Raw genomic sequence first — 114,631 nt, 5'->3', positions numbered from 1 at the left:
AGCTTGTAGCGTCATACCCAAGAAGACTCTAGGCTGTAATCGCTGCCAAAGGTGCTTCAGCAAAGTACTGATTAAAGGGTCTGAATACTTATGTAAATGTAATATTTGTAATAAATTAACAAACATTCCTAAAAACCTGTTTTTGCTTTGTCATTATGGGGTAATGTGCCGATTGATGAGGACATCAATTTAATTAATTTTAGAATAAGGTTGTAACGTAACAAAATGTGGAAAAGGTCAAGGGGTCTGAATACTTTCCGAATGCACTGTAGTTTTTGATCACGCTGTTTTGGCCAGTTCTTCCGAACTGTCAGGCTACAATGTATGAGAGGGAAGCAGAAAGGAGAAGTGTGTGTGTACATTAGCAGGGCTAGGTTTTTTCTTTAGGGAACTAGAACTACTGATGAGAGGGAGGTTAAAATAAGCAATATGTGCTGTATAGTAAACTTTTATGGAAAATGTACTTGCAAAAAGAGAAGAATAGCAAACATGCAAAACTTTGCAGACATGAGTAAATCTTCCCATGAGAGATGTCCTACCCTTTCACACGTGTGATTTGGAGCTATATTTATAAGATAATCATGACATCTAAAAGACAACCAGGTTCTAAAAAGCCTACATTTAATATGAAATAGAATAACATGACAAGACTAACTTAAGACAAATCTAAATATCTTTATTTTGTCTGAATTTCATTTAGACTAAAAATAGGAGCATATCAGCAGCTTTGACAAAATACAAAAGAACTAGACAAAAAAAAGTCATCAAAATAAAAGATTTAAATGGTTTATGGAGCGACAGTACAAAACTAAGCCTTTTTAATCAGAGTTTTACATCATTGTCATTATTACATCAACATTACTAAATATTTCTCCAGTATATCATTTCAAACTGTATGTACATCATCTTATGTCTAGCAATAATAGTCTTATACATCTCAAAATGCACCCTAGGCCTAGATAAAGAGAGCGCAGAGAGTGAAGAAAGATATCAGAAAAAGAAGAACTGGAGAATGAAATGGTCTTGTGGTGACTTTCTCTTTGTACCAGAAACTGGAAATGTTTGGGGATGAGGCCAAACCCTCATCATTTATTCAACATGGCAAAGGATTCAACAGAATGCTACAGTAGACATACCATAATAAGTGTAGTTCCATAACACGCTACATACTGGCCTCGACAATATAAATAAAGCAGACATTCTGACTATAATTTAATGGGAAATATTGACACCCCGAAGAGTTAATAGCCTCTCTGGACAACGGCTTGCCGACATGTATAGGGCCTAGCTCTCTCACACACAGTATAAGTTGAGGGAGGGGTCAGCATAGACTGAGGCTGGGACTCCACTCCACTAAGATAAAGCATTCCTTTCTCTAGCAGACAGAATGTGTAGGCTACAAGCATAATGTGTGACCATGAGCGGTCTGTGTTTGATAGATAAGGGTGTGTGTGTGTCTGTAAATTGACTAAATATAATATAGACTCCCTGCTGCTCTCTGGTGGCAGGACTGAGCATGGAGCAGCAGTGACTCACCATGACTTTACTGTATAATGGCAGCCTGTCCGTATGACTCACTACAATAACCTCAACGTTAAACTATGTATAACGCAATACCTTTTCTCTGTAAGCACTTAACGTTCACTTCTGTGTAATGGAAACATCTATACGACACTAAAAGTGAGTCTAAAATCGACTTCATTACAAAGCTGAATCTTTTGTTGTTGTTTTTTTTGCATCCAGTTACCCTTTTTTTTGCCTGAGATTGTCTAACTGGAATTGTAAGTATTTAAAAATAGTGTTTACCTATATTCCTGCGGTGTCTACGTACTCTGATCGCACAGATATCACTAAAAGTGTTTTTCCTAACATACATTAGAGGCCAGGATAGGTCGGGTGGCAGAATGAGCCTCACTGGATTAGAGCCTGACCTAATCCTCACCATACGAATAATGCCCCAATTACAACAGTATAATCCAGACTACCACGCTGCTCGATTGCCCTCACCCTGCCTGTCTGCTACACACTGGAGCAGGTTTCTCTTCATCTGTAATCTGATCAAGTGCTGTCCAACCAACCACTATCACCTGCCCTCCCCTCACATCCCCCATCCATCCCCTGTCCCTAGTGAATCAATGACAACACCACCATACTCCAGTCCACAGAGCTGCTTCTGCCCTAAACCACCCCCTCACACCGTCCATTTAAAACCAACTGTAAACATGGTCACCACAGAGATCTGAGAATGGCCTGGTCTTAAAACGAAAAACTTCAAACCAATAAGCCAAATCAAATGCCACCCATAGGTAGAGTACTCCAATATCAATTTGGTATGGGCTGTCTTCTTCAGGGGATGTTAGCTAGTAAGCACACACACTTTTTAACCATACAATCCATTTATCCAAACCAGAAATAAAATCTCTAATAAGTCTACAATTCAGTCTCAGAAAATCCTCAAATTCCTATAAAAGTTTTTTTCTAGACAATGGTTTCAACCAAAATGTACCTCAGCATGTTCCCACTAAGTGTGTGCTTCATCAATAGTTCCTGTATAGTCCTGAATTTGTGCAAATAGTATGTGTGTAGTAGAGCATATTAAAATGGACCAGGCTAAATCACATGGTCCTGTATTGACGTACCAACACCTAACACACCTTAAATCCCCTGCCAATCCTCCATAAGACATGTACAACATGAGGAAGACCAGGGAGTAGTACCTTACCGCAACAGTCAGTAAAGAGGTGATTGGCTGGGATTGGTGTGTGTTAACTTAGAACTCATCGTCTGAGCTGAGCAGCAGAGTCTTCTCATTGTCGCGGGTGCTGACGGTGCTATGTGTGCGGGACACAGGCGGGGCAGAGTGACCCTGTTCCAGGGTGGACTGCTGGGTATACTGCTGGTAGGCCGGGGAGAAGTTATGGATAGCATCCTGGACCATGTCTCCAGGGTTCATCGTCTCCTTCAGGCTGCTGGAGATGCTCTTCATGGGGGCGCAGCGACCTGGGAGAAGGGGGGTGGAGGAAAGGACAATATATAAAATATTTTTTAAAAAGTAAAGTAAGAGTTGTGTAGTAATTGTGAATAATGTAAAACCTAAGAGTGGAAAATCACTTTTGTAAGCTTGCTACAGTGAACGTAAAAACAGCAACAATAACAACCACTGATTTCACAGAAAGCAACATTTCATTCAAAGTAAGACAAAAGGAGCACAACATTGAACATAGGATTGTAAAAAGTAGAAAGAAGCATAAAGATGGTGAAGAAACAATCAGTGGTAGACCTACCATACTCTCCATATATAGGAACTGGGCCTTGATAACGCAGCATGGGGAAAGAGAACGAACGACAAAGGGGCAAGGATATGGAAGGAGAATAAGACAGACAAAATGACCCAGAGAATACAAAGAGGAGGGATGACCAATGAACCAAGGAGGGAGTTTTAAAAAGGATGAGGAAAAGCAGGTATTCCAAAACCAAAGATGAATGGGAGGAGATGAAGGGAAATAAAGATGCGGAAAAGTACCACAACATAGGAAGTAAAGGGGTATGGAGAGGAGGAGGACAAAGTGGGAAATGTATGTTGACAAGGGGATAGAGGGAAAGGGAGTGTGAGTCAGTGAAAAGAGAAGACGTGATCATATTATCTAGAGAAGTTCTGCAAAGATACTATACCATGAGTACCATGAGCTGGACCAATGTCGAGTTGGTCCAGTTAAATAAAGGTTAAATTAAATAAATAAATAAAAATGGTCACCACAGTGTATAATACAGCTAAAACTCAGTCTCCTTACCCTGAGAGAGAGAGTCCAGCCTCTTGTCCATGTAGACCTTGTATGTGAAGGCATGACGCAGGGCCAGGGAGGCAAAGAACATCTCGATGCAGACGATGAAGTTCTGGTAACCGGCGGCAACCGTTCCCTCTCCCACTGACACCCCAGGTGAGTTGATTTTGGGGATGGCCCCACACTTCTCTAGGATGGCCAGCAACATGCCTGATGGTAAAGAAACAGATATGTGGAGAATGACTACAGTACTATAGTATAATGATATTGACTTGGCATGTAATATGATATGAATGACATTACTCATACTCAATTGTCTACAGTGCTTCAATGACCTAAAAATGTAAATCTGTATTTAGATGTTTAGTGTGTGTGTGTGTTTATTTGTGCTTCTCACCCTGCCAGAAGGAGAGGAAGATGACAGATTTGACCATGAAGAACTTGAGCAGGGGGCTGTAGGGGTTGAGCAGGTGCCGGGTGGAGAAGTAGAAGAGGAAGAGGGCGTAGAGAGACAGGCTGACTGAGATGTTGTAGACGATGGACACATACAGGTACCCACTGTTCACACTAGGGGGACAGACAGGGACAAGACTGTTGATTAGATTTGAGAGTGAACCAACATTAGGACAAATCTGTATCACTGGATTTGCAACCATCTACACAGAAGCACAGCATCTTTTTGGTAATCAAAGTCTTAATAAAACAATAGACGTACACATCTTATAACATTTTTTGTATGAGATATTCAACGATTGCATAACAAGAAGCAGTGTCGTACTTGAAGTCTCCATCACGGTACTTTCCAAAGGCCTGCAGGATGACTGTGACCACGGCCATGAGGGGTTTGACCACACAGAACTGTAGCGTGGCCTGCTTACAGAACCTCAGGAATCCAATGGAGTAACTCCTCCCCCAGAGACAGCACGTACCGTACATACAACTGGACCTGGGGACGCAGGAAAACACTTGTTAAATACATCAGTTAATGAGAGATGTTGAACACACACACACACACACACACACACACACACACACACACACACACACACACACACACACACGAGTGGAAGATGAGACTCACTCGATAGGTTTTCCTCTGATCTCAGCCATGATGGCGCTCTCTCCTCCCAGGTACTCATAACACAGGCTCAGAAAGTTATAGATGACAAACGCTGCACAGGAGAGACACACACACTGTCAATAAAGGACCATTTAAGAAGTCGACTCCTCAGACATATGTTTTACATCTAAATATCGTGTACAGTATATTAACCTCCTAATATGGACATGGAAAAAGATCTAAGAACCCAGTACTCTTCCATTACCCCAAGAGACAAGATAAGCCAATCACTGACATATAGAAGGCAATGGAAAAAAGGCAACAAACACCAGACCACCCAGCCACTCGTTGACTTCCTGTGCGGAGTTATGTCACAGACCCAAGGGAGCCCTCTACTTCCTGCCCACAGGAGATGTGTTTTTCTAACTGGTTGATCGGACCAGACCACACACTCATAGAATTACACTAAACAAAAAATTATAAAAACACAACAAGCAACAATTTCATCAATTTTACTGAGTTACAGATCATATAAGGAAATCAGTCAATTAAAATAAATTCATTAGGCCCTAATCTATGGATTTCACATGACTGCGCAGGGGCGTGAGGCCAGTTGGACGTGGCTTATGGTAGAGAAATTAACATGACATTTTCTGGCAACAGCTCTGGTGGACATTCCTGCAGTCAGCATGCCAATTGCACACTCCTTCAAAACTTGAGACATCTGTGGCTTTGTGTTGTGTGACAACTGCACATTTTTAATGTGGCCTTTTATAGTCCCCAGCACCTGTGTAATAATCATTCTGTTTAATCAGCTTCTTGATATGCCACACCTGTCAAGTGGATGGATTGTCATGGAAAAGGAAAAATGCTCAATAACAGGGATGTAAACACATTGGTCCTCAACATTTGAGAGAAATAAGCTTTTTGTGCATCTGGGATCTTTTATTTCAGCTCATGAAACCAACACTTTACATGTTGCATTTATATTTTTATTCAGTATAATCAAGATAATAAAGCTTATAGGATCCCTGTGCATACTGCACAGATCCACTGAGCTATAAATCATCTGAGTGGCCTGCCAGCACTAGTAGCAATGGCATTGACCCATCCATATGATATAACCAGTGACTGAGAAGCAGTGTCTGCCCTCCTTGGGGAGTGATAAATGTCATGTCTGTAGACCAGTCATACTGGAGCAGGTGGCAGTGACTTTGCAGTCTGTGTTCCGGATGTGCACGTTCTGTTCTACGCTGTGTGTGTGTGTGTGTGTGTGTGTGTGTGTGTGTGTGAGTGTGACTGATGGGCTGTGTCAGGTCAATAAAGCAGGAAGGGATTACCAACTCTCACTACACCAGGGGCTCTATGAAACGGTATAGTCGCACAGTGTATTCGCACACCCCCCCCCCCCCACACCCACCAGCTTTATTCTTAAGGAACAACAATAAAAGTAAACGCATATGGATGTGCTCTATTCTCACCTTTGACCAGACCAATGAAAGACATCCTACAGTATGCATCCAATAGCATGTCTGTGACCTACAGTACCAGTCAAAAGTTTGGACACGCCTACTCATTATTCCAGGGTCTTTCTTTATTTGTACTATTTTCTACATTGTAAAATAATAGTGAAGTCATCAAAACAATGAAATAACACATATGGAATCATGTAGTAACCAAAAAAAAGTGTTAAACAAATCAAAATATATTTTAGATTTGAGATTCTTCAACGTAGCCACCCTTCGCCTTGATGACAGCTTTGCGCACTTTTTATTTTTTACCCTGTTTTCGCCCCAATTTCATGGTATCTAATTGGTAGTTACAGTCTTGTCTCATCGCTGCGACTCCCGTACGGACTCGGGAGAGGCGAAGGTCGAGAGCCATGCGTCCTCCGAAACACAACCCAACCAAGCTGCACTGCTTCTTGACACAACGCCCATCCAACCCGGAAGCCAGCCGCACCAATGTGTCGGAGGAAACACCGTACACCTGGCGACCTGGTCAGCGTGCACTGCGCCCGGCCCGCCACAGGAGTCGCTAGTGCGCGACGAGACAAGGATATCCCTGCCGGCCAAACCCTCCCTAACCCGGACGACGCTGGGCCAATTGTGCGCCGCCCCATGGACCTCCCGGTCGCGGCCGGCTGCGACAGAGCCTGGGTTTTATTTAAAACCTTGATTTCATAGGTATTATTTCACAGTTTTGTTGTCTTCACTATTATTCTACAATGTAGAAAATAGTAAAAATAAAGAAAAACCCTGGAATGAGTAGGTTTGTCCAAACGTTTGACTGCTACTGTATGTGTCTGTCTGTATTGCATCAATGTGACTAGTATGACTGAGACGAGGAAAGGCTCAACCCTGAGACACTCACTGTATGACTAATACGCTATACACCACTATACTCTCTATTAACCCCTGAAGGAGGATTCTAGAGTTCTCATTCCCTGCTCAGCAGTTCTGTGAGTGTGTGTGCCGTGTGTGTATTGAACCAGTAAGCGAGTGTGTTGGTGTATAACATATGGGAGGTTTAGTGCCATAGTGTAAGATGGTGACTTGTAACGTCAAGTGAGGGTGTGTGACTGTGTAGTGAGTGATGGTACTTGCATGAGAATCTGTGGGAGTGTGTGTTACAGAGTACAGCTCTATATTTAGCCTGTACACCCAGGGGAACAGAGCTGCTGTGAGATCCCATTTGTCAAACACACCTTCTTCTCTGCAGCAGAAGCACTGGCATCAGCTATTCTGTCATCTCTCTCTCTATCACTCGCACCCTGTATCACCCGCTTTCTCACTCTCATCATCAGCCTCACTCTCTCTGGTTGTCTCTGCAGCACAGCTCTACTAACACATGCACAGACAGACAGAACCATAGACATTAAGGAACAGAACTGACCTGGGGTGACACCACATCACACACACTAGTCCAGACTAGCCCACACTGACTGCCAGACTAAATTCATAGATAACAGAGTACAGGTATCTAGAAGTTAAAAAGGTATTTTACAAGTACATTAGGCCTATATAAAATGTGTGATATTCACCATTGTATCCCTTGTGACTAGGAATATTGCATAAGCCATACCAGATAAACAACTGCCTCTGTCTTCTGTTCTCTGTGTGTGTACCAGCATGTTTGGTTGAGACCTCATCATTAGGGCTGCCGTGTGCAGTGAACACGGTTGCTATGCAACAGGTTCTTCCTACCCAGAAATCTGGGCAGGCCCCAGAACAACAAGAGGCAGATCAGCAGTTAGCCATCTGTCCATGGGGCAGCACCATGACACACACACACACACACACACACACACACACACACACACACACACACACACACACACACACACACACACACACACACACACACACACACACACACACACACACACACACACACACACACACACACACCACACACACACACACACACACACACGAGTGTGTGTGTGTGTGTGTGTCTAATCCACATGTGTGGACATTGGAGGCCAAAGACAGCCTGCCCAGGGAGCAAAACTCTTACCCTCATAGCAGTCCCGGACGGTGTCAAAGTAGACGTAGTACTCCTCGTTAGTGAAGAAGAGGAGGCTGAGCCAGGAGTCAAAAGCATAGATGGGCACGATGAAGAGAATCCGCACGATGTGTCTCTGCTCATTAGGAGAACTGTAGTAACGCAGGTGCATGTAGATCTGAGAGGGCGAGAGAGAAACAAAGATGGATGGAAAGGAGATCATTTATATAGAGAGAGAGAGAGATAGAGAGGAGAGTGGGGATGAAACAAATAGAGAGGGATAGAGTTTAATGTTTACATCAATTTCTATTGTCCCACTTTACAAGACACAAATGCAGCATTGCATAGTTTCTCAACCTGTTACTAATTAACATCCTGCCTCTGAGGGAGACAGGAATGGGAGTGAGAGCAGTGGGAATTCACAGAAGAACACAGTGATGCCTACACCATAGAGATCCTATTCAATTAGAGGGACTAGGTCATAAAGCCTCCAACGTTCCAAAATGGGGCAAAATGGCAGCCATCTTGGTCAGGGAGAAATCCAAAACGAGTCTAATTGGAATGAATGACAGTAGTGGCATAGGTGATGCATTTCCTGCTTTTACTTATGCAGGAAAACTAAAGTATGTGATGCATCTGAAACTGTGTAATGGAATTATATTCAACCTAAAATATTGTCATACACTGAGTGTAGAAAACATTAGAAACACCTGCTCTTTCCATGACACAGGTGAATCCAGGTGAAAGCTATGATCCCTTATGAATGTCACTTGTTAAATCCACAGTGTAGATGAAGGGGAGGAGACAGGTTAAAGAAGGCGTTTTAAGCCTTAAGACAATTGAGACATGGATTGTGTGTGTGTGCCATTCAGAGGGTGAATGGGCAAGACAAAATATTTAAGTGCCTTTGAACGGATTATGGTAGTAGGTGCCAGGCGCACAAGTTTGAGTGTGTCAAGAACTGCAACGCTGCTGGGTTTTTCACGCTCAACAGTTTTCCGTGTGTATCAAGAATGGTCCACCACCCAAAGGACATCCAGCCAACTGATACACATGTGGGAAGCATTGGAGTCAACGTGGGCCAGCATCCCTGTGGAACGCTTTCAACACCTTGTAGAGTCCATGCCCCGACGAATTGAGGTTGTTCTGAGGGCAAAAGGGTGTGCAACTCAATATTAGGAAGGTGTCCCTAATGTTTTGTACACTAAGTGTATAGTTATAAATACAGGTTATACAGGTTTTATACATATTTTCTGTATAAATAGCCTCCAGAATATATGTAAACAGAACATAAATGTCTCAGATGTTGTTTTCTTGGAAAGCTGTGAGTGCTATTATATGATACAACGTCAATACTGATTTGAGCCAGGCTATGGCTGTGGATTGACAGGATTGTTTAAATGGAATGTTGGCATGTTGGCAGTTCATTAAAAAAAAATATATGGAATCATTTCTCTAAAACAGTCTGGCTAGCTAACAGACATATAGTGCAGATAAATTCTTCACATTCATTGTTTTACACAATATCTTATCACAACACTGGCAAACCTTGGTTGGGCAACTCCCTGACCAACATGGCTGATCTTCGGACCATCATAAAAAGGTTAATGTTCATTCTAGCATTCAAATGCCTAATTATATGGTCTACACACTATCCTTGGCATCTTTTCAGTTTAGCCCCCTTTTCTCTACCCAAACAAAGAAGCCACCAGACATTCTAATTTCAGACAGTAGGACAGGGATTACCTTTCATAAGGTGGGTGCAGTTGGAGTGTTGAGTTTTTCAGTTAAACAAACAGGGATTGTGTGTTGTTGCTAGGCAACCTATGCTCTCTGACTGAGCACTGAGCAGATGCATCTATTCCTCCAGCATCACCCCAGGTGGAACCTCTGGTCCCCACACTGTAGGGCCTACAGGGGAAGACAACACCTAGACCCCCACGCCTGGGCATACCATTTGGAGTTTCAACAGAAACTCTAAATGGTGTTCAGTTTTAGTGGATTGAGTGCGTTTTGAGACGTGGGGAAGTGTGTATCTGTGTGTGCGTGTGTAATGTGTATTTTATTACCTGGTGACAGGTGAAGAGCAGGGCAGTCCAGACGAAGAAGCCCGACACGGCCTGGGCAGCGGGGGTCATCAGGAAGGTGGGCTGGTCCAGGGTCAGCAAGGGGGTCTCTGGGAACCAGGAGATGTTGGGGCCCGGGGAGTCCATGGTGGGAGGGGGACCAGGGGCCCCACCCAGGGGGTATTCCTCTCCAACCCCAACACCTAGTCTTAGCCGTTCAGACAGGGGCACGTCACGCCTCCACAGACGACTCATCTGGAGAAAAGAGTACAGAGAGAAAACATGTCTTTTATGTCCACATTAATGAGACCGTGCATAAACAGTGCAGACATTCAGTCTGATACTTTCCAGTAATACATGTAGAAAGCAGAGCATTATTGGAGATACTGTAACCATCAACCACAGTTATCGATAATGTAATTTACGTTGATGAGAGCATCTCATAAAGGAAGAACAGAGACAATGAGTCAGGTGTGTTGTACTGTTTCCTGAATAGAGTCTGAGGGAATCAATAGATTCCAGAGTGGGAGGGGGAGATAACTGTATAATCTCTGATAGTCAAACCAATGTTTCCCCCTCCTAGGCTACTAACTGTATAGACAGCAGTGGCATGTATTCATGGGTGCAAAGGAAAGCCAGGCTTCCCAAAAATATTGACCCCCTCCAAAAATAAAACAAAAAAACATTTTGTCTCTCCGTTTAATAATTGTCCTTCAATTTGCAAGAGGCTGAATGTTTCTCACAGGACAAAGCATCCGAGCGAGTGAAACAGTGAAATAGTGAGACAGCGCCCCTCTGTCTCTCTACGTGTAGGCCATTTATCTGATGCGATCTGGTCCAAACGAGTATGACATTGTTGCCGCCTGTACCATTGAAAGCAAGGGAAGCCAGCAAACATCTGACCTCCCTTGACAAAAAAGGTATAACATTTCTTGCCAATCAGCATTGAGCTAAACTGAACGAGCTCAACTATGAATGTTCCTAGTGCACAATTATTTTTTTTTTTTAAATAAATAAATAAAAACTGTCAAGGGAAGCCAGCTTGGATTTGGCGTCACTCCTATCAAATCCCATTAGGAGCATACGTCATTGACAGAAAAACGTAAATTGTTGCATCTCGTTGTGTTGTTGTCCTCCGGCGGCTAGCTAGCTAAAATTGTCCCTTTCCTAAATTAGCCATGGAGGGAGATAGGAATTTGGACTTGTGGTTTTACTTAATTCTCCATACTGACCAATGATTATGCAATTCTGATCCAACCATTAATTCATACATTGTTGTGCTCCTGGCCTGAGAGGATGGAAGTTCAATATGTAGATAAATGAAGAAGGCTAATGTTAACTAGCTAACATGGCCCATGAATGCAAGTTAGGCTAGCTTGCAAGCATTTTAGCCAGGTAGCCTAGGACAACACTGTCATACAGTGTGTACTGTATGACAGTGATAAACCGTTTCGTCAACATGAAAGACAGGAGGATGGCATTGGCGTTTCTCTACAAGTAGGGTGAGTCAACCTGTTTTTCTACTTGCAAGAACGCGCAAGCGCACACGCACACACACACACACATCAGAACCATGGACAACCACATACAGTTGAAGTCGGAAGTTTACATACACCTAGGTTGGAGTCATTAAAACTTGTTTTTTAACCACTCCACAAATTTCTTGTTAACAAACTATAGTTTTGGCAAGTCGGTTAGGACATCTACTTTGTGCATGACACAAGTCATTTTTCCAACAACTGTTTACAGACAGATAATTTCACTGTACCACAATTCCAGTGGGTCAGAAGTTGAATGTGCCTTAAACAGCTTCCAGAAATTCCTGAAAATGATGTCATGGCTTTATAAGCTTCTGATAGGCTAATTGACATAATTCGAGTCAATTGAAGGTGTACCTGTGGATGTATTTCAAGGCCTACCTTCAAACTCAGCGCCTCTTTGCTTGACATCATGGAAAAATCAAAAGAAATTAGCCAAGACCTCAGAAAAACAAATCGAGACATCCACAAGTCTGGTTCATCCTTGGGAGCAATTTCAAAACGCATGAAGGTACCACATTCATCTGTACAAACAATAGTACACAAGTATAAACACCATTGGACTATGCAGCCGTCATACCGCTCAGGAAGGAGACGTGTTCTGTCTCCTAGAGATTTATGTTTTTCGGTACGAAAATGCAAATCAATCCCAGAACAACAGCATAGGACCTTGTGAAGATGTTGGTGGACACAGGTAAAAAAGTATCTATATCCACAGTAAAACGAGTCCTATATCGACATAACCTGAAAGGCTGCTCAGCAAGGAAGAAGCCATAAAAAAGCCAGACTACGGTTTGCAACTGAACACGAGGACAAAGATGGTACTTTTTGGAGAAATGTCCTCTGGTCTGATGAAACAAAAATAGAACTGTTTGGCCATAACTGACCATTGTTATGTTTGGAGGAAAAAGGGGGAGGCTTGCAAGCCGAAGAACACCATCCCAACCGTGAAGCACGGGGGTGGCAGCATCATGTTGTGGGGGTGCTTTGCTGCAGGAGAGACTGGTGCACTTCACAAAATAGATGGCATCATGAGGAAAGAAAAGTATGTGGATATATTGAAGCAACATCTCAAGACAGCAGTCAGGATGTTAAAGCTTGGTCGCAAATGAGTCTTCCAAAAATGGACAATGACCCCAAGCATACTTCCAAAGTTGTGGCAAAATGGCTTAAGGATAACAAAGTCAAGGTATTGGAGTGGCCATCACAAAACCCGGACCTCAATCCCATAGAAAATTTGTGGGCAGAACTGAAAAAGTGTGTGCGAGCAAGGAGGCCTACAAACCTGACTCAGTTATACCAGCTCTGTCAGGAGGAATGGGCCACAATTCACCCAACTTATTGTGGGAAGCTTGTGGAAGGCTACCCGAAACATTTGACCCAAGTTAAACAATTTAAAGGTAATGCTACCAAATACTAATTGAGTGTATGTAAACTTCTGACCCACTGAGAATGTGATGATAGAAATAAAAGCAGAAATAAATCATTCTCTCTACTATTATTCTGACATTTCACATTCTTAAAAAAAGTGGTGATCTAACTGAGGTAAAACAGGGAATTTTTACTTGGATTAAATGTCAGAAATGGTGAAAAACTGAGTTTAAATGTATTTGGCTAAGGTGTATGTAAACTTCTGACTTCAACTGTATTTAGCTTATGTTGATTTGACTAAATAGTTTTTGGTTATCTTTTAGTTGTCACTGTATTAGATTAAGCAGAGATGATTTGATGATATTGAAATGTTGAAGTTGAAATGGTGCTGGAATAGTGATTGGTTTCCCCAGTGATTTTCCCCATGCACAGTTACTGATAGACAGGGCATTCCCTCCTCGCTGAAATAATTGAGTTTCTATTGACAGTTTTGGGTTAAACAGGTTGATCTGAAAGCATGTTTGTATGGGCAATTCTACGTTAATTATCTAGATGTTCCGCTAGCGGAACGCCTCGCCAATATCCAATGAAAGAGCGTGGCGCAAATTACAAACTCCTCAAAAATCCCAAAACTTCAATTTTTCCAAACATATGACTATTTTACACCATTTTAAAAGACAAGACTCTCCTTTATCTAACCAGATTGTCCGATTTCAAAAAGGCTTTACAACGAAAGCAAAACATTAGATTATGTCAGGGGAGTACCCAGCCAGAAATAATCACACACCCATTTTTCAAGCTAGCATATAATGTCGCAAAAAACAAAACCACAGCTAAATGCAGCACTAACCTTTGATGATCTTCATCAGATGACACTCCTAGCACATTATGTTATACAATACATGCATGTTTTGTTCAATCAGGTTCATATTTATATCAAAAACCAGCTTTTTACATTAGCATGTGACGTTCAGAACTAGCATACCCACCGAAAACTTCCGGTGAATTTACTAAATTACTCACGATAAACGTTCCCAAAAAACATAACAATTATTTTAAGAATTATAGATACAGAACTCCTTTATGCAATCGTGGTGTCCGATTTTAAAATAGCTTTTCGGCAAAAGCACATTTTGCAATATTCTGAGTAGATAGCCCGGCCATCATGGCTAGCTATTTTGACACCCACCAAGTTTGGCACTCACCAAACTCAGATTTACTATAAGAAAAATTGGATTACCTTTGCTGTTCTTCGTCAGAATGCACTCCCAGGACTTCTACTTCAACACCCAATGTTGTTTTGGTTCCATATAATCCATAGTTATATCCAAATAGCTGCGTTTTGTTCTTGCGTTCAAGACACTATCCGAAGGGTGACGCGCCGGCGAGTATCGTGACAAAGAAATTCAAAATATTCCATTACCATACTTCGAAGCATGTCAAACGCTGTTTAAAATAAATTTTTATGCGATTTTTCTCGTAAAATAGCGATAATATTCCGACCGGGAGACCTTGTTTTCGTTCAAAGACTGAAAATAGAAAATGGAGTCTTCACATGCTCGCTCGCTCGCGCGCGCCCGTGTCTTTGAGCCTATGGGAGCCTTAGAAAATGTCACGTTACAGCAGAGATCCTCTATTTTCCATAAAGAGGCTATAGAAGGACAAGAAATGGTCAGATTCCTGTATGGAATCTTCTCAGGTTTTGGCCTGCCATATGAGTTCTGTTATACTCACAGACACCATTCAAACAGTTTTACAAACTTTAGGGTGTTTTCTATCCACATCTACTAATTATATTCTAGTTTCTGGGCAGGAGTAATAATCAGATTAAATCGGGTACGTTTTTTATCCGGCTGTGAAAATACTGCCCCCTATCCTAAACAGGTTAAAAGAGTGCTGCTGAGACTGATGTTTTTTGTACGTCAATGATTGCAAAGTAAACAAACCATACAACTCTATGCACAAGGCCTACTTTGAATAATTTCCACAGATTTATTTCTCTCTCCAAAAACACTTATTTGAAGAGCAGTGCAGAAGCAAAGTTTGGTAACAGAATGACGGCACAAACTGCGCAAACTGTCATTCTGTTACCAAACTTAGCATCTGCACTGTTCTTGAAGTAAATGTATTTTTGTAAAAAAACATTAAAAATTCAAATAAAAAAGATTCGGTAACATTTTTTAAAGTAGTTCTTGTGCAGAGAGTTGTACAGTTTGTTTAACTACAGTATTTTTCAATGGGAGAGGGACCAAACACAAGGAAAACATTTGTAAATGTTTCTATTTAGTCATTATGAATCCCTATTTCAAACAGAATTTAGTATCATTTACATAGTATCAGATATCCTGCTGGCATGTTTGTATCTGCCACGCGATAACCTCAATACCAGTTGTTGCTGTCATTGAGGTTATCATAGAAAAAAATAAGAAATACTATCCCCTTCAAAGGCCACACAACAACACACACAGTGAGACTAAAAATAGCCCGCTGTGACTCATAAAGCCATTCTCAAGCAAAAATCAGAGACAGCAACAGTGGACAGAATATAAAAGGACATGTCTAAACTGACCTATCATATCATGGCTTGGCTGCCAAACCTACAAAATAATAGCAAGAACCCCCTCTGCAGTTTAGAAAATGCTGTCATAATGCTGTGCTGATAAACATTTACAATACATGTTTAACATGCAAGTCACATTAACAGCAGCATGACAGATTGAGGCAGTATTGTGTTGTTTCCACACACACAGGCATGCAAACACAGGTGTAATCCTGGGTCTCACTACACTAATGAAATTAAATGAATCCAATTACATTGATTATCTGACTCGTGTCTCTGACAGTGTGTTGGAGCTTGAGTCACATTAATGTCTATGAATGTGCATGTTTCTCTCTGTGTGTGATGGGGGTAATTTGTATTGGTTTGCAGAGAATCAGCAAATTAACATGTAGAATAGGGCTGGGTTGAATGCATCAACAGCAGACAGTAGGACAGACAGGGAGAGAGACACATGACTGGAATATGTGTGTGTTGGGGTTTGTGAGGGAGGTAATATTATTAAAAACCATTAAAAAAAAGGTTAAATGCTTTCAATACCAAATCCATAACAAATGCCACTAACTTGAATTAGTTGTCAGGTAAATAACATTTTAAAAAAGGTAAACAATGAAATATGAGATTAGGAAGATCGAGTGATTACCAACAAACAGCAGTAACCATTCAAGCAAATTTGGCAAAACAACTGGCAGAGGAACATTGTTTGCAGCAGGGAAACATAGTAGCCACTAATGTTAAGCAGGACTCGACACTGAATGTATGAATGACAGGGTGGTAAACAGGCGCATACTGTATGTAGACCGTCACTCTCACCTTTGCAGTTGATTGTCGATATGTAAAGTTGAATCAAGATGACGTCTGTCTGAAGAATGGATTTTTTTTTAAACTGAAACATACGTTTATGCTAATTATATTTGAAAGGGTAGACAACTAGAAACCATTGTTATTTTAGACATAACTTTAATCAGATTTATTTGCATTCAAACGGGCAAGTAAAATCATTATACCTTTCATCAATTGATGGTTTCTGAACAAACTTCAGTCGGCGGGTGCAGTTTTAAAGCAAGAAACAAGAGAAAAATGTATTTAACTCCACAAAACTGCGATCGTTACTTCGACATCCATGTTTATTTTCCAGTCCTGCTCGATTGGAAATCTTTCAATTCTAACCAAGAGTTAAATCCGTTTTTAAAAATCTCAGTTGTTAAGGTTTTAATCTCATTTTAGTGTGCCTTGGTCCTTTCTTCATTCCGTTATGAAAAATACAGGTAAAATATCAGTTTTGTCCCGCTCTATAAACTCCGTCATTCCTTTCTCCCCTTTTTCCTACCTCGGCGTTTGTAACAGACCCTATCTTCTAGGATTAGCTACATTCGATCAACTCCGTTCGGTACTCTCCGTAGGTTCTCTCGAATGATATGTAGCCTGCTGTTTCCACCAATCACAGCCAATGAGCACCGGGAAGTGGATGGGTCGTGACAGAGATCAGTTTATAATGACGAGATGCTCATGTCTCCACCCTAACAATGGGAGTCGTTGTCCAAAAGGCTCGAAGGCAGTCGACACGTTTACTGTAGGTCCAGAATAAACCCATAGAAAAGCTTTGGGTTTATATTGGACAATTTCGGCGAGTGAAATCTCTCGCTTTGCTTCTTCCTCTCTGGTTGTGATTTGTGGCAATGCGCATGCGCATGGCAACATCTAATTTGAATCGAATCGCATTTACGGGCTGATCCTAGGTCAGTTTAGTTTTACATTACTTTCCATTCTAACAACTTAGGTAACTATTGAAAATGTATCTAAGAACTATCAAAATGACTTCTAAAATAAATTATCCACACACACAAACACACAACAGACAATATTATAAGTTGTGCATATCTTTATTGACTCATAATATATAGCCCCCCTCCTATGAATCAAAACGTTATGAACTAGCGTAGGCCTATTCCGTAAATTGTATCCACATCTGTCGTTTTTTGTTGCATTATTGCACGTAATTTTCATCGTTGTATGTATCTATGTATTTATGCACTATATGTGGTGATGCTGTGCTGTTGAGTTTGAGATGCAACAAGACAACTTTATGGAAAGGGACACAATACAATTATTAATTATTATTATTATACACAATATTGTTGTAATAAAATCTAAGCATGGTAAAGAAATGCACACGATATCAGTGCACCCACACAACCATATATTTCATCTTTATTATTATCTGCCTGCTCATGCAGGTGTAGGCCTACCTTACATTTGACTCCCTTTACACCCAACCAAGCCCTCCTGCAGGTCAATAAATCTCTGTTACTACATTGACATCTTCAAACAACCTAGCACATTCTGGCTTTACACAAAAACATATTTAAAGAGATAAAAAAATAATTTAAAAAAGTTATTGAGCATATAACTTTGAAATCCAACCTCTTCATTTCTCCCATGCTCCTCCTCGCATCGCCAGGATAATACGGCTTGTTTTCTTATTATCATAATAACCAAGAGTGCAGGTTATTATTCATTATTCTCACTTTTGCGAAGCCTGGCATGAGAGGTTAGAGTCTTGCCTTGACTTACCAGTTGACAAAAACACCAGAACAAAAACAATCAATTGAGTAAATAACTAATTTCCTCCACTTAATGATAAGAAGTAATGCTCCTTTATTATATGGTCCACCATCATTTGAAGGGGCATTTTTAGCTCTTTGTTGTTGACAAATGTAATACAATACTGTGTTCACATACACTGCAGAGGGGAGTGGAACCTCAATGGAAATGTGTCAATAATCTTAACAGTAAGTGTTGTAGAACCAAAATGTCCTCATTTAACGCTAGGTTAAAATCTACTCATAATTATTCTTATCCTGGAATTCCTAAACAGTGAAGACGTAAAGAGAAAATGGGTGACAGTCCATCTCTCTAAGTCTCCTACCATCCCCTTCATCCTTTGACTCTTGGTCGGTCCTTGGCTTGCTAAAACCAAAAGTACGAAAAACAAACAGTAAGACAATAAGACATTGACATACACTGACTATATGCAACCCCACTTCTCTAAGCAACTCTGATGCAAACACTTTCACATTCATTCACATTCATCTTTTCCCATTCCTGAACAACGTTTTACCACATCTCTTCCTATCTCTCTTTCTTTCATTTGCCCCCAATTCCTCTCAGCTGAGATCGTCTTGCCTACTAGTGAATAAATCATTTTTGCTTGACCCCAGGAAACCTCTGATTTTGTTCTTGTTGTTATTGATTATAAACATACACCATTAGCAGTAAATGCAGCTGTCATAAATTGGACATTCAACGTGAGACAAACGATTTCGACGGTGTGTTTTTTAAGCTACACATGAGCCCATACAATCACCTCAGCGATGGAAACAGCTAGAACAATCAGAGCTTGTCCATTTTGCACTGACATGTGCATGTTTTTTTGCGCATTGAGCTTCTGAGAGACGTGTATGGTCCCACTGATCATGTAGCCGGCGTAATGAGAGTGAACCAGGACAGTAGTACAGAAGTCTCATTCACCAGCTGAGGCAAAGGTCTTACAAGCCTGGGAGGCAAGGCTAGACCATGAGAGTGTCTTTAAGTTGTCAATCTTTCATCTTTTCACAATTTCCTCCAGTTAACTACAGTCATAGTGGACAGGCGTTCACTTCTCACACTTTCTTTCAATCCTTCGTTCCTCTCCTTTTTTCTTCCATCTTTCATCCCTCTTCAGTGTTGTTGACCCACTGCTTTCTTTTTTATCCAACAATTTCCAAAGTACTTGAGTAGGTATTTGATACAATGCCATGGCTGCAAAAAAATATTCATATATTTACTTCACTTTTTACACACATTTGCAAAAAATGTCATTCAAGAAAGCATAAGCATACTTAGGGCCAAATTCGAACTTGAGATCTGTGCATGCAACTAACTAACATGAGTAAATCGTGCATTGATGTTACAGGTTAGGGTTGGTCCATAGTTCACATAGTGTTGTCCCTCTGACGTGTCCTTACCTGCCAGTCCAGAGGGCCAGAGAGGAGCAGCTCACTTCCCCAGGTGTTCAAATGGCACACTGACCTGGTGAAGAGGAGAGGGGGTTAACAGAAAGCATAGGCTTAGTATAAGGTGCTGTGCATTCAACAGACATATTATACATTCACATACACAGGCAGACAAACTTCAGTCCCTTTCAGAAGGGGAAGAGTGGGGGGGCAGTGGGGTTCACGATAGCAGAAAGAGAGAGCAAAATTGAGAGAGAGATACAATGGTAGGTAAATTACCTGTGATGTGGCGATGCGTGATTGGCCCATCTGTGCAGTGAGGTCAGAGGAGGAGATGTTGGCGGGGGCGCCACGGTGGAGCCTCATGGCCACCTTTCTCTCTCGCTCCGCACGGGACACGGCCTGTGGGGACCGGTTCCCTACACACACACACACACATTATTGGTCAAATGGAATCTAGTGCTGGGCAGGAACAAATGCCTGCACACCTTGGACTTTCCTCCAAGTTTCCTCAGCCAAGTCCAAACACAACAGACTCTTTAAGAGACTAGAGGGCTACAAACTGGAGTCATGAGTTGAGCAAGTGGTTTAGTTTACACACCCTCCCTCGTGTTTATGCAGTAACATCCTGTCGACCTAATGAAGTAAGTGAAAACCTTACGCACTAGTAGACTCCTAAGTAGTTGGTGCATAGATCTAAAATAGTCAGTAGTAGAAAAAGAGAAGATCCGGACTCTTATATTTGTTTTAGTCCAAATGGAATAAACATTTTGTTTGATATTTCACTTTCATTCTAAGAATGCAGACCTTCTTTTCAACTACTGTCTGCCTCATGACTCACCTGACTGTGCGACTCCTCTGGAAGCAGGGTTACTGTCTGCCTCATGACTCACCTGACTGTGCGACTCCTCTGGAAGCAGGGTTACTGTCTGCCTCATGACTCACATGACTGTGCTACTCCTCTGGAAGCAGGGTTACTGTCTTCCTCATGACTCACCTGACTGTGCGACTCCTCTGGAAGCAGGGTTACTGTCTGCCTCATGACTCACCTGACTGTGCGACTCCTCTGGAAGCAGGGTTACTGTCTGCCTCATGACTCACCTGACTGTGCTACTCCTCTGGAAGCAGGATTAGAGGCTGCTGCATTGGGGCCATTTCTGATCCTGTCTACGCCGCCCGGGGGGTTTCCGCCCGGGGGTAGGGCACGAGGTACACTAGGTCCCCCGCCGATCCTCTCATCCCCCTCTTTTCCCTCTCTCCTCTCCCTTTCCCTCTCCCTCTCCCCATCCTCGGCTGTCCTGCTGGCCCCCTGAAGCAGAAAGATGTTTGTTCAGGTTAGGAAGGTGCCAGGGATTCAAAATAAACTCATAGGGAACCATGTTTCTATAATCAACTATGTAAACGTCATATATTATACATTTATAATACACATGTAATCCACTAATGTATAATGTCATTTAAAATGAAAATGTAATGAAACAAATAGATATATTGTGAATAAATTATTCATTGCGTAATAATAAAGGTTAATAGGGATGCAGTACTCACAAACTTGAGCATGTTCCAGTCAAAGACATAGTCGTAGGAGAAGCCCTGTCTGTGGAACAAGTTTCTGAACAGCTGTCTCAGGTACGAGTAGTCCGGCTTGTCATCGAACCGCAGAGAGCGACAGAAGTTCAGGTAGGTGGAGAACTCAGCTGTGGATAGAGTGGGCGACAGAAAGACTCAGCTATGGATAGAGTGGGCGACAGAAAGACTCAGCTATGGATAGAGTGGGTGACAGAAAGACTCAGCTATGGATAGAGTGGGCAACAGAGTGACTCAGCTGTCGATAGAGTGGGTGACAGAGAGACTCAACTGTGGATAGAGTGGGTGACAGAGAGACTCAGCTGTGGATAGAGTGGGTGACAGAGAGACTCAGCTGTGAATAGAGTGGGTGACAGAGTGACTCAGCTGTGGATAGAGTGGGTGACAGAGTGACTCAGCTGTCGATAGAGTGGGTGACAGAGAGACTCAGCTGTGGATAGAGTGGGTGACAGAGAGACTCAGCTGTGGATAGAGTGGGTGACAGAGAGACTCAGCTGTGGATAGAGGGGGTGACAGAGGCTAACCAAAGTGTCACCAAAGACTTGGGTCAAATGCACATTAATTTAGCTTGGTGTTGAAAGACTACTTGAAGTGAGTTTCTAACAACACTAACACAAACACATTCATAGTTAGTGTTGTAAACCCAGGATAAAGAAACAGACTTTAGCTACTTACATGGGTATCCCTTGCAGAGCACCTCGATGGGGGTGGACATCTTCTTCTCACTGATGCGTTCGTACTTCTGCCTCTTGGTGGCGGCCTTGAGGCCCTGCCAGGGCAGAGAGCCCAGGTTGAAGTACATCAGGACGTAACCAAGAGACTCCAGGTCATCACGACGAGACTGCTCTGTAGAGAGAGGGAGGGGGAGAAGAGTGGGGGGTTGTGGGGGGAGAGAGGAGACATGGAGAGAGGAGACACTATACTGATCTTATTTAGACACATAAAACAAAACAATAACATGTGTATACCTTCAGAGGAGAAAGAGGAGAGAACAGGAATTTAGAGTAAAGGAAATGAGAGAAGAGTAGCATAGAGTAAAGGAAAGGAGAGAACAGGAGCATAGAGTAAAGGAAAGGAGAGAACAGGAGCATAGAGTAAAGGAAAGGAGAGAAGGGGAGCATAGAGTAAAGGAAAGGAGAGAAGAGGGGAGTGAGGGAGGGAGGGAGGGAGGGAGGAAGAGAGAGGAGATGGAGAAGGGTCAATACTCCTACTGCAGTAGTTCTGTGAATCAACTCCGGATCAATACCGACGCAATCACGTAAAATCTATCGACTCTCTCACTACACACACACAGCCGATGAAGGGTCAAACATACGTGAACACACACTGTTAATATTACAATTAGTACTGTACCTATCCCCAGGTGTGTGTTGATGGATGCGTAGCGTGCCGTGCCGGTCAGGTTCTTGTTCTCGCGGTAGGGGATGTGCTGGTGTGTGCGGGCGTCGCGGTACTTCTTGGCCAGGCCAAAGTCAATGATGTACACCAGGTTGCCCTTCTTGCCCAGGCCCATTAGGAAGTTGTCAGGCTTCACATCTCTGTGGATGAAGTTCTTAGAGTGGATGTACTCAATACGGCTGATCTGGAGAGGAGAAAGGAGGTGGAGAAAGAGGGGGAAAGGAGAGAGGGAATGGTTGACTATCATTATTAGTTCCAGTTCTTGGTTAAAGCCAATAACGTTATATATAATCAAGGGGTATTCTTTGAAAATGCCATCACAATAAAGCATATAGAGAAGCATATGATATGATAAAAAGGTGAACAGAGGTTTTGGAGGAGGAGGAGGAGGCGTGCTGTACCATCTGGTCAGCCAGCAGCAGGACAGTCTTGAGGCTGAACTTGCGGGAACAGAAGTTGAACAGGTCCTCCAGACTGGGGCCTAGCAGCTCCATCACCATCACGTTGTAGTCTCCCTCTGCTCCACACCACTTTATGGATGGGATTCCCACTATAGGGAAGGGAGAGTGAGATTTATAAGCTAGTGTCACTTACTGGGGTTCGAACCCAGGTCCAGAGTAAGCCTTCTAAGCTAAAGCCTAGGCATTAGCTTGGAAAACCCATGCAAAACTTCAGGTTTCAGGTTAGGGTTTCCCAACATAGTCGCCCACCACTCCCACCCCTGACCACACCCTCTTGTCCTACTCCTCTCTCACCTCCTCCCTGCATCATCTTGTAGAACTTGCTCTCGATGTGGAGTTGTGGGTGTTTGGTCTTCACACATTCCAGCTTAATGGCCACCTCCTCACCCGTGGCAATGTTAATGCCTGACAGAGACACAGGAAGGGACACATACCAAAAGGACCAACTTTTTGATGACGCAATCACCATGGTCTACTCTGACACAGTCTTTTCTTTTTATGGCCAGCTTTGATGTGTTCAATGATGAAATGTGTTCGGACAGAATTTAAAAGGATACTTTGGGATTTTGGCAATGAAACCCTTTATCTACCTCTAACTTCTAGTATGAAAGAAGTTAGAGGTAGTTTCGCAGGCGAATGCTAACTAGCGTTAGCGCAATGACTGGAAGTCTATCTACTAGCATGCTAGCAGTTACCATAGACTTCCAGTCATTGTGCTAACACTAGTTAGCAACTTCCTTCAAACTGCACGCAGATACATAAAAATTGTATCCACACGTTCATCTGACTGTGAAGAAGTAGATAAAAGTAGACAAAATCCTGAAGTATCCCTTTAAAGTTAGTATGGAAGGCAGTCTATTCTGGAATATGTTTATTTAGAGGTTTGTGAGAATAAGTAGAGTTAGAGCTGCATTAAAATGAATGTCTTACCCAGGTAAATGTCTCCAAAAGAGCCGCTCCCTATCTTCCTGCCGAGGCGGTACTTGTTCCCCACTCTCAGTTCCATGGTTCCTGCTGGTCTTCCCAACTCACTGAGGGAGCAAACATTTACATTTTAGTCATTCTTATCCAGAGTGACTTACAGGAGCAATTATGGTTAAGTGCCTTGATCAAGGGCACATCGACATATTTATCACCTAGTCGGCTCAGGGATGCGAACCAGCGACCTTTCGGTTACTGGCCTAACGCTCTTAACTGCTAGGCTACCCGCTGCCCTCTGTCATCAATCAAACTGTAGATCGATATAGCTGAAGGACATTGTGACGCAACCCAGTTCCATCTCAATCTCATGGGGATCCAACTCAAATAAGATGTTACAAAAGGGAGAATTGGTTACAAAATAAGAAACGGGACAAGAGAAGACAAAATGAAGACCAATTCAGGGATGGAGAAAGAAGAAAACATTATTTAAGCCAAAATAATTGGAATGGGAGTGGAAAAAAAGTGTGGTTAAAATGTGGATTTTCAAAAAATAGTTTTTTAACTTCTTATAAGAAAGTTGGAGCTATGGATTTGAAAAAGCTGTGTACTATGTGTCTCTGAGAGGGCATGTGCAGGGGAAAACTCAGTGTGAATCTGACTTAATAAATCCAGCACTTTGAACCAGCTGGCATCTCACACACTCCATCTCACTTCAAAGGACACCAGCACATACACAAATAATTAGCATAACCTCATCATTTCAGAGTCCCAAATGAAATTAAGTGAAACACATTTTCTTCCAGCTAGCCATATGCATGCTTTTCCCATCACTATACAGGAAGAGGTTTACTATGGAAAATGGCTGTGATGGTGTTGAAATACATACATAGGAAAGACAGACTGATTATAAAGATGGTAAATATGCTTAATTTGCATTTCAATTCATGCTCTGTAAGGGCAGTGCACTCAGGATGCCCTGCTGGTGTCTTGTATGTAAAGGTTGGCAGCAGAGCAAAATATAATGTGTAATAGACGAACACTAAACAGATTAATAAAGATGAACTAATAAAGTTATAATATATTATATCATTCTATTCTATTAAAAAAGATATATTCTACAGTCGTACATAATGTTGGTGGATGAGATGGGATAAATCCCAACAGCGATAGAACATTTTGAAGCAAGGTAATGATAGATGATAGGAACTACATGCAATCTTACCATGATCATTTTACACTGTAAACCCGTCTCAGTTAAGGTCAAACTCTTGTTAATGAATGCATATACGAAACAGCTCAAGTTTGTGTTAGGTAAGTAGCCTACCCTATAAGCCTATTACAAAATTGAGCCTATTCTTGTAGCAAGGTTGTAGCGCTGCTCCATAGCAAGATGCCAGGGGCCACGTCATTTGCTGCAGATCTAAAATAGTAAATCATCCAGTCGACAGAGCTGGGAAGCTAGATTAAACCTATCCAAAAGTCTAATCGATATAATTAGGCCTATATTAGACACATTCGAATTCACGTTCAGTGTTTATTGTCAATATTTGCACAAAGCCGCACCCTTGGCTTGGGAAAACCTTCTCGGTCGAGAAAAACCCTATTTCCCTACCTTCGGATTCTGACTCGCTTGTTTGGGTCCCTGTACAAACCCCAAACAGACAAACACAATTCCCCCTTATTTACCAATGGACCCGTGCATTTCCTCCCCTCCGTTGCTCACCGGTTTTGATCAAGCTCTTCAGGGACTGCTGCCTTCCTTCCACCGAGGTGCTGATCAGGACGTTGTCATTCAAACAGCACCATGGACAGCGAAAGACGGCCGCGGCGCTTGACGAACCATTCCTCACCGCCCTCCTGATCCTGATCCCGATGTAAGCGTCCCGCGGTATACTCTGGTCTAGTCTGCACTGCGAATGACAGATAATTTGGGGTAAACTGGAAATCCAGCTATTCCTCTATCTCTCGTCTCAGTTACACCATTGACAATATCAATGATGTCATTCAGCACAGACCATAAGAAAATGCCCGGATTACCTTAAAGACACCGCGCGCCTCATGCAGCTGTTGTTCCACTGTTGTGAATGTCGTGAGTTGGAGCACTTTCCAAGGCTGCTATACTCAGTCTACTGAAAGTGTTGTAGTTTATTGAGTCTAAGAAGACTGTAGGATCAGTCCCACTGTTGTCTAATTCTAATTAACGCATTTGTAACTTTATCTTTTAAAATGATAACTAGTTTGATGTATTGGTTTTGTGAGGGCTGCAAGATGTTTACCAGGTTTATTTGCCAATAAGTAGTATACTTAATAGTAGCCTATGCTTTATTTGAGTTTAACCTGTTGGCTCTCTTCAAAAGTAAAATATCATATTCCTGCTCAAATTCTGAAATTAAATGTTATTCTTTACTTGGTAAAGATTTTTTATGGCCTTTTTCTAAAATAGTGAATTGTTTTATTTTTCTTTAATTTTAATTTCTAAATCAGATTTAACCTTTGCTGAGTATGATCATTCCCCTAATGTACAACTTAAAAGTGTCCAAAATGATATTGAGTGTCGGCTTTTCTCTTTCCTCTATGTCTACATTTGTAATGGTAAAGGTTTGAATATGATCATTTATTTAATACATGTCGGGTCTTGAAGATACGCTCTGTTCATTCTCCATATTCTGTCGCTAAGTGTTTTTTCTGTTGGTGTAATTAAGCATGATACGGAGAATTATCCGGATTCACTATGTCATGGATTTTTTAACCCAGTAAATTGTTGAGAGCGTTTAAAAAAAATAAAAATGTAGTGAATTCTTGAATAGCTTTTCTGAATTGAGAAAAAAATAAAAAAAGGAGTAGTCTTTTGTAGTTGGGAGTAGTAGTCTCCAGGTGTCCTGTAAATTATTTGTAGACATGACATTTTTCAGCTTCTTTGGAGGTTCCTTGAATCTGTCAATCTTATTGGAATGTATGATTTAGGTTGCCTGCTAAAATAATAGTTCCTGTCTGGATTTGATCTAATATAGCTTGAATTGTATCTAAAAACACCAGATGGGCGCCTGGTGGGATATACAATGAAATCAATGTACATTGTTCACCATGTAAGGTACAATTCAACATGAGAAAACTGCCTTCTTGGTCAGTGTGCTGGGATATAAGGGAAAGGGGTGTATTCTTAATTATCAGGATGCCGACACCTCTGCTGTTACTACAGTAGGTGGCAGCATAGGCCTCTCTAACCCAAGTCCTCTTTAAATATTCAATTTCTCCTTTTTTGAAATGTAACTCTTGCAGGATTGTTTGTTTGTTGTTGTTTCCATCGGCACTGTGAGTTGTGCTAGCTGGAATTGTGTGGAGTATCAGCGTTAGCCTACTTTGCTACTATACTGCCGCCCAAAGTTAAAGAAGGTTGGAATAATGGAGAGGACAGTGTTTTGCTGTCACAGGTGCATGATCTTTTAAATCAACAAAAATATGTCTAAAAGCAATTGTTATAGCAACAGGAAAAAAGCATCAAGAGCTTTGTTCAAATACTGGTGGACTCAAATAACAAAATAATGGACGATCTGATCAGAGGTCCAAGACCTTAAGAACAGTTTGCAGAGAGGCGGATGTCCTGAAAGAGAGACTTGCAGCAAGATCACAACAAACGGTAAGTCCACGCAAGATGATGTCAGCACTGTCTGTGAATCATTATAGAATATCACCAAAGGCATTACAGTATGGGTTAGAAACACTGTGGTACCACAGTATGAGTCATAATACCCATAAAACCTACCCAAACATGGAAATGGTTGCAATCATTTTTCTACCATTCATTTTTTTTCCATAGGGGATTTTAGAAGCACTTAAAATAAGGTATGTGTTTCATATAGGCTTACCCTGGCATGATGTATTCGCCTCTATTTAATTCCCATAAATGAAACGCTAAATAGCTGCTAATGTGGCTATCATACAGAACTACAAATGCCTGTCGCAAGCTTCATATCACGCACCATGGCCATGATGATCTGGACAACACCATAGTACACTCCAAGCTCATCATTAAGCTTGAGGCCCTGGGTCTGAACACCGCCCTGTGCAACTGCCCTGGACTTTCTGACGGGCTGCCCCCATGTGGTGAAGGTAGGAAACATCACCTCCACTCCACTGATCCTCAACACTGGGGCCCCACAAGGGTGTGTGCTCAGCCCCCTCCTGTACTACCTGTTCACCCATGACTGCGTGGCCAAGCACGCCTCCAACTGAATCATCAAGTTTGCAGACGACACAACAGTAGTAGGCTTGATTACTAACGATGACGAGACAGCCTACATGGAGGAGGTGAGGGCTCTGGGAGTGTGGTACCTCTCATTCAACGTCAACAAAACAAAAGAGATGATCGTGGACTTTAGGAAACAGCAGAGGGTGCACCCCTCTATCCACATCGACGGGACAGCAGTGGAGAAGGTGGAAGCTTTAAGTTCCTCAGCGTACACATCACTGACAAACTGAAATGGACCACCCACACAGACAGTGTGGAGAAGAAGATACAACAGAGCCTCTTCAACCTCAGGAGGCTAAAGAAATTTGGCTTGTCACCTAAAACCCTCACAAACTATTACAGATGCACAATTGAAAGCATCCTGTCGGGCTGCATCCCCGCCTGGTACGGCAACTGCACTGCCCGCAACCGCAAGACTCTCCAGAGGGTGGTGAGGTCTGCCCAACGCATTACCGGGGGCAAACTACCCGCCCTCCAAGACATCTACAGCACCCGATGTCACAGAAAGGCCAAAAAGATCATCAAGGACATCAACCACCCAAACCACTGCCTGTTCACCCCGCTATCATCCAGAAGGTGAGGTCAGTACAGGTGCATCAAAGCTGGGACCGAGAGCCTGAAAAACAGCTTCTATCTCATCAGCCTCCTAAACAGCCATCACTAGCATATTAGAGGCTGCTGCCTATAGGCATAGACTAAAAATCACTGACCACTTTAAGGAATGGAACACTAGTCACTTTAATAATGTTACATATCTGGCATTACTCATCTCATATGTATATACTGTATTCTATACTATTCACAGTATCTTTGTCCGTTCCGCTCTGACATTGCTCGTCCATATGTATATAGTCTTAATTAATTTGTGTGTATTGGGTATATGTTGTGTAATTTGTTAGATATTACTTGTTAGATATTACTGCACTGACGGAGCTAGAAGCACAAGTATTTCGCTACACCCTCAACAACTTCTGCTAATCACGTGTATGTGACAAATGAAATGTGATTGGATTTGATTTGACGAGTTTGCCAAATCCAGGCAAAGGTAAGAAAATCTGGAAAATCTTCCGTGAACAAATGATGTAACATGGAGATATGGCTGTGTGGGAACACTAAACCTAATCCTATACAGTGCCTTCAGAAAGTTTTCATACCCCTTGACTTATTACACATTTTGTTATGTTACAGCCTGAATTCAAAATGGATAACTTTTTGTTTTCTCACCCATCTACACACAATACCCTATAATGACGAAGTGATGACGAAACAAATTTGCCAATTTATTGAAAATGAAATACAGAAATATCTTAATTACAAAAGAATTCACAACCCTGAGTCAATTATTTGTTGAAGAACCTTCAGCTGCAATTACAGTTGTGAGTCTTTCTGGGTAAGTCGCTAAGAGCTTTTCACACCTGGATTGTGCAACATTTGCCCAATATTATTAAAAAAATTCTTCAAGCTCTGTCAAATTTGTTGTTGATCATTGCTAGACAATCATTTTCAGGTCTTGCCATAGATTTTCAAGTAGATTTAAGTCAAAACTGTAACTTGGCCGCTCAGGAACTTTCACTGTCTTCGTGGTAAGCAACTTCAGTGTAGATTTGGCCATGTGTTTTAGGTTATTGTCTTGCTGAAAGGTGAATTCATTTCGTAGTGTCTGCTGGAAAGCAGACTGAATCCACTAGGATTTTGCCTGTGCTTAGCTCCATTCTGTTTCTTTTTTATCCTGAAAAACTCCACAATCCCTAACGATTACAAGCATACTCATAACATGATGCAGCCACCACTATGATTGAAAATATGGAGAGTGGTACTCAGTAATGTGTTGTATTGGATTTGCCCCAAACATAACACTTTGTATTCAGGACAAAAAGTTAATTGCTTTGTCACATTTTTGCAATATTACATCAGTGCCTTATTGCAAACAGGATGGAAATTTTGGAATATTTGTATACCGTACAAGCTTCCTTCTTTTCACTCTGTCAATTAGGTTAATATTGTGGAGTAACTACAATGTTGTTGATCCATCCTCAGTTTATTCCTATCACAGCCATTCAACTCTATAACTGTTTTAAAGTCACCAGCGATTTCCTTCCTCTCCAGCAACTGAGTTAGGAAGGACGCCTGTATCTTTGTAGTGACTGGGTGTATTGATACACCAACCAAAGTGTAATTTAACAACTTCACCATGCTTAAAGGGATATATTTGTATTTATTTTTTACTTGTCTACCAATAGGTGCCCTTCTTTGCTAGGCATTGGAAAACCTCCTTGGTCTTTGTGGTTGAATCTGTGTTTGAAATTCATTGCTCCACTGAGGGACCTTACAGACAATTGTATGTGTGGGGTACAGAGGGAGTCCATGCATTTTTTTACACATATTTAACCCCTTTTTTTGGGTAGACACAAAACTACCTTCATACTTCCATAATTTTTTAAAAACCGTACCGGTTACCTTCAGACGAGTCCTGTGACACATTAGTTTGTAGCCGAAACGGTTAGGACGCTACAAACAGAAGTTGGAACATTGACGGTACCGACTACACAAGATTCCCCTGACATTTTTGGGGGTCGTAGAGCAAAACGGAGACCACCAATGTGTTCGTGAGAGTCTCCCCTTTCCATAGAGTGGTCAAACCGTTCATACGCTACAGACATTTTTGTGAGGAGACCAATTTTGGAATGTCTCATGGTCTGACAAACACCGCTCTAGCTCTACCACCTTTCAACTCTGACGTGGAAGTGCAACACTGGCGGATGCAGTGGATTGAGACGCATCCAATGCAAGAAAACATATCTCTAGCTTAAACGGACAGATTTTTATCTTTAATCAACTCAATCAACTCTAGGGGGTTAAATCCACATCAATAAGGGTAGATGAAGGGGAGGAAACAGGTTAAAGAGGGATTTTTAAGCCTGAAGACAATTGAGACATAAATTGTGTATGTCTGCCATTCAGAGGGTGAATGGGCAAGACAAAATATTGAAGTGTCTTTGAACAGGGTATGGTAGTAGGTGCCAGGTGCACCAGCTTGTGTCAAGAACTGAAACGCTGCTGGGTTTTTCACGCTCAACATTTCCAATGTGTACTGTATCAAGAATGGTCCACAACCCGAAGGACATCCAGCCAATTTGACACAACTGTGGGAAGCATTGGAGTCCACATGGGCCAGCATCCCTGTGGAATGCTTTCGACACCTTGTAGAGTTCATGCCCCGATGAATTGAAGCTGTTCTGAAGGCAAAGGGGGTGCAAATCAATATTAGGAAGGTGTTCCTAATGTTAGGTATACTCAGTGTATACCACCATTCATTTTTAAAACGGGTACTGGGCTACCTTCAGTGTGCCTTCATTGTGTAGCCCAAAATGTTCGGACGCTACAGACAGAAATGGGCAGATCGGCGGTACCGACATCAGACGAGTCCCGTGACACTGTTGGGGGTCATAGAGGATGCGGTGGATTGAGACGCAGCACACGCAAAAAAAACAGATATCTCTAGCTTAAACAGATGGATATTGATGGGGATTTTTATTATTATGCTAATTACATTTCCACGGGGGAGCTTACATCACTCTAGGAGGTTTAAGAACATTTTCACTCCTGAACTTACTTAGGCTTGCCATAGCATAGGGGTTGAATACTTATATTCATTTTATAATTTAATTGTAACATTTTGAAAAACATAATTCCACTTTGACATTGTTGGGTATTGTGTGACCAAAAATTGGTGACCAAAAACCAGTGACCAATTTGATACATTTTTAATCCAAGCTGTAACACAACAAAATGTGGAAAAAGTCAAGGTGGTGTGAATACTTTCTGAAGGCACTGTAAAGGTGTGTAGCCATTTAAACTTAAATATATATATATATATCCAAGCGATGTGTTTTAACGTTCAGAACGAGCTTCAGGGATCTTAACAAAACTCACCCAACCAGAAGACACTATCGTCAACAGACGCTAAAGCAGTTAGCGTCTATGAATGGGGTAGTTAGCAACATTATCCTGGCTAGATGGCTACATTAGCCGTCTATTTATCTAGCCATTTAAATGCATGTGAAATTCATACAAATTTGTTTAGCTTTCTTTGGCTTTAATAAACCAACAGTTTAACTTGCTTGTTAGCTAGCTAGCTAACTTAGATGGTGAAGCTAGCATTCTAGATAATGTTTGCTTGTATCTGTGGGTGAGGGGTGGGTCGCCTACTTCAAGTACTAATTGACCCTAGCTAGCTGTATTATTTTGGTCTGACTTTCCGAGAGGTTTCAGAGATGGATTGATTAGCATCCTCTCAAGTCAATAGTGTGTTTACTTTACTGCAGGAAGCCATTGGTCCATTTGCTGTTACCCTCCGGACAGCAGATCATCAGTATAGCTAGTAGGCTATGTAACTTTATTTAGTCATTCCTGATATGGTGGATTTTAAATGAATTGGTATTCACACATTTGTTTTTGGGTAAAATTACTGTCATGTTATTGATGCCAAATTTCTAACCAAATCAAATTTTATTTGTCACATGCGCCAAACACCATGAAATTCTTCCTTAAAAGTCCTTAACCAACAATGCAGTTTTAAGTAAAAATAAGAGTTAATAAAATATTTACTAAATAAACTAAAGTTTAAAAAAAAGTTATACAACAAAATAACAATAACGAGGCTATATATACAGGGGGTACCGGTACCGAGTCAATGTGCGGGGGTACAGTTACAGATACAGTTACAGGTACAGACATCCCTCCGATGTCAACAACTACAGACCAGTATCCCTTCTTTCTTTTCTCTCCAAAACTCTTGAACGTGCCGTCCTTGGCCAGCTCTCCTGCTATCTCTCTCAGAATGACCTTCTTGATCCTAATCAGTCAGGTTTCAAGACTGGGCATTCAACTGAGACTGCTCTTCTCTGTGTCACGGAGGCTCTCCGCACTGCTAAAGCTAACTCTCTCTCCTCTGCTCTCATACTTCTAGACCTATCTGCTGCCTTTGATACTGTGAACCATCAGATCCTCCTCTCCACCCTCTCCGAGTTGGGCATCTCCGGCGCGGCCCACGCTTGGATTGCGTCCTACCTGACAGGTCGCTCCTACCAGGTGGCGTGGTGAGAATCTGTCTCCGCATCATGTGCTCTCACCACTGGTGTCCCCCAGGGCTCTGTTCTAGGCCCTCTCCTATTCTCGCTATACACCAAGTCACTTGGCTCTGTCATATCCTCACATGGTCTCTCCTATCATTGCTATGCAGACGACACACAATTAATCTTCTCCTTTCCCCCTTCTGATAACCAGGCGGCGAATCGCATCTCTGCATGTCTGTCAGACATATCAGTGTGGATGACGGATCACCAGCTCAAGCTGAACCTCGGCAAGACGGAGCTGCTCTTCCTCCCGGGGAAGGACTGCCCGTTCCATGATCTCGCCATCACGGTTGACAACTCCCTTGTGTCCTCCTCCCAGAGTGCTAAGAACCTTGGCGTGATCCTGGACAACACCCTGTCGTTCTCCACTAACATCAAGGCGGTGACCCGATCCTGTAGGTTCATGCTCTACAACATTCGCAGAGTACGACCCTGCCTCACACAGGAAGCGGCGCAGGTCCTAATCCAGGCACTTGTCATCTCCCGTCTGGATTACTGCAACTCGCTGTTGGCTGGGCTCCCTGCCTGTGCCATTAAACCCCTACAACTCATCCAGAACGCCGCAGCCGTCTGGTGTTCAACCTTCCCAAGTTCTCTCACGTCACCCCGCTCCTCCGCTCTCTCCACTGGCTTCCAGTTGAAGCTCGCATCCACTACAAGACCATGGTGATTGCCTACGGAGCTGTGAAGGGAACGGCACCTCCATACCTTCAGGCTCTGATCAGGCCCTACACCCAAACAAGGGCACTGCGTTCATCCACCACTGGCCTGCTGGCCCCCCTACCTCTGAGGAAGCACAGTTCCCGCTCAGCCCAGTCAAAACTGTTCGCTGCTCTGGCACCCCAATGGTGGATCAAGCTCCCTCACGACGCCAGGACAGCGGAGTCAATCACCACCTTACGGAGACACCTGAAACCCCACCTCTTTAAGGAATACCTAGGATAGGATAAAGTAATCCTTCTAACCCCCCCCCCCTTAAAATATTTAGATGCACTATTGTAAAGTGGTTGTTCCACTGGATATCATAAGGTGAATGCACCATTTTATAAGTCGCTCTGGATAAGAGCGTCTGCTAAATGACTTAAATGTAATGTAATGTACAGGTTAGTCGAGGTAATTGAGGTAATAAGTACATATAGGTAGGGGTAAAGTGACTATGCATAGATAATAAACAGTGAGTAGCAGCAGCGTAAAAAAGGGAGGGTCAATACAAATAGTCCGGGTTAGCTGTCCATTTGATTAGCTGTTCAGCAGTCTTATGGCTTCGGGGCAGAAGCTGTTAAGTAGCCTCTTGGACCTAGATTTGGCACTCCGTTACCGCTAGCCGTGCAGTAGCAGAGAAAACAGTCTATGACTACGGTAACTGGAGTCTTTGACAACTTTGAAGGCCTTCCTCTGACACCGCCTAGTAGAGAGGTCTGGATGGCAGGAAGCTTGGCCCCAGTGATGTACTGGGCCGAATGCAGTACACTCTGTAGCGCTTTACGGTCGAATGCCAAGTAGTTGCCATACCAGGTGGTGATGCAACCACTCAGGATGCTCTCGATAGTGCAGCTGTAGAACCTTTTGCGGATCTGAGGACCCATGCCAAATCTTTTCACTCTCGAGGAGAAATAGGCATTGTTGTGCCCTCTTCACAACTGTCTTGGTGTGCTTGGACCATGATAGTTTGTTGGTGATGTGGAAACCAAGGAACTTGAAGCTCTCAACCTGCTCCACTACAGCCTCGTCGATGAGAATGGGTGTAGTCCACGATCATCTCCTTTGTCTTGATAACGTGGAGGGAGAGGTTGTTGTCCTGGCACCACACTGCCAGTTCTCTGACCTCCTCCCTATAGGCTGTCTCATCATTATTGGTGATCAGGCCGACCACCGTTGTGTCATCGCAAACTTAATGATGGTGTTGGAGTCGTGCTTGACCACGCAGTCATGGGTGAACAGGGAGTACAGGAGGGGACTAAGCACGCACCCCTGAGGGACCCTGGTATTGAGGATCAGCGTGGCATATGTGTTGTTGCCTACCATTACCACCTTGGGGGCGGCCAACCAGGAAGTCCAGGATCCAGTTTCAGAAGGAGGTGTTTAGTCCCAGGGTCCTTAGCTTAGTGATGAGCTTTGAGGGCACTATGGTGTTGAGCGCTGAGCTGTGATCAATGAACAGCATTCTCACGTAGGTGTTCCTTTTGTCCAGGTGGGAAAGGGCAGTGTGGAGTGCAATAGAGATTGTGTCATCTGTGGATCTGTTGGGGCTGTATGTGAATTGGAGTAGGTCTAGGGTTTCTGGTGATGATGGTGTTGATGTGAGCCATGACCAGCCTTTCAAAGCACTTCATGGCTACAGACGTACGTACTACGGGTCAGTAGTCATTTAGGGAGGTTACCTTGGTGTTCTTGGGCACAGGGGCTATGGTGGTCTACTTGAAACATGTAGGCATTACAGACTCGGTCAGGGACAGGTTGAAAATGTCAGTGAAGACACTTGCCAGTTGGTCAGCGCATGCTCTGAGCACATGTCCTGGTAATCCGTCTGGTCCTGCGGCCTTGATAATGTTGACCTGATTAAAGGTCTTACTCACATCGGCTACGTTTGTGGGGGCTGTTTTGTTCGACTTCAGTGCGGCTTTTGACATTATTGATCATACTCTGCTGCTGGAAAAATGTATGTGTTATGGCTTGACACCCCCTGCTATATTGTGAATAAAGAGTTACCTGTCTAACAGAACACAAAGGGTGTTCTTTAATGGAAGCCTTTCCAAACATAATCCAGGTAGAATCAGGAATTCCCCAGGGCAGCTGTCTAGGCCCATTACTTTTTTCAATCTCTACTAATGACATGCCACTGGCTTTGAGTAAAGCCAGAGTTTCTATGTATGTGCATGACTCAACTCTATACATGTTAGCTACTGCAGCGACTGAAATGACACTTAAAAAAGAGTTGCAGTTAGTTTCAGAGTGGGTGGCAAGGAATAAGTTAGTCCTAAATATTTATAAACCATTGTATTTGGGACAAATCATTCACTAAATCCTGAACCTCAACTAAATCTTGTAATAAATAATGTGGAAATCGAGCAAGTTGAGGTGACTAAACTAAGGAGTAACCCTGGATTGTAAACTGTCATGGTCAAAACATATTGATACAACAGTAGCTAAGATGGGGAGAAGTATATCAATAATAAAGTGCTGTTTTACCTTCTTAACAGCACTATCAACAAGGCAGGTCCTACAGGCCCAGGTTTTGTCGCACCTGGACTACTGTTCAGTCATGCGGTCAGGTGCCACAAAAAAGGACTTCGGGAAATTGCAATTTTGAGGAGAGATTGACTTCATCACTACTTGTTTTTATGAGAGGTATTGACATGTTGAATGCACAGAGCTGTCTATTTGAACTGCTGGCACACAGCTCAGACACCCATGCATACCCCACAAGATATGCCATAAGAGGTCTCTTCCCAGTCCCCAAGTCCAGAACAGACTAAGGGAGGTGATCATCAATAATTTCAATAAGCATTTTCCACGGCTGGCCATGCTTTCCACCTGGTTACCACGGCCAACACCTCAGCACCCCCTGCAGCAACGTGGACCTCTGGCAGTATCTATGGGAGTGCCACAGGGTTCAATTCTCGGGCCGACTCTTTTCTATGTATATATCAATGATGTCGCTCTTGCTGCTGGCGATTCTCTGATCCACCTCTTACGCACACGACACCATTCTGTATACATCTGGCCCTTCTTTGGACACTGTGTTAACAAACCTCCAAACGAGCTTCAACACAATACAACACACCTTTCTTGGCCACCAACTGCTTTTAAATGCTAGTAAAACTAAGTGCATGCTCTTCAACCGATTGCTCCCCGCACCCTCCCGCCCGACTAGCATCACTACTCTGAACGGTTCTGACCTAGAATATGTGGACAACTACAAATACCTAGGTGTCTGGTTAGACTGTAAACTCTCCTTCCAGACTCACATTAACCATCTATAATCCAAAATTAAATCTAGAATCGGCTTCCTATTTCGCAACAAAGCCTCCTTCACTCATGCCGCCAAACATACCGTCGTAAAACTGACTATCCTACCGATCCTTGACTTCGGTGATGTAATTTACAAAATAGCCCCCAACACTCTACTCAGCAAACTGGATGCAGTCTATCACAGTGCCATCCGTTTTATCACCAAAGCCCCATATACTACCCACCACTGCGACCTCTATGCTCTCATTGGCTGGCCCTCACTACATATCCGTCGCCGAACCCATTGCTTCCAGGTCATCTATAAGACTTTGCTAGGTAAAGCCCCACCTTATCTCAGCTCACTGGTCACCATAGCAACACCCAACCGTAGCACGCGCTCCAGCAGGTATATTGCACTGGTCAACCCCAAAGCCAACACTTCCTTTGGCCGTCTTTCCTTCCAGTTCTCTGCTGCCAATTACTGGAACGAATTTCGAAAATATCTGAAGCTGGAGTCTTTTATATCCCTCTCTGACTTTAAGCATAAGCTGTCAGAGCAGCTTACCGATCACTGTACCTGTACACAGCCCATCTGTAAATAGCACACCCGACTACCTCATCCCCATATTATTACTTACCCTCTTGCTCTTTTGCACCCCAGTATCTCTACTTGCACATCATTATCTGCACATATATCACTCCACTATTAATGCTAAGTTGTAATTATTTTCGCCTCTATGGCCTATTTATTGCCTACCTCCCTACTCTTCTACATTTGCACACACTGTACATAGATTATTTCTATTTTTATTTTCTTTTGTGTTATTGACTGTACGTTTGTTTATGTGTAACTCTGTGTTGTTGTTTTTGTCGCACTGCTATGCTTTATCTTGGCCAGGTCGCAGTTGTAAATGAGAACTTGTTCTCAACTGGCCTACCTGGGTAAATAAAGGTGAAATAAAATAAATAAATAAATAAATAAAAACATGGAGCCATGACTACATGGAACTCTATTCCACATCAAGTATCTGATGCAAGCAGTAAAATTTGAGAAAAAAACCCAGAGAAAAATACACCTTATGGAACAGTGGGGACTGTGAAGCAACACAAAAATAGGCACACACACATGCATACTCACACGATAACAGGTGCACTATAGATACACATACACATGGATTTTGTACTGTAGATATGTGGTAGTGGTGGAGTAGGGGCCTGAACTGCCTTAATTTTGCTGGACCCCAGGAAGCTGCCTTGGCAGCAGCTAATGGGGATCCATAATAAATACAAAATACGTAGAGCTTGATCAGACAGTCGTCTCATGCATACTTCAGTGTTGCTTGCCTCGAAGCGCATATAGAAGTCATTTAGCTTGTTTGGTAGACTCGTGTCACTGGGTAGCTCGCATCTGGGCTTCCCTATGTAGTCAGAAATAGTTTGCAAGCCCTGCCACATCCGACAAAGGTCAGAGCCGGTGTAGTAGGATTCAATCATAGTCCTGCATTGATGCTTGCCTGTTTGATTTGATGGTTTGTTGGAGGGCATAGCGGGATTTCTTATAAGCTTCCGGGTTAGAGTCCCGCTCCTTGAAAGCGGCAGTTCTACCCTTTAGCTCAGTGCGGATGTTGCCTGTAATCCATGGAAAGTATTCAGACCCCTTGACTTTTTCCACATTTTGTTACGTTACAGCCCTATTCTAAAATCAATTAAATTATTTATTTCCCTCATACATCTACACACAATACCCCATAATGACAAAGCAAAAACAGGTTTTTAGACATTTTAGCAAATATATTAAAAATAAAAAACTGAAATATAACATTTACATAAGTATTCAGACCCTTTACTCAGTACTTTGTTGAAGCACCTTTGGCAGCAATTACAGCTTCGAGCCTTCTTGGGTATGACGCTACATGCTTTGGACACCTGTATTTGGGGAGTTTCGCCCATTCTTCTCTGCAGATCCATTCAGGTTGGATGGGGGGCACCGTTGCACAGCTATTTTCAGGTCTCTCCAGAGATGTTCGATCAGGTTCAAGTCCGGGCTCTGGATGGGCCACTCAAGGACATTTGTCCCGAAGCCACTCCTGCATTGTTTTGGCTGTTAGTTTAGGGCCATTGTCCTGTTGGAAGGTGAACCTTCACCTCAGTCTGAGGTCCTGTGCGCTCTGTAGTAGGTTTTCATCAAGGAACTCTCTGTACTTTGCTCCGTTCGTCTTTCCCTCGATCCTGACTAGTCTCCCAGTCCCTGCCGCTGAAAAATATCCCCACAGCATGATGCTGTCTCCACCATGCTTCACCGTAGGGATGGTGCAAGGTTTCCTCCAGATATGACGCTTGGCATTCAGGCCAGAGTTCAATCTTAGTTTCATCAGACCAGAGAATCTTGTTTCTCATGGTCTGAGTCCTTTAGGTGCCTTTTGGCAAACTCCAAGCGGGCTGTCGTGCCTTTTACTGAGGAGTGACTTCCGTCTGGCCACTCTACCATAAAGGCCTGATTGGTGGAGTGCTGCAGAGATAATTGTCCTTCTGGAAGGTTCTCCCATCTCCACAGAGGAACTCTGGAGCTCTGTCAGAGTCACCATCGGATTCTTGGTCACCTCCCTGACCAAGGCCCTTCTACCCCGATTGCTCAGTTTGGGTGGGTGGCCAGCTCTAGGAAAAGTCTTGGTGCTTCAAAACTTCTTCCATTTCAGAATGATCGAGGCCACTGTGTTCTTGCGGACCTTCAATGCTGCAGAAATGTTTTGGTACCTTTCCCCAGATCTGTGCCTCGACACAATCCTGTCTTGGAGCTCTACGGACAATTCCTTTGACCTCATGGCTTGGTTTTTGCTCTAACATGCACTGTCAACTGTGGGACCTTATATAGACAGGGTTGTGCCTTTTCAAATCATGTCCAGTCAATTGTTTTTACCACAGTTGGACTCCAATCAAGTTGTAGAAACATCTCAAGGATGATCAATGGAAACAGGATGCACCTGAGCTCAATTTCGAGTCTCATAGCAAAGGGTCAAAAATACTTATGTAAATAAGCTATTTCTGTTTTTTTAAATTTTCAATACATTTGCAAACATTTCTGAAAAACTGTTTCCGCTTTTTCATTATGGGCTATCGTGTGTAGATTGATGAGGCAAAACAAATATTTTTATCCATTTTAGAATAAGGCTGTAACATAACAAAATGTGGAAAAAGTCAAGCAGTCTGAATACTTTCCGAATACACTGTACGTACGTACGTACCGTCACTGTGGGGACAATGTCATTGATGCACTTATTGATGAAGCCGGTGACTGATAGTATACTCCTCAATGCCATCGTATGAATCCTAGAATATATTCCAGTCTGTGCTAGCAAAACAGTCCTGTAGTTTAGCATTTGCGCCATCTGACAAACCATTTTGTCAAACCAATACAACAAACCATTTCGATGGTATTGATATATATAACGCATGCACCACTCTCAAGTTGAGACTTGTTGACTGATGCCAAACGCGGCGGCTGTGAAGAAGGGAGCAGCTGCGGACCAGAAGACTACAGTCATAGCAGCACTGGTCCACACCTGCCCTGACTGTCGGGTGAGTAGTATTGGTTGGTACTGTATGTGCCTTTAGGTTCCTCTTTATGTGAAGGCTGTTGTACTGGCCTGTGTGGTACAGTCTTTTATATGTGTATTCATTTGTTACATCGTATTGCTTTGTTTATCATTTGTGTCAACTTTGAATTCAATCTAAACCACAGATTAACTTCCTCCATTTTGTACATGACATTAGACGCAGACCTGAAGACATTCAAGCAGCACTTAGAGAGCAAGCATCTCCAGTCTCCACTGGTCCCAGTACTGGTTGATGCGCAGGCCTAAGTGACCACACACACTTTAATGGACCTACAGGTGGCTTAAGATTCTTCCATCATTCACACATAGTTGACATAGTGTGAACCATCATGTTGTCAATCAAATTCTGTCCTCAATGCTTAAGTTGTATTGTGTATGTCTCAATTGGTGGAAATGCTGTGATCACTCATCGTCTTTAATGCTGTGATCACTCATCGTCTTTAATGCTGTGATCACTCATCGTCTTTAATGCTGTGATCACTCATCGTCTTTAATGCTGTGATCACTCATCGTCTTTAATGCTGTGATTCACAGACACAAGTTGACCACGATTTGAGTGTGACTAGACATGGGCTGGATATTTATGACAACAACCTAAAGGGGTGCAGAAGTACACATCACCCCATTTTATGTTTATTCCATGGCCATCCATCCCTCTAGCAATGTCCCATTGTCCCTCAACTTCGAACACTTTGGAACTCTTCATTTTATCTTTAGAAATCCACCCTGCCTTCCCCCATTTTGCCTACGCTGATTCCTTAACTTGTTCTTCTCCTGATGTGATAACATCTAGACTCGGTAACACGTTTAAAAGTGTTGTGGTGTACTGTTTCTGCGACCTTTTTTAAACCTGTGTAATGTTGTCCTGCTTATTCTGGGATTCAGGCTGAATGCAGTGGTAAATGTGCTGCTCACAATTGACAGCAGCAACACAGACCTGTTAAATTGACAAGAAGGATGTTGATATAACTGCGTTTAGGCATGACTTCCTTGTTTTGAGTTAAGTGTATTTCTCATTCTGCTGGAGTTGGCCTAGTATTACATATTAAACCTACCTTAGGGACAGTTTGACATTTACTGGGGTAAGAGGGCTGGTCCAAAATAGGGGAGGGTTGTCAAACGTAATATTTTTATATTTGGCACAGAGGGTGGTGTTTTTCCCCTGAAGGTTTTACTATATATCTTCCATGTAGCCACATTTCCTCATATGCTCCTCCCCTATCAAGATGATTTGGTGCTAACCTTATGCACTACTTTTTTCTGTGTGCTTACTATACCACAGGTCAATGCAGGGGCGGAAATCCCGGGGGGGGACGGGGGGGACACGACCCCCCCATCCTGGGAAAAATATGATTTGTCCCCCCCAATATATCACTGAAACATAACTATGTAATTTAAATAATATTAATAATACGCAATGAAAGCAATTGTGCTGATTATAGACACTTAATAACGCATTAAGTTTCAAAAGATTGCGACCCCCCGCCCTTTGCCTCACAATGGTTTGATCCACTGCCAGTTCCTTAGCTTGCTATGTAACTGCCGTGAGGTTCATCCAGTCAATCGCGCACACACACACTAGCTGAATATGCAGAGCTAGCGCGCAAATATGAACTATTAAGCTAGCTAGTACCTATTCCATTTATGTGGCGTCGTCAAAGATGGAATCAGCATGCAGATGATGTAAGTTAGTGCTTCAAAGTCCCTGTGATAAGGTTAGCGATAAACTGAAGTCCAAACTGAACAGAACTACACTCTCTTCTACCATTGTCTTAAATATATTTAATGGTCTCGTTGCAAAAGCTAAATTGTCGCAAGGGAACTTTTATTTATTTATTTTATTTCACCTTTATTTAACCCGAGTAGCAAAGATTATAGCAAACACCACTGAAACTGAATTGGTGCTCGCTAGCTTTGCAAATTCAGCTATTGTTGGAAGCCAGTCAATATGAAACAAACTATTAAAATTACAAAAGGTTGCAGCATATGTTGTGTAAATGGTGAACTCATACAGCTGTCAACTCTTGTCATTTTAATCCGTTTCACATTTGCTAGCTACCTTTTAGATCGAAGCCCATATAGAACGATTGAAGATGATAGAAGCCCATCTCCTACTGTAAATAACCTACACACTGTGTGTGTAGCCAGCCAGGTAGAAAAATGGCAGAAAAATAAAAGACGGACATCAGAGTATTTTTCAATACACCAAAACGCATAGTAAGAACCCTAGTAGCCTAATATCTCAAAGACTAGTTGATAAAATGTTCATAAGAAAGAAATGAAATTCTAATGGAAATGTTTCACAATGATGTCATTAGGCAGAGCAGGCAACAGATGGCACACAGACAGCAGAGTTGGGGACAGATATGCAGGGACAGACTGGCAGAGACGGAGTCTCAGGTAAGTTTGTTGAGTCTTTGTTTGGCAACATTATGAAAGGTTCTCAATTTTTTTGACTTGTAAAATAGGAACATAATTGGAAAATGCCATGGATAACCCCACTCTCAACTTAAACTGGTGACTGAACTAAGATTTGTTAAAGGCAATGGTATTGCTGTTGTGATTAGTTGCGTAGTTTTGGGTACCGGTTAGTTAGGAGTACGGCAAACACCTTATTTCTTTGGTTCCTCAATATACATTTACCATATTACAATGTAGGCTATGTGTTACAGCACTACTTTTGGTGTCCCCCTCAGGAATTGCTCTTGAGAAAATGTCATGTAATTGTCCCCTCCAAAGTGGATATCAGATTTTCGCCCCTGGGTCAATGTAGTCTACCAGTCAATTGTCTATCCTGCCCTCTATCCATAGTGACAATAGTGGTAGTTGGATCGTTTGTCCAATAGGTTAACTAACAATCTTACCACACATAAAATCATTCAAATCTGCACCAATTTTCAATATAAATCCACAAGATAGAGCTGATAGGCAGTTCAAAAAGCTCCCCTATTGATCTTGTTTAGGGACAATAAAATGATTCTACGTAGACTCGCCTATACCACCACATTCCAATGAACAATTGAGTACAATTCTTCTCCAGGCTCTAAACTGCATTAAAAATGTAATTTGAATAATGGCGCAAAAGCACTGTTATTTGAATGTTCCATTCATTCCGTTTGGATCAATTGTGGGTCTACTCTCTACAGTTTATAGAAAGACACAGTAGCAGGCCAGTCGTATTTTTACTTCTGATACGATGCGCTATCTGCAGGGCCTAAAATGAACATCCGCTACCCGCAAAATGCAGGTAGACTTGAGCATTCGCGAGTACGATTTTAGCTAATCACACAAAGAACCACGAATCCTATAATATCCCACCTCAGCGCAACACTGCCTGGCTTGGGAGCTGTGCGCACTGTGATTGAAGTGCCGAAGCAAGATTCATTTTTAGAAGCGCTGTGCACAGGCATAAAAGTTGATCTAATTTACTCAAAAGTAAACTAAAGTGAGACTTTCTCCTTGTGTTTCTTGGCTATTTAAATAGTTTTGTTCACAAGCTCACTTGCTAGAGACACATCGGCTACGAGTCAGATTCTCTATCTCACAGGCAGGTGTAATTATGGCAAAAATATATTTTTACCACCCATAGCCCTGTGTGGTATTGACTGTATCACAAAACCAGCCTGAAATGGTAAAGTCGATATCCACGTTTGTAAACACAGGGTTGCTACAGTTATTTATTTATAGTGGTAATAATCATTTTAGAGTTAATTTTATCCGGATGGTGTGCACATAAACTCAGCAAAAAAAAGAAATGTCCTCTCACTGTCAACTGCGTTTATTTTCAGCAAACTTAACATGTGTAAATATTTGTATGAACATAACAAGATTCAACAACTGAGACATAAACTGAACAAGTTCCACAGACATGTGACTAACAGAAATGGAATAATGTGTCCCTGAACAAAGGGGGGGTCAAAATCAAAAGTAACAGTCAGTATCTGCTGTGGCCACCAGCTGCATTAAGTACTGAAGTGCATCTCCTCCTCACGGACTGCACCAGATTTGCCAGTTCTTGCTATGAGATGTTACCCAACTCTTCCACCAAGGGACATGCAAGTTCTCTGACATTTCTGGGGGGAATGGCCCTAGCCCTCACCCTCCGATCCAACAGGTCCCAGACGTGCTCAACGAGATTGAAATCCGAGGTCTTCGCTGGCCATGGCAGAACACTGACATTCCTGTCTTGCAGGAAATCACGCACAGAACGAGCAGTATGGCTGGTGGCGTTGTCATGCTGGAGAGTCATGTCAGGATGAGCCTGCCGGACGGGTACCACATGAGGGAGGAGGATGTCTTCCCTGTAACTCACAGCGTTGAGATGGCCTGCAATGACAACAAGCTCAGTCCGATGATGCTGTGACACACCGCCTCAGACCATGGCGGATCCTCCACCTCCAAATCGATCCCGCTCCAGAGTACAGGCCTCGGTGTAACGCTCATTCCTTCGACGATAAACGCAAATCCGACCATCACCCCTGGTGAGACAAAACCGCGACTTGTCAGTGAAGAGCACTTTTTGACAGTCCTGTCTGGTCCAGCGACAGTGGTTTTGTACCCATAGGTGACGTTGTTGCCGGTGATGTCTGGTGAGGACCTGCCTTACAACAGGCCTACAAGCCTTCAGTCCAGCCTCTCTCAGCCTACTGAGGACAGTCTGAGCACTGATGGAGGTATTGTGCGTTCCTTTTGTAACTCAGGCAGTTGTTGTTGCCATCCTGTACCTGTCCCGCAGGTGTGATGTTCGGATGTACCGACCCTGTGCAGGTGTTGTTACACGTGGTCTGCCACTGCGAGGACGATCAGCTGTCCGTCCTGTCTCCCTGTAGCGCTGTCTTAGGCGTCTCACAGTATGGACATTGCAATTTACTGCCCTGGCCACATCTGCAGTCCTCATGTCTCCTTGCAGCATGCCTAAGGCACATTCACGCAGATGAGCAGGGACCCTGGGCATCTTTCTTTTGGTGTTTTTCAGAGTCAGTAGAAACAAGCATGGGAAACAGTGTTTAAATCCTTTACAATGAAGATCTGTGAAGTTATTTGGATTTTTATGAATTATCTTTGAAAGACAGAGTCCTGAAAAAGGGACGTTTCTTTTGTTGCTGAGTTTATTTCTTTACAGTACAATGGGAGGGTCATGTGAAAATCTTTTTTATGTTGGGGAGGTTGGTGTTTTTTACGCATGACCCCCCTTCCACCCCCCACACACATTTCTAACTGTCCTTTACGCTTCCAGTTGTTTCTCCATTTGTAACTCACCCACCAAAAATCACAATATGCTGTTTTACATTTTGTGTTACTTGTGCTGATCTAATTCCTAAAATGGAAAAGCAGAAGAATCTGTGTGCTCTCAAATATCAATAATAGTTCATAAGGTGCTCTTTGATGTACCAGCTTTGTGGCATTGATTAATAAATTGTTTTATCTTTCCTTCAACTCAGATGTTTATATGTTATGTATAAAAGGCATATGTATGCATTGTTTACTATTTTAATCTCTTTAAAACAATGTAATTGCTGGAGTTCAGGTGTTTGACGTGATTGATGGGTGACTAGGTGCATTCTTGTCAAATAAATATGCTTATTCATTCATGATTATAGAGACATTCTGCAATGAGTTAATCTGGCTTTGATTAAATATAGACCTCCACAGGCTGAACGAGAAAAGGATCTGGTAAAATAAAGGTAGCCTAGTATTCATGGCACATTGTAAATATCTGACTGCTACTAGGATAGTATTCTGTACAAGATACAAGAACAAATGCATAAATAAGCATTTGGTATTAAATGAAATATTGAAAATGTTAAAAATATATTTCGTTTAAGGATCAAGGTAGCTATAGTTAGTTAGCTGACAGCAAAGGTGTCAGATAGAGATTATGTGTAGGAGCTTGCAGGGATTTGTAGTCTTGCATGATATCTACAGTTGAAGTCGGAAGTTTACATACACCTTAGCCAAATACATTTAAACTCAGTTTTTCACAATTCCTAACATTTAATCCTAGTAACAATTGTCTTAGGTCAGTTAGGATCAACACTTTATTTGAAGAATGTGAAATGTCATAATAATAGTAGAGAGAATGACATATTTCTGCTTTTATTTATTTCATCACATTCTCAGTGGGTCAAAAGTTTACATACACTCAATTAGTATTTGGCAGCATTGCCTTTAAATTGTTTAACTTGGGTCAAACGTTTCGGGTAGCCTTCCACAAGCTTCCCACAATAAGTTGGGTGAATTGTGGCCCATTCCTCCTGACAGAGCTGGTGTAACTGAGTCAGGTTTGTAGGCCTCCTTGCACGCACACGCTTTTTCAGTTCTGCCCACAAATGTTCTATGGGATTGAGGTCAGGGCTTTGTGATGGCCACTCCAATACCTTGACTTTGTTGTCCTTAAGCCATTTCGCCACAACTTTGGAAGTTAGCTTGGGGTCATTGTCCATTTGGAAGACCCATTTGCGACCAAGCTTTTAACTTCCTGACTGATGTCTTGAGATGTTGCTTCAATATATCCACATAATTTTCCTTCCTCATGACGCCTCTATTTTGGGAAGAGCACCAGTCCCTCCTGCAGCAAAGCACCCCCACAACATGATGCTGCCACCCTGTGCTTCACGGTTGGGATGGTGTTCTTCGGCTTGCAAGCATCTCCCTTTTTCCACCAAACAAAATGATGGTCATTATGGCCAAACAGTTCTATTTTTGTTTCATCAGACCAGAGGACATTTCTCCGAAAGTACGATCTTTGTCCCCATGTGCAGTTGCAAACCGTAGTCTAGCATTTTTATGATGGTTTTGGAACAGTGGCTTCTTCCTTGCTGAGCGGCCTCTCAGGTTATGTCGATATAGGACTCATTTTACTGTGGATATAAATACTTTTGTACCTGTTTCCTCCAGCTTCTATAGCCATGACATAATTTTCGGGAATTTTCCAAGCTGTTTAAAGACACAGTCAACTTAGTGTATGTAAACTTCTGACTCACTGGAATTACAGTGAATTATAAGTGAAATAATCTGTCTGTAAACAATTGTTGGAAAAATTACTTGTGTCATGCACAAAGTAGATGTCCTAACCGACTTGCCAAAACTCATAGTTTGTTAACAAGACATTTGTGGAGTGGTTGAAAAACGAGTTTTAATGACTCCAACCTAAGTGTATGTAAACTTCTGACTTCAACTGTACTTTGATGCTAATTAGCTTTTTCGAATCTAAGAGTAAATAGAGCCAAATATGTTGATAAAAGTTACCTTGTCTGTGATTGATTTAACATGGTCGTCAAAATGTCACGCCAGGGAAAACCTACATGAAACAGGCCTCGTTTGAAGTGCTTCTAAAATCCTCTATCGGAAAAATGAATGGTGAAAAAAACCCAAACGGGAACATTTTCTGTGGGATTCTATTACAGATGACTGTGAAAACAGACTATAGAGGGACAATCCAGGAGGAATAACATTGTTGTGGATGACATACCAGAGTCTCCACATGAGACCTGGACGGAGTCTGAGGAGAAAGTGAGAAAAGATTTCACCAAAAAGCTACAGATGGACCATAGGAAGATTGAGGTGGAGCGCGCCCACAGGTCTGGAAAACCTGGAACCAGCCCAGGTGACAGACCCAGGCTGATAGTGGTCAAGTTCCTAAGGTTCAAGGACAAGATGGCTGTTCTGGAGAGAGCCAAGAACTTGAGGAACCAACATCTAACTCAACAAGGACTTCTCTGAAGCTGTGCACCAGAGGTGGAAAGAACTTATCCCAGCTATGAAAGCTGCCAGAGAGCGTGGGGACATTGCTTAGGCCTACATCCGCTACGACAAGCTCATTGTCCACCCTTCCTCGCAAAAGCCTGGGAGGAGTGAGAGTCAAGCTTTTGGGTCAGTAGCTTCAAGCCATCACACACACACACACACACACACACACACACACACACACACACACACACACACACACACACACACACACACACACACACACACACACGTGCCTGATTGACTGACTATTAGTCAAACAATGTTTAAATTGTTATTTTACTTATTTTCTTTTCACCGATAAGCTACCCAGGAAAGGTCTGAGAATATCCCATATTAATATAAGTAGCCTTTGAAATAAGGTTCATGAAATCAATAACTTGCTAACATCATAACATTCATATACTGGCCATCTCTGAAACTCACTGATAATTCCTGTGACGATACAGCAGTAGCAATACAGGGATATGACATCTACAGAAAAGGCAGGAATGCCTGTATATGTTCAGAGCATTATTCCTGTAAAGTTTAGAGGATCTCATGTCAAATGTTTTTGAAGTGTTGTGGTTGCAAGTTCACCTGCCTTGTCTAAAGCCTCTTCTTTAGGGGTGCCATTATAGGCCACCAAGTGCTAACAGTATCAAAATCAAATCAAATGTATTGGTCACATACATCTGTTTATTGTGGGTGTAGCGAAATGCTTGTGCTTCTAGCTCCGACAGTGCAGTAATATCTAACAAGTGATATTTAACAGTTTCACAACATATACTCAAAATACACGTACATCTAAGTAAGGAATGGATTAAGTATACATATATGTCAGAGCAGCATTGGACTAAGATACAGTGGCATAGAATAGAATACAGTTAATACATGAGATGGGTGATGCAATATTTACACACAATCAAAGTGACTAAGATACTGTAGAATAGTGTAGTTTATACATGAGATGCATAATGCATGATACAGAAACATTAAAGAGGCTAATGTTTCATTTCCTTAAAGTGGCCAGTGATTCCTAATCTATGTCTATAGGCAGCAGCCTCTGAAGTGCTGGAGATGGCTGTTTCACAGTCAGTGGTGTAGTATAGAATACAATACAGTACATACATATGAGATGGGTGATGCAATACGTAAACAATTTAAAAGTGACGAAGATACCGTAGAATAGTGTGGAGTGCAGTTTATACATATGAGATGAGTAATGCTAGATACTGAAACATTATTAAAGTGGCTAGTGATCCATTTCTAAAAGTTTTAATCTATGTCTATAGGCAGCTGCCTCTAATGTGCTAGTGATGGCTGTTTGACAGTCTGATGGCCTTAAGATAGAAGCTGTTTTTCAGTCTCTCGGTCCCTGCTTTGTTGCACCTGTACTGACCTCGCCTTCTGGATGATAGTGGGGTAAACAGGCAGTGGCTCAGGTGGTTGATGTCCTTGATGATCTTTTTGGCCTTCCTATGGCATCGGGTGCTGTATGTATGTGTTCAGGAGGGAAGATCGCACCACCCTCTGGAGAGCTTTGGGCGGTGCAGTTGCCGTACCAGGCGATGAAACAGCCCGACAGGATGCTCTCAATTGTGCATCTGTAAAAGTTTGTGAGGGTTTTAGGTGTTAAACCAAATTTCTTTAGCCTCCTGAGGTTGGATAATTTGTATTTGGATAATATGTGTGCAATGCTTGATAGTGTACGTAATGTTAACAGAGGTCTATTTTCTGGGTGACCTGAACATTGACTGGTTAGCAACTAGCTGTCCTCTCAAGAGGTAGCTTCTAACTGTGACTAATGCCTGTAATATGACCCAGGATATCACTCAACCAACTAGAGTGCATACCAATAGTGTTGGATCTGTGACATCCGCTTGTATTGATCATATCTTCACTAATGCTGCAGAGCTTTGCTCCAAAGCAATATCAGTTTCCATTGGCTGTAGTGACCATAATATTGTGGCAGTAACAAGAAAGCCAAAGTGCCAAAGGTTGGGCCTAAAGTAATTTATAAGAGATCACACAAAATGTTCTCTCAGGTCTCTTTTGTTGAACATGTTGGTCTGATGTGTATGAGGAAGTGAATCCAAATGCAGCACTAGAATGATTTGTAAAATGATTCATGCCAATTAAGTGTGAGAACCAGTTGGAGAGTTATTTATCCAACAGAACCCAGAGTGTTCTCCAATGGAATCTTCTCTAACATCAGATATGTACTGTGCGTTGTCCCTCAGGGCAATTGTCCTGGACCTACTCCTCTATATTTTTACAAATGATTTGCACCTGATCTTACACAAAGCTAAAATTACAATGTATGCAGTTGATTCCACACTCTCCATGTCAGCACCCAAACCCAGTGAGATCCCTTACATTCTAAACAAGGAGTTAGTTATCAGGATGGGTGATTAATAAACTGGTCTTAAATACATCTAAAACTAATAGCATTGTATTTGGTTCAAAACATTCTCCAAAGACCTAAACGCCAACTGGAGTTGTACATGAAGGGTGTGAACATTGAGCAAGTTGAGGAAGCTAAACTCCTAGGTATAACAGTGGATAGTTAATTATCATGGGCAAGCCATTGAAAAAGAGTTGTGAAGATGGGGAGGGGTATGTGTCATAGACTCACTGAGGTAGTGGTATGGTTTTAACATGTAACACAATGACACCTGAAGAGTTGAATTCAACCTTTATTGTGTTTGCTTAAATTAATGATCTCCTTTGTAAAATCTGAAAACAAACAAAAAGAACCTGAACAGGAGTGATAAAGCCCGCCTTAATTTAAATTGATACACAACAAAAAAATTAAACAATTGGTAACTTTAACGTGTTTGCAAAACACCGCTCCAGCTCAGCTTGGTATGGTAGGTTTTGGCAGCTTAATATAATTGCCTTCAGTTGTTTGCTTCTTTAAAAAAAATATTACTGCAATTCAGACAAAAAAAATTATATTTCTGCTAAAACCACAACTTAAGAGAAATATGCATTAGTGCCTATGTTCTTGAACTTTCCACACACACACACTTGCATCAAGTACATACACACGGAACACCTGATGTAAAAAATGTCCGCCTCCCAAGTGTTTGCAGACACACACACTGTCTCTCACAATCACTCGCTTGTTAATCATGAATCCACTTGTTAATCATGAATCTCTCTTGGACAAAAACACATTCACCACGGCAACGACAGACACAGGGCGCGTTCCTATGCTTAGACGTTGCTGAAGCCAGACAGATCTTACTTAAAATACCTATCCAGGCGTTGTATCAGCTAACCACATCATAGGTTACAGCAATTTGTCAGTCGATGATGTGGCACGCACCCGTTGGTTGTTGCATCGCCTCTCCTTAGCTGTGGACCGCGCCCACAGCCTCACAATATCATCATCAACATCCCGTCACGCCTAGCACATTCACACAGGCAGGCAGGAGGGAACATTGTACAGCTAGTAATAAGTGATCAGTCATCATCATCATCTGCATGACATAATAACCAACTTGATTGAGTAAGAAAAAATATATAACGAGGTCAGCATTTTGAAGGAAAAACAAAAAGAAAAAAGACATCTCGGATTTTTCCACTGTTCCACAATTTGTTTTACAAACAGGGAAAAACAATTACATACATTTTTGCTTGTTAAACATCAGAGCAGTGTGTAACTGGTGAGAAATAGAGAGAAGGTGGTTCCGAATGTCAGAACGGGTTGGGTCAGGTAGGTACTGTAAGCCCAACTGGCCCGGCGCTGTAACGTCCTGTAGGTTTGTGTAGTAGAGAGTTGTTTTAGTAAGTTGTTACACATCACATAGGAAGACCTCCATGTGTTGTCACGTTGTTAGTTCCTCTACAGGGCATGCCTGAGTGATAGGGGCTCAGTATGCTCAGTGTGAGTTCTGGTTTTTATTACATGGGTGTAGAAAGAGGAGTCATCCAGATGAGTGTCAGTCCAACAGATTCCACCTCTGTCTGTTCAAGTCTTGCTGTTGAAGTCTTCATTTAAAGGTAAAAGGTGTGCGAATGTATGTGTGTTTGTGTGTGAGATTTTGTGTGCGGGTAGTGTTGGCATGTCACCGTCTATTCGTGACATAATGTGTGTGACAGTTAACTTCAGTGGACCTGCATGTTTGTCACCAGTGTAGTATGAACTCATTTCATCGGTGTGATAACGTATATACACACACTTAGTGGCCAGTTTATAAGTTACACCAGCTCGTTCCCGAAAAGGGCTCGCTCCTACAGACAGTGAGTCACGTGGCTGGCTATATATAGCAGGCAGACGGGCATCAAGGCATTCCAGTTACTGTTCGATGGAACGCTAGAATGGGCAAAACAAGTGACCGTAGCGACTTTGAGCGTGGTATGATTGTCGGTGCTAGGCGTACCGGTTCCAGTCTCTCAGAAACGGCCGGCCTCCTGGGCTTTTCACGCACAACACTGTCTAGGGTTTACTGACAATGGAGCGACAAACAAAAAAGATCCAGTCAGCAGCAGTCCTGTGGGTTGAAACAGCTCATTGATGAGAGGTCGAAGGAGAACGGCAAGAAAAGTGCAAGCTAACAGGCGGACCACAAACAGGAAAATAACGGCGCAGTACAACAGTGGTGTGCAGAAGGGCATCTTGGAACACACAACACGTCGGTCCTTGTCATGGATGGACTATTGTAGCAGACGACCACACCGGGTTCCACTCCTATCAGCTAAAAACAAGAAGCGGATCCAGTGGGCACGTGATCACCAACACTGGACAATTAAGGAGTGGAAAAACATAATCTGGTCCGGTTCCTGTTGAGTCATGCTGATGCCAGTCAGGATTTGACGTAAGCAGCATGAGTCCATGGCCCCATCCTGCCTGGTGTCAACAGTACAGGCTGGTGGTGTAATGGTGGGGGAATGTTTTCCTGGCACACATTAGGTCCCTAGATACCAATTGAGCAACGTTTCCATGCCCCGAAGAATTCTGGAGGCTCTGGAGGTTTGACCCGGTACTAGACGGGTGTATCTAATATACTGGCCACCGGGTGTGTGGGGGAGAATGTGTGTAAGTGCATGTTTTTTCGTAATGTATGTGTTCATGTATTAGGTGCGGTCATTCAGATAGAATCAGCCCCTCCTCCTAGCAGGTCTCCAGGCAGCAGAGCAGCAGGACTCCCCATCTGGTGTCGATCCTCCATGGCAGGGGACCCCCACATACTACTGCTGGGGTACCCTCCACCCCCCATCCCTCCCCACAAACCCTGTCTGCCGGGCTCTACACCCCCAGCCACCCCTCCTCCCCCAGAACCGTTGCTGCTCCACTGGGCAAACATACTCAGGCCGGGCCCCTGGGTGGGGGTAGGATCCAGGGAGCCTCCTGTACCGTCTAAACTCTGCCAGCCAGAGCTGCCTCCTCCCCCTCCGTTACCTCCTCCTCCAGGGGCAGATCCCTCTCCTTCTCTGGTTCTGTCTCGTTCCCTCTCCCCGCTGCTGTTGGCCCCCATGGCGCCTGTCCCTGTGGGGCCCCCCTGGCCTCCACTGGACCCTGGGGCCCCAGCTGCTCCGCTGGACCCTGCCCCTCCCGCCTGGGAATGTGCAAAATAGCGAGCGACCTCCTCTTCGCTCACAAACTTGGCCAGGATGGTGGTATTGCCCAGGACACACCTGGAGAGAGAGAGGAGATAGTAAGGAGTGATTGAATGTTTGTTTGTGTTCACCGGCTATTATTTATTAGTGTTCACATTCTATTATAGTAGTCGCCATTAAGTCTACGCAGGTTTTCCCCAGCCCATTCCTACAAAATGAGTGTGTTCCAAGCCCACCAGACAGCCAGCATGGAATGTCCTTGATTTTCAGTCTATGGTATGTCCATCTATGGAGCTGGAGCTTGTTCATCAACAGCAGTGGCTCCAAACTGTGGGCATGCATTAGTCATTGCATAGCTTACATGTCTAGATCAACTAGCCCATGTCAGCGAACGGTTGATGTTTTAGGCCGTAGATATTTGAGTGACAACAAAACTACAAGTATCAAATGAACACACATTAGACATGACAAAATGTATACAACTGCAGGAAATAAGCTTTAGACCAGGAACATTCCCGCCACCAAAACAGGGGTGTGAATAGCTTGTCATGAACAGTGCTTGTGCCCATAGAAATAGATGTGGTGCGCACGCGGGGGGGTAGGGGGGTGTTTCCCCCAATGCTGAAAAAGTTTGAGAACCCAGATCTCCAAAACTACACCACTGAGGCTGATTGACAAGCTGAGAGGAGGGGCTTACATGTGTAGTGCGCTCTGGGCCTTTGCTGCTTCCTGTGGGGTGCTGTAGCGAATCAGAGCGCTGCCCTGGGTCAGGCCGAGGTGAAAGGTCAGCAGGGGGCCATGCTGCATACAGATGGTACGGAGGGTGGAGCCGTCAATCTGCAGGAGGGAACAACAGAGGGACATGGGTTAGGGATGACTTGTGTGGTAGAGGGGGATATGTGAAGGAGAAGTGATGGTTTGTGTGCACATGCATGTGGTTGTCTCTGTTTTCCTGAGGGATGATGTGTGTGTGTGTGTGTGTGTGTGTGTGTGTGTGTGTGGTGTGTGTGTGTGTGTGTGTGGGTAGTCTTGATGAGGGATGGTGTATATTTGTGTAGTCTTGATGAGGGATGGTGTGTGTGTGTGTGTAGTCTTGATGAGGGATGAGGTGTGTGTGTGTGTAGTCTTGATGAGGGATGAGGTGTGTGTGTGTGTAGTCTTGATGAGGGATGATGTGTGTGTGTGTGTGTGTAGTCTTGATGAGGGATGGTGTGTGTGTGTGTGTGTGTAGTCTTGATGAGGGATGGTGTGTGTGTGTGTGTGTAGTCTTGATGAGGGATGATGTGTGTGTGTGTGTGTGTGTGTGTGTGTGTGTGTGTAGTCTTGATGAGGGATGAGGTGTGTGTGTGTGTAGTCTTGATGAGGGATGATGTGTGTGTGTGTGTGTGTGTGTGTAGTCATGATGAGGGATGATGTGTGTGTGTGTGTAGTCATGATGAGGGATGATGTGTGTGTGTGTGTAGTCTTGATAAGGGATGATGTGTGTGTGTGTGTGTGTAGTCTTGATAAGGGATGATGTGTGTGTGTGTGTGTGTAGTCTTGATGAGGGATGATGTGTGTGTGTGTGTAGTCATGATGAGGGATGATGTGTGTGTGTGTGTAGTCTTGATGAGGGATGATGTGTGTGTGTGTGTAGTCTTGATGAGGGATGTGTGTGTGTGTGTGTGTAGTCATGATGAGGGATGATGTGTGTGTGTGTGTGTAGTCTTGATGAGGGATGGTGTGTGTGTGTGTGTGTGTGTGTGTGTGTGTGTGTAGTCATGATGAGGGATGATGTGTGTGTGTGTGTAGTCTTGATAAGGGATGATGTGTGTGTGTGTGTAGGTAGTCTTGATTTTACATTACATTTACATTTAAGTCATTTAGCAGACGCTCTTAACCAGAGCGACTTACAAATTGGTGCATTCACCTTATAATATCCAGTGGAACAACCACTTTACAATAGTGCATCTAAATCTTTTAAGGGGGGGGTTAGAAGGATTACTTTATCCTATCCCAGGTATTCCTTAAAGAGGTGGGGTTTCAGGTGTCTACGGAAGGTGGTGATTGACTCTGCTGTCCTGGCGTCGTGAGGGAGCTTGTTCCACCATTGGGGTGCCAGTGGTGAGGGATGATGTGTGTGTGTGTGTGTGTGTGTGTAGTCTTGATGAGGGATGATGTGTGTGTGTGTGTGTGTGTGTAGTCTTGATAAGGGATGATGTGTGTGTGTGTAGGTAGTCTTGATGAGGGATGATGTGTGTGTGTGTAGGTAGTCTTGATGAGGGCTGATGTGTGTGTGTAGGTAGTCTTGATGAGGGCTGATGTATGTGTGTGTGTGGGTAGTCTTGATGAGGGCTGATGTGTGTGTGTGGGTAGTCTTGATGAGGGCTGATGTATGTGTGTGGGTAGTCTTGATGAGGGCTGATGTATGTGTGTGTGTGGGTAGTCTTGATGAAGGCTGATGTATGTGTGTGTGTGGGTAGTCTTGATGAGGGCTGATGTATGTGTGTGTGTGTGGGTAGTCTTGATGAGGGCTGATGTATGTGTGTGTAGGTAGTCTTGATGAGGGATGATGTGTGTGTGTGTAGGTAGTCTTGATGAGGGCTGATGTGTGTGTGTGTGTGTGTGTGTGTGGGTAGTCTTGATGAGGGCTGATGTATGTGTGTGTGTGTGTGTGTGGGTAGTCTTGATGAGGGCTGATGTGTGTGTGTGGGTAGTCTTGATGAGGGCTGATGTGTGTGTGTAGGTAGTCTTGATGAGGGCTGATGTATGTGTGTGTGTGGGTAGTCTTGATGAGGGCTGATGTATGTGTGTGTGTGGGTAGTCTTGATGAGGGCTGATGTATGTGTGTGGGTAGTCTTGATGAGGGCTGATGTGTGTGTGTGGGTAGTCTTGATGAGGGCTGATGTATGTGTGTGTGTGGGTAGTCTTGATGAGGGCTGATGTATGTGTGTGTGTGGGTAGTCTTGATGAGGGCTGATGTATGTGTGTGTGTGGGTAGTCTTGATGAGGGCTGATGTATGTGTGTGTGTGGGTAGTCTTGATGAGGGCTGATGTATGTGTGTGTGTGGGTAGTCTTGATGAGGGCTGATGTATGTGTGTGTGTGGGTAGTCTTGATGAGGGCTGATGTATGTGTGTGGGTAGTCTTGATGAGGGCTGATGTATGTGTGTGGGTAGTCTTGATGAGGGCTGATGTATGTGTGTGTGTGGGTAGTCTTGATGAAGGCTGATGTATGTGTGTGTGTGGGTAGTCTTGATGAGGGCTGATGTATGTGTGTGTGGGGGTAGTCTTGATGAGGGCTGATGTATGTGTGTGTGGGTAGTCTTGATGAGGGCTGATGTATGTGTGTGTGTGGGTAGTCTTGATGAGGGCTGATGTGTGTGTGTGTGGGTAGTCTTGATGAGGGCTGATGTATGTGTGTGGGTAGTCTTGATGAGGGCTGATGTATGTGTGTGGGTAGTCTTGATGAGGGCTGATGTGTGTGTGGGTGTGGGTAGTCTTGATGAGGGCTGATGTATGTGTGTGTAGGTAGTCTTGCTGAGGGATGATGTATGTGTGTGTGTGGGTAGTCTTGATGAGGGCTGATGTATTTGTGTGTGTGGGTAGTCTTGCTGAGGGATGATGTGTGTGTGTACCTGTGGAGTGAGGTTGCAGAGCACCAGCCAGCAGCTTCCTCTGGAGGTCCCCCCATCACTCCAAGCAGAGCCTGCTAGAACCAAAGCACATAGGGATCAGGTCCAGATACTAGAAAACCACTACCTCTGTACTTGCGGCAGGCAGCTCTGGAGCAATGAATGATAAATAAGCCCTACTGTACTTAAAGCTTGCAGCACCCAGAATAAAATATGTAATTTATCTGGGTCCACGTCCCAAATGGCACCATATTCCCTTTATAGTGCACTAGTATTGACCAGTGCCCATAGGGAATAGGGTGCCATTTGGGGTGGCGCATCAGATCAAGGCAAAGGACATCCTGGGTACATTTCGTCTGCTGAATGCTTTCCCAGGCAGCAGGGCAGCACAGAACAGTGCAGGGTGGAAAGACTCAGAAACACAGGCCCCTCCATTCTCCACAACATTGTGTTATGACATTACCTGGGCCATATCTGGTTTCCTGGATCCCACTCGAGCTGCCCCAGCCACGGGCCTGCCACGGGCCACGGGACGGCGAGGCCTGCTTCTGATTGGTGAGTCCCGGGGGTGGGCGTGGAAGCTGCTGGGACTGTTGGTTGCGATTGGTCTTCCACATCTTGTTGTGTCCAATGGGCTCAGGGGGCCAGCTGGTCTTATACTCTGTGTAATTTGCTGTGAGAAACAGGAAATGAACAAGAGTCAGAACTGCGTCTGTTATAACCGCACACGTGGAGGATGGAACACACAGAAAAACTAAACCAAGACAGAGTTGAAACTTGATTTACTGAATGATACAACAGCTGAAACAGTATATGAGTGAAAAAAGCAGAGAAACACCATTTCAAATGCCAGGAGAATATTAAGTGAATGTGTAACACTTTCGGTGAAAGGCACATTAGGACATTCAGAAACCATACATAACACATTTACAGTGATACTGAGTGTTTTCCAGACTGCTACCTGAGTTGTGTGCGTTGTTGAGGGGGCTGTCTGAGGCACTGTAGGGCCAGGCACCAGGTGAAGGCAGCAAGGTGTTCAGGGAGGGGTTGGGTTCTGGAACAAACACCACAAGCTTAGCTAGCATCAACACACCATCAAGAAATATGTATTATTAACACAACCTGATGTTTAACTGACTGATGCATGTATTGATGGGTATGATTTCAGTGTTATGTGCAAGTTTCTTTGACTTTATGTGAGAACATGGAGGGCTGACAATATACTTATGTAATGTGTTACTGTTAAGTAATGTCAGGTCAGACGGTCTCAGCAACTAGTGCTCGGAAAGTGGACTTAGTCATAGATACAGTAGTCATAGATACAGTAGTCATAGATACAGTAGTCATAGATACAGTAGTCACTCTGCTTGAATCTAGGTAGGTACCTGTGTTGTCTCTTAGCAACTGGTGCTCTGTGTCGTTGAGGCTGGACGGCCCAGGGATTCCCATCATGCTCCCTGGGGTCATGTAGGGATCAGACTCGGGGTCGATGCTCTGGATCCCTTTCCAGGGCACGCCGGGCTGGAACTCTGACATCACAGACAAACATACAGGAATTCTGGATTAGAATTTCAGAACAAATAGAAGCCCCCTCATCAACTTAACCCTGGTCACAGAGTTGCAGGCTTCTGTTCCAGCCCAACACTAACTGATTCAGGGGATTTGACATTACCCTGAAGAACACACACATCATCCCTCAGGTGTGTTAGTGGTGGGATAGAACAAATCCCTGCCCATTCAGTTGGTATTTAGAAGGGCCACTCACCAGGAGGCCAGCTGGACGTGCCCTGGGGCTTGGAGCCCATCTTGTTCCCAGGAGTACGGTGCCAGTTGTCCCCCTGTGTGGGCATACCAAGCCCCTCCCCTCCCATCATGTCATACTGGGAGTATGGTGAGGCCCCCCTCCTCATAGGGGTGGACATAGGACCTGAAAGGGAGAGGGGGATGGAAAGACAGAGTGAGATGAAGAGAAGAAAAATAAAGTCAGATGAAAAAGCAGCTGATTGGTCGACAATGTTGACATGTCATATTGTAATTAATTCAGTACACTCACTACAGAATAAGGGCTTTCGCTCTCACCGTTTTTGTGGAGGCTCTCAGGAAGGGAGGGGGCAGAAGAGTGACCCTCCATCATCCATTTGAAGCGGGATTGCTGCCCCCCCACATCCTTCATCCCCCCTGGGCCCCCCACCACCGAGCCCCCCATGTCCAGACCAGACATGTTCACTCCTCCACCGTACCCTGAGGGGGGGGAGCAGAAAGGTGTCAGAACTGATGACAGGTGGCCTGTACAATGACTCACTTACATGCAAAGCATCAGTCAGTATGCAATGGAAATCCTCAAGACGGTCTACATTGTTAGTTGTTTGTATTGAAAATAATATATTCTAGTTAGGTGTTAACATTTTAGGAATGTTCTCTCGGGTAAAAATGGAAATCTCAAGTATGTGACACAAGAGAAGATTATCTATCCTTTATCGCCATTCATGTCTATGTGTACACCACTCACCAGAGTAGCCCTGTGTTTTCTGGTGCAGGTCCACAGAGCCCCCCATGCCTGGATGGGGCAGGGAGTCTGCCATAGGCAGTTTTGGGCCTCCCCCTCCCAGGTGAGAGGGGGACAGTTTGGAGCCCACTCCCACCCCGCCGACACCCTGCTGCTGCTGTTGCCTCTGCTGCTGGAGAATAGCCACGATCCTGGCCAGCTGAGGAGGAGAGAGATGACGGATTAGTGGGATTGAAAACCCTGTAAGCAAACATGGCAACATGCGCGCATCACCACAGTCTGACTATCCATGCGATGCTGTGACAGTAATTCCTCAAGTACAGAGGTTTACCTGAGTCATAGCATGAAATAAGTGGGGTTGTGTTGTTTCCCATGCAGTAGTATTAGAAGCTGCTGTACCAGTAGGAGTACCTGTTGTGGGTCGGCCTGCTGCCGGACATTCTGGTATATAGTAGAAGTAGTAGCAGTGCTTGACTTGGACTGAAATAGGAGCCTGTACTCATTTTGGGTGCAGTAGCAGTAACAGTAGTAGTGGTAACATTATTATTTATACAAAAAAAAGAAAATAAAAAACTTTATTTAACTACGCAAGTCAGTTAAGAACACAATCTTATTTACAATGATGGTGGGTCGTTCAGGTGCAGAATGACAAATTCTTACCTTGCCAGCTCGGGGATTAGATTCAGCAACCTTCCGGTTACTGTCCCAATGCTCTAACCACTAGGCTACCTGACGCCCCAACAGTAACAGTAGTGGTGGTGGTAGTAACAATAGTGTTTTTTTTTGTTTATAGATAGATTATTTCATTTATAATTCACTGTATCACAATTCCAGTGGGTCAGAAGTTTACATAAACTGAGTTGACTATGCCTTTAAACAGCTTGGAAAATTCCAGAAAATTATGTCATGGCTTCAGAAGGCTAATTGACATGTGGCTGTATTTCAAGGCCTACCTTCAAACTCAGTACCTCTTTGCTTGACATCATGGGAAAAATCAAGAGAAATCAGCCAAGACATCACAAAAACAATCGTAGACCTCCACAAGTCTGGTTCATCCTTGGAAGCAATTTCCAAACACCTGAAGGTACCACGTTCATCTGTACAAACAATAGTATGCAAGTATAAACACCATGGGACCACGCAGCCATCATACCGCTCAGGAAGGAGACGCGTTCTGTCTCCTAGAGATGAATGTACTTTTGTGCGAAAAGTGCAAATCAATCCCAGAACAACAGCAAAGGACCTTGTGAAGATGCTGGAGGAAACAGGTACAAAAGTATCTATATCCATGGTAAAACGAGTCCTACATCGACATAACCTGAAAGGCCGCTCAGCAAGGAAGAAGCCACTGCTCCAAAGCCCCCATAAAAAAGCCAGACTATGGTTTGCAACTGCACATGGGGACAAAGATCGTACTTTTTGGAGAAATGTCCTCTGGTCTGATGAAACAATAATAGAACTGTTTGGCCATAATGACCATCGTTATGTTTGGAGGAAAAAGGGGGATGCTTGCAAGCCGAAGAATACCATCCCAACCGCGAAGCACGGGGGTGGCAGCATCATGTTGTGGAGGTGCTTTGCTGCAGGAGGGCCTGGTGCACTTCCCAAAATAGATGGCATCGTGCGTGAGGAAAATTATGTGGATATATTGAAGCAACATCTCAAGACATCAGTCAGAAAGTTAAAGCAAATGGGTCTTCCAAATGGACAATGACCCCAAGCATACTTCCAAAGTTGTCGCAAAATGGCTTAAGGACAACAAAGTCAAGGTATTGGAGTGGCCATCACAAAGCCCAGACCTCAATCCCATAGAACATTTGTGGGCAGAACTGAAAAAGCCTGTGCGAGCAAGGAGGCCAGACTCAGTTACACCAGCTCTGTCAGGAGGAATAAGCCAAAATTCACCCAACTTATTGTGGGAAGCTTGTGGAAGGCTACTCAAAATGTTTGACCCAAGTTAAACAATTTAAAGGCAATGCTACCAAATACTAATTGAGTGTATGTAAACCTCTGACCAACTGGGAATGTGATGAAAGAAATAAATGATTAAATAAATCCTTCACTACTATTATTCTGGCATTTTACATTCTTAAAATAAAGTGGTGATCCTAACTGACCTAAGATAGGGAATTTTTATTAGGATTAAATGTCAGGAATTGTGAAAAACTGAGTTTAAATGTATTTGGCTAAGGTGTATGTAAACTTCCGACTGTATATATTTTTGTAGTCGGGACCCGCAGTCCGTATTGACCCCGCTCTGGGGGGGGTCAATAGAGAAAATTATTTTATGTAGAGGTGCTGACTAACGGTGAATAAACTATAAGCTATAAAAAATAAAGAGTCGCACACTCTATATATAAACTCCCAGTAATTTATTGGGTAAGTCACCACTGTTTCAGCATCACTGTGACTTCTTCAGGGTAATGTCAAGAATGCTTGAACCAGGTTATGTAGAGAAACAGCTCAACAGTGAGGGGTGTGTCATAATTATTAAGTGAATTAGAATGAATTGAGTAAAACTTTAAAAAAAACAATAGTTTATAGCATATTGAATATATTAGGCTATTGTTATATGGAAAATTAAATATTGTGCATAATATTAGCATAAACATGCATTGTTTAATTAAATTTCACCTATATTTAATTGTTTCCTATTTAATAAAAAAGTGTTACATGTAATGCATAATAAGCATCAACAGGGGAAACATATTGGGTGTACGTTGATGAGCTGTAGAAAGAATACATCCATTTATACGACTCGCTCATAAAAGAGAGTTGTTCATTTGGGGCCTGAGATCAAAGTCAGTTTTTTGTACTTTGTTTTTTTGTAAAGGTAGGATCTCGATGTTACCTCCTCTCCTTAGTAGAGCAACATGCTCAATGCCTGTGTATTTGAGGGAGGAGGTGGGATGGTTAGCTTCAACAAAGTGAGCTGCTACTGGATAGAGCAAAAAGTTAATTCGTACCTCCCTCCAAATGCAATGCATCCATAGAAACCTTCTGCAGGATTGTTGAAAATGATGTAGGTGACCTACTGAAAGACTAACAGAAACACAAATCCTATGATAACCTGAGTAGAGATGAGAGAATGGCTCTTAAGGACTTAGTCAGATCCTTCGATTATCATTTAAAAAAAAGTGACAAAGGAGGAGGAATTTGTATACAAAGCAAATGTGACTATGTGAATGAAAGTCGCCGACAACTATCTAAAGGTGACTTCTATCGAACTGAATTATAACCCTAACCTAGAACTCCAGCATAATATCTCATCCACAGTGGAAAGCTGTTTGGAATCAGGCCAAATCACCCAAAAATTATGTGAAATTCCCTAAGATACCAACTTTTTATACAATCACTAAATTACAAAACAAGTGTCTCCTCCCCTAGGTAGACCCATTGTAGCAGCAATCGACTGATGTCCAACATTTCTACATTTGTGGATCACCGTATTAAACCGATGGTTGAGAATCTCCCATCTTATGTCAGACACTAGTCACAAGATCTCATTGATAGAGGGCTTCGGAAGGATACCAGAGGACACCCTGATGGCCACTTTTGATGTGGAGAGCTTGTACACCAACATCCCACACACTGGAGGCTTGCAGGCGCTGCAACACTTCCTTCAGCAGCCGTCCAAGAGACACACCCCCTACTTTCTAAAATCCTCCCATGGAAGAGATGCATAGATGTCTTTGTGCTCTGGGAAGGAAGTCAGCAGGAACTAAATTAATTCCAAACTCGCTCTGGATAACTCACAATTCACCATGCAGACTGATGAGAAATAAACTACTTGGATCCTCAAAGAGGATTACACACAGACGTATACACAAAGCCCACAGACCGCAATACCCTGCTATGTGTGGATAGTATGCATCCCCTTCCCCTCAATAATGGTCTACCATATAGCCAGTTATGCAGGGTTAAACAAATGTGGCCACCAGACAGATTTTGAAAGCATTGCTAAAAAAAAAAGACAGAAATTCCAAAATGAGAGGCTATAAGGACAAAACTCTTGATGCTGCAATGATGAAAATATCTCAAAAACCAAGAGAGGAATTGCTAAAAACTCAACCAAAGAAGAAAACAACGCAACAGTCTTTTTCACCAAGTACACCAAGTGTACGGAGAACATGAAAGAAATCCTGAAAAAGCACTGGCATATTCTGTAATCAGACAAAACAATATATATAAGAAAATAATCACGCACCTCTTCAAGGAACCCCCACTGGTGGTCTATAAGCATGGTCACAATATTGGAGATAGCTTGGTGAGATCTGACCTGCCCACTCAGACACCCATTCCAAATGGGAACTCCAAATGGGGCTAACGCACACAGTGCAATAGCACTATAAGACCTAAAAATCCCTGTTAGGTGTATCTCATGCAAGACCAAGGCAGTAATCTATTTTATCACTTGTTCATGTGGGAAAGCCTACATAGGACAAACAAAGGTAATTAAAACAATGCATAGCTGAACACTTCAGCCCCAATCGGGTGTAAGAACATTGACTATCCAGTAGCAGCTCACTTTGTTGAAGCTAACCATCCTATCTCCTCCCTCAAATACACAGGCAGTGAGCATGTTGCTCTACCAAGGAGAGGAGGTAACGTCGAGATCCTACTTTTACAGAAAGGAGGCTACCTGGATATCCTATCTAAAAACATTGACCCCTAGTGGTCTGGATATTCACTTTGACTTCCGGCCCCAAATGAACAATTTTCTCTTATGGATATACTTTTTTTTTAATGAAATAGGAAATTAAATGTGAAATTGAATTAAAAAATGTATGTTGATGATAATATTTACAATATTTAATTATGTTTCCATATGATAACAATAGCCTAGTATATTCAATACGCTACAAACTATTGTTTAACAGTTTCACTCGATTCATTCTAATTAACTTAATAATTATGACACACCCCTCACTAGTGTCATTGGTCGCACTAATTGCACTGTGCCTACATAACCTGGTTCAAGCATTACCTGAAGAAGGCACAGTGATGCCGAAACGTGAGTTACCCAATACATTACTGGGAGTTTGTTATATATATATATATATATATATATATATACACACACACACACACACACACACACACACACAGGGGGGAAAAAAAGTATTTGATCCCCTGCTGATTTTGTACGTTTGCCCACTGACAAAGAAATGATCAGTCTATAATTTTAATGGTAGGATTATATGAACAGTGAGAGACAGAATAACAACAAAAAAATCCAGAAAAACACATGTCAAAAATGTTATAAATTCATTTGCATTTTAATGAGGGAAATAAGTATTTGACCCCTCTGCTAAACATTACTTAGTACTTGGCGGCAAAACCCTTGTTGGCAATCACAGAGGTCAGACGTTTCTTGTAGTTGGCCAGCAAGTTTGCACACATCTCAGGAGGGATTTTGTCCCACTCCTCTTTGCAGATCTCCAAGTCGTTAAGGTTTCGAGGCTGATGTTTGGCAACTCGAACCTTCAGCTCCCTCCACAGATTTTCTATGGGATTAAGGTCTGGAGACTGGCTATGCCACTACAGGACCTTAATGTGCTTCTTCTTGAGCCACTCCCTTGTTGCCTTGGCCGTGTGTTTTGGGTCATTGTCATGCTGGAATACCCATCCACGACCCATTTTCAATGCCCTGGCTGAGGGAAGGAGGTTCTCACCCAAGATTTGACAGTACATGGCCCGTCAAATGATGCGATGAAGTTGTCTTGTCCCCTTAGCAGAAAAACACCCCCAAAGCATAATGTTTCCACCTCCATGTGGAGATGGTGTTCTTGGGGTCATAGGCAGCATTCCTCCTCCTCCAAACACAGCAAGTTCAGTTGATGCCAAAGAACTCCATTTTGGTCTCATCTGACCACAACACTTTCACCCAGTCGTCCTCTGAATCATTCAGATGTTCATTGGCAAACTTCAGACGGGCATGTATATGTATTCTTGAGCAGGGGGACCTTGCGGGCGCTGCAGGATTTCAGTCCTTCACGGCGTAGTGTGTTACCAATTGTTTTCTTGGTGACTATGGTCCCAGCTGCCTTGAGATCATTGACAAGATCCTCCCGTGTAGTTCTGGGCTGATTCCTCACCGTTCTCATGCTCATTGTAACTCCACGAGGTGAGGTCTTGCATGGAGCCCCAGGCCGAGGGATATTGACAGTTCTTTTGTGTTTCTTCCATTTGCGAATAATCGCACAAAATGTTGTCACCTTCTCACCAAGCTGCTTGGCAATGGTCTTGTAGCCCATTCCAGCCTTGTGTAGGTCTACAATCATGTCCCTGACATCCTTGGAGAGCTCTTTGGTCTTGGCCATGGTGGAGAGTTTGGAATCTGATTGATTGATTGCTTCTGTGGACAGGTGTCTTTTATACAGGTAACAAGCTGCGGTTAGGAGCTTGTGACAGAAAGATATAAGAAAGCATAGTCGAGTTTGGTGACAGAGAAAGAAATCAAAAACAAACTTATCAATATTCACATTTCAGTATCATCAGAATCCAGAGAGGACCCTTTAAGAGTGTGCTCCTAATCTCAGCTCGTTACCTGTATAAAAGACACCTGGGAGCCAGAAATCTTTCTGATTGAGAGGGGGTCAAATACTTATTTCCCTCATTTAAATGCAAATCCATTTATAACATTTTTGACATGCGTTTTTCTCTATATTTTTGTTGTTATTCTGTCTCTCACTGTTCAAATAAACCCACCATTAAAATTATAGACTGATCATTTATTTGTCAGTGGGCAAACGTACAAAATCAGCAGGGGATCAAAAACTTTTTCCCCCCACTGTGTGTGTGTGTGTGATATATATATATATGGAGTGTGTGACTATTTTTATAGCTTATGATTTTGTTTTAATAACAACATAACATGGCAAACATAGTAGTGAAAGTATAGGCATTGAATTATTTTTCAAGCAGCTACCGTAGGCTACACACCACTGTTTGACTTGAGCACTGCAGTGGTGCACATCAGACTATTTCACTCCCTTCATCTGAACATCGTGTCAGCAGCCATCATACATGTCAGTTCAGTGCACACAGTTTAACACAAAATAAAAGATTTGAGAAAACATTTATACTGAACAAAAATGTAAATGCAACAAGACTACTGAGTTACAGTTCATATAAGGAAATCAGTCAATTTAAATAAATGCATTTGGCACTAATCTATGGAATTCACGACTGGGAATACAGATATGCATCTGTTAGTGACAGATTTATAAAAAATACAAAAAAAATAGGGGACGTGGATCAGAAAACCAGTCAGTATCTGGTGTGACTAGGGCTGTGGAAGTCACAGAATTTTGTCAGCCGGTGATCGTCAAGCAAATAACTGGTCGGTCTCACAGTAATTGACCATTAAAAAACATAAAACACATCTAGCATCTCCTTGCTTCCACACACAGCCTACAAGCCATTTTAAAAAGTCTAATAAAATCAATGTAATATAGCCTACACCTTCACAACAAATCCATTATGTTAGACAGGTCTAAAGAAGCATGATATGAAGAAAATGTAGTCTATTTCAGAAGAACAGAATAGCATACTCTGAGTTGTCCTTATGTTAGGTCCTGATGTAGTTCATTTAGCAGACAAGATTTGCTTATAATTCCGTGGTATTATTTAATAGTATGAAGAATACAATTGAACAAAGCTGAATAAAATATAAATATTTTCTCCAAATGATTTGAGGGAGTGTGCCCATGCGGCTATTCTGTGTTGAGTGGTTAACAAAGAGACAGGTATTCCTATATGCTTAGTTTAGAGTTATTAATGTAACTTTGGTTCTACAAACGTTGGGCTGTATGTTTTGACATTTAATACATTGTAAGGCTGCATGATGAGACTAATGATGATTTGAAAAAAGTCGCTTGAAAGGCATGAGCTCGGCTTTGTTTTTTTGCGAAGGGTGTAGACACTCCAATAGTCTCATTAACAATTTGACAAGCACTTGATAATGCCTCGAATTTCACGGCAGCATGCCCTTTGTGGCTGTAATGCACCCTAAAAAAATCCACGCCTTTTGCGGCCCAGAGTGCTGCGTTGTGCCCTTCTCCCTGAGTGTGCGGCACAAGCCGAAGCTTCTCTCGCTCACGTGATCGGGTCTTTCTCACAGGCTACAAGTTTAAGACAGACAAATTCCAAGGTGCAGATTGAAGATATTGGAAGAAATGTCCACATTTACTTTGTCAGTCAACAAGATGAGAAGGCCAAACGAACAGCAAAAGCACTAACCTATCTACTATCCCCCATTGTACAAAAGTGGACCTATTCAATTCTGCGCGCAAAATAAATATTCCAAACACTCTGGGACAGTGGTGGGATGCGATAGATCAAATTAATTACAACCACGAGCATAAAAAAAAACGTTTTTATGCAATGTGGCTGACGCAACAGATCAGAACATTTAGCTTAAAAATGTTAATAAATGATTAGGCTTTTCCTTCACATTATAAGCACAGCAATGCACACATCGTAATTGGCTATAAGCATGAATGTTCCATTTGCGGGAAAACACCATTATCAAAAGTGACCAAAAATACAATTATGCATGTTATGCTTTGATTATAAATGGTGCATTTTATAGTGAAAATTCTCACGCCCCTTGTAAAGCAGATTAATGTGCTTAATTTTAAGAAGTTATTTGGCCACTTTAGTTGTGATGCAAACTTTATTAAAGTAAACTCATCAAAAAAAGTAACATCCTCTCACTGTCAACTGCGTTTATTTTCAGCAAACTTAACATATGTAAATACTTGTATGAACATCAGATTCAACAACTGAGACAAACTGAACAAGTTCCACAGACATGTGACTAACAGAAATTGAATGATGTGTCCCTGAACAAAGGGGGGTTCAAAATCAAAAGTAACAGCCAGTATCTGGTGTGGCCACCAGCTGCATTAAGTACTGCAGTGCATCTCTTCCTCATAGTCCGCACCAGATTTGCCAGTTCTTGCTGTGAGATATTACCCCACCTCTTCCACCAAGGCACCTGCAAGTTCCCAGACATTTCTGGGGGGGAATGGCCCTAGCCCTCACCCTCCGATCCAACAGGTGCCAGATGTGCTCAATGGGATTGAGATCTGGGCTCGTCGCTGGCCATGGCAGAACACATTCCTGTCTTGCAGGGAATCACGCAAAGAACGAGCAGTATGGCTGGTGTCATTGTCATGCTGGAGGATCATGTCAGGATGAGCCTGCAGGAAGGGTACCACATGTGGGAAGATGTCTTCCCTGTAATGCATAGCTTTGAGATTGCCTGCAATGAGAACCAGCTCAGTCCGATGATGCTGTGACACACCACCCCAAACCATGACGGAACCTCCACCTCCAAAATCGATCCCGGTCCAGAGTACAGGCTTCGGTGTAATGCTCATTCCTTCGACAATAAACGCGAATCCGACCATCGCCCATGGTGAGACAAAACCGTGACACATCAATGAAGAGCACTTTTTGCCAGTCCTGTCTGATCCAGCGACGGTGGGTTTGTGCCCATAGGCGACGTTGTTGCCGGTGATGTCTGGTGAGGACCTGCCTTACAACAGGCCTACAAGCCTTCAGTCCAGCCTCTCTCAGCCTACTGAGGACAGTCTGAGCACTGATGGAGGGATTGTGCGTTCCTGGTGTAACTTGGGCAGTTGTTGCCATCCTGTACCTGTCCCGCAGGTGTGATGTTGGGATGTACCGATTCTGTGCAGGTGTTGTTACACGTGGTCTGCCACTGCGATGACGATCAGCTGTCCGTCCTGTCTCCCTGTAGCGCTGTCTTAGGCGTCTCACAGTATGGACATTGCAATTTATTGCCCTGGCCACATCTGCTGTCCTCATGCCTCCTTGCAGCAAGCCTAAGGCACGTTCAAGCAGATGAGCAGGGACCCTGGGCATCTTTCTTTTGGTGTTTTTCAGAGTCAGTAGAAAGGCCTCTTTAGTGTCCTAAGTTTTCATAACTGTGACCTTAATTGCCTACCGTCTGTAAACTGTTAGTGTCTTAACAACCGTTCCACAGGTGCATGTTCATTAATTGTTTATAGTTCATTGTAAAGGGTTTAAACATTTGTTCAATGAAGATCTGTGAAGTTATTTGGATTTTTACAAATTATCTTTGAAAAACAGGGTCCTGAAAAAGGGATGTTTATTTTTTTGCTGAGATATATATATATATAATATAATATCACACTATTCTTGATTTAATCTTGTCTTTACATATATTATTTAGTATATGTGACATTTGATTTGATTTAGAATCGACCATTATCATGCACCTGTATCAAAACGGGCAGAGGAAAAAATACATGTCATCTATGCACTTAAATAGCAAATGGAGGACTCTTTTCCCCTGTACTTTATTTTCATGCCCGCCAGGTAGGGTATTCTCCTTTAGTAAATATAAGCAATGTGCTTAATATTAGGAAAGTTAAGAAATAAATAGTAGGCCTAGCCTATAGAAAGCTGATGGGATCCTATTTTTATTACCGGCCATCACTCGGTTTTCTCCCGCAACTGCATAGCCTATAGAAATGTTGCTCAACATGAGCTCATGGGCTCTCATGAAGTGTTTGTAAAACTAATCAAATACATTTGCATTGATGTCAGAGTGATAATAGAGTGCTGAGTACCAGGCAGTTAGCAAGTTTGGTAGACTACTAATGACCAGCAGCAGCATCAGAGCTTGGAGAAGCCTAATTACCGGGACTAAACGGTCATGTGGAATTTGACTGCCTTCATGACTGGTGACCGCCGGTAATACGGTCACCGCCACAACCCTAGGTGTGACCACTATTTGCCTCATTCAGCATGATATCTTCTTTGCAGAGTTGATCAGGCTGTTGATTGCGGCTTGTGGAATGTTGTCCCACTCTTCAATGGCTGTGCGAAGTTGCTGGATATTGGCGGGAACTGAAACGCGCGGTCGGTCGTACACGTCGATCCAGAGCATCCCAAACATGCTCAATGGGTAAAATGTCTGGTGAGTATGCAGGCTTCCAGGAATTGTATAAAGATCCTTGCGACATGGGGCTGTACATTATCATGCTGAATGGAATGACAAAGAGCCTCAGGATCTCTTCACAGTATCTCTGTGCTTTCAAATTGCCATCGATAAAATGCAATTGTGTTCGTAGCTTATGCCTGCCCATACCATAATCCCACCGCCACCATGGGGCACTCTTAAAGTTGATATCAGCAAACCGCTTGCCCACACAAGGCCATACACGTGGTCCTGCGGTTGTGAGGCCAGCTGGATGTACAGCCAAATTCTTTAAAATGACTTTGGAGGAGGCTTATGGTAGAGTAATTAACATTACATTCTCTGGCAACAGCTCTGGTGGACATTCCTGCAGTCAGCATGCCAATTGCACGCTCCCTCAAAACATGAGACATCTGTGGCATTGTGTTGTGTAACAAAACTGCACATTTGAGGAATGAATTATTCTTAGCACAAGGTGCACCTGTGTAATGATCAAGCTGTTTAATCAGCTTCTTGATATGCCACACCTGTCAGGTGGAAAGATCTTCCCAAAGGAGAAATGCTCACCAACAGGGATATAAACAAATTTGTGCACAACATTTTAGAGAAATACATTTTTGTGTGTATGTAAGATTTCTGGGATCTTTTATTTCATCTCATGAAACATGGGACCAACACTTTACATGTTGTGTTTATATTTTTGTTCAATGTATTTGGGAATATATTTAATAGGGCAGACATGATTCTGTATTAGACCTGTCATCTCCTATAATAGTAGTAGTAGTGGTAGCAGTAGTACCTGTTGTGGGTCGGCCTGCTGGCGTGGGTTTTGGGGGAACTTCCTCTGGTTCTGTAGGAGCTGTTGGAGCTGCTGTGGTGAGGTGAGCTGTTGCTGCTGGGGGTTCTGCTGCTGCTGCTGGAGGAGGAGCTGGCAGGCCTGGGGGAGAGGGATAGACGACTGTAAACACCTGTTATAACACCCTAAGAAGAGGCGGGCAGTTTGAACACAGCATATAGAGAGAGGAGGGGTATGAACAGAGGTTGATGTCTAATAGAGCTGTAAGGTCTCAAAATACATTTAAAACAAATTGTGCCTACAGTATAGTTGGAAAGTATTCAGACCCCTTCCCTTTTTCCACATTGTTACATTACAGCCTTATTCTAAAATTGATTAAAAAAGTAAATGAAATCCTCAATCTACACACAATACCCCATAATGACAAAGCAAAAATAGGTTTAGACATTTCTGCAAATGTATTAAAAATAAAGGCAGAAATCCCTTATTTACATAAGTATTCAGACCCTTTGCTTTGCGACTAGAAATTGAATTCAGGTGCATCCTGTTTCCACTGATCATCCTTGAGATGTTTCTACAACTTGATTGGAGTCCACCTGTGGTAAATTCAATTGATTGGACATGATTTGAAAAGGCACACACTTGCCTATATAAGGTCCCACAGTTGACAGTGCATGTCAGAGCAAAAACCAAGCCATGAGGTTTGGCCATCATAGTAAATAAGAATTTGTTCTTAACTGACTTGCCTAGTTAAAGAAAGGTTAAAATAAAATCACCTGGCCAATACCATCCCTACGGTGAAGCATGGTGGCGGCAGCATCATGCTGAGGGGATGTTTTTCAGCGGCAGGGACTGGGAGACTAGTCAGGATCGAGGGAAAGATGATCGAGGGAAAGAAGTACAGAGATCCTTGATAAAAACCTGCTCCAGAGCGATCATGTCCTCAGACAGGGGCGAAGGTTCACCTAACAGGACAACGACTAAGCACACAGCCAAGACAACGCAGGAGTGGCTTCGGGAGAAGTCTCTGAATGTCCTTGAGTGGCCCAGCCAGTGCTCGGACTTGAACCCGATCGAACATCGCTGGAGACACCTGAAAATAGAGCTAAAGGCTAGAGCTGCTGCTTTCAAGGAGCAGGAGACTAATCCGGACGCTTATAAGAAATCCGCTATGCCCTCTGACGAACCATCAAACAAGCAAAGTGTCAACAAAGGATTAAGATAGAGCCGGTGTAGTAGGATTAAAAAGCTTGTCAGATGTAGCAGGGCTTGAAAACTATTATGGACTACAAAGGGAAATCCAGATGCGAGCTGCCCAGTGACGCGAGCCTACCAGACGAGCTAAATGCCGTTTATGCTCACGTCGAGGCAAGCAACACTGAAGCATGCATGAGAGCACCAGCTGTTCTAGATGACTGTGTGATAACGCTCTCCGTAGCCGATGTGAACAAAACCTTTAAACGGGTCAACATTCACAAAGCCGCTGGGCCAGACATATTACCAGCACGTGTACTCAAAGCATGCGCGGACCAACTGTCAAGTGTCTTCACTGACATTTTCAACCTCTCCCTGGCCGAGTCTGTAATACCTACATGTTTCAAGAGACCACAATAGTCCATGTGCACAAGGAAGCGAAGGTAACCTGCCTAAATGATTACCGCCCCGTGGCACTCACGTCGGTAGCCACGAAACGCTTTGAAAGGCTGGTCATGGCTCACATCAACAGCATCCTCCCGGACACTTTAGACACACTCCAATTCGCATACCGCCCCAACAGATCCACAGATGTGCGAATGAGATTGCGCCTCCAACCGCCCTTTCTAACCTGGACAAAAGGAAAACCTATGTGAGAATGCTGTTCATCGACAACAGCTCAGCGTTCAACACCATAGTGCCCTCGAAGCACATCACTAAGCTAAGGACTGGGACTAAACACCTCCCTCTGCAACTGGATCCTGGACTTCCTGACAGGCCTCCCACAGGTGGTAAGAGTAGGCAACAACACGTCTGCCACGCTGATCCTTAACACTGGGGCCCCTCAGGGTTGTGTACTTAGTCCCCTCTTGTATTCCCTGTTCACCCACGACTCCAACACCATTATTAAGTTTGCTGACGACACAACCGAGCATATCAATAGTCATGTCAGAATGCCAAAACTTCAGCAAGCTGTCACCTGAGTAAGGCACTGTCTGTCAAGGCTGTGCCGTCACACTCATGTCTTCGCTCCACAATGTTCTGCCGATAACGATGAGACGGCCTATAGGGAGGTCAGAGAACTGGCAGTGTGGTGCCAGGAAAACAACCTCTCCCTCAATGTGAGCAAGACAAAGGAGCTGATCGTGGACTACAGGAAAAGGCGGGCCGAAGAGGCCCCCATTAACATCGACGGGGCTGTAGTGGAGCGGGTCAAGAGTTTCAAGTTCCTTGGTGTCCACAACACCAACGAACTATCATGGTCTAAACATACCAAGACAGTCGTGAAGAGGGCACAACAAAACATTTTTCCCTTCAGGAGACTGAAAAGATTAGGCATGAGCCCCCAGATCCTCAAAAGGTTCTACAGCTGCACCATCGAGAGCATCCTTACCGGTTGCATCACCACCTGGTATGGCAACTGCTTGGCATCTCACTGTAAGGAGCTAGAGGGTGGTCCGAACGGCTCAGTACATCACTGGGGCTAAGCTTCCTGCCATCCAGGACCTATTTAATAGGCAGTGTCAGAGGAAAGCCCATAAAAATGTCAGAGACTGCAGTCACCCAAGTTATACTGTTTCCTCTGCTACCGCACGGCAAGTGGTACCGGAGCGCCAAGTCTTGGACCAAAAGGCTCCTCAACAGCTTCTACCCCCAAGCCATTAGACTGTTGAACAATTCATAAAAATCACCACCGGACAATTAACATTGACATGCCCCCCCCCCCTCTCCCCCTCTTGTACACTGCTGCTACTTTCTGTTTGTTTATTACCTATGCATAGTCACTTTGCCCCCACCTACATGTACAAATTACCTCAACTAGCCTGCACACTTGACTTAGTACCGGTGCCCGCTGTATATAGCCTCATTATTCTTATTGTGTTACTTTTTATTTTAGCGTACTTGGTAAATATTTTCTTCTTTAACTGCACTGTTGGTTAAGGGCTTGTAAGTAAGCATTTCCTGGTATAAATTTGCAAACATTTCTAAAAACCTGTTTTTGCTTTGACATTATGGGGTATTGTGTGTAGATTGAGGGGGAAAAAAACAATTTAATCCACTTTAGAATAAGGCTGTAAAGTAACGAAATGTGGAAAGTCAAGGGGTCTGAATACTTTCCGAATGCACTGTCTATATAGGTACAGTTGAAGTCGGAAGCTTACATAAACAAGTTTTAATGACTCCAACCTAACACGGAAACCAAACCGGCTGCGCACGATCGTGCATACATTTATTTTGTCCCCCTACACCAAACGTGATCACGACACGCAAGTTAAAATATCAAAACAAACTCTGAACCAATGACATTAATTTGGGGACAGGTCAAAAAGCATTAAACATTTATGGCAAATTAGCTTGCACTTGCTATCTAATTTGTCCTATTTAGCTAGCTTGCTTTTGCTAGCTAATTTGTCCTGGAATATAAACATTAGGTTGTTATTTTACCTGAAATGCACAAGGTCCTCTACTCCGACAATTAATCCACACATAAAAATGGTCAACCGAATCGTTTCTAGTCATCTCTCCTCCTTCCAGGCTTTTTCATCATTTAACTTATATAGTGACTGGCATCTAAACTTTCATAGTATTACCACGACAACAGTTCGTCTTTCAATCACCCACGTGGGTATAACCAATGAGGAGATGGCACGTAGGTACCTGCTTCTATAAACCAATGAGGAGATGGGAAAGGCAGGACTTGCAGCGTGATCTGCATCAGAAATAGGAATGTCTTCTATTTTAGCCCTTGGCAACGCAGACGCTCATTGATGCGCACGAGCAGTGTGGGTGCAATAATTGAATAACATAGATTCCTAAATTTATTTTGCGACGCGAGCGGTGTAGTCAGGGTATTAGTGTTTCAACCACTACACAAATTTCTTGTTAACAAACTATAGTTTTGGCAAGTCAGTTAGGACATCTACTTTGTGCATGACAAGTAATTTTCCCAACAATTGTTTACAAACAGATTATTTCACTGTATCACAATTCCAGTGGGTCAGAAGTTTACATAGACCAAGTTGACTGTGCCTTTAAACAGCTTGGAAAATTCCAGAAAATGATGTCATGGGTTTAGAAGCTTCTGATAGGCTAATTGACATCATTTGAGTCAATTGGAGGTGTACCTGTGGATGTATTTCAAGGCCTACCTTCAAACTCAGTGCCTCTTTGCTTGACATCATGGGAAAATCAAAAGAAACCTGCCAAGACCTCAGAAAAACAAATTGTAGACCTCCACAAGTCTGGTTCATCCTTGGGATCAATTTCCAAACGCCTGAAGGTACCACGTTCATCTGTACAAACAATAGTACGCAAGTATAAACACCATGGGACCATGCAGCCATCATACCGCTCAGGAAGGAGATGCGTTCTGTCTCCTAGAGATGAACGTACTTTGGTGCGAAAAGTGCAAATCAATCCCAGAACAACAGCAAAGGACCTTGTTAAGATGCTGGAGGAAACAGGTACAAAAGTATCTATATCCACAGTAAAACGAGTCCTATATCGACATAACCTGAAAGGCCGCTCAGCGAGGAAGAAGCCACTGCTCCAAAACCGCCATAAAAAAGCTAGACTACAGTTTGCAACTGCACATGGGACAAAGATTGTACCTTTTGGAGAAATGTCCTCCGGTCTGATGAAACAAAAATAGAACCGTTTGGCCATAATGACCATCATTATGTTTGGAGGAAAAAGGGGGAGGCTTGCAAGCCGAAGAACACCACCCCAACCGTGAAGCACGGAGGAAGCAGCATCATGTTGTGGGGGTGCTTTGCTGCAGGAGGGTCTGGTGCACGCCACAAAATAGATGGCATCATGAGGGGGGAAAATTATGTGGATATATTGAAGCAACATCAAGAAATCAGTCAGGAAGTTAAAGCTTGGTTGCAAATGGGTCTTCCAAATGGACAATGACCCCAAGCATACTTCCAAAGTTGTGGCAAAATGGCTTAAGGACAACAAAGTCAAGGTATTGGAGTGGCCATCACAAAGCCCTGACCTCAATCCCATAGAACATTTGTGGGCAAAACTGAAAAAGCGTGTGCGATTAAGGAGGCCTACAAACGTAACTCAGTTACACCAGCTCTGTCAGGAGGAATGGGCCAAAATTCACCCAACTTATTGTGGGAAGCTTGTGGAAGGCTAACCCGAAACGTTTGACCCAAGTTAAACAATTTAAAAGGCAATGCTACCAAATACTAATTGAGTATGTAAACTTCTGACCCACTGGGAATGTGATGAAATAAATAAATGATTAAATAAATCCTTCTCTACTATTATTCTGACATTTCACATTCTTAAAATAAAGTGGTGATCCTAACTGACCTAAAACAGGGAATTTTTACTAGGATTAAATGTCAGGAATTATGAAAAACTGAGTTTAAATGTAGTTGGCTAAAATGTATGCAAACTTCAGACTTCAACTGTATATAAAAACATTGATGCTTCAACCAACATGGCTTTAATCAGAACAAATCTAAGGTAAGTTTTTGTGTTCCTCAAGGCTTTGTTCTCTGACCACTACTGTGATCATTCTAGTGTTGTATAGGAGTATAGCTACTCACCAGCTGGAACTGGATGTGCGGGGGGTAGATGCTGCTTAGCATGGCGATGTGCTGGGGGGACAGCTGAGGGGGGAACACTCCCCCTCCTACACCCCCCACCCCACCCACACCTCCGACTCCACCCACGCTGGGAGGCGGCATCTGCTTCAGCACAGAACCTGGCACCTGGAACATGGACCATCGGTGTTACCATGGGAACGTGGAATATAAAGCATCTTCTGTCTAGCACATTCCATTTCAAAACAACAAATCAGTGAGTGCACTACTCATCGATTTGGTGAGTTTTTGTTTATCCATTGAGTGTGGTCACCTAAATACTCCCATTAGCCGATGATCAAGAGCAGGCTGGTGAAATAAATCACATCTCTGGAAACAACGTTTCACAGAAAGAACTTACTAAGAAGCCAACGGACCAAAAATCTATTGTTCTGAGCGGAGGTTTGGGCATATAGGACTGATTTACATAAGGGTACCTGAGGTGACAGGAACTGATGAGGCACTTGTGCTCGTATCCCTGCGGACGGGTTTATGGGTGGCACACCGGGCTGGTGTCTGGACGGAGGCATCCCACCACCGCTGCTGCCAAACATGTTATGACCACCCTGACAAGGAAACAGAAGGAGGGAGTGGGTTACAAACATGGCTAACTCTTTGACAGACAATGATGGGAGAGATAGGGTGGGAAATGAGAGACAGAAGAAGAGGACGATACAACACTGACACAGAGGAACTGATTTTGGGGGACTTTTTACTTGATGCTTAAAGGGAAAATCTGCAATTGCTGTATACATGTTTTTTTTCTTCTATTAAATGATATGTACTCATTGATTTTTGAAGAACACAATTTATGAGGGATGGACAGTAAGAGAAGTTTCTATGTACAGGGAGACGTGGTGAAGTAGCCTGGTCCCAGATCTTATGGAATAACAACAATAGTCAGAGTTGGCTAAAGCAGAAACAGATCTGGGACCAGGTTAGTGGTGAAGCAATGAGCTGATGGTCTAATGGAGACAGAGGGACACAGCCTTACTTGTCTAGGGGGGATAGTGTGGTTGTAGAGGGGGGAGGGCTTGTAGACAGAGGGCGGAGAGTACTCCTCCCCAAGGCACCCATCCTGATTGGTGAAAGGCAAGGTCTGCTGATTGCAGTGACAGCCAATCAAAGTAGTTTCCCAATATGGGGGAAGAAGTAGGCGAGACAGGGAAGGGACCGGAAGAGGGACACCAAAAGAAGGAGGGTACAGGAAACGGGACACCAAAATAAGGAGGGGACAGGAAGAAGGATACCAAAAGAAGGAGGGGAAGGAAGAAAGAGACATAGAATAAAGTGTTAACGAGACAAGTGGTACTTGGAGAACAGTCAAAGTCACAGAGGTTGCGTCCGAAATGGAACCATGTACCCTTTAGTGCACTACTTTTGACCAATACCTATAGGGCTCTGATCAAATGTAGTGTACTATAAAGGGAATAGGGTGCCATTTGAGACATATCCACAGAGCATTGCTATGGTCTGAGGTACCAACCTTATCAAAGTAAGGCCCAGGGTCGCCAGGCCCCATCTCTTTGGAACCAGGTGAACGGTAGACCATCCCTCCTCCTCCCATGGCTCTCTGCCCTCCTTTACGCATCTCTCCATTGTAGTCATTCAGGCCCATCCCTCGCTTCTCTCCTTCCATCTTCTTATCCTGAGGAGGACCAGGTGCCAAGTCCAGAGGCCGCCCACTAGGATCATCACCCTGCAAACACATCACATATCCTCATCACTACCACCATCATAAATCAACCCCACCATATCTATTGGCATGCCATTCTCATTGTAATAGATACAACACATTTCTCACTACATACAGTATCTCAAACACACAGTGGGTGCCTGTGGGCTCTAAACTTAGCATTTTCTCTGAAACTTACCAGGAGCCCCATGTTGGAGAACTGTTTGTTCATGGGGTTCATCCAGGAGTCTCCTCCTCCACTCTTCAGGGGAGCCTGAGAGACAAACATACAGATATAACATTTCTGGCAGTAGGTTTTTTTCTGGCACAAACAAAGGCCATCTTCCCACCAAAAGGCCTCATCAAAAATCCAACTCCTCTCAAGTATCTGAATGAGGCAACCACCATAGAAAACCTAACCTAACCCATTGTGGATGCTGTCCTACCTTGTTGTTGGGCTTCTTGCCCCCGTGACCTTGGCCCCAGCCCCCACTGTTGTAGGAGGAGCTGCTGCCCTGGGACTCACTGTTCCACACCCCTGCTCCTCCCTCCTCCCCTTCCTCCCAGCTGGAGTGACGCGAGGCCGCCACCGAGCCCTGGTCTCCCTCACCCCAGCCTCCTTCTTGCATAGACTTTGAACCTGCTATGGAAATAACAATGAGTAGCATTATTACACCAATAATATGCTGTGTGTTATGATGACACTGCAAATCTGTGATTGTGTCGATTTTTTGGGAGACATTTTGTAAACAAACCCTATGTCTCTACCATTAATGGTTAAAAAGTTACTGACGATTCACTCTGAGAATTTAGCATGATTAGAGTGAATAGAATATTATAACGGCCATGGTCAAAAATGGTCGCTGCTCACTAGAACTCGGTCACTGCTCTGTGGGCAGAATGGCACTAACTTCATGACAGTCCACTTGGACTTTGCCAAAGGGCACCTAAAGGACGCAGACCATGAGAAACAAGATTCTCTGGTCTGATGAAACCAAGATTGAACTCTTTGGCCTGAATGCCAAGCGTCACATCTGGAGCAAACCTGGCACCATCCCTACGGTGAAGCATGGTGGTGGCAGCATCATGCTGTGGGGATGTTTTTCAGCAGCAGGGACTGGGAGACTAGTCAGGATCGAGGGAAATATTAACAGAACAGAGAGAGATCAGAGAGATCCTTGATGAAAACCTGCTAAATAGCTGTGCAGCAATGGGAGAAACTTCCCAAATACAGGTGTGCCAAGCTTGTAGTGTCATACCCAAGAACTTGAGGTTGTAGTCGCTGCCAAAGGTGCTTCAACAAAGTACTGAGTAAAGGGTCTGAATACTTACGAATATGTGTAAATCGGTTTATTTGTAATTTGCAAAAAATTTGAAAAACCTGTTTTTTTACATTATGGGGTATTGTGTGTAGATTGATGAGGGGAAAAATAAGGCTGTAACGTAACAAAATGTGGAAAAAGGAAAGTGGTCTGAATACTTTCCGAATGCACTGTACCTAATCAGACATCGTCATGTATTTTTGAGGCTTTACAGTAGTTATTTTCCTTACCAGATTTGATGGGGTTGGGTGAGGGGTTTCCCCAGCCAGAGGTGTTCTTCCCAGGTTCCTCCCCAGGGTCTCCCCAGCCGGTGGGGGTCTCAGTGGGCTTCCCCCAGGCTGCGGTGCCGTTGTCCACCGGGGGGTCGGAGGGAGAGCCACCGTCCCAGCCAGACGATGGAGCTACACATGGGCAGGCATAGGGATGTATCCATCAGTGATACAGTGGTGTGATTTATGTACTGTGCTCTATAGGTTTATGGGAAAGACTGATTTCCACTCCGCATGTCTATTAGGTAATAGGCTTAATCTTATATTTAAAAAAAATCTACGCGAACAGTCCAGTATCACAAAGTATAACACATCAGCCTAACAGTTAGTCTCTTACCCATCCCTGGAGCTTTCCCAGGTCCAGGTCCATGGCCAGGGTTGATGTCCCTGCCTCCCATCCCAGTGGGCTGCCTCCCAGGCCCAGGCTGCTGCTGCAGAGCTGGAGGCCCAGGCGGCTGCTGTTGGGGCGGTGGTCCTGGTCCCTGGCCGTGCATTGGCAGCTGCTGACCAGCGGGAACGCCGTTCTTCTCCCACAGGTTGACAGCCTTGTTATTAAACTGGCTGGGGTCTCCCCAAGCCGACGTCCCATCGTCAATGTCCATCTTCCTGCTAATGAATTGTGGTGAAGGTTCCTCCCACCCGCTGGACTGCGGCCCCTCTCCTCCGTTAGGACCACTGGGGATGGGTCCGGCCGTCCAGCCTGAGCTGCTTTGGTTTTGAGCCTGGGGGCCCGATGGTCTCCCCCAGCCCCCTCCTCCTTGCATGTCCCCTGGGTCCAGCGCTTGCTGCGGTAGCGGCTGCTGCTGGGGCTGTGATTGGTGCTGCTGCTTTTGTGCCATGGGGCCTTTCAGAGAGGCTGTCTGGCTGTTTGGCATCTGTGACGGGTGCATTTTCCCACCCCCCCCTCCACCCCAACGCCCCTGGTGGGGTTTGCTGCCCCCCATGTCCACATCTGCCCCTCCTCCACATGTACCTCCTGCCCCCCAGGCTCTCCTCGGGGCTCCCTCATCCCAGCTACCCCACGTACCGACTTCTGAGTCTCCCCCACCTTTCCTTTCCTCTCCCCATCCTCCTCCTCCACTGCTTGATTTGGCCTCTCGCTCTCCCCAGTCCCCCCCACCCCTCTCCCTCTGTCCACCACACCCTCCTCCATCCCTCCCCATCTCCTTCCATCCTCCTCCTGTCCCCTTCTCCTCCTGGCTGCCTCCCCAGCCACTTCCTCCTCCACCTTGGTTACCCTGTTGTCCATTATCTCCCCACCCTCCTCCTCCACCACCCCCACCACCTCCTCCTCTACTACTACGTTCCCTCCCTCCACCCCACTCTGATCCTTCATTCCCCCATCCTTTTCCTTGGCTCTCCCCTGATCCTACCCCACCCCAGCCTCCTGTAGGCTTCCCCTGGCCTGGTCCAAGGCCTCCTCCTCCTCCCATACCTGCTCCAGTGGTCATTGACGCAGATTGTGTGACACCAGAAGGATTCCTCATGTTGGATCCCGGGTGAGGTGGTCCTCGGTTGGGTAGGGAGTTGCTGCAACCGCTGCTGCTGTTACCACCACTCTCCCAGCCCTCCCCAGAGCCACCAGAGGTCCCCAGGGAAGGGTTGGAGTTCAGGTTGGGAGCTGAGCCAGGGAGAAGGGAAGGAGAATCAGTAGTTGTAGCAGAGCCAGTGGAGTACTGAGAAGACGGACCAATGGGAGGTGGAGAGTTTTTGGATGAAGCAGACAATCCAGAACCTCCTTTTCCTGGTTCTAGGTCCCAGGCCACGTTCTGTCTGATCTGGGTCTGGCCCCAGCCCGTGTTGGAGAGGACGCGCGGGTCCAGGTCATTGCGGCTGAGCATTGCCTGTAAGGCCACTTCAGGGTTGGGTGGTGGGGGGTGGGAATACCGGTGGTGGCCATACCCATGGTGTTGATTGTGATTTCCGCCACCTCTGGAGTTTCCTCCACCGCTGGATGAAGAATGACCTCTTCCGCCCCGGCCTCCCCCCCACTCCCCTGTGTCCCCCTCTGCCCCTCCGTCCCCCACTCCAACTCCCTTCTGATTGTCCAAAGCTCTTGTCGTAGTGGTGGATGATTTGGGAGAAGAGGCGGCGGCAGGGGGGTTGCCGATGCTGCCCCCACTGCTGCTGCTGCTACTGCTGCGGCCGCCGACACCACCAGCCTCCCCTCCTGAATTGCCAACTCCACCACTTCCACCCATACCACCTGAATTACCTCCCCAGTCTCCAACTGAAGACCCTCGCTCTCCCCCTCCCCACCCTCCCTGAGATACCCCGGCGGTCTGAGTGTTACCCCCACTTCCAGCGCCCCAGGCTTTCCCTCCATTACCCCCCTGAGCGCTGTACCCCCACCGCGAGCCTCCACCACCCTCAGCAGCTCCCCCTTCCCAACCATCAGTCCTTGAGGCACCCGTTTTGGAGTTAGCAGCGGGGAAAGGCTGGCCTCCCCAGGAGGAGGAAGAGGTTTGGGAAGCAGAGAGGTTGTCTCCCCCGTTGGCTCCTCCCCCACAGTCTATATTGGCTCCCTCCCCTGTCCCCGCGTTTTTTGGTCCTGCTCCGGTCTCCAGTGCTGCTCCACCCCAGCCCCCATCCGACGGGTGCTCTCTGTCTCTGGATTGCATTTGGTGAAGTTGGTGCTGATGAGCGGATTGATTCAAAGCTAGAGGTGGGTTCCCCAGGGCCGGGGGAGGGTTGTTGGCAGACAGAGACCCAACCTGGCTCTGGAGGAAGGAAGAGGGGGGGGCACCTTCAGAGGAAGCTGCCCCAGCTCCATCCTGCTGCACTAGGGCAGGCCAGGCGGAAGGGTTGGCATTTGGGTTGAAGTTGGCACCAGGGATCCCCCCACTGCCACCAAGGGAGCCATCAGGCCCCACTGGCAGAGGGGAGGATTTGGGAATGGGTGGCAATGACGTCCCTGGGGCTGCATTCCCTTCTACAGGACCCTGTGAGGCAGCAGACCCCCACACCACACTGCCGGACAGCATACATTCATTGGACATTGAGAACGAGGAAGTGGGTGAAGGACTGCCAGGATCACCCCCTTTCCATGAGGCACAGCTGTTCGGCATTCCACCACCGCCCTCCCCCGACGACTCACTACCGCTTCCAGGCCCTGAAGCTCCACCTCCTCCGCTCCCGTCGCCAGGGGCGATGCTAGGCCACTCCTCTAGGTCCGAGCCGTCCACAATGACCTTCTCCCTGCCCTGAGAGGAGGGCAGGCTGCCAGAGCCCGTCCCCCACGTGGAATTTGCATAATTTGAAGAAGTAGAAGAAGCAGCGATTGATGATGAAGAGGATGATGAGGTGAGGGGCAGTGAGGGTGCAGCTGGACCCACATAGCCTGGACTGGAATCTGGACGGGAAACAACAAAGACACATGATAGACACACATTGACTGCCGCCCAATTTTTATGGACTTGGACAATGAGAGAACAAATAGTTTTCCCCAAAACGTTATACCAAGACAAAGCGAGTAAAGTGGGATGCACTTCTAAAGTATTCAAACGGAGCCTAACTTCGCATAATGCCCCATGTCGACTCATGCCAGACACCCACCTGAGGCAGCAGCCATGGTTGCGTTGGGGCCGTCTCCCCCTCCGCCCCCACCCAGTAGCATGGAGGACAGCGGCGGCTGGCCCCTCTTCAGTAGCACTTTGTGGTCTTGCTGGCAGCGGAATCGCGGGGGCACTTCGCGGGGCATGTAGCGCTGGGGGGCCTGGGTGCCTGCTGTGGGGGGCTGTCCGTTGGCCACCGCCGGCCGCTTCGCATTGTTCCCGCCCTGAGGGGGGGCGCCGCCTGCAGCCGCGGTGGCAGGGGAGGAGGATGGCGAGGGGGTGGGTCCAGGGCTGGGGGAAGCAGAACTGGGGGCAGCAGGAGACTGGGTGGACAAGGGCTTGGTCAATTCTGGCACTGCATGGTGAAGAAGAAGAGAGAGAGGTCAGTAAGGAGTATAGAGGACATTCAGCATAAAAATGGTGATATGAAATTAAAAGAACATTTCCTAGTGGATAAAAAAAACATTTTATCAAGCAATCATCGTTTGAAATAAGAGTCAAATAGCCACATGCATCTAAACAATAGACCAGACCTGGTTCAATACATGTGTATTTCAAATAATGTAGCCAAATATACTACTTTCATTTGAAGTATTTTCAAGTAATTGGCTTGGGTTATTTGAAATTGGCTTGGGCTGTGAACAGGGGTATTTGGAAATAGCCAATGGATGACCGTTGAAACTATTTAAGATTCTTTATCATTCGGAATAACTGTAGCTACTTTTTAAGTCAATAACTGCAGTCAACTTCTGCCCTAAGTTAGGAGATAAAGCAGATTGCGTTCTTCATTTCACACTTCACATTTCAAAGCTTACTGGTAGTCCCCAGTCATATGGTGTATGTTTTCAAGCACATAACGACGAGAGACCGTTGACTGTTGTGCAGCACCCGTCAGGAAATCTAGTTACAGTATGGAAATTACAACTTTGCCAGCTAGATATCTTATAACTAAGTTAACTGTCTAAAATGTGCTAAATGCTCTGCAGTTGTACATTTGGTTTGCTAATTTAGAGGCTAGTTAGCTAGCTTCTTGCAAAATTAAGAGTCTTGGTAACAGCAAAGAATCCCATCCTGGATCTAGAGACTTACTGTCTAATATTTGCTTAGTAGCAATTTTGCATTACTTGTATAACTTTAAGAGCTGGGATGTCTGTCCTGCAAATTGTTTGTCAGAGACTGTATAAAATGTTTGCAATGCGTTCATGAGCATTTAGCTAGCATTCCCTATGGGATTTTACATATACTTGTTAGCATTGCTAACCTTTGGGGTTCGAAAATAGCACCCCTTGTGTTCAGTGTCAGTACTACCGAAAATCCTGGGATCGCATAAGGTTTCCAAATACATTTCAAATAACCCTAGAGCAAATCAGACCAGAGTTACAATGCATGGAGTACTGCAATATTTGTATGAGTATTTTCAAATGCATGTCAATATTTTCCAAATGCATTCCCTAATATATACAGGGGGTACTGGTACAGAGCCAATGTGTTGTACCGGTACCCCCTGTATATAGCCACCCTATTGTTATTTTACTGCTGCTCTTTAATTATTTGTTACTTTTATTTTATTATTATTTTTTTTTTTAAACTGCATTGTTGGTTAAGGTTGTAAGCATTTCACTGTAAGGTCTACACCCGTTGTGTATGGCACATGTGACAAATACGATTTGATTTAATATATTCCAATATTCAGTTACTTGTGAGAAGGATGGAAGAGGGAAAGAAACTGTGCTCTTTATCTGCTGGATAGTGTGTCACTGGAGTGACAAAGCACAAAGCCAACCGCATAAACAAACAGAGCTCAGGCACCCAGAACTAAAATCTTGCGTAATTGCATCAGATGCTTGATTAAGTTCTGGTGGGAGAAATATTAGAAAATGTACTAATGAGACTAGCGAAGTCGCTAGCAAAGTCTCCACCCCTCCGAACAGAAACTCAGACAGTTTTGGGCAAGTCTATGGGCCAAAGATGCAAGCACTTGCGAAATCGTGATTAGTACAAATGATCAGTGACAAAAAAAATCTGCATACTGGAACAGTACTAAGTTCCTCGTTAGTTGTCGCAAAAAAAAAATGCTAGCGATGAGAACGACAAGACTGCCATAAGCAGACAGAGAAACAGGTGCGACGTTGTGAACATTGCAACCAGGTGAATCTAGCAGAGGACACAAAGACACCACTCACCTTTGTTTTTTTGCTCTGCAACCTGAAATAAGAAGCCAAATATGGAGATATTAATTCATTCATTAAAGACATTCAAGTGAAAGACAAACAGAACTGTATGAACGGCAAAGTAGGTCAATGAAACAGTAAAATGTTCGGCAGTGGCACTGGCTGGTTGGAGTACTGTGGTCTGGACAGAGTGCCAGGCATAACAACAGTAATCAACAATCTATTATTCATTACATTTAATTTATTGAGACGTGTTGTGTGTATTGCATACAACTTTGCAATACGGAATATGCCCCAGCTGGCCAGGTCATCACAACTTGGTGATATCATGTAGCCTATAATCTGGTTCATCAGAGTACGACTGTGTCAAAACTTAAGTTCTAAGAAAAACAATAAGACTGCAACAAGTTAAACTGAGCATCATTCAGGGCAAAGTTGTATGTTGGCGTGGAAATACATCATTACCTTCTGAGATGCTTCCCTTTTCCTTTTGTCGTCTTTCTTCCTTTTCTTGTCTTCCATGAACTACTGTTCCCTTTCCTGATACTCCTTTCTTGGGGAGAGAGGAAATAGAAGAAACACATTATAAACCGCAAACCAGTGCAACTGTCCTTAGAACAATCTGTATACTGGCTTGAGCCACAATGATTTACAGCCTAGGGCTCAGAAGACTGAACAGTACAGCACCTGCCAAGCATAGGGTAATTATCCACATAATACACCTGCAGGAAATTTCAGGTTTATCCTCCCCTCCAAGCCTTGTGAGTTAGCCAGTAAAAGGATGGAGTGTTCAGGTCTTGTTCTAAGCTTCGAATGCTAAAGGCCCAGTCCTGTTGACAAAGCAGGGACACACTTTCTAATGCCTTGTTTTCAAACTATGACTTATCGCTAGCTAGCCTATACCATGACAGCATTGTAAGGGATCTGAAGTATGGCTGCCTTGACTTTTACATTTTAGTCATTTAGCAGACGCTCTTATCCAGAGCGACTTACAGTAGTGAATGCATACATTTTTTTCTCTCCGTACTGGTCCCCCGTAGGAATCGAACCCACAACCCTGGCGTTGCAAACACCATGCTCTACCAACTGAGCCACACGGGACTGACACACCTACTAAAATGCAGTTACTGTTTCTGAAAGGCCAGATATACTAAACGGGTTGGTATTTATCTTAAGGAACCCATAAGTAAGCATTCAAATAAAAAACGGGGCATGTAACGTTACATCACAAAAATACATGAACTGCCAGCACACTCATTGTTGATAAGAGTCAAGGTGACAGATTGTCATGGACACAATGCTCTGAAAATGGCCTGTAAAGACATCGAAACTGATCATGATGCGAATGTGCAGCTATCTGGCCCTTATTTATCAGTGACATAGTTAGCGTTAGAGGCTATGGGGGCTCACTATGAGCCACAGTTGTCATGATTTCGGGAGCTCAGGGTAACTACTGTAGCTAGTTACGTTAGCTGCAACAGCCATCCTTCATGCACGCACGTAACCTTTCGTGCATGGGAATAAGCAACATAGTTCGCTAGCTACCTTTGCAAGTATGAAGGTGCAACAATTATTACAATATAACTAGCTAATGCTAAACCCTGCTGATGGTGGCCATTTATCAACCGTGGCTAACAACCAAAACGCTGCATGTCGATGGATGTTAGCCATCGTTATGAAACTATGGCGGGCTAAAAATGGACACATGACACGAACAGGCTCAGATCACGAAACCGAGTAGCTAACGTTATCTATCCACGCAACACAGGTAGTTCGCTGACTAACGGTAAATGGACCAACATCTTCATATTTTTAGTGTACGCGAGGTCTTGCACCGACCTAGCAAGGTAAAAGAGATGTAGCTAAATTAGCTATCTGCTGTGTCGACTAACTACACACCCTGTAACAAGTTGCTAAACTAGCTAGCAAGCTAACACCATCTTTGTTTTTTTAAATACAAGTATGCCAGCATTATTTGCTGCAGGATTACTACCCAGACTCCGAATTTATATTGCTAGATTGGTCTGCTCGTGACTGAAGTAAGCGTCAAGAGAACTTCTCCAGATGCTCACTCGCGCGACGACATCAATTCTGTAGCATGCTAGCTAGCCATATTTTAGCATCGATGTCGACAGAAAATTGCTGCGTTGCAAGACTGTTAGCAATAGCCTCTTATCTATGGAATATGCATATTATTGCAAAATATGCATGCAGTTAACCAACAACTTTACAAATAGTGACGAAGATATACTCACCTCAGGAATCACATATGAAATAGAGCTAGCTAACTAAAGCTAAGATTATTTCCTCTTTCATCTGTGGCTAAAGTGCTTCAGTGCGAAATCCTCTTTTTTTTTTTGTCATTCGAGGCTACTTGAAAATCAACAGCCCCTAAACGAATAATGAAGTAACGTTATGTGGCTAACAAAGAAATATACTTGTTGGTGCTCTTGATTTGTAAGTAAGTACTAAGATAATGTAAACCTAGCTAATGTGCAGAAGAATTCGTTTTTAAAGCGCTGGAAAGTCAGTTGGTTGACGGTCGGCCATTTTGCAGCTATGAATCGAATGTCTCGCCAGCAGCAAGCTCTCTCTGGTGGGGGTGAGGGAGATTTTTGTCCTTCAATTAGACAACTGTGGAGTTAGTTTCATACAGCATCATTACCGTAAGACAAGAATTCCTTCGTCAAATAAAATACCAGTTTTAATGAATGTCATGGGTTGATCAAGTATGGACACTGTGCTGTTAAGGCCTGTCTTTGTAATGACGTCGTATTTCAAAAATGTCTGCCATAAAAATGCTACAAATGTTTTAATTTCATGGATTTGGTATTCTAACTGAAACGTTTATTTGCCCCCCGCCCTTCCCATATTATTTAGAGGCATTGATTGTAATGCACTTTTTTTGTGCTGCAGTATTGACTAAACCCTGAGAGTGGCGCAAGACTTCACCACACTACACATTTTTTGCTTATTTTCTCCCCCAAATAATCCGCTCGTTTGCTGTCTGTCTGCGAGGCGTTTGTCTTCCTTTGTGTTGATCTTGTCAGGGATACAGCATTTTGGTTGCAACAGTGGTGAAATTGAACTGATTACAACTATATTTCAAATGTACAAGTACAGTTGTCTTCTTTATTGACTTGGATGCTGTCTTCAACTTATTTTTTGTCTATCAAGAAAGAGAGAAGCAAGGAAAACGAAATAAGGAGTGTTGGATGAAGAAAAGGTTTGAGCAGGTGAACCAACAGAAGACAGGCCAGGGAAAGTCAGGAACATGGGAAAAACAAAAATATAAAAGCAACATGCAACAATTTAAATCATTTGACTGAATTACAGTTCATTTAACGAAATCAAGTAAATTTAAATAAATAAATTAGGCCTTAATCTATGGATTTGACATGACTGGGCAGGGGTGCAGCAATGGGAGGGCATAGGCCCACCCACTTGGGAGCCAGACCCAGCCAATCAGAATGAGTTTTTCCCCACAAAAGGTCTTTATTACAGACAGAAATACTCCTGTTTCATCTGGGTGGCTGGTCTCAGACGATCCCGCAGGTGAAGAAACCAGATGTGGAGGTCCTGGGCTTGCATGGTTACACGTGGTCAGCGGTTGTGAGGCCGGTTGGACGTACTGCAAAACGATGTTAGAGGTGGCTTATGGTAAAGAAATGGACATTACATTCTCTGAGAATAGAGAATACAATAGACATCAAGAAAGCCAGTCAGTTGATTATTGACAAGTTTTTCCAACACTTTTGATAAACAGGGCAAAATAGAAATTGGCCTGTAACAGTTAGGATCAGCTTGATCTCCCCGTTAAATAAAGGATGCACCGTGGCTGCCTTTCAAGCAATGGGAACCTCCCCAGAAAGGAGAGACAGGCTTAGCAATGATAGGGGCTGCAACCTTAAAGAAAGGATCTGAACCAGATGTCTTTGGGGGGTCAAGTTTAAGGAGCTCCTTTAGCACCTTAGACTCAGATAAATTTTGTAGCGGGGCAGGGGGAAAAAAGCGGGAGGAGCATCAGGGCTAGTCGCATTAGAAGGGGTGGGAGATGAGGAAATGATGGATGGGCAATGAAGCATGGCTGAGTCAAATAGGAATCCTGACTTAATGAAATGGTGATTAAAGAGCTCAGCCATGTGCTCCTTGTCAGTAACAACCACATCATGGGACATGGGTAGCTGTGAGGAAGAGGGTTTATTCTCCAGGTCTTAAACCGTTTTCCATAACTTTTTGGGGTTAGACCCACAGAGAGAGAATTGCTCCTTAAAGTAACTAACTTTGGCCTTCCGGATAGCCTGAGTGCACTTATTTCTCATTTGCCTAAACGAGAGCCAGTCAGTCTGAGTATGTGTGTGCCGAGCCTTTCGCCAAATGGAATTCTTGAGGTGGAGTAACTCTGCAAGATCACGGTCGAACCAGGGGCTGAACCTGTTTTTTTTCTCATTATCTTTATGGGGTGTGTTATACCACTGAAAATATAAAAAAAGAAGGTCCAAGCGTCTTCGACAGAGGGGATCAAGCTGATTCTATACCAATTTGCAGAGGCCAGGTCATGAAGGAAGGCTTGCTCATTCAAGTTTTTTAGCAAGCGTCTATGACAAATCAGGACAGGTCGTTTCACCGAGCAGCCATTACGAACACAAGCTGTAAAACAGTGATCACTAAGGTAATTAGAGAAAACACCAGACTGATACCTATCAGGATTATTTGTGAGGATAACATCAAGGACAAACATTGGCAGTAGAATGGCCCTTACTGAAGAGCTCAGTGACTTTCAACGGAGCACTGTCATTGGATGCCACCTTTCCAACAATTCAGTTCGTCAAGACTCTGTCCTGCTAGAGCTGCCCCGGTCAACTGTAAGTGCTGTTATTATGAAGTGGAAAGTCTAGGAGAAACAACGGCTCAGCCGCAAAGTGGTAGGCCACACAAGCTCACAGAACTGGACTGCCGAGTGCTGAAGCGTGTAGCACGTAAAAATTGTCTGTCCTAGGTTGCAACACTCACTACTGAGTTCCAAACTGCTTCTGGAATCACTGTCAGCACAAGAACTGTTTGTTGGGAGCTGAGCAGCCATACACAAGCCTAAGATCACCATGCGCAATGCCAAGCGTCGGCTGGAGCTCGCCACTGGAACAGTGTAAACAGTGAATCACGTTTCACCATCTAGCAGTCAGACGGACAAATCTGGGTTTGGCAGATGCCAGGAGAACGCTACCTGCCCCAATGCATAGTGCCAACTGTAAAGAGGCCCCTTAGTTCCAGTGAAGGGAAATCTTAACGCTACATCATACAAATGGTCAGTTGTTCCTTCACAGCTAACTTTACCAGCAGAGGGTGCTATGGACACAGAAATACAATATTATGCCAGACCAATAAGCAATTGAAGCATTCTGTTTACTGTAACATGAGTGCTGGCGGGAAATACTCGTTATTTAGGCATAGGAACTTTTATATGAGGGCCCTTTTGGATCCAGTCAGTCTCTAACAGGGCAAAAATATTTTAAAACCTGTTATAGGATCCTATGCCTAATGTTTGATATAGTCATTCTACCCTCATCTAACAATTTATTTCTCTCCCACTCACTACCCTTCCTCTCTCCATTCTCATCATTATCAATGTGAAATGGGAGACCCTGGCCTACTGTACTCTTCTGTCCATCCCCCCCTCCTCCCCCTGGCCAGCTGTTGAATACATACCCACCCTTTGGTGCAGACAGCTGCCCATAGCAGGAGGTCCAGCACAGTCACACCAGATTACATAACACCTCCCCCACGAGACACAACACCATCACACACCATACTGGCATGGGAGGTATGTTTAGACGTACATCTATACATCATGGGAGATATGCCATGGACATCATTTATCTCTCATGTACAGTATGAAACCATTTCCACGAAGAGCAGTATATAGGCTACTGGACAGCAATGATTGAGTCAGAGAAAGGCAAGACCAATTAAGTCCTGAGCAGTGAAGGCTATGGCTAACATATAAAGTGCCTTCTGCCCTGTAACTCTGAAGCAGGCTTTACAATTACAGTGTTGTATGGGGTGGATATCTAATATCTCCCTGATACTTTAGAAACACTCCATCATGAATACTTCCTTTCACCCTAATATGTTTGATTAGAGCAGGCTTTACACTTACAGCCAGTCTGAGCTGTCTTCTATACTGATACTGCAGAGCGTCATTGAGCGTTGAGGGAGAGGCAGGAAACACGTCTTTCAGCGGGCTGTGAACAGAGACAGGAAGTGGAGGTGCCTGGCCCAGTAATGTCTTTGCCTCTCTGGCCCCGCCCACAGGAAATGCCAGTCCGCTGTGCGTCTGGATCAACAGGCTTCTGGAGGTCCTTAGACAGGGGACTGGAGTGCATCACAAATAACACCCTATCCTCTATATAGTGCAGTACTTTTGACCAGAGCCGTTTGGGCCCTGGTCAAAAGTACTGCACTATAAAGGGAATAGGGTACCATTTAGGACTAACCCTGGAGTGAGAAAGAGCAGGGCAGGGCAAGGGGTACGACCCAGTGAAGGGGCAGACTAGGCTGGGTTACATTCTTATAGTTTGGGTGTGATATTCCGGGAGAGGGGGGTAGGGGAACAGTAGTAACACACACGCAACCACATATCGGTACACATCCTCTGCTATTGTGACCCCCTTTGGTGGTTTAGAGTATATGTCCAAATGTCAAGGAATTCATAAGAGATAATACATGACGTTGTCCTAATTTTATAAATCCTATTTCTCCTATTCCTCATCTGGAAACATGGAGGTATTTGAGCTGAATGTTCCCTCTGCTACTTGGAAGCTCAAGTTCAGCTCAGTGTGTAGTCCTCCCTCTCTGTCATTGCATTTTGATGAGAGTATTTTCCATAGCAGCCTAAAGCCACCAATCTAATTATAAGACATTGTAAATACTTCCAGATATTCTTGGTTAGACCATGCAATGTCATGGTGGAAGACCACTCGACACACTAAATAAAAGGATTCTGACTAACCAACCATTGGATGATCAGTCATTTGACTAAGTTTCCATCTGCATCTCATTGACGAAACACTCCTATTAAAATATGAGTATCATTCAAATTCAGAGGATGAAGTTATTAGAATATTTCAAACTTACTTCAACATTTACGTTATTCTACACCGATCTCGACAAACCCTTTTTGTATGTACCTCACTTTGTGTACTTGGGGCATTGTCATGCTGAAACAGGAAAGGGCCTTCCCCAAACTGTTGCCACAAAGTTGGAAGCACAGAAACGTCTAGAATGTAATTGTATGCTGTGGAATTAAGATTTCCCTTCACTGGCCTCCTGAGTGACGCGACCGGGAGACCCATGAGACGGTGCACAATTGGCCCAGTGTTGTCCAGGTTAGGGAAGGGTTTGGCTGGCCGGGATGTCCTTGTCCCATCGAGCTCTAGCAACTCTTGTGGTGGGCAGGGCACATGTACGCTGACATGGTCGCCAGTTTGACGGTGTTTCCTCCGACACATTGGTGCGACTGTCTTCCGGGTTCAGCGAGCAGTGTGTCAAGAAGCAGTGCAGCTTGGCAGGGTCGTGTATCGGAGGACGCATGGCTTCGACCTTCGCCTCTCCCGAGTCCATATGTGAGTTGCACTGATAGGACAAGACTGTAACTTCTAATTGGATATCACGAAAAAGGGGTAAAGAATATAATAATATTTATAATAATATTTCCATTCACTGGAACTAAGGGGCCTATCCGTAACCACGAAAAACAGCCCCAGACCATTAATCCTCCACCAAACTTTACAGTTGGCACATTGCATTGGGGCAGGTAGCGTTCTCCTGGCCTTAACACAGATTCATCCGTCGGACTGCCAGATAGTGAAGCGTGATTCATCACTCCAGTGAACGCGTTTACACTACTCCAGAGTCCAATGGCGGTGAGCTTTACATCACTCCAGACAACGCTTGGCATTGCGCATGGTGATCTTAGGTTTGTATGCGACTGTTTGGCCATGGAAACCCATTTCATGAAGGTCCTGACGAACAGTTCTTGCGCTGACGTTGCTTCCAGTTTGGAGCTCAGTAGTAAGTGTTGCAACCGAGGACAGGGAATTTTTAAGCACTCGGTCCCGTTTTGTAAGCTTGTGTGGCCCACCACTTCATGGCTGAGCCGTTGTTGCTCCTAGACGTTTCCACTTCACAATAACAGCACTGACAGTTGACCAGGGCAGCTCTAGCAGGGCAGAAATTTGATGAACTGACTTGTTGGAAAGGTGGCATACTATGACGATGCCATGTTGAAAGTCAGTGAGCTCTTCAGTAAGGCCATTCTACTGCCAATGTTTGTCTATGGAGATTGCATGGCGGTGTGCTCGATTTTATACACCTGTCAGCAACAGGTGTGACTGAAATAGCCGTGCACTAATTTGAAGGGGTGTCCACATACTTATATACACTGCTCAAAAAAATAAAGGGAACACTTCAACAACACATCCTAGATCTGAATGAATGAAATAATCTTATTAAATACTTTTTTCTTTACATAGTTGAATGTGCTGACAACAAAATCACACAAAAATAATCAATGGAAATCCAATTTATCAACCCATGGAGGTCTGGATTTGTAGTCACACTCAAAATTAAAGTGGAAAACCACACTACAGGCTGATCCAACTTTGATGTAATGTCCTTAAAACAAGTCAAAATGAGGCTCAGTAGTGTGTGTGGCCTCCACGTGCCTGTATGACCTCCCTACAACGCCTGGGCATGCTCCTGATGAGGTGGCGGATGGTCTCCTGAGGGATCTCCTCCCAGACCTGGACTAAAGCATCCGCCAACTCCTGGACAGTCTGTGGTGCAACGTGGCGTCCCAGATGTGCTCAATTGGATTCAGGTCTGGGGAACGGGCGGGCCAGTCCATAGCATCAATGCCTTCCTCTTGCAGGAACTGCTGACACACTCCAGCCACATGAGGTCTAGCATTGTCTTGCATTAGGAGGAACCCAGGGCCAACCGCACCAGCATATGGTCTCACAAGGGGTCTGAGGATCTCATCTCAGTACCTAATGGCAGTCAAGCTACCTCTGGCGAGCACATGGAGGGCTGTGCGGCCCCCCAAAGAAATGCCACCCCACACCATGACTGACCCACCGCCAAACCGGTCATGATGGAGGATGTTGCAGGCAGCAGAACGTTCTCCACAGCGTCTCCAGACTCTGTCACGTCTGTCACATGTGCTCAGTGTGAACCTGCTTTCATCTGTGAAGAGCACAGGGCGCCAGTGGCGAATTTGCCAATCTTGGTGTTTTCTGGCAAATGCCAAACGTCCTGCACGGTGTTGGGCTGTAAGCACAACCCCCACCTGTGGACGTTGGGCCCTCATACCACCCTCATGGAGTCTGTTTCTGACCGTTTGAGCAGACACATGCACATTTGTGGCCTGCTAGAGGTAATTTTGCAGGGCTCTGGCAGTGCTCCTCCTGCTCCTCCTTGCACAAAGGTGGAGGTAGCGGTCCTGCTGCTGGGTTGTTGCCCTCCTACGGCCTCCTCCACGTCTCCTGATGTACTGGCCTGACTCCTGGTAGCGCCTCCATGCTCTGGACACTACGCTGACAGACACAGCAAACCTTCTTGCCACAGCTCGCATTGATGTGCCATCCTGGATGAGCTGCACTACCTGAGCCACTTGTGTGGGTTGTAGACTCCGTCTCATGCTACCACTAGAGTGAAAGCACCGCCAGCATTCAAAAGTGACCAAAGCATCAGCCAGGAAGCATAGGAACTGAGAAGTGGTCTGTGGTCCCCACCTGCAGAACCACTCCTTTATTGGGGGTGTCTTGCTAATTGCCTATAATTTCCACCTGTTGTCTATTCCATTTGCACAACAGCATGTGAAATTTATTGTCAATCAGTGTTGCTTCCTAAGTGGACAGTTTGATTTCACAGAAGTGTGATTGACTTGGAGTTACATTGTGTTGTTTAAGTGTTCCCTTTATTTTTTTGAGCAGTATATATAGTGTATGTACAGTTGAAGTCGGAAGTTTACATACACCTTAGCCAAATACTTTTAAGCTCAGTTTTTCACAATTCCTGACATTTAATCCTTGTAAAAATTCCCTGTCTTAGGTCAGTTAGGATCACCACTTTATTTTAAGAATGTGAAATGTCAGAATAATAGTAGAGAGAATTATTTATTTCAGCTTTTATTTCTTTCATCATATTCCCAGTGGGTCAGAAGTTTACAAACACTATATTAGTATTTGGTAGCATTGCCTTTAAATTGTTTAACTTGGGTCAAACGTTTCAGGTAGCCTTCCACAAGCTTCCTATAATAAGTTGGGTGAATTTTGGCCCATTCCTCCTGACAGAGCTGGTGTAACTGAATCAGATTTGAAGGCCTCCTTGTGTTGAGATGGTGTTCTTCTTTCTCTAGGAGACAGAACGCATTTCCTTCCTGAGTGGTAGGATGGCTGCGTGGTCCCATGGTGTTTATACTTGCGTACTGTTGTTTGTACAGATGAACGTGGTACCTTCAGGCGTTTGGAAATTTCTCTGAAAGGTGAACCAGACTTGTGGAGGTCTACATTTTTTTCTGAGGTCTTGGCACAGTCAACTTAGTGTATGTAAACCTCTGACCCACTGGAATTGTGATACAGGGAATTATAAGTGAAATGATCTGTCTGTAAACAATTGTTGGAAAAATGACTTGTGTCATGCACAAAGTAGATGTCCTAACCGACTTGCCAAAACTATAGTTTGTTAACAAGAAATGTGTGGAGTGGTTGAAAAACAAGTTTTAATGACCCCATCCTAAGTGTATGTAAACTTCCGACTTCAACTATACATACAGTACCAGTCAAAAGTTTGGACACACCTACCCATTCCAGGGTTTTTCTTTATTTGTACTATTTTCTACAATGTCAAATAATAGTGAAGACATCAAAACTATGAAATAACAGATATGGAATCATGTAGTCACCAAATAAGTATTAGACAAATCGAAATATGCAGTATTTTATATTTGAGATTCTTCAAAGTAGCCACTCTTTGCCTTTGACAGCTTTGCACAATCTAGGCTGTCTCATCGTCGTGGGTGATCAGGCTACCACCCTCGTGTCATCAGCAAACTTTTATTTATTTACCATTATTTCTTTTTTTTACCTCTTTATCGCCCCAATTTCATGGTATCCAATTGGTTGTTACAGTCTTGTCTTATCACTGCAACTCCCATATGGACTCGGAAGAGGCAAAGGTCGAGAGCCGTGCATCCTCTGAATTACAACCCAACCAAGCCGCACTACTTCTTGACACAATGCCCACTTAACCCGGAAGCCAGCCACCCCAATGTGTTGGAGGAAACACCGTACACCTGGCGACCGTGTCAGTGTGCACTGCGCCCGGCCTGCCACAGGAGTCGCTGGTGCGCGATGGTAGAAGGACATCCCTGCCGGCCAAACCCTCCCCTAACCCGGACGACGCTGGTCCAATTGTGCGCTGCCCCATGGGTTTCCCGGTTGCGGCCCGGGAACCCAGAATCTCTAGTGGCACAGCTAGCACTGCAATTCAGTGCCTTAGACCTCTGCGCCACTCGGGAAGCCCCGTCAGCAAACTTAATGATGTTGTTGGAGTCATGCTCTGCCACGCAGTTGTGGGTGCACAGGGAGTACATGAGGGGACTAAGCACGCACCCCTGGGGTGCCCACGTGTTGAGGGTCAGCTTGGTGGGTGTGTTGTTGCCTACCCTCACCACCTGGGGGCGGCCGTCAGAAAGTCCAGGATTCAGTTGCAGAGGGATGTGTTCAAGCCCAGGGTCCTGAACTTAGTGATGAGCTTGGATGGCACTATGGTGTTGAACACTGAGCTGTGGTCAATGAACAGCATTCTCACATAGGTGTTTCTCTTGTCCAGGTGGGAGAGGACAGTGTGGAGTGCAATAGAGATTGTGTCATCTGTGGATCTTTGGGGTGGTATGCGAATTGGAGTGGGTCCAGGGTGTCTGAGATGATGGTGTTGATCTGAGCCATGACCAGTCTTTCAAGGCATTTCATGGATACAGATGCTTGAAACATGTAGGTATTACAGACTGGGTCAGGCAGAGGTTGAAAATGTCAGTGAAGACACTTGCCTGATGGTCAGCGCATGCTCTGAGTACGCGTCCTGCTAATCCATCTGGCCCCACGACCTTGTGAATGTTAACCTGTTTAAAGGTCTTACTCACATTGGCTATTTATAGGGAGATCATACAGTAGTCCGGAACAGCTGGTGCTCTAATTCATGGTTCAGTGTTGCTTGCCTCGAAGCGAGCATAGAAGGAATTTAGCTTGTCTGATAGGCCTGTGTCAATGGGCAGCTCGCAGCTGGGTTTTCCCTTTCTAACCCTCGATAGTTTGCAATTCCTGTCACATCCCTGCCATAGACCTGTATTGACGTTTTGACTGTTTGATGGCTCGTCAGAGGTCGTAGCGGGATCTCTTATAAGCGTCCGAATTAGTGTCCTGCTCCTTGAAAGTGGCAGCTCTAGCCTTTAGCTCAGTGCGGATGTTACTTGTAATCCATGTTTTCTGGTTGCGATATGTACTGTACATATGGTCACTGTGGGGACGACTTCATCGATGCACTTATTAATAAAGCTGGTGACTGATGTGGTAAACTCCTGAATGTTATCGTATGAATACCAGAACATATTCCAGTCTGCTACCGAACAGTCCTGTGGCTCAAGGTTACCCAATGAGCAGTACATCCACAGCTGCCGACTCCTTGTATAAATCTTCATCCAAATCGAGGTTCGTGATCACTGTTCCGATGTCCAGAAGCTGTTTTCGGTCATAGGCGATATTATTTAAAAAAAAGTGAAGCTCAACGTAAAAAAAAAACACAAAATAGCAGAATTGGTCAGGAGCCCGTAAGACAGCAGCTATCCACTGCGGCGCCATTGTCTTCTTTTGTGTGTGTATGTGCGTGTGTGTTTGTATGTGAGAGAGGGGAGGAGGGCAGGGGCAGGATTGTCTTTAGCTGGGCAGTAAGGGCCCTGCATACGTGGCTCCTCAGTTATAGTCAGGGTTTAGCACCAAGCCAAGCTCCATATCCACAGTCTGACTGTCCCCATGCCAGCAGCTCCCAATGAAGATACCATACACACATACACAAACACAAAAACACACACACTTGCACATACACACTCAAACTAAAGTTCCTCAAAGAATGGTAAGTGTATAACAGGTTGGAGTCCCTCCTGCAATCTCAGCATTACAGTGAATTTGTTCCAAACTGCCCTGTACATCATAAATCAAACCTAAGATATGACATTCCTTCCTTGTCTGTGTGTGTATGCATGCGTGCTTTCCTCCCTGCGTGTGTTTTCATAGCATTTTTGCCGATCATTTGTGTGGTAATGTGGCATATCTGTGTATACAGTAACAAGCAGAGCTTTGAGTGGCTGTCTTAGGAGAGTAGATGCGAGCTATAAACAGAGCTGTTGAAAGGAACATTTATGGTAAGTAAGAACTATCAAGACATACAAAATTACTTAAGACATAAAAAAATGTGTTTAAACCTCTCAGCAGGGTCAATGTGGATTTTACATGCAGTAAACCAGTGTCGCTGTGGAGAGAGTTGGGTCTCTATATAAGGAGGCCTCCTGTGCCTCACTCTGTTTCTGTCCCAAATGGCACCCTATGCCCTATATAAGGCCCTGGTCAAAAGTAGTGCACTATATACGGAACAGGATACAATTTGGGATGCAGATCCTCTCTCTGGACCTGGCCTCAGGGTAAGGAAGGAATGCTACCCAGTGGTGGCTAGCCCTGGGTAGAAGGTCTGGGCTCTGTCTGCCTCCCTGGCCTGGCATCATCCCTACACCACCATCTGTCTTTCTGAGAATACACCAATACAAAGACCAGTACAGACTAGAAGATATACCAGCACAAACCAGTACAGATACCAGAGAGGACTAGTTAGAATAGCAAAGACCATCATGGATTTTCACATAATTGATAGACCAGATGCAAAGACCCGAACGGTCCACTTCAGAGACCAGCATAGAAGAGTGAACAGCAGCATACCAACCAGCACAGAAAAGCTCAGACCACAGGGACCCATTGGATGAAGATAACAAGTCCAGCTGTTTTTCTCATGGCAACAAAACGTTTGTTGGTTGTTTCTATAATTCTGGAGAGCAAGGACCTTTTAGCGCCCTCATTGTTGAATAGAAAAATGGCCAATCTCTACCCCCACCACAGAATGGGTGACCGCATGCCTCTTTTTCAACTTACATGCCCACTGTCACAAACACACTCTACTGTTAAGATGCCACTCTTCACCACATGTTGAGTACTAATTACTCTGAGGTGAATACTGTCACGGTCGTGTGGAGAGACGGACCAAAGCGCAGCGTGATTGGAGTTCCACATCTTTATTTTAGTGAAACTTAACCTAACCAAACCGCAACCAACAACCATGCAGTACTGAAGTGCTACATGCACTCTCTCAAAAACAATATCCCACAAACACAGGTGGAAAAACGGCTACCTAAATATGATCCCCAATTAGAGGCAAAGATTACCAGCTGCCTCTAATTGGAAACCATACAAAACACCAACATAGAAAATATAAACTAGAACACCCCCTAGTCACGTCCTGACCTCCTACACCATAGAGAACCAAGGGCTCTCTATGGTCAGGGCGTGACAAATACAAACACACACTCTACTGTTAAGATGCCACTCTTCACCACATGTTGAGTACTAATTACTCTGAGGTGAATACAAACACACAGACACTGTCTCCAAAAACAGAATGGGAGAGAGTGTTATCCACATGTTGACTGACGTACAAACACACACATTACATTTCAGTATGTTGCATGTCTTTTGCACGCAGGGAGGAGTCAAGAGTGTGCCTGGTGTGTGTGTGTGTGTGTGTGTGTGTGTGTGTGTGTGTGTGTGTGTGTGTGTGTGTGTGTGTGTGTGTGTGTGTGTGTGTGTGTGTGTGTGTGTGTGTGTGTGTGTGTGTGTGTGTGTGTGTGTGTGTGTGTGTGTGTGTGTGTGTGTGTGTGTGTGTGTGTGTGTGTGTGTGTGTGTGTGTGTGTGTGTGTGTGTGTGTGTGTGTGTGTGTGTGTGTGTGTGTGTGTGTGTGTGTGTGTGTGTGTGTGTGTGTGTGTGTGTGTGTGTGTGTGTGTGTGTGTGTGTGTGTGTGTGTGTGTGTGTGCGCGCGCGCGCGTGCGCCACTGTGCATACTATGACGAATGTCTGTGATCATGACTTCCGGGCTCCTGGGTGGCGAGGTCGTCTAAGGCACTGCATCTCAGTGCAAGAGGCAACACTACAGTCCCTGGTTCGAATCCAGGCGGAATCACATCTGGTTGTGATTGGGAGTCCCATAGGGCGGAGCACAATTGGCACAGTGTTGTCTGGGTTTGGCTGGGGTAGGACATCATTGTAAATAGGAACTTGTTCTTAACTGACTTGCCTAAATTAAATTTAAAAAATAAATAATCTGTGGACCACTGGCCTGAGAGGCTGACCCTTTATGTGTCTGCTCCACACCTGGCTACACACACTGCTCCACTCCAGACACAGACACACACTCTTGACCCCTCCTGTCCCCTGCTCCTCGGATATACGGCTCAAACTAAATAAACACATACAGTTTATGTAGCTAAGCTCCCCTTCTCTCTCTTATCACATGGACAGATACAGGCTTAGAGGACAACACTGGCTTTTTCCATAAGATCCCTGATAACTGGGACCTGGAGTCTCAGCATAGTCCTGTGAACTCAGACACGTCACCTTTACAACAAAAGAGAGGAGGGTTGGGACTGGGATGATCCATTTGTTTAGGATGGGTACGAAAGGATGAAAGATCTATTGTGGGAGAGATCCAAAGCTATTTGGAGACTGTGAGGTATGTGTCAGACGATTTCTGTTTGTGAGTGTGTGGGTCTTTTGAGAGAGAGAGAGAGAGAGAATGTGGGTGTGTGTGTGTGTTTCAGTCTGTTTTCCTGTTTTAGTCTTGCATGAGCATATTGCTGGACCTAATAATAGCCCATTGTCTCTGGTCCCCGCCACATTTCCTTCCAGGTCAGAATTCTCGGAAATAGGGACACAGTCCAAACAAATACCAACAGCTACACCTCCATCCCTACCTCACTACTGCATCGCTGGAGGAACCGTGTGCCTACAGGGGTCTTGTTTCCCAGAGGAAGCTAATCAACGTCGCACCCTGACCTGAGAAAAAGCCACATGCAATTGTGCTTGGGTGTGGGTACATAGAGATAAATGGGCGGATGAAGGTTTTTAAAATGAAACCAAGACTGTGATATTCAATAGTAGCCCATGTAGCTTGTTTGGTCATAATCCAAGGTAAGGATTTGAGGAATGTAAACTGATCCTAGATCTGTGCGTACAGGCACCATCCACCCAGAGAGGTTCCACAGCAGATCACTGGCCTCAGGGATATAGACTGGGTACCAGGGATACAGGCCTCTCCTGTACATCCCCTCCACCTCCCACCTTCCCTTCTGAAGGCAACATCTGGGATTTATAATAACCAAATCCAGCTCTGCTCTCCAGCTCCTAATAGAGCTCAAATACCGCGGCTGCATGGCCAAGGGTCTCTGGGTCTATGCTTTGGCTGCTCTGACTGCTCCATTACATAAATATTTGCTTTCTGGGAAAACAAAAGAAGAAAATTACCCAACATGTTAACTGTTGATGTCCCTGCTGTTCAGAGACTAGAAAAACAGAAAGTTGATATAGAGAAGTTTCTTTCATGATGTGAATGTAAACATATAAATACGCACACACTTGCACACACACGCAAGTACACACACAAACCTTTCCTCCACTAAGCCCATGGCAGTATAGGAAAGGAAAGAGTAGGTCAGGATACAGACTTCATGAAAACAAGAATTTGGAGATTTGTTCATCTGGCCACTAAGATTTCACTGCGACTGCAGTAAGTCACTCCAAAACATATCAAACCCTGTGCCATACTCCTGGAGAAGATGTACTATACCTGTGGTCCCTCCAGACTTCTCCCTCCCTCAGAGGGCTGAAAAACACAGTAGTTGCTGTTATTTTAGGAGTCAAATTAGTTTGGACCTCAACATGGAACCTCATTGCAGCTCTAGATGAGTAATTGAAAACAGTTGTTAAGCCCACAATTAAGCATTCACTGCAATAAAGATAGGAAGATATTGGTTAGCGGTATCATTTGAATTGAACTAAGTTAAAGTTACATTTGTGGTGTAAATTGCAATTTAAAAGATAGTCTCATCATGGCACTTATTAGTAGTAGACCCAGTCCAAGATCTCCCCCAAACGGTGTGTCTATGTTATTAGCAAACTGTTGCTGGACCATTTGCAACGCCACTTTTTTTCAAACCATTACATATACATTTGTAAGGTTGCTTATTACCTGAACATTTTAAATGATACAGTAAGAAAAGCATCCTGCTAAATCCTGAAGTAAATCATAAAATTTAACAAAAAATGTGAGTAGGCGTTTGGTAAAAGGGTTTCAACATAGCTGGCAGACCTGCTATACTGTGAAAGTCATTTCCTGGAAAGACATCCCTGTTCTGTTTGTGATATATTTATCACATTTTACTGGCCCCTTGAAGAATGTAAGAATATCCAAACTGTTCTTCTATCCAATTACAATGACACAAACTCAAGACACAAATCACAAGCAAAGGTTTGGAAAAGATTGGCACATTTACACTTCCAAACACAAAACTCAGGAGACAACAGGAGACAACATGGGCTAATACTATGAACCAGACATACACACAGCCATGTACACACCTCCCCCTACCAAAGAACCCAAAAACAAAACACACAGTCAGTCCACTAAAAATGAAAACCTGTGAGGCACGTTTGTCTCTCTTTGGTTCTTGGCCTCAACCTCTCTCTATCTCCCTTCTCTCTCTCTCTCGGTTATTGTTGCTCTGGTTATTGTGTAATTACACCCTCAACATGCTCAGGAAGCCAAACAGTTATCTGTATCTCTATATAGGAATGGTGGCCCAGTCTAAACACGGGATACCGTGTTTGTGTGTGTGTGTGTGTGTGTGTGTGTGTGTGTGTGTGTGTGTGTGTGTGTGTGTGTGTGTGTGTGTGTGTGTGTGTGTGTGTGTGTGTGTGTGTGTGTGTGTGTGTGTGTGTGTGTGTGTGTGTGTGTGTAGGATGCTGTGGTCTGACAGTAGCTCGCCTCGCCGGCTGGTTACTGTGCATGGAGGACGGAGGTTGCTGTCATCGCACACTATCGCACAGCTGGTACACAGTGCTGATGGGCCGTAACACAAGGAGGGAGAGAGGAGAGAGAGGCAGACAGAGGGTAAAGAGATGCAGACAGACAGAGAGTGTTTAATGTCAAGCCAAGTACCAAAGACCACAAAAAAAAACAAAAAACAATCAAGACAATTATCCAAACCTAAAAGAGAATGTAGTGTGTTACCGCCAACTGTGTTGTTAAAGTGTGTGTGGGTGACTGTGTGTGTCTGTGCATGCTTAGGTGTGTGTGCTCCTGTGGGACTATACTGAAGTTTAGCCATAGCTTTGAAGCCTGAGAACCAGAGGTTTTCCCCTTATGATAATTTAGGGTTAGTGTTGAAACCCCTGGCTAGTCATAGAAACATGTCAGTGATTGTTAAACAATGAGGGAGAGGGGGACTTGATACAGTACAACTGCTGAGCTATGGAGAGGGTGTGCAGGTCAAATGTAAGGGTGCCAGTATTACGGTACTGGGTGTGATAATTACGCAAATTGTGAGTCCACAGGGCCCTTTGAATGATTGACTTAAACCTCATCAGAGAGAGCGAGGGAACGAAAGAGCTAGTCAGACAAAGGGAGACAGAGAGAAAAATAAAAAGGATTACATTTGTAATCTTGCCTCCCTGTGGGGACCCATATATCTGAACAGTGTCCAAAATCTGTTGGCTTTTTTGGACAAATAGCTGGCATGCTTCAGCACGGGGTTGTTTATCTTGGGACGGAGGGGGGACGGGGGGGGGACGGGGGGGACGGGGGGGGGACGGAGGGACTCAGGGATAGCCTGTGAGAAAAGAAGGAGAAAACAGACCCAAATAGATGGATTGGAAGATAGAGTATGAGCTTATGCAAAGGCAACAGAATAAAGAAACACAGAGAGGGAGAGATGAGAAAGATGAGAGAGAAAGAAAAAGAAGTAGGCTTAAGCCTGATGCTATCCCTTCATCCATCCCGTGTTAAACCAGATTGGAAAGCCGGATCAATTTACTTCAAATTGCTGATGTCACAATGCTCCTTGTCACAAGATAGATCACAATATCGATCAGGCATTGAACCTAGTTTGGGGGTGAAAAAAAGTAAACTTTGGTTCAAGACACCTAGAGCTGTGCACAGAAAGTGGTTTGTATAAGTACCAGCCTTGTCAACGTCTCATGCCACACCATTTGAATCAGAGAAGCGTGGGTAGAGGTGGCAGCTGAACACAGCACAGACCATATACAGCCCTGCCATCCTCACATGCCCTAACCTACTTGTTTAAACTGATACAAGTGTGTGATCCACAATGGCCAGGCAGACACCTCAGCGTAGCCTTGAGGTAGACATTGTTGCTAGGCACAGATTTGGATCAGCTTATTGTTCGACTACAGCCATAAACATGTGGAGGTGAAAAGCAAAACTGACCATAGATCAGCACTGAGGGGAAACTTTGTCGTACATTTAAGTGATGAGATGAGGAAGGGTGTTTACTTGGTTTTTACAGTTCTACGGAGGTGGTGTGTTTGTGTTTGTGTGTGTGTGTAAAACATGAAGAGTGGGTGTCATCAAAACTCGAACAGCCTTGCCAGAAGCTCAGGCCACCTGGGAGTTGTTACTACTTAGCGGCCGACACATAAAATACTTTGAAGACCGTCTTCAGGATACTTCTGTGTTCCTGTTGATAAGAACGTAGTATCCTGTTGAACATGTCAGCATTGGAAACTGGAAATTGGTTTCATTACTGTGTATATGTATATGCCTCACAAGTCCTCAACTGGCAGCTTCATTAAATAGTACTTGCAAAACACCTGTTTCAATGTCAACAGCGAAGAGGCGACTCCAGGATGCTGGCCTTCTAGGCAGAGTTCCTCTGTCCAGTGTCTGTGTTCTTTTGCCCATCTTAATCTTTTATTTTTATTGGCCAGTCTGAGTTTGCAACTCTGCCTAGAAGGCCAGCATCCCGGAGTTGCCTCTCCACTGTTGACATTGAGACTGGTGTTTTGCGGGTACAATTTAATGAAGCTGCCAGTTGAGGACTTGTGAGGTGTCTGTTTCTCAAACTAGACACTCTAATGTACTTGTCCTCTTGCTCAGTTGTGCACCGGGGCCTCTCACTCCTCTTTCTATTCTGGTTAGAGACAGTTTGCGCTGTTCTGTGAGGGGAGTAGTACACAGCATTGTACGAGATCTTTGGTTTCTTGGCAGTTTCTTCTCGCATGGAATAGCCTTCATTTCTCATAGAATAGACTGACGAGTTTCAGAAGAAAGTTCTTTGTTTCTGGCCATTTTGAGCCTGTAATCGAACCCACAAATGCTGATGCTCCAGATACTCAACTAGTCTAAAGAAGGCCAGTTTTATTGCTTCTTTAATCAGAACAACAGTTTTCAGCTGTGCTAACATAATTGCAAAAGGGTTTTCTAATGATCAATTAGCCTTTTAAAATGATAAACTTGGATAAGTTAACACAACGTGCCATTGGAACACAGGAGTGATGGTTGCTGATAATGGGCCTCTGTACGCCTATGCAGATATTCCCCCCAAAATGTGCCGTTTCCAGCTACAATAGTAATTTACAACATTAACAATGTCTACACTGTATTTCTGATCAATTTGATGTTATTTTAATGGACAAAAAAAAAAGACCTTTTCTTTCAAAAACAAGGACATTTCTAAGTGACCACAAACTTTTGAACGGCAGTGTATATAGAGTGGGGAGAACAAGTATTTGATTCACTGCCAATTTTGCAGGTTTCCCTACTTACAAAGCATGTAGAGGTCTGTCATTTTTTATCATAGGTACACTTCAACTGTGAGAGACGGAATCTAAAAAATCCAATCCAGAAAATCACATTGTATGATTTTTAAGTAATTAATTTGCATTTTATTGCATGACATAAGTATTTGATACATCAGAAAATCAGAACTTAATATTTGGTACAGAAACCTTTGTTTGCAATTACAGAGATCATACGTTTCCTGTAGTTCTTGACCAGGTTTGCACACACTGCAGCAGGGATTTTGGCCCACTCCTCCATACAGACCTTCTCCAGATCCTTCAGGTTTCGGGGCTGTCGCTGGGCAATACGGACTTTCAGCTCCCTCCAAAGATTTTCTATTGGGTTCAGGTCTGGAGACTGGCTAGGCCACTCCAGGACCTTGAGATGCTTCTTATGGAGCCACTCCTTAGTTGCCCTGGCTGTGTGTTTCGGGTCGTTGTCATGCTGGAAGACCCAGCCACGACCCATCTTCAATGCTCTTACTGAGGGAAGGAGGTTGTTGGCCAAGATCTCGCGATACATGGCCCCATCCATCCTCCCCTCAATACGGTGCAGTCATCCTGTCCCCTTTGCAGAAAAGCATCCCCAAAGAATGATGTTTCCACCTCCATGCTTCACGGTTGGGATGGTGTTCTTGGGGTTGTACTCATCCTTCTTCTTCCTCCAAACACGGCGAGTGGAGTTTAGACCAAAAAGCTCTATTTTTGTCTCATCAGACCACATGACCTTCTCCCATTCCTCCTCTGGATCATCCAAATGGTCATTGGCAAACTTCAGACGGGCCTGGACATGCGCTGGCTTGAGCAGGGGGACCTTGCGTGCGCTGCAGGATTTTAATCCATGACGGCATAGTGTGTAACTAATGGTTTTCTTTGAGACTGTGGTCCCAGCTCACTTAAGGTCATTGACCAGGTCCTGCCATGTAGTTCTGGGCTGATCCCTCACCTTCCTCATGATCATTGATGCCCCACGAGGTGAGATCTTGCATGGAGCCCCAGACCGAGGGTGATTGACCATCATCTTGAACTTCTTCCATTTTCTAATAATTGAGCCAACAGTTGTTGCCTTCTCACCAAGCTGCTTGCCTATTGTCCTGGCTCCGGGCTGAGAGGCGTCGCTGGAGACTCCAGGCTGGGGAGCGTCGCTGGAGGCCTCCTGCGTGGAGCTGGGACCGGTCTTCCCGGACTGGGGAGACTTACAGGAGACTGGGTGCGCAGAGCAGGCACGGGGCACACTGGGCCGTGGAGGCGCACCGGCGGTCTGGAACTCAGGGCTGGCACACCCCGTCCTGGCTGAGTGGTCACTGTAGCCCGGCATGGGCGGAGCGCTGGCACAGAGCGAACTGGGCTGTGCTGGAGAGTGAAGGCTGCCGTGCATAGAGCAGGCACAGGGTAAGCTGAACCGAGGAGACACACTGGTGGCCAGATGCGCTGCGCCGGCGTGCTTCTCCCTGGCTGCCGGCCAACTCTCGCCCGGCAACGCTGCGGAGCCCGTACTGACCGCACCGGACTGTGCGTGCGTATGGGCGACACCGTGCGCATTTCTGCATAGCTCGGTGCTCCCCTCGTCACCTGCTCCACACGGTAAGCACTGGGAGTTGGCTCAGGACTCCATCCTGACTCTGCCCAACTCCCCGTGTGCCCCCCCCCCCCAAATATGTTTTGGGGCTGCCTCTCGCACTTGCCTCTGGGCCTTTACAGCTCCTCATAATAGAGCCGCTCTGCCTTTGCTGCCTCCGCTGCATCCAGTTCCGCCTTCGGTCGCCGGTACTCCCCAGCCTGCCTCCAGGGTCCTTTCCCATCTAAGATCTCCTCCCACGTCCATGACTCCAAATACTTCTCCTTCCACTGCTTGGTCCTTCTTTGGTGGATGGTTCTGTCACAGGCGTCGTTAAGGACAGACCAAGGCGCAGCGGGTATAGTGCTCATTCTTACCTGTTTATTTAAAGAGAACACTTAAACAAAGAAAAAACAAACGACAGCAAACAGTTCTGTAAGGTTCACAGACTATAACGGAAAATAACCACCCACAAAACCCAAAGGAAAACAGGCTGCCTAAGTATGGCTTCCAATCAGAGACAACGAAAGACACCTGCCTCTGATTGGAAACCACACTTGGCCAAACCTGGAAAACGAAACATAGAAAATGAAAACTAGAACCAAAATCCCCTAGACCAAAAACCCCAAAACACACAAAACAAACACCCCCTGCCAAGCCCTGACCATACTACAATGACAAAAGACCCCTTTACTGGTCAGGACGTGACATCATCACACATAACATAGCCAGCACTGCTATTATCCTCTTTTACCAAATCAACTCCGGCATTGTCCTTTTTGCCTCAGTGGATCAAATCAAATTAAATGGTATTGGTCACATGCAGTGAAATTCTTACTTACCAGCCGATTCTCCAAAATGCTGAGTTTAACATTTTACAGATGCTCTTATCCAGAGCGACTTACATACATTTCATACATTATTTTAATATACTGGTCCCCCGTGGGAATCGAACCCACAACCCTGGCGTTGCAAACACCATGCTCTACCAACTGAGCTACACGGGACCACTTTAAAAGCTAAGACAAATATTTGCTAAATAAAAAAAGGAAATAATAACACAATAAAAACAATAACGAGGCTATATATACAAGGAGTACCAGTACGGAGTCAATGTGCAAGGGTACGAGGTAGTTGAGGTAATTGAGGTAATACAGTATGTACATGTTGGTAGGGGTAAAAGTGACTAGGCAATCAGGATATATAATAAACAGAGTAGCAGCAGCATATGTGAAGTGCGTGTGTGTGTGTGTGTGTGTGTGTGTGTGTGTGTGTGTGTGTGTGTGTGTGTGTGTGTGTGTGTGTGTGTGTGTGTGTGTGTGTGTGTGTGTGTGTGTGTGTGTGTGTGTGTGTGTGTGTGTGTGTGTGTGATGTGGAATGTCAGTGCAGTATGTGTGAGTGTCTGGGTAGAGTCTATAGAGTCAGGGCAAAACAATGAAGATCTTTTTTTAAATTTATTTTTAATTTATGTCACCTTTATTTAACAAGGTAGGCTAGTTAAGAACAAGTTCTCATTTACAACTGCGACCTGGCCAAGATAGAGCAAAGCAGTGCGACACAAACAACACAGAGTTACACATGGGATAAACAAACGTACAGTCAATAACACAATACAAAAGTCTATATACAGTGTGTGCAAATGTTGTAAGATTAGGGAGGTAAGGCAATAAATAGGCCATAGTGGTGAAATAATTACAATTTAGCAATTAAACACATAGATGTGCAGAAGATGACTTAGTACTTGGTGGCAAAATCCTTGTTGGCAATCACAGAGGTCAGACGTTTCTTGTACAGTGGGGGAAAAAAGTATTTGATCCCCTGCTGATTTTGTACGTTTGCCCACTTACAAAGAAATGATCAGTCTATAATTTTAATAGTAGGTTTATTTGAACAGTGAGAGACAGAATAACAACAACAAAAATCCAGAAAAACGCATGTCAAAAATGTTATAAAAGGATTTACATTTTAATGAGGGAAATAAGTATTTGACCCCTCTGCAAAACATGACTTAGTACTTGGTGGCAAAACCCTTGTTGGCAATCACAGAGGTCAGATGTTTCTTGTAGTTGGCCACCAGGTTTGCACACATCTCAGGAGGGATTTTGTCCCACTCCTCTTTGCAGATCTTCTCCAAGTCATTAAGGTTTCAAGGCTGATGTTTGGCAACTCAACCTTCAGCTCCCTCCACAGATTTTCTATGGGATTAAGGTCTGGAGACTGGCTAGGCCACTCCAGGACCTTAATGTGCTTCTTCTTGAGCCACTCCTTTGTTGCCTTGGCCGTGTGTTTTGGGTCATTGTCATGCTGGAATACCCATCCACGACCCATTTTCAATGCCCTGGCTGAGGGAAGGAGGTTCTCACCCAAGATTTGACAGTACATGGCCCCGTCCATCGTCCCTTTGATGTGGTGAAGTTGTCCGGTCCCCTTAGCAGAAAAACAGCCCCAAAGCATAATGTTTCCACCTCCATGTTTGACGGTGGGGATGGTATTCTTGGGGTCATAGGCAGCATTCCTGCTCCTCCAAACATGGCGAGTTGAGTTGATGCCAAAGAGCTCCATTTCCATTTTCTGACCACAACACTTTCACCCAGTTGTCCTCTGAATCATTCAGATGTTCATTGGCAAACTTCAGACGGGCATGAATATGTGCTTTCTTGAGCAGGGGGACCTTGCGGGCGCTGCAGGATTTCAGTCCTTCACGGCGTAGTGTGTTACCAATTGTTTTCTTGGTGACAATGGTCCCAGCCGCCTTGAGATCATTGACAAGATCCTCCCGTGTAGTTCTGGGCTGATTCCTCACCGTTTTCATGATCATTGCAACTCCACAAGGTGAGATCTTGCATGGAGCCCCAGGCCGAGGGAGATTGACAGTTCTTTTGTGTTTCTTCCATTTGCGAATAATCGCACCAAATGTTGTCACCTTCTCACCAAGCTGCTTGGCGATGGTCTTGTAGCCCATTCCAGCCTTGTGTAGGTTTACAATCTTGTCCCTGACATCCTTGGAGAGCTCTTTGGTCTTGGCCATGGTGGAGAGTTTGGAATCTGATTGATTGATTGCTTCTGTGGACAGGTGTCTTTTATACAGGTAACAAGCTGAGATTAGGAGCACTCCCTTTAAGAGTGTGCTCCTTATCTCAGCTTGTTACCTGTATAAAAGACACCTGGGAGCCAGAAATCTTTCTGATTGAGAGGGGGTCAAATACGTATTTCCCTCATTAAAATGCTAATCAATTTATAACATTTTTGACATGCGTTTTTCTGGATTTTTTTGTTGTTATTCTGTCTCTCACTGTTCAAATAAACCAACCATTAAAATGATAGACTGATCATTTCTTTGTCAGTGGGCAAACGTACAAAATCAGCAGGGGATCAAATACTTTTTTCCCTCACTGTAGGTATTTGTAGTTGTCCACATATTCTAATTCAGAACCGTCCAGAGTAGTGATGCGAGACGGGCGGGTGGGTGCGGGCAGTGATCGGTTGAAGAGCATGCATTTAGTTTTGCTTGCATTTAAGAGCAGTTGGAGGCCACGAAAGGAGTGTTGTATGGCATTGAATCTTGTCTGGAGGTTTGTTAACACAGTGTCCAAAGATGGGCCAGAAATATACAGAATGGTGTCGTCTGCAGAATGGTGTCGTCTGCGTCTGCGAGGTGGATCAGAGAATCACCAGCAGCAAGAGCGACATCATTGATGTATACAGAGAAGAGAGTCGGCCCGAGAATTGATCCCTGTGGCACCCCCATAGAGACTGCCAGAGGTCTGGACAACAGGCCCTCCGATTTGACACATTGACCAATATCTGAGAAGTAGTTGGTGAACCAGGCGAGGCAGTCATTTTGGTCAGTGATCTGTTTGTTAACTTGGCTTTCGAAGACTTTAGAATGGCAGGGTAGGATAGGTATAGGTCTGTAACAGTTTGGGTCTAGAGTGTCACCCCCTTTGAAGAGGGGGATGACCGTGGCAGCTTTCCAATCTTTAGGGATCTCAGACGATACAAAAGAGAGATTGCACAGGCTAGTAATAGGGCTTGCAACAATTGTGGCGGATAATTTTAGAAAGAGAGGGTCCAGATTGTCTAGCCCAGCTGATTTGTAGGTCCAGATTTTGCATCTCTTTCAGAACATCAGCTATCTGGATTTGGGTGAAGGAGAAATGGCTGAGCCTTGGGCAAGTTGCTGTGGGAGGTGCAGAGCTGTTGACCGGTGTATAGGTAGCCAGGTGGAAAGCATGACCAGCCGTAGAAAAATGCTTATTGAAATTCTCGATTATCGTAGATTTATCGGTGGTGACAGTGTTTCCTAGTCTCAGTGCAGTGGGCAGCTGGGAGGAGGTGCTCTTATTCTCCATGGACTTTACAATGTCCCAGAACTTTTTGGAGTTTGTGCTACAGGATGCAAATTTCTGTTTGAAAAATCTAGTCTTCGCTTTCCTAACTGCCTGTGTATATTGGTTCCTAACTTCCTGAAAAGTTGCATATCGCGGGGGCTTTTCGATGCTAATGCAGTACGCCACAGGATGTTTTTGTGCTGGTCAAGAGCAGTCAGTTCTGGAGTGAACCAAGGGCTATATCTGTTCTTAGTTCTACATTTTTTGAATGAGGCATGCTTATTTAAGATGGTGAGGAAAGCGTTTAAAAAAAATAACCAGGCATCCTCTACTGACGGAATGAGGTCAATATCCTTTCAGGATACCCGGGCCAGGTTGATTAGAAAGGCCTGCTCGCTGAAGTGTTTTAGGGAGCGTTTGACAGTGATGAGTGATAAAGATAAGTAAATAAATAATAAAAGGGATCAATGTAAATTGTCTGGGTAGCCATTTGATTAACTGTTCAGCAGTCTTATGGCTTGAGGGTAGAAGCTGTTCAGATGCCTTTTGGTCCCAGACTTGGCACTCCGG

The 114,631-nt window shown here is 44.1% G+C and overlaps 3 protein-coding genes across 12 annotated transcripts; all 3 read right to left on the bottom strand.

The window, feature by feature from the left end:
• Positions 1-655: 655 nt before the first annotated feature.
• On the bottom strand, positions 656-17,541 carry LOC106589543 (transmembrane protein 184B-like). 5 transcript variants are annotated; one of them, XM_014179655.3, is made up of 10 exons: positions 16,889-17,541; positions 16,695-16,767; positions 10,419-10,670; positions 8,362-8,527; positions 4,864-4,954; positions 4,561-4,728; positions 4,180-4,349; positions 3,792-3,992; positions 3,285-3,311; positions 656-3,000 (listed from the first exon to the last, which is right to left on the bottom strand). In XM_014179655.3, the coding sequence occupies exons 3-10, from the start codon at positions 10,668-10,670 to the stop codon at positions 2,771-2,773; spliced, it is 1,305 nt and encodes a 434-aa protein (XP_014035130.3). In that variant the 5' UTR covers positions 16,695-16,767; positions 16,889-17,541; the 3' UTR covers positions 656-2,770. The 5 variants fall into 5 exon arrangements, with proteins under 5 accessions (XP_014035130.3, XP_014035131.3, XP_014035129.3 ...); XM_014179656.3 differs by having other exon boundaries at positions 16,695-16,743; XM_014179654.3 differs by lacking the exon at positions 16,695-16,767.
• A 978-nt stretch (positions 17,542-18,519) lies between these two features.
• LOC106589542 (casein kinase I) lies at positions 18,520-26,322 on the bottom strand. The gene is made up of 11 exons (XM_014179651.3): positions 25,967-26,322; positions 24,253-24,353; positions 23,617-23,727; positions 23,263-23,411; positions 22,817-23,045; positions 22,139-22,309; positions 21,425-21,573; positions 20,978-21,185; positions 20,156-20,295; positions 19,889-19,952; positions 18,520-19,682 (listed from the first exon to the last, which is right to left on the bottom strand). The coding sequence occupies exons 2-10, from the start codon at positions 24,326-24,328 to the stop codon at positions 19,920-19,922; spliced, it is 1,266 nt and encodes a 421-aa protein (XP_014035126.2). The 5' UTR covers positions 24,329-24,353; positions 25,967-26,322; the 3' UTR covers positions 18,520-19,682; positions 19,889-19,919.
• Positions 26,323-51,603: 25,281 nt separating this feature from the next.
• Positions 51,604-89,884, bottom strand: LOC106589538 (trinucleotide repeat-containing gene 6B protein-like). Of its 6 annotated transcripts, none has more exons than XM_082970372.1 (22): positions 89,420-89,884; positions 87,630-87,717; positions 87,177-87,198; positions 84,995-85,348; positions 81,777-84,791; positions 81,401-81,571; positions 80,295-80,491; positions 80,048-80,122; positions 79,660-79,872; positions 79,168-79,272; positions 78,611-78,739; positions 78,138-78,302; positions 72,382-72,540; positions 60,608-60,803; positions 60,178-60,339; positions 59,864-60,025; positions 59,484-59,627; positions 59,060-59,152; positions 58,562-58,771; positions 58,102-58,175; positions 55,183-55,322; positions 51,604-54,563 (listed from the first exon to the last, which is right to left on the bottom strand). In XM_082970372.1, exons 2-22 carry the CDS (start codon positions 87,684-87,686, stop codon positions 54,017-54,019), a joined length of 6,390 nt encoding a protein of 2,129 aa, XP_082826498.1. In that variant the 5' UTR covers positions 87,687-87,717; positions 89,420-89,884; the 3' UTR covers positions 51,604-54,016. The 6 variants fall into 6 exon arrangements, with proteins under 6 accessions (XP_082826498.1, XP_082826496.1, XP_082826495.1 ...); XM_082970370.1 differs by having other exon boundaries at positions 79,168-79,275; positions 87,630-87,713; XM_082970369.1 differs by having other exon boundaries at positions 79,168-79,275; positions 89,420-89,883.
• Between the last annotated feature and the right edge of the window lie 24,747 nt (positions 89,885-114,631).

Source organism: Salmo salar, chromosome 28 (assembly GCF_965601325.2).
Source record: "Salmo salar chromosome 28, fSalSal1, whole genome shotgun sequence".
Lineage (NCBI taxonomy): Eukaryota > Metazoa > Chordata > Actinopteri > Salmoniformes > Salmonidae > Salmo > Salmo salar.
The sequence above is the reverse complement of the archived record's forward strand: the minus strand, read 5'-3'. Positions and strand labels throughout refer to the sequence as shown.

Bases quoted from the DNA above. Each gene is read 5' to 3' on its own strand.
- LOC106589542 (XM_014179651.3), bottom strand. From the start codon at position 24,328: ATGGAACTGAGAGTGGGGAACAAGTACCGCCTCGGCAGGAAGATAGGG. The intron at 21,574-22,138 runs GTAAGTAGCTAA...CTCTATCCACAG, and splicing joins GCTCTGCAAGGGATACCCAT to CTGAGTTCTCCACCTACCTG. The intron at 19,953-20,155 runs GTAATTTACCTA...CCTCTTCACCAG, and splicing joins CACGCATCGCCACATCACAG to GTCAGTGTGCCATTTGAACA.
- LOC106589543 (XM_014179655.3), bottom strand. From the start codon at position 10,670: ATGAGTCGTCTGTGGAGGCGTGACGTGCCCCTGTCTGAACGGCTAAGA. The intron at 4,350-4,560 runs GTACGACACTGC...CTGTCCCCCTAG, and splicing joins TACCGTGATGGAGACTTCAA to TGTGAACAGTGGGTACCTGT. The intron at 3,993-4,179 runs GTGAGAAGCACA...CTTTACCATCAG, and splicing joins CTTCCTCTCCTTCTGGCAGG to GCATGTTGCTGGCCATCCTA.
- LOC106589538 (XM_082970370.1), bottom strand. From the start codon at position 87,686: ATGGAAGACAAGAAAAGGAAGAAAGACGACAAAAGGAAAAGGGAAGCA. The intron at 87,199-87,629 runs GTAATGATGTAT...TTCTTATTTCAG, and splicing joins AAAGGGAAGCATCTCAGAAG to GTTGCAGAGCAAAAAAACAA. The intron at 72,541-78,137 runs GTGAGTAGCTAT...AGGTGTTTACAG, and splicing joins CGCACATCCAGTTCCAGCTG to TCGTCTATCCCTCTCCCCCA.